The following is a 144,179-nucleotide window of genomic DNA, read 5'->3' on the forward strand; positions in this document are numbered from 1 at the left end:
AGCAAAAATGAAAGGCCTCAGATGGGCCTCCGTCCACGGGTGCATTTACAATCCAGTTAGTCAATGTCCCACATAGAAGGCAAGGAAATCCGAAGCCTCGTGGCACCCAGTTATTTTGGGTTGGTGCATGTCCTCGCGGCAAGGGCGGCTGCGTTAAACATCAAGCTCCAAAGTACCCATAGGGCAGGAACGCACTCAGATCATTGACAGGAAAAAATCCATTTATTGGTAAAAATGCTCCCCCTGGACAGATTGCTTCCGCAGCTTGATGGTTGGTTTCACCGCGTTCTGCAGCTAAAGTCGATAACGCCGACGCGTTTCGAAGCTTCTATGCTTCTTTTTCAAAGGCTCGACTCCCATGTGCTGTTTGAGACACACCTTCCTTTATAGCAATGTCACGCCCTCTCATGGGCAAGGAATTCTGGTACACGTATATATATATATCTTACCTACTGGCGGTCGCCAGTGGGTAGTTATAGTTAGGATCTATTTTCCATAGGAAATTCGCAACATTCTATTCCCAATAAGTCTGGCGCCGGTTGACGAATCTTCGCAAAATTTTCCAAACTTTTGGCCAGCTCCTATTCTGAAAGTTTTGTGGTGATTCGTCAACCGGAGGCTAAGAAAAAAGGGGGGTCCCAAAACCAAAAACCGTATGAGAGGGCGGGGTCTCCCGCCCTCCCATAGAAAACTTTGTTTGGATTTTGAAAGAGAGAGCAGGGAAACCTGCTCTGTCTTTCAAAATCCAAACGATATTGCTTTTCCACATGGGGAGCTGCAAGTCAGCAGCTCCCCATGTGGAAAAGCAATAAAGAAATACCGGCTCCCGAAGGACACGGGGAGCCAGCAGGGACCGTGGGGGCGTTGGGGCTCCACCCATGGTCCCCAACGTGTTTTAATAAATCCCCGGGGGATGGGGTCCCCGGGGATAATAAAAATTAGTGATAGGGACTGTTTATTTTTTTACGGTAAAATTAGCGCATCCTAATGCGTTGGGTGCACGATTTCTCTCGCGTAGGGTGCGCGGTTCCTAACGCGTTCTCCAAGAAAAAATGTTTAAAAAAAAAGTATTGAAAATATAGTTTTAAAAATATTTTTCAAAATATTAGTCAAATAATGTACAAAATTTACAATTTTTTTAAAAAAGCATTAAAAACAAACATCTTTTTTAATTTTTAAAAGAATTAATTGAACAAATAAGTTAAAAAAATGGTGAAAAAAAATATTTAAAAAAACATAATTAAAAGAATTGAAACACTGAAATAGAAAAATTTAGAAATCCAATGAAAATCATTAAACATTATAGCTTTAGAGATGAGTTATAGATAGGAATTAGCATTTAAAAAACCTTTGAAATTCACTGAAAAAACCACAGGTTTCATGCACGTTATATTTAGGAATTGGCATTTAAAATACCATAGGTTTCAGGGGTGTTATAGTTAGCTGCACATTTCCCTCGTACAAAAACCTAGAAATTCCGCCATTATAGTTAGTTCAGCTAACTATAACTCGCGCCCCCGCAATGCACTGCTGATGACGTCACATATTACATCACTCATGACATGGTCAGTGACATCACTGATGACATCACTGATGACATCTCAAATGACATCACTGATGACATCACTGATGATGTCATTCATGTGATCATTTGATGCTTCTTGTCACACCCTAATATAACCTTTGATACACCCACCCTAAATTACATACTGCCACTCTCACAACCATAGACACTCCAACACCAATAACTACATACCCCATCACTGACTCTTAGGTCTAAACACTCATCCACTCACTCACCCGTACATTCACTCATACTTATGGTCACTCAGTACAGGACTATCATATGCACTCATACACCTATATAGACACTCCCACACTGCTACTCATCCATAGAAGAGTTACTCACACATATACTCAGTCAGGCAAGTAATTAATCACACTGCCATTTACTCACCTATACAATTATACATGCACAATCTCAATTACTCATACAAATACTAGCAAATTATTATGGTCTTATACAACCAATGATACAAGCATACACTCATCCATACAGCCACTCACACTATCACACACTCTCAGTTATAGTTATTTCTGTACTCCAACATACATATATTTGAGATGTCATCAGTGATGTCATCAGTGATGTCACTGACCATGTCATGAGTGATGTAATATGTGACGTCATTCAGCAGTGCATTGCGGGGGCGCGAGTTCTAGTTAGCTGAACTAACTATAACAGGGGAATTTCTAGGGTGGCCCTCTTTGTGAAATAAACCCGTTTTTTGCTTTATCCTCACGGAGTCTACGCCTGTCATCATTGTTTTTGGCAGGACTGGTTATATATATAAATATACCAACAGAATTTGTTAATTTGGGTGATTGGGGTAATTGGGGTGTGCAACTGGTAATTCTGATAAGTATAATTATTAGTGGGATTACGATTAATCTGCAGATCTCCTTTGAAATCAGTAATAATATTGTAAATAGGTGTTATTGCACTGATTTCTCAGTGATTCAAGAATCCAGGCATACTACGTGGACACATTCTTGTTTCTACCTAGTCTGGACCACTTACACATCGGTAGTAAGAGGCCACACTGTGGGCAGTGAAAAGATTTCACATGCCTAGGGTTAGGATATTCATGAAATGTAATATATATCCTGCATTTATGTGTGTCCGTTTCAGGAAAAGATGTTTCCATTAAATTTCCATTCTGCCAACCAGGGGCGGCACCTCTATTAGGGCAGAGGAGTGTCGCCACACCACTGCTTTCTCGCAGGACGAGAAGCAGAAACATGAAATAGTAAAACTACCATTTTATGTTTCTGCTTCTCACACTATGAGAAAGCAAAAGGGTTTGGTTGGGGGTGGGCAGGTATGATTGAGGGCAGGGGAGGTGTGGCTTGCCCAATGCTGCAAGCCATGACTGTTTGGTTGGCCCTCTGGGGCCGACCATACCAGTCATGCGCACTCTCCCTTTTCTCCATGTAGGCTGCATGCAGCCTACATGGAGAAAATGGCTTCCCCGTAGACACCTGGCTAGTCGGCGTCCCCACCAATCACAACACTGTCATTGCAGCGTTGTGATTGGCTTAGGGGAGGGGAGGGAGGCTTTTTAAAAAAAATTAACCTCTCCCTGCGTGAACCCCTATTTGACACCCCCACCCACCCCCCCACCGTGAGTCATGCATTCAACACAACCATTGACAGAAATAGGCACCATGTGTAGACTTTCTCGATATTTATGCACACCACTCACTAATGCCATTCAGATGTACGTTTAAAAAGATGAATAAGCTTGGTATGTGCATTACACATATTTGTAATTAAACTTAAACCTACAACTGTATATGTGTTTATGTTGTTTGGATTGCCTTTCCTTGACCACTCGTTTTCACACTCCCAGGCGAGTCAATTTTACTCACCTAGATGTCACTTCTGAATCTGGAAGTATTGCCTATTCTGCAAGTTCATCACTAGTAAATCACTCTATGCATATGTAATTATTTGCTTTTTATATGTGTGAATTCCACTTTCATAAACAATGTTTTGTGGATTGAGCCAGCCCTCATTTACATGAGGGCTGCGCCACCGGAGTGTCATTTTTTTATGATGATCCGCTGCCCCAGGCCTCTCACTCACATATGTGAGGTGATGCAAAGCCACCCTGCGTGGTTTTGCATTGCCTAATAGATATGGAGTAAGGCAAGCCGGCCCAAAGCTGTGGCCTCATAGATATGATTGAAATGCCTCTGGTAAATGAGGTCCCGAGTTCTTAGCAAACGGACCTTGTAGTGTATAGGACAAACCCACATTTAGGCGCTTAAATTAAGGTCATAAAATGTTTACCTATTCCTGTTCATTCTCGAAAAAAGAATACCAATAAATTGCAATTACTTTATTTAAGTGAATGCCCGTTTGCCTTTTCGAAAAAGAGATTAGTTGACTGCACAAAGCCCAAATTTTAATCTCCCTCACATAAAATACCACAGATGGTCTTGTATTTGGTGCTGGTTGTTTTTATAATAATAGCTTCAATCACTATCAACTGTGCTCAGTGACAGATGCGGCATTTATAAAAGTGCTGGTACTCTCTGTAATAACTTAAGCACGCTTGGTATTCCCTCAGCATAATATGTAAAAGAAATATAGACCAAATGCAATCAACCACTAATCCTGATCATATGTCTTTGTTCCAGATGGCCGCATGCCTGGTGCAGGAACCAACTCTGCACCCTGCTTGTAAGAGCAAATAAAGAAATGATGCAGCTTTGGCAGAGCTCTTACTTTCAGTTACTCCCTGAAAGCGACATTACAGCATATGTGAAGATAATACTTTAATTTATATCCAGGATCTTACCTGTACTCTTCATTTACTACAGTGTGTCATTTTAATACATCTCTGAGAAATGAAAGCACACCGTCCACGAATATTTATTGTAATGTTCATGTAAACAGAGCCTGCTGTCAGACACAAAGTAGGCTAATGTTACAAAACATAGGAAAATCGGAGGAGAAACACTGAAATAACCAAATAACAGTTTTAAAAATGTGTCTTTCTGCAAAGTAATTTGGTGGGGGGCATGTTACTTAGTAGTACTAGATGCGAACCACTGCACGGATCCATCATTTTCAAAACAGTTGCATACAGTCAGCAAAGCATACACTAATATCAGTGGTCCAACTATCACAGAGACATTCTTGGTTCGTGGCAGTGCAGGCAATTGGGTCAGTTAATACCAGACATCCTTCGGTTTTATTAATTTGTGTGTGGAGTAGATTGTTGTATTCTATCTAGTGCATATTTCTATGTTTGCTTTTACCCACTCAATGCCCTTCTAGTGGAATGCTTCTGCACTATGATGTACTTCGGAATGTTGGGTGCTGGTTGAAGATAAACCACAGTTGTGATGGGGCTGAGCTGTCTGCTGGCTGCTCCTGGTGGGGCTTATTCCAGGATACTTATCATCTAACAATAAATCCTCTTCAAATACCTCAACCTGTCTGGACTACATTACTACATCTTTTTGGCACTATCCTCTCAGTTTAACTTTTCTTCTTGTTCCTTTTATGTGTTGGTTGAATGAGGGAATAATAGTGTCTAATTTTGTGTTTGTACTTTTCGGTTTCACTTCTCATGTTTTATTGTTCTATTTTCTGCATCCTGTATTGCATTGTGTTCTCAGAGAAGGAATGTGTCTGATTTTATTCTTTCATTTCTTTTCTGTGTTTTTCTGCATGCTGTGCATTGGTTTCTGTCGCATCTGTCTGGCCAGTGGGTGTGATAGAGGCTAATGATTGGTACGCTTTCTCCTTCAGGTGTTTCTATGTTTCTATGTTTAGTTTTCTGTTGTGGAAGGAAAGGAGGTATGTTGTATTCTATCTAGTGCATATTTCTATGTTTGCTTTTACCCACTCAATGCCCTTCTAGTGGAATGCTTCTGCACTATGATGTACTTCGGAATGTTGGGTGCTGGTTGAAGATAAACCACAGTTGTGATGGGGCTGAGCTGCCTGCTGGCTGCTCCTGGTGGGGCTTATTCCAGGATACTTATCATCTAACAATAAATCCTCTTCAAATACCTCAACCTGTCTGGACTACATTACTACATAGATTATTGCACCTTTTAGCCACATTTTGCTCACTTGGGGGAGTATTACCGACAGGGCTCACTTGCCCTGTTATTAACCACGACGCACCAGTACAAACAAGGAAATTGCACCCAATTATGGTGAACGCACTGCTCTCAGGGTAGCCACGAACTTTGCTGTCCTGGGGGGCAGCGCATTCAATTAAAAGAGCAGCTGCTCTTTGCAAGCCATTCTGTGTTTCACTGTGCAGGCAGTTGAACAGAGATCCCCTCGCAGGCAGGTGCAGTGGGTAACTACACCCACTTACAGGGAGTGTCTAGGGATTCATGGGACCCCACCTCTTGAGGGCTGTCTTCTGGGGATGCATTGACAGCCTACCACCTTTTTGTGATGCACTGTCAGTGTGCCTCCTGACAGCTTCTTACCTTTGTGCCCGCATCGGTATATGGTGCGGGCGCAGAGACAAAGAGATTCCCTCATATGCATGGGGCCATGCCCCCACACAAATAAAGGAACGTCCTCTCACTATAGCCCTGGTGCACATGTGGCTGCACAAATATTTGCAACCCCTTCCATAATACTAAAATGCCCTGAGGATGTTTAAAGCTGGACCCCAATGGACTCCAGAAAACACGTATTTCTATTTTTTGATGCAGAGGGACCACTGACCAAGTGCAATAGCTTTGAATCACCCCCAAAAGGGGTTCCACTCTTTTTTAATTAAGTTTATTGGTTTTATGAAACTAAACAGTGTAACATAAGAGACGCAAGTTGTGTAACATTAGAATACAAATAGGAGTACCAAGACACAATTGAGCATGTCAAGATGAAAGGGTAGGCACAACATAGTATGTTTATACAGGTAATCTCAGTTCCAGTGTTCCAGATAGATACGCTGCCAACTCTGAGCCGCACCAACACCACCGGCCCTCAAGAAGACCACATTTTGTGCACAGTCGCCAGCAAGACACTCACTTCACTAGACATTGACAGGTATTGAGTTATATACAGGACTGTCTCCAGTGGTCCCATTGCCACCCTCTATCATGGCATCATCAAGACTTTGAACAGTGACTGCTGCATGGTTTCAATGAGTGTCGTCAATTTTGTTCATGCAATTCCGGAAGACCCAGAATGCGCACATAGTTGCATCTGGAGTGTGTTTCAAAGCCTTCATATTTTTGCTCCAGTGACTGCTGGCACTTTTTCCACAAAAGGCAACTAACTGCGTGCCCTGAGTGTTAGCAGTATCCTCCAAGTCGGAGACTCTTATCTCCAGCTGATAGAGGCGCCCATCATGCCTGTCCAACCACTTTGACATGTGATCCAGTCTATTTGTAAGGGGCTCGATGTTTGCATTGATTGCATGAAGGCTTCCTTTCATCTCAGTTCCAAAGCTCCTGATGTCCTGCTCCGTTGCCAGGTCTCCAGTGTCCCAAGGGGCAGCCCATCCTACCTCTGATCCTCATGCATGGATTTGGCACACTTTCTGCTCTCAAACAGCAATTTCTACTGTTTTTGTCCTCTTTGACCATCCTGTCTGGAATATACCTCAAGGGGAGAGGGAACCTCTAGGAAGAAATGAAGTGGGATCAGCACGTCTTCCGCTCAAATCAATCTGGGACTCAGATGAGAAGCTCAGGTCTCAAAATGTTACAGCAAGGTTTAGGTCCTTCTGCACACCTCAGACACAGCTTGTTTATAACTAAGGGCATGAGCAGGCCACGACTCTGATCACCTTTACAATTAACGTTCTCAGGAATGAGGTAAGGTGGGCCGTGGCTCCCAAATCTCACATCATGGCAGTGCATGAACTGACCTCTCCAATACAAGGGTACTCTGCTCACAACAGCGGCTGCACACCTCTCCTATTGCAAAGGAGTGTCAGAGTGCCAATTGCCTGCTAAAATCAGTGGCTGGGAAAAATGGGATGCCTCAAGCAGTGCTCGACCATGGGTCTCAGCTTACAGACTCCAAGGTGAGGACAGTCAGGTCCGTCTCTGCCCTCTTTCACAGATCTGATGTTCCCGGCCTGCTTTACTGAAGTGTCTCCTCCAGCAAACTCGTGGCATATGTTCGAAAGCTGGGTGGAGGATGCCTGTTATCTACTATCCAGCTGTGGTCCTACCTGCAGCCTCAGATATGTCCCTTTACCCTAATAGGGTCCCTCTCGTTGTTCGGGTCCACATTGCCACACGACTTGCAAGGCTTCCACACTGTTGCAACCTCAACTCAAGAATAAGATGCAGGCACTATGCAACAAGCCCACCAGAGGATGGCAGTCAGGTTTGATCTCGGTTAAGCTACCACTGATTGTCCGAGCTGTCGGGTCTGCTCATTTCATCTCACCATGGCATCCTCTCTCTTTGCACTGCCAATGGCCACAGTATAAAACCCCAAACAGCTTCTGCAGCTCCTTCTTCAGTTTCCTCTCTGTCTTTTTCCTTTTGGGGCCTTGCTCATCCATGGTATGCAGTCAGGGCTGGACTGGCTGTAGCAGGCACCGGGCGTTTCCCTGGTGGGCCGGAAGGGTGGGGGCTGGTGTTGGACTGGTGGGGGCCACTTTTTGTTACTTGGGGATGGTTTTGCAGTGAACAAAATCGCCCCCTTGTAACAATAGCTCACGCAGCAGCAGTGTTACCGCCAACAATCCCTCCCGCCCCCCAGGACCGGTCAGACCCAATTGCCAGGGCTGGTTTGCGATCCCAGCCCGGCCCTGTATGCAGTCGGGCATACAGCGTCTTTTCTGGTAGGTCTCCACTACCAAACCCCCCCCCCCTGAGATCCAGTCTCCGCAGACAAGGGCTGCAACAGTCCAAAACCAGTCTCGCAAGTTGATTCCTGTAGCGCGGCGGGGCCTGGTAGGGACTAGGCCTCAATTGTGCAGAAATGAAGACACAACACAGTTACTTTTTATTATTGTGCCCGGAAGATCCCGCGCGGTCTCCGGCCGTTTATTTATCTCCTCGGGTCGAGCCCACCTGAGGGGTGTGGGGATGCGTGTATATGGCAACACTGTATTGAAGAGCCTGAGTGGCTCTCCACATCCCTCCTTTCTTTCAGTTCTTGACCATCGAGTCCTCTCAGTTCACGGAGACATATATACACAGTCTTTCAGTTTCTGACTTGGCACAGGGTTTTGCCGGAGACCAAACTACTGGCTCCGGGAACTAGGACCGGCCTGAGCACTGGACGGGATACTCTCGGATGACTCAGTTGCTGTGCTTTGGCCAGTCGACCTGGCAGCATCACTAGACCCTTGGCTAACTTGCCGTGGTGTCTCCGATGGCGGGCTCCCCATGCTGGGAGAAGCAGGCAGGGAGAAACTTGAAAGGGTGTCCTGATGGTCAGATGCTTCATGGTCCAGCTCCCTCTCGGACACCTTCTTAAAGCTGGACACATTTCTCATGACAGAGTGCTGTTCCCTTTGGGCAGTAACCATGGTCCCTTGAACGCCTACAACGACCCATGCTTCCAGTTCATAGGGCGTCCGGAACTTCCAACCGGGGTGTTGGTCTTTAATCACCACCCGATCTCCTACTCTCTGATGGTGTTCCTGTGCCCTTCGTGTTTCGCTGGCGTTTCTCTCTTTGCTTGGACTGCGTCGTTATCCCGTTCCATGGGTACCTACGTTGGATCAGATGGGATGCTGTCTCGTGGTGCCCTTTTGAACAATAGATGAGCCGGCGCGCACTTGGGTGTACTGTGTGGAGTCTGTCGATATGCTCCCAGAAATTGATCGAGAGCCGTTTCTTCATCTTCTCCCTCATCCACAGCTCGGTTGAGGGTCCCCATTAGGCGTTCTACTTCCCCGTTTGCTTGGGGCCATAGCGGGGTGATCTTCCGGTGCTGTATTGCTTTGTTTTCAAGGTACTCCTGAAAGTCTCGGCCCTGAAATGGGGGTCCATTGTTGGACTTGACCTCCTCCGGTAGCCCCATCATTGAAAAAGTTCTGCCGAGGATCCTCTTTACTTGCGGAAATGCTGTTGACGTGACTATTTCCACTATGGGAAACTTCAAGAAGGAGTCGACGATGACCAACATGTGATGTCCATCCGGGAAGCTCCCAAAGTCGAGACTGATTTGAGTCCAAGGGGCCGTGCTCGGCTCTTCCGTGATCACTGGTGCCGGTGCAGGATCGCCTCCAGTGATCGTGCAGGCATGGCACTGCCTTATCATTTCATCCACCATAGAGTCCATTGCCGGGAACCAGACCTTGGCCCACAGCCTGGCTTTCGTTTTCGCCCTTCCTTGGTGGCCAACATGTGCCAGCGTGAGGATTTTCTTCTGTAAACCCTCCGGACCACTATGAAGTGACCTCTTAGATCCAGTCCTTGCTCACCCATGCTGAGTTTGTGGCATACTTGCCACAACTGCTGTCGGGCGTGACTGACTTCCGGCCGGAGGACACGGGCCCCATCCATGAAGTGCATCGACCCATTGTTCTCAAGTGCCTCAGTGTGTGATCCTCCTGGGTGGCCCTGCCGATCTCTTCCAGTGTCATGGCTGACGGCACTTCAGACACCATGTTCACGAAGGCCTCTGTGTGACACGCATCTTCCGACAGGTCTGACGCCCTTGGGGGCTCCGGGTGACGAGACAGGTAGTCGACCGGATTATGAGCGCCGGGACGATAGATTACTTAAAAGTTGTATGCTTCCAGTTGCACCACCCACCGTTCTATCCTCGGGGGCGCCAGCCGAGACGAGCGTGCGAACAGCGGTAGCAGCGGCTTGTGGTCGGTCACAACGTGAAACTCCTGGCCACACAGATACAGATGGAAATGCTGGAACGCCCACTTGATGGCCAACACCTCCCATTCTATTTGAGCGTACCTGGTCTCTGTGTCTGTGAGAGCCTTACTTGCATAGGCAACTGGCTTCCAGATCTCCGAACTATGTTCTTGCAGGAGGACCGCTCCTAGGCCAACCGGTCTTGCGTCGACGACTAGCTCCGTGCGCCGCTGGGGGTGTAAGTAGGCCATCTTGTCAAGCAATCCCGCCTTGATGGCGTTGAATGCCTTATTGGCAGCCACCGTCCACTCCCATTTGTTATCTTGACGTGTGAGGGCCCGCAGTGGTTCTGATAAGGCAGCAAGGTTCGGGATGAACCGCCCACAGTACGTGGCCATACCGAGAAAACTCCTCACCTCCGTTGGATTCTTCGGAGTGCTGGCGGCACGGATGGCCGCGGCCTTCTTGAGGTCTACTAGCAATCCATCCCGGGTAAAGGTGTACCCAAAGAAGTCGACTGTCTCTTGATAGAATGAGCATTTGGACTTGTGCAGGGTCAGGCCACAGTCTGTGAGTCTCTGCAGAGCAGCTCGGAGGTGAAGGTGATGGTCCCCCAGAGTGCTGGAAAACACTAAGATATCATCACTCAGGTTGATTACTCCCTGCAACCCGGACAGTGCTTCCCTGATGGTGTTTTGAAAGACTTCAGCTGCCGACGACACCCCAAAACTGAGCCGTTTATATCTCCGGAGTCCAATGTGGGTCGAGAAGGTCGTGATATAACGGCTTTCCGGTTCCAGTTCCAGCTGATGGTAGCCAGCGTTGAGATCTAACTTGGAGAACCACTTGGCTCCATTTAAATCAGCCACTATGTCGACTATGTCGTCCATCATGGGTGTGATATGGCGTTCTCTCTTCACGGCAGTGTTCGGCAGCCTCATATCGACGCAGAGCGGGATGGCTCCGGGTTGCTTGGGCTTAGGTGCTACGACCAGCGGAGAAACCCAGGGGGTCGGGCCAGAAACCTTTTCGATTACATCTAGTTCCTCGAGTTTCTTTAGTTCTTCCTCGACCTGCGGACGAAGGTTGAATGGCACTCTCCAGTGTCTGAGGGCTACTGGTCTGACCGAGGGGTCAATGTGCAGTTTAAACTTTTTGCCTTTGAGCTTTCCTAGTCCTTCAAAGAGAGACGGAAACTCCTGCAGTATTGCTTCAGCGTGCGAATCATGGACTTGATTCGCAAAGAATACGAGTCCTAGATCTTCTGCCATGTGGCAGCTCTGTAGGGTCCCTTTTAGTCCCTCCGTGATGTAGAACCGGGTGTCCGCTGAGTTGTTCCCGCTCATAACTTTTGCTTGCATGACCCCACGGAGAAGAAGTGGGTCAGTCCCTCCATATGCGTATATTCGGGCTGTAGAGGGTGTTAGCGGGGGACGAGGTGACAGGCAGTCGTATTGTGTGGAGTCCATCATATTGACAGACGCTCCGGTGTCGATGAGGGCTCGAATTTCTGTGCCCTCGACGGCGACTGAACACATGGGAGGTGGCCGCCGCCGACGATACGTTCTGCCAATGTACAGCACTACAAATACCTCATAATCTTCGTCTTCGTACATGGGCCGTCGCCCCTGTGGCTGATTGTCTGCGACCATTGGCGGATCATGAAGAGAGATCTGGCAGACACGTTGTGCCATGCCCTGGGACGGTGACGATGTTTGCCTGAAACGCCCACCGTGGCATACTCTGGCATAGTGGTTTAGCCTTCTGCAACGGGAGCATGTCTTTCCTTTTGCCCCGCAGACAGCCGTTGCGGGGTGGTCCTCTCCGCAATATCCACACGGTTCCCCTGGTACCGGTTGCGGTTTGGGCGATTGGCGAGCCGCCGAGGGGCGTCGTTGGATGGCTTCAACTTTTTCCTCTTTGATTGGTAGATGTCGGGATGCCGACAATGCGGCGACCGGCGTGTGCAAAGCGGTCTCTATCTCCTGAGCTTGGACGTCCAACAGTTCATCGGAGCGAGCTAGGATCAAGATCTCGTCCAGCGAGATTCCAGGTTGCCGGAGGATCAGCTTCCTCAGGAGTTTAGAACTACATCCCAGGATGATTTGGTCTCTTATCTCCTCCCTCTGATCCGTGAATGTGCACGTGCAGGCCAGCCGGCGCAGCCGTGCATAGAACATGTCGACTGATTCTGAGTCCAACTGCCACACCCTTCTGAACTTGAACTTCTCAAAATCGGGGTTGAGTTGTGGGTCGAAGTGCCTGTTAAGTGCAGTGGCCGCCATGTCATAGTCGTCATCATTTCCCATGTTGGGGAGCATATCAAAGAGGTCATGTATCTCCGCCCCTCCATAGTAGATGAGGAGTGAGCGTTTAAATGTGCCGTCCGTTTCCCTTGTCCCCTTGAAGTAGTGGTTGAGCCGTCCCACCCACACTTTCCATCTCGGCGCGGCAGGATCTGAGGCTTCACTGAAGGGAGATAGAGGCGCAACTGCCGTGTGGCTGTGTCCTGGGAGAGGCATATTGGCACCCCCACATGGCTGATTCGCTCCATCTTGCTGAGCAGAAGCACCAGCTGCCTGCGGGGTGGTCATAGTGGCAGTGCGCTGGGGCCCTGGCGTGAGTCAGGGGCCTGGATGTCAACTTTGGTAGCTGAGTGCACGTGTTGGAATGTGGCCACGTGCCACTAGCCGACTGGTGGGAACACGAGCGTGCGTGGGAGGCGACGTGCCCTCTGGCGCAGTCCCGTGGTGGAATGGAGGCGAGGGTGTAGCAGGCGTCTGTGTGCCCTGATATCCACTATTGCTCTTCTCCTTTATTATTTATGGTAATGTTCTTAGAGGTGTGGCCTCCCCTCCACTCTTTTGTTGTTCCCCCTACTTTTTCCTGTCTTGTGTCTGTCCAGAGACTCAGGGGCCAAGAGCATGCCACCAGGTGCATTCACTTCACTATTGCTCCATTCTGCAGGCCTGCTGCACAGGGAGGTTGTGCCCCTCAGTTGTTCCCAGTTCTGCAGGCTCAGTCTTGGTGGGGCACGCAGTGCATTGGGCAGCCCAAGGAAAAGGGGGCCTTGTCCTAGAGAAGCCAGTGACAAACACAGGGCAGGCAGCAGGAGCAGACATGGCTGCAGGACACGCTCCAGGTGGGCAGGGCAAGAGGCACTTACCCCAAGATGCAGGCAGCCTCCGCGAGCGCCGCCAGCTGAATGCGCTCCCGTTTGGGCAGGGAGACGCGTGGGTGGGCACCAGCAGAGAGGCGGTCTCAGCGCAGCAGGCAGTGCGGCCGCAGAGAACACAGGGCCAGAAGGCGGCAGGCTCTGGCCAGGATGGAGCTGAGCGGGTGGGCTCCGCGAGCTCTCAGCAGGACTCAGACTCAGCAGCAGCAGAGCATGACCACGCGGGTAGGCACCGCATGCTCCGAGCAGGAGTCGACCAGGTGAGCGGCACGCGTGTGGTGCAACCGGCCTCGTCGCCAATGTAGCGCGGCTGGGCCTGGTAGGGACTAGGCCTCAACTGCTCAGGAATGAAGACACGACACAGTTACTTTTTACTATCGTGGCCGGAAGACCCCGAGCGGTCTCAGGCCATTTATTTATCCCCTCGGGTCGAGCCCACCCCGAGGGGTGTGGGGATGCGTGTATATGGCAACACTGTATTGAAGAGCCCGAGTGGCTCTCTACAATTCCCTCCTCAGCTCTCTGTATATGCGCAGTAGCATCAGATTTAGGTGCCTGTTTAGGGATTATTGATGGATTATGTTTGGCGGTCAGAGCCTCACAGAGAGAGGTGTGGCCATCTGGAACCGACCAAAGGTTTCCCCTTTTTAGTTTCACTGTCATTTATTCTCTCCCAAAAGTTATCCCTGTAGTTATAATACGGAGCCCATGCTTACATATTTGTGCAGGTTTCTGTGAACTGCAAAATTGTAATGCTTGTATCCCAGAGCCCACAGAAAGAAAAGTATGATATCGAACCTTCGACCCAGGTGCTATCTAAGTTTGCTTTGGGTTTTCTTTGCTCCCACTGGCAAATTAAAAGGGATTACATGACCAGCGAAGAATTCCCATTGAGATGCAGGTTAAGCGCAGGTGAAAGCCATAATTGCACCCACACAATTGGTTCTTTGCTTCGAAGGCAAAGATACAAATCCTGCAATAATTTGATTCTGAAATCATGAATTCGATCTTGTCTGGATGGGGAGTCAAATTCTCCTTTTTCTTACATAGACAAATATAATAGTAAAACAATTGGGTTACCTTCAACTAATGCTCCTGTAGATTGAGACATTTTAGGACAGAGTATTGGGAACCAAATTGTTAATGTATTTAGGATGGCTACTCACCAATATTTTGGGTTTTATATTATTGACTGATATGGGTTTAACTATTTAGTCTATGAAATAATAATGTATTTTAATCATTTGACACAAATTGGTCATACCAATATTTTGGGTTTTATATTATTGACTGATATGGATTTAACTATTTAGGGGTCGATTCCGATCCGGGTCGGACAGCTCTCCGAGAGCTGTTCGTAGCCTGACCTCGTGACTGACTCGTACCCAGAGCCGGTCCGTCCGGGCGAGGAAGTACGATGCGCATAACTCACACAAATCCGACTGACACGTAGGCTGTGATTCAAGCTTCATTCTCCGTCCGAGCCATACCTCCGAACGCCAAACCGAGTCGCCCGGAAGCAGTATCCACAGCAGTGTCTGGCTGGAGAAGTACGATGCGCAAATCATACGCGCCGGACGGGTCGCCACGTACAGCACGTCACAGCATCCGGAAAAGAAGCATATCAGGTACGATTCGCGCCAGAACACAATCCATGGCTACAAGACGGACCAGCTAGCAATGGGTACGAGATGGAGCAACAAACAGCATGTACGAGACGAACACATCATGAATCCCATCGCGCAGGTCTTACCAGTACTGTACATCTATGACCGGATCAGGAACAGACGCTGACGACGCAGACAGTAAGTCAGACACCCACCACACAAACACACGACACATACCTGCAAAATGTCACACACACCCAGGGGATCCATATCCTGGCCACTAGCAACAGGACACCATAGGGGTTGCATGGCCAGCACCACTACCAACCCCACTCATAGGGGACCTGTTGCCCATCACTGCTGCCACCCCCACCCATAGGGCTTATATTGGCCATCACTACTGCCACCCCCACCCATAGGGCTCATGTTGCCCATCACTACTGCCACCCCCACCCATAGGGCTTATGTTGCCCATCACTCCTGCCACCTCCACCCATAGGGGACCTGTTGCCCAGCACTACTGCCACCCCCACCCATAGGGCTTATGTTGCCCATCACTTCTGCCACCCCCACCCATAGGGCTTATGTTGCCCATCACTGCTGCCACCCCCACCCATAGGGGACCTGTTGCCCAGAACTACTGAAACCCCCACCCCTAGGGCTTATGCTGCCCATCACTTCTGCCACCCCCACCCATAGGGTTTATGTTGCCCAGCACTACTTCCACCCCCACTCATAGGGCTTATGTTGCCCAGCACTATTGCCACCCCCACCCATAGGGTTATGTTGCCCATCACTACTGTCAACCCCACTCATATGGCTTATGTTGCCCAGCACTACAGCCACCCCCACCCATAGGGCTTATGCTGCCCAGGCCTACTGCCACCCCCACCCATAGAGGACCTGTTACCCATCACCCCTGCCACCCCCACCCTTAGGGGACCTGTTGCCATCACCACTGCCACCCCCACTCATAGGGGACCTGTCACCCATCAGTACTGCCACCCCCACTCATAGGGATTATGTTGCCCATCACCACTGCCACCCCCACCCATAGGGCTTATGTTGCCCATCACTACTGCCACCCCCACTCATAGGGCTTATGTTGCCCAGCACTGCTGCCACCCCCACCCTTAGGGGACCTGTTGCCCATCACCCCTGACACCCCCACCCATTGGGGACCTGTTGCCCATCACCACTGCCACCCCCACTCATAGGGGACCTGTCGCCCATCACTCCTGCCACCCCCACCCATTGGGCTTATGTTGCCCATCACTACTGCCACCCCCACCCATAGGGCTTATGTTGCCCAGCACTACTGCCACCCATAGGGGACCTGTTGCCCATCACCACTGCCACCCCCACTCATAGGGGACCTGTCGCCCATCACTCCTGCCTCCCCCACCCATAGGGGACCAGTCGCCCATCACTACTGCCACCCCCACCCATAGGGCTTATGTTGCCCATCCCTACTGCCACCCCCACCCATAGGGCTTATGTTGCCCATCACTACTGCCACCCCCACCCATAGGGGACCTGTTGCCCATCACCACTGCCACCCCCACTCATAGGGGACCTGTCGCCCATCACTCCTGCCACCCCCACCCATAGGGCTTATGTTGCCCATCACTACTGCCACCCCCACCCATAGGGCTTATGTTTCCCAGCACTACTGCCACCCATAGGGGACCTGTTGCCCATCACCACTGCCACCCCCACTCATAGGGGACCTGTCGCCCATCACTCCTGCCACCCCCACCCATAGGGGACCAGTCGCCCATCACTACTGCCACCCCCACCCATAGGGCTTATGTTGCCCATCACTACTGCCACCCCCACCCATAGGGGACCAGTCGCCCATCACTACTGCCACCCCCACCCATAGGGCTTATGTTGCCCATCACTACTGCCACCCCCACCCATAGGGGACCTGTTCCCCAGCACTACTGCCACCCCCACCCATAGGGGACCTGTCACCCATCACTACTGCCACCCCCCACTCATAGGGCTTATGTTGCCCAGCACTACTGCCACCCCCACTCATAGGGCTTATGTTGCCCATCACTACTGCCACCCCCACCCATAGGGCTTATGTTGCCCATCACTGCTGTCACCCCCACTCATAGGACTTATGTTGCCCATCACCCCTGCCACCCCCCACCCATAGGATGGGTGATGCGCCACACATCCATCATACACCAACATTAGGTATGTCAGCAAATTACATCCCTCCTAACATTATGACAACAGTGTGTAGTCTGTGACAAATGCCCACAACAGTGATTATGACTTCGACCATACAATGTAACTACCATCACATGTGTGACCAAAAACTGAGTGTGGCCTACACAAGCCAAGCATCACTATTGCACAATGTAAAACCAACACCCCCTCACTGTGTAGAATAAAAGTTAAGTGTGTGGTTCCAAACTGCAGCAAATGTTGAGCATTGTGGTGATGGGGTCTAAAACCCCCCTCATCACAGTGACCAAAAGGTAAGTGTCATCATGGTCAAAGCTGCAAATACCAAACAGCATGTATGATTCTTGGTCCCAACACATGAAATACTTTTGTGGTAAAGTAGTGGTTGTGTCCCATACCCACAGAGATGTGGTGAGGCTAACAGTGCTGTGAAACCCTAACATATTCTCGGCCATGTGCAGACAAGCACCATCCATGGGGGCTGACATTGCATACAGTGTACAATGACACAAAAGCAGAAGTGACAATCACAATGCATACACACATCTCGAAAATAGACACACAAATCAAAACATCCTGTGTAGACTGTAGGTGTCAGGTCACAAACTCCCATTCCATGGCAGAAGTGGGACCTAACAACCAGGATGAATGTGCAGAATGATGTGATATGACTCACAGGGACAGCAGGGAAAATCACAAAAACAACATCCAGATAATGGCCCACAACAACAATGCCAATGCACTGGTGCGGATGCACAAACACAAACAGGCAACCTCACACTGCACATATGATACAAAATGTGTGTGTGTATCTCAGTATCACCAGGCAACTACACAACACATGAGGGGGGCTGAACCACAGTGACACAGATGTGGACACAGTGCCATACAAAAGTAACCCATCATTGGGCCCCCCTTAGTGGGAAATCAGGCATTGTGAGATGAGAGGTAGCACAACAGACACATGTGACACAAGCTGGAATGAACAGCAACTAACACAGCAAGAGACTGACACACAACAGCACTACCCCCAGCGACATTTCATTAGGGTGACACAACCATGCATGACACGTCCACTGTGATGACAAAGGTAGATGTCGTACAAACTCTGAAACTCAGACATGTGTCCTGTGCCACAAACCCACATCACACCTACACAAACACAAATCACTCAGCATGGCCCGTCATTCATGGACAAACTGGAGCTATGGGCCCATCCATGCAAACATTTACATCAGTCCACCCTCAACACCACACACACTGAACCGCACCAACGTGCATCTGTGAAGCCCACATGGACAGGTGACATTGCACATGTACCCATGACAAACACAGTAGTGTTGGGAGGAACTAAGGTGCACAGACTCATCACACAAGGACAGTCTACATTCTACAACCCTGGTGAATGACAGACATACTGCACAGTATGGGGTACATGGCCATGACGTCAAAGCTCCCGTAACCTTCGGAATACCAGCCACAATTCCAGGACAATGCAGAAGCCAAGATGAAACACAAGGCACACATGCTGACAACTGCCAACATTGCAACCCTGAACCGGATGAGTGAGAGCAGTCACACACACATACACATGTCTCAATCACTGAAAGGTACCACCTAGGAACAACTAGATGATATTGCGAACAAACAAGTGCCTTGGGGACCCCTGACTGTGTCCCATCTGCATCTGAACACATCATCACCACTCAGAACTGACAAATCCCAATGATGTAACACCAATTAACAGTAGTGTGTCATGCAACCACACATCTGGTAGCCCATGGCAAAGACGTGGGATGAACACAGTACAACTCAGCAAGCATCAACAACAGGAACATATCAAGGGAACACTGCTTGTGTATGAAAAGGGACGTGGACACACACACACATGCTCACACAACACACACCATGGGCCCAGGCAATGTCACGGAACAACACACTTACTTGAGGGGACTTAAGTCCTGTGGAAGCTCAGCTGTGCCAAACACAGTCCCAGCAGGTCTCAGTCATGTCAGCAGAACACTTGGTCAGTCAGCCATCAGTTACCACACAATGAAGGCTCTGGTCACAACAGTCTGGGTACGGGAGTGTCCCTTAAGTCATCTGCACATACTCAATACATATGTCCAGCAAGTTGCACAGAAGACCCACTTGCTCCTACACCAATGATGCCCACACCTACATGTCCAGTGGAGATGCGCACACAGTCAGGGAAATAGACAAATTGGACAATGGGAAGCACATCATATGTGCATATGTGCAAGCCACAGATGTGACCATGCAAATGAAATGTTTACAGAGATGTTCACAAATTGTTAATCATGACACACCCAGTTAGCTGCAAAGGATGATATGGATACCGACCAGAATAGGATACATATCTCATAGACCACATGGAGTACCTCACATCAACACCTCAGTATTCAACAATGGAAATCCAGCATTACAACTGCAAGGTCATGCTAAACATCATCAACATAATGTACAGCTAAATCAAATTCACAAGGATAAAGAAAAAAATCTTTATTCAGCAATTTTTAAATGCAAAGTCTTTTTCAAACAAAGGCCAATGGCCAGTCCATATCCAAATGTCAACAACGTGATTTGAGTGACAACTGTCACACTTTACTTGCCTGCACTGGTAAGGACAGGGGACAGCCCCTCGGAGGGGCATACATGGGGGCAAACCAGGCACCAGAGGGACAGGATCAGGGCTCAGCAGAAAGAGGCAGTGAATGGGTGGTGGATGCAGGAGAGTCACTGGCAACTGCAGTGGAGCTGACTGAAGTAGTGGTTGCAGTCACAACTGTGGGGCACAAGTCAGATGGGGTGGGTGCCGGCACAACTGCAGTGGGCAGGTCAGATGGAGTGGACTGGGTCCCCACTGCAAGGCCCAAGTCAGACGGGGTGGTCATGGACTCCACTGCAGTGCCTAACTCAATGGGAACAGAATGGGGTTCAGGTGAGGTCGGCAGGACAGAGGGGGGGACACGGTCCCCACATCAGTGGCACAAACTGTCTGACCAGGGGTGGTGGGGTGAAAGAGCAAGTGGTAGGGGGAGGGCCTGAGCATTTTGGGGATGGTGTATCTCTGGGTGCGGGAACGTGGGGCAGGGTGTGGCGGGGGAACCTGTGGAGTGGTGGCCTGGGGTATGGAGGACGGAGACTTTGTCATGGAGCTGCGGGGTGGATTCTTGATCTTCCGGCTCCGGGGGGACTTGCGGGTGGGGGCCTCAGTCTGACTGCGCCTGGGGGAGGGTGTTGTGGTGTGAGGGGCACTACCCTCTGTGTGTGGGGACTTCCTATTCCCCTTGTAAGATGGATCTGCTGGGTCGTGGGGAAGAGGCCAAGGTCACAGAGGAAGAGCTTCTGGGGAGATGGGGTTGCAGGTGAGGCAAGGGAAGGGGGCTGGGAGAGAGAGGTATCGAAGGACTGCGGAGTGGTTGTGGATGACTGTGTGTGTGTCTGCAAACCATCCCCTGTGAGTTGGCATCAGTCCCCTGAGGTTGCTTGTGTGCACGTCTAGCACTTGGTTTGGGTGTTTGTGTGCTGCCTGTGTCTGTGGGTTTGTGTGAATATGCTGGTGTGTGTGTGCTTGGGACAGGTAGGGTGCTAGGAATCGTGGGTGGTGCAGGGGTAGGAGGGATGCGAGACTGTTGGATGAGGGACACTGCTGCCATCAGGGAGGAGGCCACGGACTGATTGGTCCTCTGTAGGGCAGACATGCCCGATGAAATGTCAACAGACTGGTATGTGTATTGTGGACACTCAGCATTGATGTCTGCCCTACATGGATCTGTCGAAGCAAGTCCACAGACTCCTCACTCAGGGCAGCAGGGGACACAGGGGCAGGGGGTGCGGTGCCTGGCGCAAAGGAGACATGCTCCTGAACACGGGAGCCTCCAGGGACCTCTGGGATGGGAGCCGATGGGAGGGTGGTGATGGTGGTGGTGGGGGCGGTGGCAGGGACAGCCTCACTAGCTGGGGTTTGGTGGCTGCTGACACCCGCCTCCACAAGGGAGTCATCTGCCGAGCTGCTGTGGCCCTCAGCTGGGTTGGATGGTGCTGAGGACTCCTCGGTGTGGCTCCACTTGCCCTCCGTGCCACTGGGTCTCTCCAACTCTTCGCCTTCTGTCCCAGTCAGGCTCTGTGGCTCCTCCTGGTCCATGGAGCTGTCCCCTCCTGTGGCCGTGGATGTATCTGGATAGAATTAGGAAAACAAGAACAACATCAGTCACCTACACTGACTGCACACACCACAGTGAGTACAGCACATCTCAGGGCAAGCCATGGCATCATCAGCTGAACACTGCTCAAAGTACTTGCACTGTTTAGAATAAGCCAATTGTCAGTCTCACCATCAACCATGGCACTCATATCCCTCCTGGAATGGCACCCATATGTCTGTTGCATGTTGGATGCTAATACCCCAATATGCCGACATGAACCACCTACACATTTGTTGGACATGCAAGTGAACATGTAGGAGTATGTCACTATACACACATCACATCTCTTGCCACTGACTCAGTACAGGTGTCAGGGTCTCATTTCACATGCTTGTGATGCATACCAGCAACACACACTATGATGTTCTCATGTCCTGATAGTCAATGCCACAATGGGGTGCATGGAGCACCTTTGACCACAATGCAGGATCACTCATAGCAAATTAAATGCCATGGCACTGGCATGCCTGGAAAGTCAGTCAACACTGTCTCCTGTCACAGGGGCAGGGCATCCAGACAACAACAGTATGCACTGTGTCACAATCATAGCTCATGGGTAAAGCAAACTCTGCAGATGACAAGTGCACTTGTCCATCCCCTGCAAACAACATATCCCAGACCCACAAGACCCCATATCATACAAAACAGACATTTGAGTCTCTGTGAACACAACTCCCTGTACATGAGCACATCACAGTCTGCTGTGCATGAAACATAACTGCCTGAAGTTCACGGTTGCATACACCATTGTGCACTGTCAAGTGATCACACACCTATATGTCACACAGGACTTGTCTCTCATAGTCACATCTCAGATGCCCTGCTGACCCTCAAACTCATGAACACCCCAGTTGTCCGGAAAAGGAAGCCACACCAGAATGGCACAGAGGCAGACACCTGAAGGCACATGTCACTAAGCACAACCTGTAAATTGATACACAGGAGTGGGATTACAGAGTGTTTCTAAATGCCCTTGAGTAGGCATGACTGCCCAGGTCTATGGGAAACAGTGTATAGCCCTGGACAGTAGTCAGGTGGCTAAGCAAGTATGACACACTTGATATACATACTCCTGAGGCCCACAAATTGGAGTACCCTGATGCATGTGTTTGTTTGAAATACCCCAGCCACATGTGGCGAGTCAGACCAGCAATTGGAACACATATCAAGGGCACACACAGATCACATGTCAGATCTCAGGCATTGTGTAAACAATTGATCCACCCATGAAACTCACAGGAACAGATGCTGTCCGGAGGCTGAAGCATAGCTGACTGCAGGGACACAGTGCCCTAGTGACACAAGCAACAGACTGTAGGGGCCACACCTGTGGAACAGATGAGGAGGGTGCATCACACAATTGAGGGACATGAGTATTGGACTACAAGACCTACGTAATGTGGAAGTGTGACCAGGCCAAAAGACTGCAATTAGCATGTCAGACATAGTACACAGATTAGGCATGGACTTACCCCCTCCTTGCTGCTGTCTGGCCTTCAGCTGCCCATCCAGGTCCGGGAAAACCACTGCCAGGATCAGGAGCATGTGGGGGGTCATTAACCTGTGAGGATGACAAAGTTAAAAGTCCATTAACACACATGGCTCATATTCGTGCTGCACACAGTTGGATATACATGTTGATATCACAAATGAAAATGAGATACACAGGTACTGCACCCATGGAAATGGACAAATGCCCTGCATGTCTGACATGTTAACAATGCCTGGGAACTTTAGCTGCAGAACACCTGTTCTTTACATGTACCTAAAACACTTTGGGGGATGAAAGTGCTCAGTGAGTATGCTTGCCACTGGTGTACACACTGCTAGTAATGCTAGTCAGTCAACATGCACAATTAGGAAGGCAGTGGACTGCACACTCACCTGCTCCTCTGGTTTCCCATACAGCTTGCTGCACTGTGGAAGGAGCCCGTCAAGCAGGGCCTGGTTCTCCTCCTCAGTGAAGGCTGGGGCCCTCTCCAGAGTACGTGCCATAGCAGTAGCCAGAGGATGCAGAGACAGCAGCAGTGGTAGCAGTGATGTGGTCCAGTAGCATGTAGTACAGGCAAGTGAGCTCCATGGGGGCCATCCAGCCTTATATCTGTGCTGCAGAGGCAGAATCTGTGCCATGTGTCCCAAGTGATAGGTCCAACACGGTTGCATTCTATGAATCTGGCCAATACATGGAATTGTACGACTCATAGATGTCTTCCGCATCGTTCAAATCTTCACCCTCATAAAACCCTAGTAATTGCAATATTGTTGCAGGCATCCAACTGAATTTCCAGCGCACGACTCGTACAAGTTTTGAATCGGCATCCGTCTCCATGACAGTCCAGAGCCAATGGGTGTGCACGGCTTGGTCAACTGACTGTACAACGCGTAGTCTCCATACGATTCAATGACCAAGGCGTACGCAGGTCTCGGTCCATGACTGCACGACGCGTATGCATGATAGTCACCCGCGTCGGTTCTCATTGCAGTCAATGGCTAAGCGTACCCACGGCTCGGTCCTGAACTGTGCAATGCATACGCATAGTCACTCGCATCGGTTCTCATTGTAGTCAATGGCTAAGCGTACGCACGGCTCGGTCCTAAACTTTGCAATGCGTATGCCTAGTCACCCGCGTCGGTTCTCATTGCAGTCAATGGCTAAGCGTACGCACGGCTCGGTCCTGAACTGTGCAATGCATACACATAGTCACCCGCGTCGGTTCTCATTGCAGTCAATGGCTAAGCGTACGCACTGCTTGGTCCTGAACTGTGCAATGCATACCCATGATAGTCACCCGCGTCGGTTGACATTGGTGTTACTTTTTGATGGCTTCCTCACACAATTACATGCCAGGGACTCAGGTGCACACCTACCACATTACAGCATGTGACACACCCGTGGCATGTTAGGCTGCATTACCTGTGTGTTTTGGTGGGCAAAAATTTGGGGGCATATTATCAAGCACGGCATTAAAATTATCACCGCTTTAGCGGCAGAAAACTGCCGCTAAAGCGGCGATAATGGGCTTGATAATATGCCGCAGAGAATTCCAATAGAAGCCCATGTTCACACCAGAACATGGGCTTCTATGGGATAATTGTAACGCTGTTTCTTGATAATATGCCCCTTGATTGGTTGTGTGGCACTTTTGTGCAGCCACTCCCAGGCTGTGCACGTGTTCATGGGGACAGAATTCTTTGTGTGTTGTGCACATTACCACTGTGATGTGCAACTGTACAGTTATGGTCATGAGTCATGGACACAGTTGCTGATTGGATATGTCTAGGACATGTCACATACACCCTGAGTCCTGGGTGTGATGGTATGTATGTCACAGTGAGACCTATAGCCCCAATTCTGATGTACACCCACAGTCTGTGTGCATGTTGTGTCTCAGATGTGGATGATCAAATGTGGCCAATGGGGGACAGTCTCAACATCCATGTGGTTTGTGCATCAACATTAATGGTGTGTGTGTGTCTTAGAGACGTACATGTAGGGCCTGCAGAGACAACAGTGGCCACTACCTGTGGGACTCACGGTTGTTTTGAGGCATGTACATGATATGCCATGTCATGCCAGTATCCATGTGGCAATACAGGGAGCCTGGGTATCTGCATGTCAAAGAGCTGTGATGCCTGGGAGACATCAGGCCTCACTTGTGGTGTGTGTTTGTAACGTGACAGCAGTACATAGGTACTGTGACACAGCCCAATGATTGACCATTGCACTACATGGAACTTATGTAGACATGTGGACTTGAGATGTGAGGTGATGTGCAATGTATGTGACATATGTGTCCATACCCTACAGCACACACCTCAGTACATTGTGTATTGTCATGATGTGTCATGTGATATTTTGTTGGTCATAGCCACATGGGTGGATGAATCGACAATCTTCCTTTGTTCATCTCTGTACTGCAGGGCACCAGCTGTCCCAGACCTTGCGACCATGCAGGAACGCGACTGTATCTGACGGTACCGCTTCACCAGGCCACTGATTGAGGCGTTGTCGGAGCAGTTGGTGCCATATCTGCTACCTGGCCAGACATACCCTACAGCACTGACCCCAGAGGTGAAGGTGATGTCAGCCCTGCACTTCTTTGCTACTGGTACCTTCCAGTACACTGTGGCTACTGCTGGTGGTATATTGCAAACTATGTTCAGTTGTGTGCTACGCGATGTCTTGGAGGGGATGTTGCATTTCCTTGACCTGTACATCAAGTTTCCTAGCCCAGGTCAACTCATTGAAATAAAGGATGCTTTTTATACATTGAGGAGGATGCCGAACGTCATCGGATATATTGATGGTACACATGTGGCCCTGGTACCACCACGGGCACATGAGCAGGCATACCGGAACAGGAAACATTTCCACTCCATCAATGTTCTGGTGGTATATCTTGCAGACATGTGTATCACACATGTGTGTGCACGTTTCCCCGGTTCTGCGCACGATGCCTACATCATGAGGAGTAGTCTCATTGCAATGCTGATGTCACAGATGCCCGATCAGCTCGCCTGGCTTGTCGGTGCGTAATGACTGTTTACCATTGTGTGTGTTTAGCAATGTTGTATTCCACCCTTTTTCAAAACTCAGCTAATTGTTCAGTTGTTTGTATGTAGGTGACTCCGGATACCCCAACATGCTGTGGTTGCTGACAACCCTCAGGAACCCTGTGACACCAGCCAAGATGCGCTACAATGAGACACATGGTCAGAGTAGGAGGGTGATTGAGCGGACATTTGGTCTCCTGAAAAGCTGCTTCTGTTGCCTGGACAAGACCGGAGAGGCCCTCCCATATGACCCTGCAAAGGTGTGCAAAATTATAGTTGTATGCTGCATGCTACACAACATGGCAGTACGGAAGAAGTTGCCTCTCATCCAGGATGACGATGACCTACCTCCGCCACCTGTGGAGGATCCAGGCCTGGGCCACGATGCCAGTGATGATGATGATGATGGTGACGTCTGCACACAGCTCATCAACAACTTCTTCACCTGAATGTGAGTTTACAGGGTTGTTATGTCAATGTATTGAGTTAGCCTGAAATGTGTTGGGGCTGCTCTGTTGCTGTTTGAGTGTGTCTGTGTGCCACTTGACTGGATGCGTGCAGTAATGTGTCCTTTCAGGTGGTCTGTACTCCACAATAGTGTCAAACTGCTATCTTGTTTCTGTGTAGGTTTATTTTGACATGTTTTGTGCATGTGTATTGCATTTCTCTCGTGTTCTGCTGTGCTTTTGACTGTGTCTTGTGTCTGTCCTTCCCAGGGTACTTTGCCTTGGTCAACAATGACCCCCAACACCCAGAATCCAACACCAGTGTGGAAGTTGTCAATTCCCATCAAGTGATGTGCCACACACCCCTGGACTTCAATTCTCCGACACTTTGTGACCGTGTGTCCACTGTAACTTACAATTACCTTGCAATTATTGTGGAATAAACATGTTGCTGATATGTAATGAACCTGTGCTATGCTTTGTTAGATGTGTTGTCTGTCTTGCCACATCTGACTGACATTTGCTTACCTCACCTGTGGGATTGTTACCACTGACTGTGGATAGGTGTGGTGTCTGTGCATTCCAATTTATTTCAGGTCAACATCACTGTGTGGGATGAGTTACATGGCCATGGTGAGTATGTGTTGTGATGCCATAATGGTGTGTCTCCCTCACATGTGTCACATCACCATGACTCACATAACGGTGATCACATTGTTGGAGTATTTGGCATGCACTGTGTTGTTTAGCAGATCAACATCTCCATGACACATGACAAGTTGGAATCACAACAGAGGCAAGTATAGCGTACTGGTGAGATTATTTACAAACATGTGTGAGGATAGTGCACAGGATGGTGGGTGCTGTACATTGGGTTTTGAATCCAAAGTTTACAGTAGAGTTGGAAGTGTTGGTAGCTGAAATGTCCAGAGTAAAGTCCACAGTCATCTGCTACATTGGACCAACATGAACCCTCCTTGTCATGTAGGCGAGTTGTGTTAGATACGACAAGGTGAACGGTTTGCGCACAAAGAACATTGTCCAGAACAGGTTTAGAGGCCCTGGGGGATGTGCATTGCCATCTGCGTCTCACTTGTCCTTCTTCGGACGACCCCTCTTCTTCTTGGGGGGGGATCCTTAGGTGCAGGCATCTGCGGTGCAGAGGACTCTCTGCCAGAGTCATCCTCCCTCCCTGTGGCACTGGCAGATCGTGAGGCAACAGATGTTGCGGCCACACAGGGAGGTGTGGACATGTTGATGCTTATCTGGCGGAGGCATTGGAGTATGTCCTGATGCACCGCAGTAAGTACATCCCACTTTGCCTCTATGCGGGCATGATGGGCAGCCTGCTCCTGTTGAATGTCCTTGAGGATCCACACTACCTGGACGAATCCTCCTGTGCTATCCTGGTACGCATCTATGATGTTTGCCAGTTGGGGGACATCATGCAGTCCAGACCCCTCTGCAAGGTGCGCCCTCTGCCTACCACCCCTCCCAGCACCCCTATCCAGATGGGCAGGACCTGCAGTGGCACGCACAGGTGACACTGGGCCCCCTTGGGTGTTGTTGCTGGTGGTGTTGTCCGTAGCTTCCTGGGGGTCCTATGTCCCTGTGCTGTCGGTGTTCTGTGGCCTTGGGCTGTCCGTGTTGGCTGGGGTGCCCTGTCTGTTGCCAGATGCTGAAGGCGTGGGTACAGAGGGGGCAGATGTTGGGGCTACTGGTGCTGCATGATGGCTCACACCGGAGGTGCCAGGTTGTTCGTCGTCATCCGAAGAGGACAGAGACGGATCCACACCAGAGAGCTGAGGGTCCACCAGAGTCTGGGACAGGGACTCCTCTTCATTTGGTGCAGTGTCCCCAACACCACCTGTGTTTGGAAGAGACACACAATGTAAGTTATGTTTCTACAAGCATCAATGGTTCACATACATGACATTTTCTACTGTACGTCAGGATGCGTGCCTGTACACTGCTTTGTCCAAGGTTGTCACGCACAGAGATTGATATTGTTGTGGCACATTGCCCAGCCAAAATTAAACATTTCAATGTGCATGTCGAAGTGTGTGCATGCCCAGATCATGTATAGATTTGGCTGTACATGGCCATTACTACTCAAGGGCCATCACGTTGCTGACACAGGTGTGGCATCCATGTACACATTTGATCTTTAACAAGGACATACATGCAATTCCACTGAGGAGATGTTGTAAGATTGGGGCATGTGTGGTAGCAGATTTTGCTAGTCTTTGTGTGTCACATTGGTGTATTGTTACGACATGGTCACAGTCCGGTATGCCTGTGATATCTTGGGAGAAAGTGTTTTTTTTACAGTGTCCCTTGTTCCTATCTCATTTCATACAAGTGATGATGTCACCATCGTTAATGAGTCTGGTGCTTAGTTTTGTACGTGCATATGTGAACTGACTTGTCAATGTTCTCCATGGTGACATGGATTGAGCAAGGTAGCACTCTGGCTTTTCAATGCTCATGACAGTGAGAGCCAGTGGTGAGGGTGTTGCGGTTTGGCTGCTGTGAGTAGCATGTCTCCTCCAATGCAGTCCAGGTTAGACCTTGTGTCTACAGTGTCTATGTCAGTGAGTGGTGTGTTGTGTGAAGGATGCATATGTTTCAGCACGATGTAGGAGTGGAATGCAGCTCACAACAGCACAGAGTGTGAATGAGACCATGCTATGGTGTCGGCTATATTGGTGTGTCCATTCCATTCACTGTCAGATGTCCCCTGTCAATGATGTATATGTGAGTTCCTGTGTGTTTTGTGCAATGTACTATATATGGCTCTCCACACTTGCCATCTGCAAGACACACCTCCACAGCCCACTGCATCCCCAGACAGTGAGTTTAAACATATGGTTGCAATGGCTGTGTGTGCGTCTGTGTTTGGTTTGGCCAGTGCATATGTGTGATTTTGAGTCACATCATTTATCAGGCCCATGTGTCAGACATCTTGCCCGGGCATCATCTTTGTGAGTGACTGGTACCACGTGTGGAATGTGTTTTAGCATAGAAGGTGTGTGTATGGCCAGCATCGGTGTTATTTGTTTTCAAGTCAGGACCTCCTTCTTCCCCAGGCCAGCTATCCCATCATGAAGCGTGCCACCATTGCAGTGGGTGCAGGTTAACTTTCAGGATGTCAGTCAGTGCAGTCCTGGGGTTTGTTGTTGCCCAGTTCCCCGCATGGCCTTGTGCTCCCCACAACAGAGCCCAGTGTCAGACATCTTGTCAGTCCATTCCCACTCCCTGTGAGGCGAGTATCGCACAGTGAGAGCTTGCTGGGGCATGTGGATGGGTGGGGAATGTCTGTGACTGCCACTCCCATCATGCTTTTGGCTACACCCCCCTTCCCAGCATGCCCATATTTCCTTCCTTTTGACTCTGCTTCCCTGTGATGGAGTGTGACAGCAATGGCAAGATGGCTGACTGTGAAGTCCTGGTGTTTGTTTGGCTACAAGTCCAAAGAGAGCCCCTGTGCTTCACACATCAGCACCCAGTGCGGGGTATCTTTGGGTGATATTTCACTACAGTGTGAGTCAATGCATTCTACCCGGTGAGTTGTGTGGACTTTGTGTTGAGGGGTGTGTGTGTCTCCACATGCTGGTAAGTATGGTCAGAGCTGTCAGTCCTCCTTCCCACCCGGCCAGACAACCCACCATGAAATGTGCTTCCATTGGAGGGCATGCAAGTTGTCTTTCAGGATGTCAGGCAGTGGTGTCCTGCTTCTGATTTGCGCACAAGCCCTACCAGGGCCTTGTGCTCCCCACAGCAGGACCCAGTGTCAGCCATCTTGTCATTCATTTTCCACTCCCTGTGATGTGGGCATGGTTCAGAGAGGTCTTGATGGGCCAATTTGGAGGGGGAGCATTATCTGTGACTACAAACCCCATCATGCTTTTGGATACACTCACTTCACCTGCATACCCACTATTCATTCCTGTCAGTCAGCTTCACTGTGAGGTAGTGTGTCTGTGGTGGCAAACTGTCTGACAGTGTTTATTTGGCTTTGTGCCACTGTCTTACTCTATTTGCTGGTTACTGTGGCTTTGCTAACGGTGCATGATTTCACTGTCCACACATACTATTGTGTATGTTTGTTGTGTACTCACCAGGCTCTGGTATGTCTGCTAGACCATGGACGCTCTCTGGTGGTAGGATTTCCCGCACCTTCTCCTCCCAGGACCTGAAGTATACTGGTTTGGCAGGAGGGCCACCACCAGTGCGCTGACTCAAGGCGTGATCTTTCTCGATGAGTTTCTTGACCCTCCTGCACACATCATACCACCTGTTCTGGATATCGTCCTTTGTGCACAACGTTTGTGCTTGTGCGTTCACCTTGTCCACAAGCCTCACCCACATCTTTGTTTTCTGTGATATGGGGGTCCTTTGGACCAATGTACCAAACAAATGTGGGTCTACTCTGATGATCCCGTCTACCAGCACTTCTAACTCGCTATCTGTGAACTTTGATTCTTCTTTGGGTGCATGGTGATGGGTGGTGGTTGTGAGTGATGTGTGTGTGAGGGTGCAAGTGAGGGTGGGTGAGTGTCGGTTTTGCTAGCTGTATGTGTGGGTGCTTTTGGTGAGGTACTAATGGTGTGAAAGTTGTGTGATGGGTGAGTTGTGAGTGTGTCTGTGGTTGCTGTGTGATGGTGTTTTCTGCTGGCTGTTGTCTTCTATTTGCAAAGGATCATGGTAGTGATTGATGTCCTTTATATAGGTGCAGTTGAGGGTGTGTCTTTGTTCCAAGTTTTTTTTGTTGATATTTCTTGACTTTGTCATTGCTTGTTTGGTCCTTTTTTTGTATTTTTTCCTTTGGGTTTTCTAGGCATGAAGGAGACGTTCTTTCTGACCGAGATGGACGCTGAAGTTGGCTCGTGCGGGCTTCTCCTGGTCTTTCACGCTGACTTTCTTCTGTGTTTCATACGCGTCGGTCGCGGAGATCTCTATTGCTTCAGGTCCCTGTTTTCTGTTTGTGTCGGTCATGCGGCTTGGGCTCCGTGCGAGTCGGCCTAGGTTTACACGCATTGCATCGTACTGTGTGGATCGGACATCGCGGGTACGTGTCGGTCGGGTTCATTCTCGGTATGTGTTGGTCGGTGCAAATTGCGTCCGTTTTCAGGGCGAATCAATGTTTTCCCTACGGCTCGGTCGTATAGCTTGTATTCCGTACGTGTCGGTTGTAATTCGCACGCGTTGCATTGTACTGCACGGGTCGTACGGCGCCGGTCTGTGTCGGTCGGTCTCCGTTCCGTGTCCGTGTCGGTCGGTACGTTTTCCGGCCGGAATCGGAATCGACCCCTTAGTCTATGGAATAATAATGTATTTTAATCATTTGTCACAAATTGGTAATACATGTATATTTAAGCATTTGTATTTGAGGACATGTAACATTTTTCTTACCTAATATAATTATTTTTTAGATATTGTATAAGGTTGCATCTGGATGTAAATAATAGTGACAGGTTGCTTACCGGTAATATTCATTACTCCGAGTTGTAGACCTCCCCGTCACAGTCCTTAACGCATGAGCAGTAGCTGCTCCCACAGAACTTCCAAGCAAAAAACTCCCTTAGCCCATCCCTACCCTCCAGGCCACTACCACTTCCTGTGGGTCATAACCCCTGACCTATTGCAGCACATCCTGTACCACCAAGCACAAAAAGCTGAACAGGGAGGGAGGGATTCGAAACAGGACTGTGACGGGGAGGTCTAAGACTCGGATTAATGAATATTACAGGTAAGTAACCGGTCATTACCTCCTCGTCAGACCTCCTCGTCATAGTCCTTAACGCATGAGCAGATACCAAAGCAAGGTTCGGCTTCACCCAAAAAGCATGAAACAGACTTTAACAGCACAAGCAGAAAGTCACCCCACCTGAACAGAACGCAACACAGTGTCCCCAAACCAGCAGAACCTGTCATATCCATTATCAATGACAATGGGACACAAGGGCATGCAGAGAACCGCAAGCAGCAGCCCTGTAGGACACAGACAGAGACATCACATGAAAACAAGCCAAGGAAGGACTGACCCAGGCACCAGCACCCCACTAGCCACACACGGTGCCCCCAGAGCCCTTCTCAGCTACCAACTGAGAGTCACACCAGAAGGCACCAGACCCTGGCCACGCAAGGCCAAAGGCCACAAAAAGAGAAGCCCCCACACGAAAAGGGGTAGCACGAACCAAGGACACCCCAAGAGCCCGATCAACATCCAAACAGTGCAGTAGCACCACAACCCCCGAAAGAGGAGTAGGACAGACCACAGGCAGAACCAAATCCTCCTAACAGACAAACAAGAAGGGACCCAGGGTACAATGGAAGGAACAGATCAGAGAACGACCTGATTCAAAAAGAAACGCCAAAGAAAGGCTCTGAAGAAGCAAGGAGCCGAACACCCCAACCCACCGGGTTGCGGTAATAGCGACCAGAAAAACCACCTAGAGCTGCAGAAAAAGCAGAGGCACCGCTGTCAGGGACCCAAAGGGAGCAGACTGCAAAGGCCACAGCACCAGGGGAAGATCCCAAACAGGCATAAGGGATGGAACCCGGGGACTCAAAGAGGAAACAACACCACAACAACCGGGACCCGTAAGGAACAACAGGCTCACAGGCCAGACCCCGAAAGGCAAACACTGCCACACACAGAGCCCACAAGGAGGTCACAGAGAGACCCAAGTGGAAGCCAACCCACAGGAACCGAAGATACGCACAACATCCACCACCTTAGTTAGGGGTGGGCGGAATTTGCGTAGTCGCGTTACGCAAAGCTCCACGAAACAGTAGAAAATCTCCGCGAGCACACAGAAATTCCCCCAACACGTAGAATTGCTTGTTCGCAATGCTTTTTCCTGTTTGCGAACACTGCTTGCGTGCTCGGGGGTAAATATCTCACGAACACGCATTTTGAGAACGCGAACAAGCAAATAATTTCGCAAAGCCGTGGAACACAGAATTTTGGGCAATTCCGTGTTCCCCTCAGAACGTGAAATTACCCATATTCCGTAAGCGGAGCGGTATTTACCGCCCAGGCCTAACCTTAGTAGACCAGCCCCGAACCATACCCCAACCCTGAAAGACACCAAATGCTGAGCACAGGACACCAGAGTCGAAGGGCGCCGGGACAGCCGGAGAACTGAGCCCATCCGGAGAACACACCCTAGCCACGAGGTTCAACCCCTCACCAGCCAACCTGCCAGACGCAAGCAGACTAGACAATCCCTGGACAGAGGAGGACAAGAAAGGGGACCACAAACCACCGGCAATAGCCAGCCTGGGCCCCCCCAACCACAACAACAGAGGGGACCAAGGCCACCGGCTCCAAGAAAGCGCCACCAGGAAAACAGAAGCCCGGCCCAACGAGACCTCCAGCAGGACCCACGGAACCAAGGCAATCGGGGAAAGGCACACTGCAAGCCCCCTGCAACCTAAAGGAAAGCACATCCACTCACCAAACTGAGCTGGACCGAACCAGAGAGCAAAACCTCACCATCTGCCCTCCACCGGTGACAAGCACAAGACTGACAGGAAGGAGTAAAAAAAACAGCGTAGGCGACCCGACTTTCAAACGTCCAGCAGATGCAACGGCCACAGAGACAATAAGTCCAACTCCGCCCACTGGCAAAGCAGATGCCCCAACAAGATGAGGGAGGCCACATTCGCCCTCCCCCAGTGGCCAACCGAACACGCAACCACTGTGTCGTCCGACCACTCCAGCACATCTCGCTGTAGGACCCAAGGAAGAAAGAGTCCAGGATAACTGAACCACTGACAATCCCCTACAAGTGAAAGACTTAAAAGGCCAGAGAGCAAACGTGGGACCTGAACCATTGAATGGTTGATGAACATGAGAAATCACGTAATTTTGGGGAAGGAACAGCCGAGCCACAGCCGACCCTCCAGCCACCACAACAAGTCTGGGAATCTCCACACCCCCTGGAAACAACAGGGCATATAACAGAGACCCCGGACATCAAAGCCCCAGAACAAGAGACACCAGAGGGCACAAATGCAACAGGTTAATAAAAACCAAAGCCTACACCGTGAACTGAAGAAACAGCACCATCGATATGCAAGGAGTCGAAGAAGGAACCTGGGGAATAAGAGAGTAAGACTGTAACCAATAGGTCACAGGGATTCTCTCAGGAACCACCGCCGAGCCAAGGAAGAAGGGGAGACCAACATGCCCCCCAGCTTGCACCAGGGACAGACAGTGAGGATCCAACAGGAAGCCAACCCAGCCAGGAGATGAAGACCACCCACCCCCCAATGAACAGCATTTCCCGAGAGGGGCACAGACAGGACTTCATCAAGATCAGAGTCCACCCAAACAGCCCCATGAGGAGGCAGACCTCCCGGGTATGTGAACAAGCCACAAGGTGAAAAGAGGAAGAGACCAACCAGCTATCCAAGGAAGGAACGCCCTGATTCCCAGATCAAACAACAACCCCACCCAGGAAGCTAAATCATAATAAATGCCTAGACGAGGCAGAGAAACCAATACCAGGAACAGGCAATGAGTGATGCCCACACAAAACCTCAGAAACTCCTGGGACGCCACAAGCACCGGCACATGAAGTAGTCCCCTTGAGTGTCGGAGAAGCCAGGTAATCCCGTACAGACAGGAAGGGCAGACACAGCACTCAAATCCAGAACAGGACCGAAGCCCCCAAAAGGATATTGTGCCCGAAACAGGATTGAGCAAACCCCCCGACCCAACCAGTCCACAGCTACCCAAACCATGGGTCCATAGGAAACCCGGACCGGAACCCCTCCAAAAGAGCCCAACACTGGACTGGAGAACCGGGAACAGGGGAAGTTCGGAACCTAGCCCCGCGGTGGCACACCAAATCTACCCGAAATCCTAGGTGACAATCCATTTAAAATGTATCACCCTGGGATACTCTGACAGCACTGGCAGACTTCGAACCCATGCCCTGTAAGAGCCTGTTCCACCAGAGGCACAGGAGTTACCAGTGAGCTAAATCTCCTCGGCACGACCCCCATCAATTACCTCCCAGACAGGAAACATTCCCAAGGCGACCCCCAATCGGAGCCCCCCGAACCTCTCACACAGCCACGAAAAGGAAGGACATGAAGAACAGGAGGCACCCTGTAGACCCCGGGAGTAGTGGAAGGAAGGGACACCCCGGCAACGTCCCCCACCACGAAAAGGGCAAGGCGGCCATCTTCGATTGAAATGCCTGCCCAAAGCCCAAGGACAACCAGCAGACATCCCAGTCTGCGAGAAGCAGACCAAGCCAACAACCAAAAGTCCACCACCGCCTATTTAACCAAAGTCCCCAACGGGACCCCAAACAGGTCAGAGCCTGGAAAATAAGTCACTGGAAAGCAGCCTGTCATGCAGCTACTGTTTACCAAGAAGCAAGCCACAACTTCCTCCCAGTTACCACCGAGGCAGCAGCCACCGCTGCACCAAGTGACTCATAAGAGAAGATAGTCAGGAAATGCCACAGCCGTGCGAACATCATCAAAGACTCAGAGGGATCCCCACTCATGCAACAGCCGCTAAGAACACCCTGACAGCCTCCAGCAGAGACCGCTCAACATGCACATGACCAGGATCAGAGAGAACCGCAACCTCGGCAACCACCAGGCACCCCGAGACACCAGTCCCACTAGCAGGAAATCCACCAACACCACAGAAGGAAACCCCACTGAGAAACCCTGCACAGGACATCAATGAGCCAAATACCAGGGAAAGGAACACCTGACAACATCTGTCCATTCCCCCACCAGCACACACCACACTGACCCATGAATAGGAAGGCACTCAGACCCCCTACGCTGACAAGTGGCGAAAAATCCCATGACCCAACACCAACCGAGGGCTCAGGGAACCCAAATTTGTCCTGCGCATGCTGAAGATGAACCATACCGTGAAGGGCAGCCCCATGGCCAAAACAAACCTACACCACCCACGACATCATCAGGGACTGCTGGGGCAAACAATTTTTCCTGTTAGGCCATTGGATGCCCTGCCTGAAAAGCTGTATCAACTGTGGGTACAAACATTATCAGTACAACAGACAGGCGCAGTGGAAGGCCCAGCAACCAGCACCCCCCTTCTCCAGGGTCGTACCCAACCCTGACCTACTCCCACCCATGAGGAGCCAAGGCCAAAGGAGCACCTACCACCCATACATACATACAGAGAGCAACCGACCCACAACAGAGCCAGCAACGGCGAATCCGAGGCAGCCCATAGAAAACAGCCAACCTCAACAGGCCAGTTGTCTAACCCCCAACGAAAGCCAACCAGAGCGGGCCAAACAAAAGGAAAACAAAAAGCAGAACCAGGCCGAGGCCCGAAAGCCCGAGGCAGATCACTAGACCGCGCAAAAGTGAGACCGGAGCCACCGTGAAGCAACCTGGCCCACCGAATCCAACCAACAGGAGCAACAGCTCCACCCTCAACAAACACCAGGCCTGTGGGAAACCAAACCACACTAGCCACCCCGCAAGCCCGAGCAAGCACCACCGCTCCTGTAGACTGGACACTAGACTGCGGCCGTGCCCTACGGAAGCCCGCACACCGGTGCCCGCTGCCTACTAATCTAACCAAAATGAGATAACGGGAACCCACACCTGATGGGACCCGCACCCCTGACAGAAAAAACACCAACGCTGAGTGCATCCCTACCCCAAGGAGGGGCGACCTGCCACGCCCCAGGCGTGCTGGGAAAAGGGCAGCCTCAAACGCTGATCAAGCCCATAAGGAGGCTCAAGACCCACAAAACCCCCCCAGGCGGTCCCGCTTGAGCAGGGACCGAACCCGGAAGGGGGGAACTCCCCAGAAGGGGCCTTTATGGGCAGGCATCAATGAGGGCAGCAGGCAGCCCAACAAAGAAAGCACCGTTCCGCTATAGCAGGGACTAGAAGCCCAACAACCACACAACAGCTGCAATAGCAGACAGCTGGCCACTCACCTGACAAGAGGAACTAAAGGCAGCAATAACCTCCAGGGGAGAGTCTTGCACAGACTAGTCAGCCGAAAATAAGAACAGGATGTGCTGCAGTAGGTCAGGGGTTCTGAGCTACAGCATGTGGGAGTGGCCTGGAGGGTAGGGATGGGCTAAGGGAGTTTTTTGCTTGGAAGTTCTGTGGGAGGAGCTACTGCTCATGCAATAAGGACTGTGATGGGAGGTCTGACGGGGAGGTAATGATTCTATTCCCAAAAACTATTCACAGAACATTCTTTGTGTACTGAGCAGTTTCAACACCTGATTTTTAGGTCAAGTCTGCATGAGCTCATGCCAGGGCACTTGCTCTCGCTTGCAAGACTTATTTTTTACAGTCAAGGATTTTGAGCCCACCTATGGCTTACCATTTGTTGGCTTCTGTGCCAGCCTTCTTTGCAGTCTCCTAATTGGTCAGGGCAGGCAGAATTCTGTGGAGCAGAGATCAAGCACAGATTGATTCAATTTACTCAGCATCCTTCTGCTGCTCCCAATGTGATTGAGGTACTATTTCTTCTCTGCCATCACACTTCCTCTGCACCCAGCTCCTACTCCCTGCGCTCCCCTCATTTTGTTCCTTCTATACCCCCGTCCCACTGTCCATTATCCCTGCCTTCTATAGTGTCCTGCTAGACACGTTTTAATGTTCAGGAGTGTGATGTACTACACTTTACACCCACCAATCACCAACGAGGTGACCCTGCTAATATAAGTGGCAAGGCACACGTGCCCTGGGCCAGTTATCAGTACCATACTACTGTGTCTGTGTGCTATCATTGCCAAGTTTGTGGGCCTAGCGACCACTACTTTACCCCTCCCTCCCTCTTTCACTCATGTTGATTCCCCTTGTGTTGCTTCCTCCCTCATGTTGCTTCCCACCGCACCCACCCCTACTTTTTGTATGGCTTTGAAAAAGGGGCTATGATGCGGTCAGTCCTGGCCATGTCAAAGCGCTTTTTTTCTTGTTCTTAAAATTCGCGTTAGCTTACACTTCCTTCCGTGCAATCCATATATGCGATTGTGAAAGCCAGTGTTTAGTGATGTATTTATACAGTGAAACCAAGAAAACTGGGTCAGATTGGCCTATAGAGAAATTGCAACTTGTGTTCAATGACAGGTACGTCTGGGAAAGAGACATTCACTAGGTGCATTTTGAAGAGTCTTGGACAGACATCGGAGAGACCCGCGATGGGTCAAACACAGCTATGTAAAATATCCTGAAGGCCGCATTGGACTTACAAACTTTGGGTTCCTCAGCATCAGCTTTGCGCAGATCTTCTGGTCAGGTTTTTCTTTTAAATTTAAGTTTTGGAACCAGCTGTATTGTCCCCTAGCGTAATACAATATCAGTGAATATATATGACCCGGAACCAGCAAAAGAGAAGTGCACCACGTGGCTCCATATCACATTATGGATCCTTTACTACTTCCTAGACAGCAGTAATTTTTAAGCTGCAGGTTGTAGACCAAGAACTACAATAGAAACGGTGGAACTACAGGTCACAGATTGCAAAGCTCAATGAGAATAGATAGTTCTGAACCCCTAATTTACGTTGAGGGGGCCTGATCTGGGGCCTGCAACTCCCTGGGGGAATATGTTTTTAGTGGGTGTATGCATGAAGCAAAGCCCTTCCCAAAAACGCTCATCACATAGACTTACAAGCATGAGCAATAGGTCTAAATAATAAAATATTTATTGAGTGCAAAATAAATGATTCTTTAATAAAAAATCAAATGTGCCGGCGTTAGTATACTTCCACGTATTTCAGTGTCACCTTGGCAGAATCAGTTTGTGTAACTTCTGCACGGCAGCAATAAAATCTTTGTGCAAAGACCACCAACGGGGTCTTGTTCAGTCTCCTTGTTCTGGCATAATCAAATAGTCTCACTCATCGCCAGATTGGGGGGGTAGTTGCAGACACCCTTGTGTATTTCCTAAGAAGTGTGCCCCACTAGCGGCTGGACTTCTGACCCCAATGGCTGGCTTGGAGGGGCTTTTCTCTAAGATCAACTCGACCATCTGCTCCAGGACTCTCCGTACCAGCTTTGTGTTAGGGACCACTCTCTTCTCTTCTTCCTCCTCATATCCTGAAGACGTGAAAGGCTCACAACAGTCTCAACGAGCCCAAAGTGTGCTGATTGGCTGTTATGGAACCAATCAGCAACCCTGTTGGTCGGGGGCTGGGGAGAGGGCAGGCTTCGCCTACATAAAAGCACGCATTTTTTTATTTTTTTATTTTATTTTATGTGTTTTTATATAGCGCTGACTTTACCCAAAGATGTCAGAGCGCTTCACAATAGGAACAGTAGCGTCACATGAGGAGAAAATTACAAGTGGGCATGTTACAAAAGTGAACGTTACATTACATGAGGCAAAAGTGACAATTGTGCATGTATCAAAAGCAAACAAAATACAAGAAGAGGTAGCAAACGATACGTTACAAGAGGAAAAGTGACATGTGTGCATGTTACATAAGCGTACAAGATACAAGTAGAGGTATAAAACTGCAAGAAATGGCAGATACTCAAAACACAAGAAAACACTGGGAAGGCACTTCTATAGGCATGGAGTACAGACTTTCCGATAGTGGAAGAACTTCCTTCTGGGAATAGAGAGGGCGTGAATTAGATTTGGAAGTGTCTTTGAAGGAGGAGAACTTTTAGGTCAGTTTTAAAGGACCGGGAAGATGTGGCGGTCCGTAGCTGAGGCAGAAGTGAGTTCCAGCTTCTCACCGAGTTGCCTGAAAAGGATTGGGCCATCGATCTTTCCTTTTTGAAAGTGGGAGGTTCAAGGAATAAATTTTCCGCATTATGTGATGGTCGAGAGCCTCCAGAGAGTTTCAGTTTATTTGCCAGGTAGTGAGGAGAGGAGGAGTGCAAGGCTTTGTGGGTGATACAGGCAGTCTTGTTGATAGATCTTGCCTCGATGGGAAGCCAACGAAGGGTGGATAAAATGGGTGTGATGTGGTCGCTTCTTTTGGGCCCATATATGAAACGAGCTGCTGAATGGGGAACAGATTTAAGGGGGGACAGGTGATATTTGGGGAGGCCAGTAAGAAGAGAATTGCAGTAGTCCAATCTAGTGAGAACCAGCGATTGGACCAGGGTTTTAAGGTCTTGCTCCGGGAAGAAGCGACAAATTCCCCCAAAGAAGGCGCAGTTGGTATCGAGCAGACTTTGCAATGGAATTGATGTGGGAGAGTAGATTGAGTTTTTTGTCGAGAATGACACCAAGGGATTTTGCTCTGTCGACAAAGATGGGTTTATTGTTAAGTAGATCCATCTAATCCATCTATGATTGAACCGGAGGAGGAGAAAGTGAGGAGGAGAGGAGGAGGATTTCAGTTTTGGAGGGATTCAGAATCAGTTGATGAGTTAACATCCAGTTTTGAATGGAGTCGAGAGTAGAGTTTAGGATGGAGAGTTCATGAGTGGGGGCCACCTTGAGGTAGATTTGAGTGTCGTCCACATAGAGATGATAGAGGATCCCGGATTTACTTAGGAGATTTCCCAATGTTTCCAAATAGAGGTTGAACAGAGTGGGTGCAAGTATAGAGCCTTGAGGAACGCCTTGACCTACCGCCAAAGGAGATGAAAGACTGTTCGCTATTTTGATCTATCAGAGAGGAAGGAAGCAAACCATTTAAGCACAATGCCCTCCATGCCCATTCTCTGTTGAAGAGTGTTAAGGAGAGTGTTTTGATTGACAGTGTCAAAGGCTGCAGGAAGGTCAAGGAGAATTAGAAGACAAGACTCCCCCGAATCGAGTATCCGCAGCGCGTCATCAATCACTTGCAGTAGGGCTGTTTCAGTGCTGCAGTTTTGAAAAAAGCCAGACTGGAAATTGTCAAGAAGATCATTGTTCTTGATATGACAGGAGAGTTGTTTCGCTACACATCTTTCTGTGATTTTCGCAAGAAAAGGTAGGTTAGTGATGGGGTGGAAGTTGTTGAGGTCGTTCACATCAGCGGTGGGTTTTTTAAGCAGAGGGGTAACCTGCTCAGTTTTGAAGGAAACAGGAAGGGAGCCTTGACAGAGGGAGAGGTTAACCAGAGTGGTCCAATAGGAAAGAGAATAGGTATAGAAGTCAATGGCAATGGCACTAGGGATGGGGTCAAGAGAATGGTTGGAGGGATTTGTTTCGAGGATGCATTTGAGGAGGGCATCTTCAGAGATGGGGTCAAAGTTCTGCCAAATGGCTAAGGATTTGCGCTCCTCTGGAGGGGTAGGATGAATGACCTGATCCACAAGTGATTTCACTTGTTCGTAAAAGAATATAGCAAATTCTGCTGCTTTCTTTGGGGAATCCTCCAACTTGGAGGTTAGGGAAGAGCAGTTTGGATTCTTGATGAGATCGAATAATTTTTGGGTCTATTTTTGACTGAGTTGAGGAGGGTTCTGAAGTGTGATGCTTTTCCAAGGAAGATGTGCTTGTGGTACTTGGATCTTGCTGAACAAAGCGTGGCCAAATTATCGGTGGAGGGCGCTTGTCTCCATTGTTTCTCCAGAATTCTTAGGTACTTCCTTTCTTTATAAAGGGATTTGTTGAACCCAGGTGCTGAGGGAGTAGGCCTTTTCCTTTTGCTTTGAAGAGGAGCAACGTTATTGATTTTGACTGCAAGGACTGTGAGGCATTGGGAGGTGAGTTCGTTAACATCCAGGTTCGGGTCTAGCCTTGGAACTGATAGCAAAGCTGAATCACAGAGGGTACCGAGGTCAATATTTTTAGTGTCACGGAACCAGGAAGTAGCCCTCTTAGGTTTGCCGAGAGTAATAAAGTGTGATAGTTGAAGAGAGAATGAGATGAGGAGGTAGTCAGACCAGTCTACTTGAATAGGTATAGAGATAGTAAGCATGCCTGCTTAACAAGGTACAGGATTGAGCCCTTAGAGTGTGTTGTTTACGGAGAGGAAGGTGGCCAGCATATTCGCAGAAGAGTCTTGAAGCGAGCCCCAGTGGAGATTGAAGTCACCCACGAAGATCTGATTGTCACTTTGCGAGTATTGGTCACTGATGAGGTCAGTGAGTTCCTCCATAAACGAAGGGCCGCTACCAGACGGGCGGTAAATGGCATGGAATCTGAGGGGTGAGTGGTGGTGCAATTGAAGCTCAAGAGATAGGCATTCAAAAGTGAGGAAGGAGCTGTTAGGAAAAAACTTAAGTTGAAGGGAGTTTCTAAAGATGACTGCAAAACCTCCCCCAACTTTGTCTATTCTGTCATTTCTAAATATAGAATAGCCTGTGGGTAATAGGAGATCAAACATAGAGTGAGAGGTATCATTGAACCAGGTCTCTGTGAGGAAGAGCATGCCAATATTGTGAAGGATGATGGTATCGGAGAATTCAAGTTTGTGTTTTATTGCAGATCTGCAGTTGTGGAGCAGACAGCGCAGCTCTGTTGAGACTGTTTTGGTGACGGGGCACTTGGGCTATGAGGGGTGATAGGGATATTGTACTTATACGAGGGTGCTCGGGAGGGTTTAGGTGGACGAGTGGTTCTAACAGCGGAGATGGTCAGAATTGTGTAGATAGTGTAGATAGTTTGAAGACTTGTGTGAGTTCGCGATGTTTGCAGCCAACAGGTTTTGATTGGCTATTTTGGGGTGTGGGGGCGAGGTGTATCTTGTGGGAAGGTGAGTGTTTTCCGAAGGAATTGAGGTGTATGGAAGGGTGGAAATCTTGGAGCTTAAAAGTGAAATACGCTATAGTTAGAAATTAGCATTTAAAAAACCTTTGAAATTCACTGAAAATACCATAGGTTTCAGGGATGTTATAGTTAGTTGGACATTTCACTCATAGAAAACCTTAGAAATTCCCCTGTTATAGTTAGTTGAGCTAACTATAACTTGCGCCCCCGCAATGCACTGCTGATGATGTCACATATTACATCATTCATGACATGGTCAGTTACATCACTGATGACATCACTGATGACATCTCAAATGACTGTTTTTTCAGTGAATATATATTATATATATATCTATATCTATATATCTACATATATATATATTATCTACTGGTGGTCGCTGAAAATTTCACGGTGATACGTCAAGCGGGGGCCGAGAAAAAAGGGGGTCCCAAAACGCATTTTCCCCATGCAATTTTCCATAGGATCTGTTGTCGCAGCTACAGCCCGAACCGCTGAACGGAATTACATCAAATTTGGCAAAGAAGTAGTCCTCAGTTCAGACTTGTGCCTTTTGCATAAATGGTGTGAATCTGTTCATTAGTTCCTGAGAAAATTAGGGTAAAAAAGTTAGTGATATCTATTGCCGGGGAGGATCCGCGGACCCTACCCGCACCGTAAACGCACCCTCCCCGAATCGAGCGCGCACCCTCCCGATCGCGCGCTGAATGCTAATTGGCTGTCGAGTGTCTGTCTACATTCGAAACTAGGAACTGTTGGTGGCCATTTTCTGCCTCGGTAGAAGCGAGTCTGATGAAGCAAGGGGAATAAGTGTGTAAAACATATAATGGGGGCAGAGTGGAAATACTCTGACCCTGGGGCCCCCTTTTTTAAAAAAAACAAAAAGCGCGAAATGCGTGCAGGGTGCGCGCATCCTATCGCGTTTGTTGCACGAATACTCTCGCGTTGGGTGCGCGGATCCAAGGAAAAAAAACTTGAAAAAAGACAAGAAATCATTGGTTGTATGACAACTTTCTACACTGAAAGGTAGGGTGTATATTTCTGTTTTTTAAAGGCATGATTCTTATTGGTTAACAAAAACTGTACCGAACGCCCCTGCCATTACATTTCGGAAGGCTTGTTCAATGAGCAACATATTAGTAAAAAGCAGTCCCGAAATAGGTGGCAACACTAGTAATTGGCTACAGGCTAGCAAAAGATTCATCAAATGTTCCTCTTGCAAAGCTTGCAGTTTGGGCAAAAGTACGACAACATATGCTTCTCCGTTTTTTGAAACACCCTGCAAAATCACCAAGAAACTAACGTGCAGGACTGACTTTGCAGTTTATGTGCTGGAGTGTACTTGTGGCCTGCAATACATTGGTAGCATTAAATTGCAGGTACACAAACGTATACTCCAGCACATGAGGGCTATCACTAATCATGACGCATCATATCCAGTAGCAAGACACTTTAAAGAGAAACACAAAAGTAGTCTTGAACACCTCAGCTACTTCGTCATTGATTCAGTGCCACCACTCAGACGGGGTGGGGACCGAGAAGCCCTTCTCAGGAAACTGGAAACACGGTATAACTTGGAGCTGGACTCCAAGATGCCGAATGGATTAAATTCCAGTGAAGACTTCTTCACGTGGCTTTGAAACCCACAGCCACTGTTTACCTGGCCCCTGACACTCCATGTTAGTTTAATTAACTTTTGATCCTCCAGAAACTGTAGATGTGATGAAATTGGTAGTCACGCTTGTCAAATTTTCCTTATTTTTCTTTTTCTCCCTCCTCCCTTTTTCCCTTCCCTTTTTCTAAAAGTCACGACAATGAATGTTTCATTGTTTCAATCACTTTAGCACGAGCACTTTTTGTACACAGACAGATTCAGGAGGCCTCAGTAACAGCAGCAGCCAACATATTTTAGGCAGTATTTAGTATAGTCACATTGGATTAAATCTTTTTGGCGCAGGGATTAAAACATGTTAAAGCAAAGAGATATCACACATTGGTATTTAACGTTTTTACCTACGCATAATTAACTATGTGTTTGTATTTCACATGCATATGTGCCAGCTGCGTGAAACAATAGACAATATGTCACTTACATTTGTTTTTGTGTTTTACAATGCATATGAATTTTAATCCAGTTATTATCTGCTACTATGATTTGCCATGTTTCCGCAGTATGCCTAAATGGGCGCGGATACCTGATTTACATGTTCCTGTGGCCCATACGCGCTTGCTCTTTTCTGGTGTCAATAACGTATTTAACAGTTATCATATATTTTTTACATATTGTACACTTGTATTCCATATCAGCGATACAGTCTGTTGTCTATGTTCATTGATAGGATGGGACACATGATCTTGCACTGGCACTTTAAAAATTCAGGCTTCTGACGACAGCGCCATGTGATCAAGGCCTCTGGTAGGCCGAAACGCGTCATGGAGGTGGTGCTGTTTTGGACTGAATAAATGAAAATCAGCACTTACTACTGGGTCCGTGTTCGTCTCTTTGTACGTTTATGGAGTGCATCTCGTGAGGCGATTCCTTGTGGCATATATATATATATATCTATATATCAATATATATACATATATATATATTATCTACTGGCGGTCGCTGAAAATTTCACGGTGATACGTCAAGCGGGGGCCTAGAAAAAAGGGGGGTCCCAAAACGCGTTTTCCCCATGCAATTTTCCATAGGATCTGTTGTCGCTGCTACAGCCCGAACCGCTGAACGGAATTACATCAAATTTGGCAAAGAAGTAGTCCTCAGTTCAGACTTGTGCCTTTTGCATAAATGGTGTGAATCTGTTCATTAGTTCCTGAGAAAATTAGGGTAAAAAGGTTAGTGATATCTATTGCCGGGGAGGATCCGCGGACCCTACCCGCACCGTAAATGCACCCTCCCCGAATCGAGCGCGCACCCTCCCGATCGCGCGCTGAATGCTAATTGGCTGTCGAGTGTCTGTCTACATTCGAAACTAGGAACTGTTGGTGGCCATTTTCTGCCTCGGTAGAAGCGAGGCTGATGAAGCAGGGGAATAAGTGTGTAAAACATATAATGGGGGCAGAGTGGAAATACTCTGACCCTGGGGCCCCCTTTTTTAAAAAAAACAAAAAGCGCGAAATGCGTGCAGGGTGCGCGCATCCTATCGCGTTTGGTGCACGAATACTCTCGCGTTGGGTGTGCGGATCCAAGGAAAAAAAAATTGAAAAAAGACAAGAAATCATTGGTTGTATGACAACTTTCTACACTGAAAGGTAGGGTGTATATTTCTGTTTTTTAAAGGCATGATTCTTATTGGTTAACAAAAACTGATTGTAAGGAACATTATATATGATAAGCTGATATTTTGAAAAGTCAAGCACACTTGCTGTCTTGTTTAGCAACATTGTGTGCTGAACTTGTGACCTGTGTGCTCAGTGCAGTGTTCCATGACCTGTTTCTATGGTAACAGGCAGAAGGCAGATTGGGGGAAGGGTTGAAATATATTTCATTTGGAACGGGTTGAAATGTTTAACCAATAGAAATGTGTGTTTGCTTTTGAATTTATGTGTGAAGGATTGTGATTTGATGTTTACATGTATATGTGTGGAGAATGAAAGGGAAACTTTGCCATTCTTTGTTTTTGCTGAGAGGTGCACAGTGCAGAGATTCTGTAAAAGAAAATCTGGTCTGTGACTGATATCTGGTGTGTGACTGATATACTTCCTAATCTACAAAACAACTTGAAAGGTGAGTTATTTAATTGTGAGGGGATGTATGTAGACTATTTTGATTTTAATCAGACTAATGTATTTCTCCTGCTAAAGTGCAGGGAGTACTTTTTTACTCTACAATCTTATTGACAGTGTGTGTGCATGTAGAAACCATTCTGTGATAAGCATTTGTGTTTTTCATGTGTTTGCAGACAGATAACTGTGCTGTTTTTATATTTTTGTAGAATTAGAAACCAGTCATTGTTTATGAATTTGTGAAATGAGCTATGTTTCTATACTAAAATGTAGTACTCCTTCTAGATGAAGAAATGTGTTTTAGTATAGTGCAAGGGATAGTGTTGTTTGTCTAGAATCACACAGTGAGTATGTATGCATTTGGGAACCACTGTGAGAGAAGCATTTGGTAACATCGTGTATTTGCTGACAGATAACTGTTTTAAAACCTGTCATGTTTTCAAGTTTTAGTAGCATTAGAATCAAGTCTTTGCTTATGTATTGATAAAATAAGTCATGCTTTGACACTAATGTGCTGTACTTTAATATGTAGATTGTGTGTAGTCTCTTTACCACTTCCACTCTAGTGAATGAGTTTTGGTAAACTCCTAGGGATAGTGGTGCTTGTCTAGAATCACACTGTGAGTCTGTGTGCATTTGGGAACCACTGTGAGAGAAGCATTTCGTAACATCGTGTATTTTCTGACAGATAACTTTTTTAAAACCTGTCATGCTGTCAAGTTTTAGTAGCATTAGAAGCCAGTATTTGCTTATGCGTTGATTAAATGAGTTAGGCTTTGACACAAAAGTGCAGTCCTGAAATATGTAGATTGTGTGCAGTTCCATTACCACTTCCACAGTAGTGAATGATTTTTGGTAAACTCCAAGGTATAGTTGTTGTTGTCTAGAATCACACTGTGAGTCTGTATGCATTTGGGAACCACTGTGAGAGAAGCATTTGGTAACATTGTGTATTTGGTGACAGATAACTGTTTTAAAACCTGTCAAGTTGTCAAGTTTTAGTAGCATTAGAAGTCAGTCTTTGCTTATGCATTGATAAAATGATTCATGCTTTGACACTAATGTGCTGTACTTTAATATGTAGATTGTGCGTAGTCTCCTTACTCCTTGCACAGTAGTGAATGAGTTTTGGTAAGCTGCTAGGGATAGTGTTGCTTGTCTAGAATCACACTGTGAGTCTGTGTGCATTTGGGAACCACTGTGAGAGAAGCATTTGGTGACATTGTGTATTTGCTGACAGATAACTGTTAAAAAACCTGTTTTGTTGTCAAGTTTTAGTAGCATTAGAAGGCAGTTTTTGCTTATGCTTTGAATAAATGAGTCAGGCTTTGACACAAAAGTGCAGTCCTGAAATATGTAGATTGTGTGCAGTTCGCTTATCACTTCCACAGTAGTGAATGATTTTTGGTAAAATCCTAGGTATAGTGGTTGTTGTCTAGAATCACACTGTGAGTCTGTGTGCATTTGGGAACCATTGTGAGAGAAGCATTTGGTAACATCGTGTATTTTCTGGCAGATAACTCTTTTAAAACCTGTCATGTTGTCAAGTTTTAGTAGCATTAGAAGCCAGTCTTTGCTTATGCGTTGATTAAATGAGTCATGCTTTGGCACTAATGTGCTGTACTTAAATATGTAGATTGTGTGCAGTACCCTTACCTCTTCTAGACTAGTGAATGAGTTTTGGTAAACTCCTAGGATAGTGGTTGTTGTCTAGAATCACACTGTGAGTCTGTGTGCATTTGGGAACCACTGTGAGAGAAGCATTTGGTAACATTGTGTATTTGGTGACAGATAACTGTTTTAAAACCTGTCAAGTTGTCAAGTTTTAGTAGCATTAGAAGCCAGTCTTTGCTTATGCGTTGATTAAATGAGTCATGCTTTGACACTAATGTGCTGTACTTAAATATGTAGATTGTGTGCAGTACCCTTACCTCTTCTAGACTAGTAAATGAGTTTTGGTAAACTCCTAGGATAGTGTTGCTTGTCTAAAATCACACTGTGAGTCTGTGTGCATTTGGGTAAGGATTGTGATAGAAGCATTTGGTAACATTGTGTATTTGCTGACAGATAACAGTTTTACAACCGGTCATGTTGTCAAGTTTTAGTAGCTTTAGAAGCCAGTCTTTGCGTATGCATTAATAAAATGAGTCAGGGTTTGACACTAAAGTGCAGTACCATGTACTATTCTCTTCACTGTGCCAGAACTGAAAATTTAAAAGTTTTACCCAGGCACTGTCCTAGCAGTAGTCTGATGATTTAGTCAGTTGCAAGTACTCATGTTGTGAACCATACATTCGCACATAGATAGACTGCTTCAAATGTCTATGCAGTATGCATGCAGTCTTCTAACATACTATACACTTGTTTTTCACATCTTCAATTCCCTAGTCAGTATCCATACAGTCCAGCAAACATCCTGTCACTCCCTTTGCACTCCTCTAGTGACCCATTCAGTACCAAGTACTAATCCATTCACTGTGTCAAAAGCCAACCACTTATGAATTCACCCAGGAACTCTCTTTGCTGTACTCTAATCATTCTGTTAGTTCCCAAGTACTCATGCAGTGAGCCAGGCCTTAGCACATAGACTGCTTCAAATGCCTATTCACTATGCATGCAGGCCTCTAACCACCTACACAGTTGTCTTTCACACCTTCAATTCCCCAGTCAGTATTCATACACTTCTAGCAAACACCCTGTTACTCACCCAGTGTGTCTCCTTATAGTACTGTAATCATTCAGTCAGTTAGCATGTAGTCTTTTAGTGAGGTAGGCTTTAGGGCATGAACTGCTTCAAAGTAGTATGCACTATGCATGTAGTGTTTTAACCATCGTCACACTTGTGGTTCAGGGCTATAGTTTCTTAGTCAGTTTTTATATAAATTGTGTTTGTACAGTAATGGAATAGTATACATTTGAAAGTTATTAATATACAGAAAGAAAAGAAACTCAGAAAGGCGCAGGAGCAGGAGTGTTTCTCATCCGTTTGCACTCTTCTCATGCAAGATTGTTTGGATGAAGGGTCCTTAGGTGTTTCATCATACTTGCCGTGCTGTACGAATATTTCTTGTTAGGATCCCCTCGCAACAGAACTCTTTTGCAAATCTTGCACGTGACCAAGGTGGCATTGATCTTTGTTTGCCCCTAGGGAAAAGTAAAAAATGTCCACACCACTGAAGAAAAACGTTGTGGGTGTGGTGCCTCCTCCAAAAATTCATCCTTAGATCCGGTGAATATTTTAAAGCAACAACATTTACAGTTTTTGTAAGTTAAACATATAAAATTTTGTTAGCCGTAAGCATTTTATATATCTGTGATTTGTATCTTGTGTTATTTTGCTGAGAATAGCATTTTGGTTTTTTTTAACAATCATTCTGATTGTTTTTTTTTTTGCCCGCTGTTAAGTGATGAGTACGATTGAAATCACTATTTTTAGTGAAATTCAATATATTCTGAGAACAGCAAAAAAGGCAAACAAATTACTTTGTGGAAATTATGCTGTGTTGTAAAAAATGTATTATTACATGTTATAATTTTTTTTTCCTTTTCTTTCACAGATCCAAATTTAAAAATAAGCAATTTATATGAATTTAGATTGCAATGAAAATATGAAAAAAATGTATACCATTTTTTATTGCTATTACTGTGAAGGTAAGTTTAACTAAGTCTCAATAAGCAGAATGAGGAGGTCTGCAAGAAGCTACAAAGTTGAAACACTTTTCTAAAAACACTCTGTTTATACCTATGTAGTTTTGAAATCTGACCATAATCAGATATCATCTGACCTGCAAAAAAAGAGATTTGAGGGGTTCATAATATTTCCCATTGTAGCTATTGAAGGACCGCAATCATTTCAATCATTCTTATTTGAACATCTTTGCAGACAAAACTCTGTGCTTACCTTCTATCATTCGCAAGGAATTTTAAAACTGGAAATATATCACTTTTTGTAACATAGTTATTGCGCAAGACACTCTTTCATATATACAAAGAGAGGAAAAGGCACTCTGTGCACTTTTTATGCTCCATGTAGATACAACCTCATTATGCACAACAGTTTGCGTTGAAAGGGTGTTCTATAAGTGTTGTTGTGCATGATTGCACTGAATACTCATAGAACAAGACACATGTCTAGATTTGTCAGAAATCATGAATCTCGATATGTGTGTGAATACTGCACCATTCTAAAATTGGTGTAGGAGAGCACAACAAGGAGAATTGTTTTCATTTTTCCACATTTTTATATCTTTAATGCATGCTACAATGCTCAGCATACATTGAAGGAGAAAAATGCCTTTACTGATTGTTTTTGTGCAGGAAGGTGTGTCTTCCTGCACAAAAACAAACTGCACATGACACAGATATCCTTGCACTATGGTGCAAGGGTGCCTGTGTCACCACATGGCTGCAGTTTAAGCAGCCGTGCAGAGAGAAGCATAGATTTGCAACATATTTATGTACATATGTTGCATCCCTGTGCTTCGGAAGTACTACAGCACACTGCAGTTAAAGAGGTTACTGTGTGATGCTGCAGCACTTCCTCATAGTTCTGCACTTATACATTTACCATGCGCTACTAATGCATTCATTCAGTCAATTACGTACTACACATACATTCATCTAAACTTTCACACACTAACAAAGAAATTTTGCTCTTTTTTTAAACCAGGAAAGTTAGTTCTTACAAGAACTCTTTTTTTTCTTCTTTCTTCTTTTATATTTTTTGGGGGGTTTTCTGAACAATTAATTTTTTTTTTTGGTTTTTCTGCAAAAAAAAAACAAAAAACAAAACAGGAGGAACCAAACAATGAACTTCAGGGAACAATAATTATTATTTTTTTTAAACTAGCAAATGTGACTTTTTTGCCGGCGGCAGATCAGATCGATCGACTGCTCACCGTAACACAAAGTCACATTGCACTTAGTGCAGAGCACTTTTAAAAATTCAAATTGAGGACGGATGTCCAAATTTTGGACTGATGGATGCACTCTTGAAGTGCTCGGCTGCGATGAGGTGGAAGGCGCAGGAGCAAGAGTGTCTCTCATCCGTCGGCATTCTTCTCGTGCAAGATTGTTTGGATGAAGGGTCCTTAGGTGCTTCATCATACTAGCCGTGCCGCACGAGTATTTCTTGTCAGGATCCCCTCGCGACAGCACTCTTTTGCAAATCTTGCATGTGACCAAGGTGGCATTGGTCTTATTCTGCCCCTCGGGAAAAGTAAAACATTTCCACACCACAGAAGAAAAACGTTATTTGCGTGGTGCCTCCTCCAAAAATTCATCCTCAGATGTATGAGGAGATGCAGGTGATGCCTGCTGCCCTGAAGCCATTTTTAGTAGAAAAAAGTTAGAGCCAAGTGTAAACTTAGTCTAAAAAAATCTTCTTCTCTGCAAAGAGATGCTCCTCCAAAGAAGGTCAAAGAAGAATGATTGAATTGGGTGGGGTCTTTTAATAGTTAGAAGAGGAAGTGTAATGAACCAATCAAATCTCTTTTTTTGCAGGTCACATGGTATCTGCGCACCATGCGCATAGGCAGCACGCACCCAGCGGGCATACGTGAAATTGAATTAAAAAAAGTTATAGGATTAGATGTAAAAATATATTAGTTTTAAGACTAGTTTAGAGTTTGTCTTCAATTAATATTCACATGAAATACATATATATATGTTTTTTTCAATGTTAAATATTTTGCGGGATCCGCGCACCTACCGCGTCATAGACACAGATGACGCATCACAGAAGCGCATTAACGTCGCGTTACATACATCGAACGTGTCGCGTATAGGCTGGGAGTCGCATACCTGTCGCATTGCGATCGCACACTAAAAACGTACCCAACGCATACCATGCATGGATGCTAACGCGTAGGGATCGAGAACGGTGCGCATAGGGTGCGCGGATCCAAAAACATGGGAAAAATATATATAAAATAAAGTTTTGAACATATAGTTAAAGAAATATTTTTAAAAATATAAAAAAGTATGTTTGAGAAACCCAATAAAAACAAATAATATTTTTTAATTTTTAAAAGAATTAATTAAAAAAATAAATTTAAAAAATGGTGATGAAAAAGAATTTCAAAAAACAAAATTAATGAAATTGACACACTGAATTTGAAAAATATAGAAATCCAATGATAATCATTAAACATGATATCTTTAGAGATAAGTTATAGATAGGAATTAGCATTTAAAAAACCTTTGACATTCACTGAAAAAACCATAGGTTTCATGCACGTTATAGTTAGGAATTGGCATTTAAAAAATCTTAGAAATTCACTAAAAAAACCATAGGTTTCAGAGTGTTATAGTTAGCTGGACATTTCCCTCGTACAAAACCCTAGAAATTCCCCTGTTATAGTTAGTTCAGCTAACTATAACTCGCGCCCCCGCAATGCACTGCTGATGACGTCACATATTACATCACTCATGACAAGGTCAGTGACATCACTGATGACATCACTGATGACATCTCAAATGACGTTTCATGTACGGCCCTGAGTGGCATGGGTGTGCCCAGACATTAGTGCCATGCTCACTGTGTCACTGGATTCAAGCTAGCCTGGCTGATGAGGAGTGAAACCCCGGAACCAGTCCCAGGATGCTTATTTCCGGTTCAGGGTGAACCTGGCATTGCAGTTCAGGCTGGACTGTTGCATTGGGGAGCAGGATCAAGACTGGTTTACATATGGCTTGGTCCCAACTGAGGTGACATGGTGAGCAAAACAGAGATGGGTTGGGCTACTACTCTAAGCGATCATCAGTGGTAAGACAAATTGCAAGCATTTCTCCTGTTACATTCCATATATGTACCCCAATATAGGCCCGGGAAACATCCCAACATTTCACCGATATTAGTCCCTACATTACATACATTATGGGCTGCTAGGAATGACCCTTTACCAAGTTACGGTACTGCTTACAGAACGTGGGATTTTCCCTGAACAATAGCCTCATACATTATGCATGAGGATTCTTGGATTTTGGAAACTCAGCAGGACTACCATCTCCTGCATTATAACTATGTACAAGGTTCATTTGTGACGTCATCCTAAGTTCGACAATGGCACAGCAAGGTAGAACCTCTGGGGATATCTTTGGGTATGGACTTCCCTGCTGACACACTGAAGCGAGACACTGAGGTTCCTTCATGCAGATACTCCAGCTCGCAGTGGTCTAACATCCCTTGCTGGGTGTTCAGCTAGAGACCAAGTCCCACAGTCTGTCACTTCAGGTAAAGGGGTTGACTTTATCCTAGAGGGATTCTTGGCTTAACACCTACACACATGCTAGGTACACTTAGGTACATCTAGTTAGGGTAGCAGCGTAGGAGTACGCATTTTAGTACCATGTATTTTATATACTTGCCTGGATTCATGATTATGGCAAGATGGTAGAAATCTACCATCCTTTTACCTTTTTGTGCTTCTAATCATTGATATCTGTTTCTGTCTAGTGGTTGTTTCAGTACACCTATGTTATACTAGAATGACGAGTGTTCAATAAATGCTTATTGAAAAATGTCCATACCGTATTCTGTGTATCTCTCTGGGACAAAGTGAGCACGAGTGACTGAGCGAAAAATATTGTACTGTTTCCATGGTCCTGAGGGATCAGGGTTGTCATGTTCGATAGTTGCCAAGAACTATTCTCTCCATGGTAAGAGGAGTTTCTAGTGGCACTGTGAGCTAGCTGGTATACAGGCCAACATATCCGGTTGAGGTGTCTGGAATCAGTCTGGACACCAGTCCCGCAGTGTATGTTGTCTGAATGCGCAGATCCTATATAGGCTTTAAAGGAACTACACAACACTCCCATCACCTTTTGGGTGTTTTGGGCAGCCATCTTGTTGAACCGAATTACAGTAAAAAAAATTAAAAAAAGAGGCAGTGTTGAAACACCCTGACCCCGATAGGTCTGTTGGGAGGGTCCCACAGGGAACCCACATGGGCAAAAAAGCCTTTAACCCCTTCGCTGCGACGGAAATTCCGCCGCAGCGCTGGGGGGTGCGGGGGGCAGCGCGGTGGCGCGGTGCTCATGACGGAGCCACTCCGTCATGAGCCACGGTTGGGCTGTGCTCATGACGGAGTGGTTCCGTCATGACTCCGCCCACGGCGCTAATCGCCCGCACAGGCAGGGAATTAGCGCCGCGTGGGTGGCGCGGCCGCCAACGGCCGCAGCATGACGGAACCACTCCGTCATGAGCACACGGCAACCGTGGCTCATGACGCCGTGGTTCCGTCATGTGCACGGAACGAGTTAAATAAAATACATTTTTATGGGATTCGATTTCTTTTTTTTTTAAATGTAGCACCAGCTTAGGCGCTTCGTTAATAATTGGCTCACGGGTAGGCCAGGTCCCGGGAGCATTGAACAAATAAAGGCTGGGGCACACAAGACCCCCCTCCTTGTGCTTATTATGCCCTGGCGACCATCAACTCCCTGGGGATTATTTCATTTGAAATGAGGGGGTTGCCTGTTCAGCAACCCCGGTGCACTGGGCATAATATTAAGATAATGTGGGTGGCCTGCCTGGCCCTCCCATATTAAGGATAATATTATCTTTATTTGTGGGCAGCAAGTGAAAGTATATTTTAGTTTTTAAATTATCTTTTTAAGCTCGTAGTCTTTGTCCCTGCATGCGGCTGATTGTCGATGCTGTCTACCCCAGAAATGTCTTCAGCAACTGCCTAACAAGGGCAGGCACTGTCCAAATCTCTTTCTTTTTTTGGTAAACAGCAGCGCGCTTCCTAAAGTCTGCACGCTTGCGCATAGGTTGCAGAAATTCAACCGAGTGCAGCAGCCATACTGGACTCGGTTAGAAAGCATGGCACCATGATGAAGCAGGAATAACTACAGCCTTTCAACACTTATAAAACATGCAGCAAGACCTGTAACCATTAGTACGAAGCATGGCAGTCCTTCACTATACATAAGAAATGTCTAATGCAAAAGCCTGGCAGGCATTAACATGAAGCTGAAAGTTGAGCTTGCACCGCTGGCAGCAGAGCAGCAGCAGCTACAACCCTTCCAGGAAATATGAGGCTGGCTCACTAGCACATGAAAGGTAGGGGCTTTAATTATATGCCAGAGTGGGTACTGGCTCTGAGCACTGTCCAGTATGGTGCTCTATGTGCACCGCTATTGGCCGGTGCAGAGCTGTGCGTGCACCATCATTGGCCAGTATGGGGCTGTGCATTGGCCAGCGTACTCATTATGAGGTATGCCATCTCCCAAGGAAAATATGCAAGTCATTTAAGGGAAAACAACAAAAAAATAGCGGATGTAAACAGTACTTCATCAATGGGAAACGGATAAGTGAAGAACACAAGAGGAACAACATGAGGAAACAGGAAACAGTATGTTCCAGCCAATAGAAATGGAAGAAAAGTAATTGGCAAGCACAGGAACTAATGAAAAGCAACGAAAGCAAGGGGGTGGGATGTAAACTCTTTTAAATATATATTTAATAAAAAAGCTTTTACAAGCACAGTGCAAAATTTGTACAGGCAAAAACTAACAAGCGTGATCTTCAGAAACAAATCTACATTTCTGCCCAATTTGGTATATTTCTGTTCATCAGTTTAGGCTGCAGTTGTATTCAAAGGTCCTATGGAAAAATGCATGGGGAAAATGCGTTTTGGGACCCCCATTTTCCCAGCCTCTGCTTGATGGATCACCCCGAACCTTAACACAGCAGCTGAACTGACTAAAGTATACGTTTTTAGATTTGTTAAGTAGCACCAAAGTATATACATATGTGTATATGTAAATATAATAATTATATATGTGTATGTACTTATCTATAGATGTAGATGTATATGTATAAATATATATTTATATATACATTTATATGTATTGTTTGCTTCAATAAAAATACCCGAAGAACTTTCCGCGTTGGTGTGGCTGTTTCCTCCAGGAGTAGCGGGCAGGAGGAATTCGATTGGAAAATATATATGTATATATATATTTATTTTCCACCAGATGGCTCTCCTTAGCTGACTGTTGTAGTTCTCTTGGGTGGTGCAGAAACCCCCGGCCGAGCCCAGCCGTTATACCTTCAACACTCTTTTCCGTTTCGAAAAAGAAATTGGGTTGCATTCCTGGGTGGGTCCAATTCCTATTTTTACTCTAAATCAAAATCAATTCATTCTGTAATGAGAAACATCAATGCGTTTCGGTCTCGCAGAGACCTTGTTCACGGTAACACTCACCTCAGCATTTAAAACTCATATATACTTCCAAATACATTACAATATCACTTCCTGTTCTTGCCAAGTTGAGCATTATTGGAGATGTAGTCCCATTACATTCATAAGGTGAGATATTGTGATAAAAGTGAATAAAAACGTGTTACAAAGTACTTAATACAAACTCCAATTTGTATCCTCAATACTTGTGATTGCGCTATCTCTATTATCAGCTTCTTTGCTATTTATTTATGCATATAGATTTTTTCGCATTTATCTGATATTGGCAATTTGGGGTTGTTTACAATCTTATTGTCAATTTAAACCTTCTAGAGGGTTGGTTCATGATATATTATTATGCCCTGATCAGTCTGAATTTCATCCTCCAGTGGATAAGTCAGATCAGGTTAATCCCCGTTATTTGCTTTTGTGATTAAACCATTTAAAATGTTCATATAGTGCTTTCATTGTTCAGTTTTGTGGATAAGCTTGATTTTTTGGTGCACTGTGTTTGTGATAAAGTGATTTAAAAAAAGATTATGAAACGAAACTACAAAAGTTCATGTTTATACTCATTGGCCAGCATGCATGGGATGGAACTGATGAAGAGTTTATTGAATATTTTAATATCTTAAACTCCACACCAGCTAATTTCAAATTTACCTACAACATCACACCCTACTAGGGACTTACAGATAAATTGAGTTTCCCAATTGTGTATATATAAAATGTAAGCATGTTCAGGAAAGAAGCACCTTCACTTTTGCACTTGTCAGAAGTGGTAAAGTGCTCTGAGTACTAAGGCCAACAAAAAGAAGTAGCAAAAATTTAAAGTAAGCTGGAAAAAAGTTTGGGGGAGAACACCCCAAGGCTGACAGTCTAACACTATTGCACAGCCAGTCTGTGCAACAGTAAGGAACGTATTGGACTCGGAGGAGAATGATTTACTATTCCCACTCTGGTCTCTGCAACAGTAAGGAAAGCAATGGACTTCATCAGGTGCAAGTTTAACTGTTCTAACTCTAGTCCATGCAACAATAGGGAAAGTGTTGGATGTCGGAAGTGTCAGAATTAATATTTGCTCTCCAGTCTGTGCAAAAGTAGGGAAAGAGTTGGACTTTGGGGGAGTTATATTTACTATTCCCACTGCAGTATTTGCAACAGCAGGTAAAGAATTGGACTTCGAAAGGGTGAGATTTTACTCCCACTGCATTCTGTACAATGGTAGGGAAAGTGTTGGGCTTCGAAGGTGTAAGATTTACTATTTCCACTCCAGTCTGCAATGCTAGGGAAAGTGCTGAACTTTGGAGAGGTAAGATTTACTATTTCCACTCCAGTCTGTGCAAAAGTAGGGAAAGCATTGGACTTTGGAGGGGAACATTTGTTATTCCGACTCCATTCTAAGCAACAAGAGGCAAAGTACTTCACTTCAAAGACATTACATAATTGTATAACCCTATTAATTTAGAATTGATACACAGGGCCCTATTTATGAGAAATTAATGCAGCGCGGTGCCGCAAGTTATTTTGATGCGCTAAAATATGTTGGATCTCTGTGCTTTTCCCTGCACTGGTGCACAAACAGCTTCCATGCGCCGGCGCAGGCACCCTTGCACCATGGTTGGGCAACCTTCCTGCACAAAAACAATCAATTGAGGTGATTTCCTCTTCCAGTGCGTACTGTAGAATACAGCACACATTGAAAGAGGAAAAAAACGAGGAGAAATCAAAGCATTTCTCCTCGTTGCCCCGCGCTATGCCACCACTAGGGTGGCATTGCATTCTGACACATTTCCTGGTTAGGCTCATAAATCTGGAAATGCATCACTAGACATGGGCGTCGCATGAAGACACCTACAGCAACACCCATGTCAGGCCCCAAACACGCAAGGTGTTTCTTAAAAAGGGGCAATATTTACAAGCACACATAAAGCCACGCAGGGTGACTTTACGTGTGCTTGTAGATATCACGCTGCAGGTTGTGCCGCCGGTTTGTCACGCAACGTGACGCACCGGCGGTGCAAGTGGCTTGTAAATAAGCCCCACAATTCTTAATATGAGCATTATTAATTAACGGAAAAAATATATATATATTTGTTAATTAATTATTATTTAACATCCCACTCTATACCTCTACAAACCTAGCAATCCGCAATGACAATAGAACTAAAATAATTCAGTATTACATAATGTAAATGATTCATTATCAACAAAAATATTAACAATGAATAAATAATTGATTGTTAAGTAATTAAAACTTAGCTTCCCACTCTATATCTCTACAAACCCAGCAGCCTACACCTAAAATATCTAAACATGAAGTTATTACGCAACTTTTGCTTCGCTTCGATTTGCGCTGCCTTGCCCTCCTCCATGTCTATCAGGCCAATCAAAGCCATGCAAACTGCCTTTACATGGCCTCATAAATATGATTTTGTAGTTTGCACTACCGAAGTTTCACAAAAAGTGCTGCTGCAGCGGCGGAAGGGAGTCATAAATATGCCCCCGTGTGCAAGTAGTTGTTGATGGACTGAGATGGTCGTTTGCCCGACTGCGAAATGCGCCTTCTCTTTCTTCAGGCACTGGGGACTGAAAGAGAAACCAAAGGAGAGCCCAGAGGCAGGCACAGGCATGTTCATTGAGAACCGTGCCTGCTTCTGTGGCATCCAACACGCTAGTTAGAACCGTCTTGCAGACTTGGCACCTATCACGGCCGTGTCTGTTTAGATGTGCACACGCGCTGTATCTTACAAACGTGCAATTACACTTCATTACATGACCATGAATAAAATTCACTTCTTTTTCAATCTGCCTGTGTATTTTGCCCCACGAGATGAAAAAAACTACTGTAAATCTATAATGCGGCTCTGTTTCTACGGAAAAGAGCGGGCCGTGGGCCGTATTATCAAGGAACGGCGATAACATTGTCGCCGCTTTAGCGGCAGGAAGCTGCTGCTAAAGCGGCGATAATGGGCTTGATAATATCCCCTTGTGAATTCCCATAGCAGCCCAGGTTCTGGTGTGAACCTGGGCTTCTATGGGAATTCACAAGGGCATATTATCAAGCTCATTATCGCTGCTTTAGCGGCAGTTTCCTGCCGCTAAAGCGGCGATAATGTTATCGCCGTTCCTTGATAATATGGCCCATAGTGTCTAATGACCAAATGAGTTTGGTCTTGATACAGGAGAGCTGTGTCATCATTTTGATCAGATTATGTACTGCATAACTAAGTTTGCAAGAGCCCAACTTCAACCAACATTTTGTCAATCTGCCTGACTGTCAGAGGGAAAGCGTTTTTGCAGCGTCAAGACTTCTACAGTATTCGTAAATAGAATGTCATGTATTATTTAACATGAGCCCAAAACCTGTGCTCTCAGAAGTAAATGCATTATACATTATCAAAAACTCCCAATTGTTCTAAAATTATAAAGACGTCATTTTTTCTCCACCAATAAGGCAGTTCATTTGTGCTCAAAAGCTTTGCTTTTCTTCTTCACACACAATAGTGCAGGTGCAATACCTTTCACTGTACAATGTATTTATCCTGTGAGGCAGAAAGTTGATTTCGCACCTGTTTCTTCTATGTATTTTTTCCTGGTCAGGCTAATTTGCCCGACGTCATGATTTCTACAGCTGAAGTTGTCAAAGGGAATTACCACCTTGAAACATAATGCTCCATTTGTGAAGGCTCGGATAATAATTTTTTTTTTTTAAATTGCCCTTTGTTTTTGCTTAAGGAAATGGTCCATATGCAATACTTCACTGATCACTAAAGCGCAATTTTATTGGATAAATAAGCACCTACCCAAGAAATACCCCCACACAACCACACGCACAGACATATATATAAATACTACAGGCTAAACGTATTTAAAGGCGATTTACAACACAACCATTTACTTAGGAAAAGGTGTATGGCAAAAAAAATGTTTGTTTCTGAAATCACTGTCGGTGAATTTGTTTATAAAGAATGTCCGCCAAAGGTCTCTAACTGTTGCTATATATAATTACATTTATGTTAAACTGATCTATGGTGCTATCGTGCCCTATCATTAAAGCTGGCTTTACACAAGTGTATGTTTTGTGTATCTTCCCTATGAGCTCTTACTCAATAAACTGTTCCCATGTGCCAGCTTCACAAGGGTGGAGTAGTCAGAGCCGAGCTATGCACAATTTGCATTTCCTCAACAATTTCCCCCTCCCTCAGTCTACCCATCCCCCCCTATATATATGAAAACATTAGAAATGCCATCCTACCATCCACCCTAATGAACCTCAGACCATCATTCTTTCATCCTTTAAAAATCTTTGAAAATGTTTGTCTATCATTACAATCCAATACCTCCTTCAATTACCCCTTCCCACTTTCCAAATATTTAATTGATACCAGACATGCTTTTACAATGGCCACGGGAACCTAGTTAGACCTGCTGAACAAAAGTACCTTGGATCCTGTTGGCCAAGAGTTGCAGAGTCCCTCATCAAGGATGTGTCTGGCAGCATAAGTAATGTGATGCCCCCGTTGAAGATGCATGCTCAGCGTTGGTTCTGAGGAGCTGCGAAGCTGTCATGGGAGGTCCTTCATTATCATCGAGGAGTCTGTCAATAAGAGGGCTTGCGATGCAGGGATCTGTACCGAGGATGCGCAATGCATGGGTGGTTAAGTTGAGGCTGTGAGTTGCGAGGACAATACGAAGTCCTCGTGCCAGGAGCGTCCATGCAGCAGAGGCAATGCACCAGTTCTGCTTGGGGTTGCCCTGTGCAGCAGAGGAGATGCATTGGTTCTGCTGGGACCGCAGATGGGCTGGCAGAACACCTTCAGGCCCACATCTAAAGGTCCCAGACTGGGGTGGCACCACTTTGCAGGGTAAGACTCACAGACGCCAGAGTCCAGATGCTAGGTTCAAGGTTTTTTGGAACCCTGTTATGTCTCTGAGGCTTCTGATCAGGAAGCCAACCAACTAGGCCTTGGAGTCACAATGGGGTCTAGGTTTAGTGATGAAGGTCCAGTCCTTCTCATGCAGTCAAGAGGGCAGCAGGGCATTAGGTCAGCACAGCAGAGCAGCAGTCCCTCAGGCCAGCAGTCCAACAGAGTGGCAGTCCTTTCAGCAGCACAACAGTCCTTCTTCCTGGCAGAGTTGTTAGGTACAGATGTGTACTGAAGAGTTGGTGTCCAAGTCCAATAATCATACCTGGTGCCCACTTTGAAGTAGGAAAATCTTCCATAGGATTCCACCACCTAGAGTTTCTCTTAATTTTCTGCCTCCCTGCCCTGGCTCTAGATTGTCTGAGGTCACTATGAACTAGTGGCAAACTGTGGTGTGCAGTGTGAGAGTTGACAGCTCGTTCCCCTTGTTAACTGGCCCATCCTGCCAACATCTAGCTTCCCTTTGTCTCACTGCCCGGGAGTAATACACAAAGACCAACTGCCAAATACACCTAGTCATGTGATCCCTGAAACAGGCAGCAGGCAACAAACTGTTGGGACAAAAAGGCAATCTTGCTTAAAGTGGCATTTTCAAAATTGTGATTAAAAATCCGAATTTAGCATTAAAGAGGGTTTTTATTTGCAACTCTTTAGGCACCAAACTTAATCTGTCTACCTGCTCCCAATTGCAAGTTACAGATTCTTAAATGTAATAAGGTAACTCTAAAGTTCTCCTATGGGAGAGGTGGGCCTTGCCAGGAGAGAAAAACAAATGTAGGAGCTTTTCACTGCCAGGACATGTAGCAATTAAAAGTACATGCCCAACTTTTTTTAAATACAGTACACCCTTCCTTCTGAGATGTGTAGGGCCTATTCTAGGTTTGACTTATATGTATTAAATTGGAAAGTTTGGCCCTGGCAAAAGGTTTATTTAGCCAGATCAAAATGGCAGTTTGAAAACTGCGCACACAGGCTGCAATGCCAGGCCTGAGATATGTTTGCAAGGCTACTTAAAGGGGTGGCACAATATGTTCTGCAGGCCCATTAGTAGCATTTGGTTTATATGCCCAAGATACATGTGGTATCACTATACTAGACACCTACAACTAAATTAAATGTGCCAATTGGGTCTTAGCCAATTCCACCATGTTTTAAGGTGAGAGCACATGCACTTTAGCACTAGCAGTGGTAAAGTGTGCCAAGTCCTAAGGCCAGCAAAAATGAGGTCAGCAAAAAAAGGAGGTGTTAAGGCAAAAATGTGGGGGTAGATCACCCTAAGGTTGACAGGTCTAACAACAACATTGGATTTGTTGAGATGTGAGCATATCTGCCTATGAGCCAAGTAATGGTTATTCCAAGGTGCGGATGGTCTGAAATGCAGTTAATACCTACAAATGCACAGAGTTGTGGCCTTCCACAATCTCTTCACAGACAAATTCCTGCCCTTAATATTGTTGCAGATTCACTCCTGTCAAGAGTAGAAGTAAGTCTATATTCACGAACAAATATGGAGGGAGTACCCCCAAAATGATTGGGGTGCAGAGGAAGTAAAATATTTTCAAAAGATTAAACGTGCAATTACGCTATTTTGCAGCATTAAACCTGTGTAAATGAACATAACATCTATTATATTTATGCATCTAAAACTACTTTATGTGGGGGGGTTACTTTAACTTCAGATAAGGAGTTTAGGGCTAAAACCTGGAAGCAGTGTCACAGCACCTTCTGCAGACTCCTGAAATCCCCTTTAAATAAAAAAAATGATATTTACTCCAACCCTTTCTGACTACTTTGAGAAATGGGCCAAAGAGAAAGTGCACAACAGCTGTAATAATGGCAGGGCCTCTTTTAGAACTGTGCCAAAGGGCAGAAGGCATTGGCTATTGCATAAATGTCTGTACAGACTGATAGGGTGCACGTTAGAGAACCTATATAGCAGCACCCACATGCCACTCATTCTTTTAGCAGTGAGGGGGCCCGAGTGAGGTAGGTAAAGATCAGAGACATGTCTGCCTTCCCAGGTCACAGGAGTGGATATCACATTTCTATGCTACTGGTTTACTGCTGTGAGTAACAGGGATCCAAATATCAAATTGGCTATAGAATCACAATTTGCAGCCATAAATATTTTGTTAAATAATAGATGTGTAGGTGTGAATTGTTGGTGTTTTCTTACAGAACAAAGGCTTCTAAGTTACATAATAAACAAAAAGAATGAAACTTAAGTTGTCCATTAAACACTTGGAGCTCCAAGGTGGAGAACTCCTTGACTTTGACACATAAACCATTTATAATTCGTTGTTGTGCATTGGCAACAATAAGGACCATGTGGTTATGGGGAAATGTGCCATCATGGAAAGTGATGCACTAAATGCTGGCCACCAGCCCACCTTCAACAGGTTCACTTTCCATTTACAAATATTTAAAACAATATATACCCAAACTTCTGCCTTTCTATCCTAATCCCTTAACCTTTCTCTTCCTAGGCCAGGTGCTTCTGGAGAGCAAAATGCAAGCACCGTGTAAAAATCATCTCTGTCAGAGCTGCTTCAGAGTATGGAGAGAATTCACTGTCTTTTGAAGGTCTACCTTATCCATGTGAGGGAGAGGAGACATTAGCTGATGATGCCACAGCATTATCTACCATTATCCACACCTTTGTCTTCAGAGACCAGAGCGAAGAGGCGAAAACCTGCAAAACAGCTCTTTACTTACAGTAGTGGTGACAGATCAAAACCCAACCTCTAGTGAATCTCTTTGGGTTGAGGAGATGAGAGTAAGGTAGTAAAGACCTGGGAATCAGCAGCTTTCTTATTCTGGCTTAATAGATATTAGTGTTGAGTGTTATTTAGAATTTTGCTATAGCAATCATGTCTTTCAATGGAAGCTATGCAGAAAAATATGCTAGTTTTATATCAATCAATCAGTCAATCAGGGAATTGTGAATTTCGCTACTCACCTGTAAGGGTCTCAAGGTGCTGGGAGGGGTGCAGCTCCACTTAGTCGAAGAGCCAGGTCTTGAGGGTCTTCCTGAAGATGTGCAGAGTGGGGGCATGTCTGATGGTGATTGGGAGCTCATTCCAGGTCTTTGTCGCGATGTAGGCAAAGGCTCTTCCACCCCTTATGGCTCTGCACGTGCGTGGGGTTTCTGTGAGGGTGAGGTTGGCAGAATGGAGGTTTCTCTTGGGTACGTGGAGGGAGATTATTTTGTTGAGATATTGGGGTCCGGTGTTGTGGAGTCATTTGTAGGCATGGGTGAGTACCTTGAAGGTTATTCTCTTCTCGACGGGGAGCCAGTGGAGGTCTCGCAGGTGTTCGGTGATGTGTTTGTGTCGGGGGATGCCGGGGACAAGTCTGGCTGCAGTGTATTGTATGGTCTGGAGCTTGTGGACTAGAGATCTGTTGATACCAGCATAGAGGGCATTTCTGTAGTCCAATCTGCTGGTTATGAGTGCATGGGTGACGGTCTTTCTTGATTCAGGGCGGATCCGTTTGAAGATCTTGCGAAGGATGCGGTGGGTGTTGAAGCAGGTGGAGGCAATGGTGTTGATCTGTTGGGTCATGGTGAGGGAGGAGTTGAGTATGATGCTGAGATTCCGGGCATGGGGGTAGGGGGACTGCAGAGGGCAGTGGGTCACCAGGTGCTGTCCCATGCAGAGGAGGAGGGTCCAAGGACGAGGACCTCGGTCTTCTCCAATTTAAGCTTCAGGTAGCTGCTGCTCATCCAGGATGCGGTCCTTCATTCCTTCCTTGAAGTTAAGTCCGAGGGGGTCCTTGGTGAGGGAGAGGATGAGCTGGGTGTCATTGGCATAGTATACTATGCTGAGTCCATGCTGTCTGACGATGGCGGCGAGGGGGGCAATGTAAATGATCAAGAGAGTGAGGCTGAGCTACGATCCCTGGGGTACACCGCAGTTGATCTCTGTGAATTCAGAGAGGAAGGGTGGAAGTCTGACTATTTGGGTTCTGCCAGTGAGGAAGGAGCAAATCCAGTCGAGGGCGGTTCCATGAATGCCGGCGTTGTGGAGTCTAGTGGTCAAAGTGCGGTGGGGTGCGGTGTTGAAGCCTGTAGAGAGGTCAATTAGGATCAGTACCGCACTGTGGCCTTGGTTGAGGAAGGCGCGAATATCTCTGGCAGTGAGCAGGGTGGTCTCGGTGCTGTGGTTGCTGCGGAATTCTGATTGGGAGGGGTCGAGGATGGAGTTCCCTTCGATGAATTTCATTACTTGAACGTTGACGATCTTCTCAGTGACTAAGGCCAGGGACGGAAGCAGAGAGATGTGTCGGTAGTTCTTGAGGTCCGTCGGATCTGATGAGGGCTTCTTCAGGTGGGGCTTGACTCCAGCACGATTCCAGTAATCAGGGAACGTGCCGACTTCTAAGGTGGCATTGATGGTGCATCGTAGTTCAGGTGCAATGGAGGTGGTGGCTCTATGAAAGATGTATGGAGGGCAGGGGTGCACTGAGGCTCTTGAGTGAATGCCTTTCATGGTGGATGCGGTGTCTTCAGTAGTGACAGGGGTCCAGGAGAGGAAGGTGGGCTGGTTGTCGTTGCTGGGGAGGAGTGAGTTCAGTATCTGTCTGTTTGTTGAAGTTGATGTAGAGGGATCGTATTTTCAGGTGGAAGAAGGAGCCAAGTTTGTTGCAGAGGTTTCTGTGAGGGTGTGATGTCCATGGCTTCGCTGAGGGGCTTGGTGAATTCCTGAATGATGCTGAACAGTTCCTTGGAGTTGCTGGCATTGGCATGGATTTTTTTTCGGATGAAGGTTCTTTTGGTGGATCTGATGAGTTGGTGGTATTCTGTCATGGCGTTCTTGCAAGTGGTGCGATCTTCTGAAGTTATGCTGTTTCTCCAGTTCTTCTGAAGGTGTCTGCAGGTGCGTCAGGATTCTTGGAGGTAGGCGGTGAACCAGGAGGCCTTCCTGGGGTGCTGTCTGTCAGGGTTGCGAAGGGGGGCAAGCTCATCTGCGCAGTTGGTGATCCATCTGTGAAGTTCTTTGGCTGCAGTGTTGGCATCAATCGTGGTGGAGGGGGCTTCGATGTTGAGGATGGAGTTGAGGTCCTCCTTGATGACCTTGCTCCAGTTCCTTCCAGGTTTGGGGGCGGTGGGTTTGTCGATGTGGAAGTGTACACAGTAGTGGTCTGTCCAGGTGGGTTGCGTAAAGTGGCTGAAGTGATCTTGGTAAACAAAATAATTGCATTTTTGTAAATTTGTATTAATTTTGTTTCCATGGTCTCACACTTGATTTTGAGGTCTTACAAACCCAATATTGCCTTATATTTTCCCCAACTTGTTATCTCAACTCCATCTAATTGATCAATGTCAGCACCCTCTATGACACCGCATGTAAATATGCATAAATAATATATTTCATGATCCATGAAGCCTCACTTATTTCTGTAAAAAGTGAAAAGACTTTGTTCTCCTTACTATTTAAGCTTAACACAGACAATCTATGCTAAAACATTGGTCAAGCTGGCAAAAATGAGATAAAGTTGCAAAACCATAGGAACATCATAATATAGGGCCTTATTAACAAATATGATATGTACGATTAAGTATCACTGAGGTGCTCAATAAGCCAATTCTGGTTGTAATTTATATTTTCTAATTCACAGCAGTAGGATTTGTGAATCTTTATCTATGTATCATTTTCAGGAAATACCAAGGGGCAGATAACAACTTGCAATCCCTAATAAAAACTGTCATACGCCACACCTAGGGGAATATTTTCAAGGACTTATTGCTGAGTTATCGGCACTTTATCTCAGCCAAAGTGGTGTAAACTGATCGCCCCATTCACAAGCTGGTGCTAACAGCCAATATCACCAGTTCCCCTGCAAAAGCAGCCGCAAAAAACATCGCCACATATGACACCGGCAACTAACACTAATGAGATGCAGAGTAGGCATTCCCGTGCAAAAAGCTGCGACAACACCACCTCACAGCATTCTCAACAACCAGCCAGATCTACGATAAGATCACAAAACAGGTGATAAGGCGTGTTAGCAGCAGGGATTTATCACCTGCTCTGACCTGGTGTAAAGTCTGATGACAACCTGCACCATAAAAGGGAGCCCAGCCCAGACCTGAGGAACAAAAGTTGCCATGGAGCTACTGATCATGCAACTCGGACACCCAAAAGGGCCAAAACACCCACCACCCACAGGCCCACCCCCCGGGGCCCTACACTCCCTGGGGCCTCGACCCCCCTGGGCCCTGCCCCAGGCACCCCCCCAACAAACATATTACACATCAACATCACAAAATCATGAACAAAACCATTCACCTGATGTTGCACAATTACAACAAGTAACATTCATGTGTGGACAGAAAAAGGAGAATCATTCATTCACCATTGAATGTCCAAACAAAATATCACATTCAAATTTGACTCAAAACGACTATTTGGAAGAGCCATGGTGGGTCATCCCTGGACAATCCGTAAGTCACAGCCTGCAAGACAAAATTCAAGATAAGAAGGTGTGTCATGCACTCACCAAAGGACAGAGAGAGAGAGAAAGAGAGAGAGAGAGAGAGAGAGAGAGGGGGAGAGATGGAGAGAGAGAGGGAGAGAGAGGGAGAGAGAGAGAAAGAGAGACATTGTACCAGGAGCGTAAGGCCAATCGGGCTCTTGGCTCATACATGCCAAGTGTTGTGTGTGGATCGCTATTGGTGCACCATAAGCCGAAGCATGATTTGTAGCACGAAGGCCACATCACCATTTCAAAAATGCAAGCAGTAGCCAGACTAATATTATGGATCAAAGCTCCTTTTCTCAATACATAAGGCGCAAGGACATCTGCACCTCCGACCTTGTTCTTGAATGAGGCTGGCACCCTCTAAGAGAGATACCATACCATATTTTGTCGACTCCCACACCACGAACTGTGCTAATGAAAGACCAACTTGTCCACACCCCACACACAGTAGTTCCTGCTTGAGGTACTCTTGCATGGGATGCCATTGACACTTAAGCAAAAGAAAACCCATACGTCCAAACCTCGCACACACAATATGACTCATTGCTCCAGCTGTGGCATATCATCCACATAACTGCCACCGGTCAGAAGAGTGCTGGATCTACGAGACCAACAAACACAATGACAGGCCATCCCGGGCACATGCACAACCCCTGTCATGTGGAACTGTACCATGCACGTATGCTGCATTTGTTGAGAGCACTGCCACTGGCAGTGTTGCACATCAGTTACTGTCTGAGCTTCCGTCTTGTGTACGTCATCTTCGTCCAGCCCTGGTTCCACTGTCGAACATGCACATTCGAGTGGACCATGGATGTCGCCTTCCCAACACAACGGTAGCTGAACTGGATTATGACTTGTGTGTGCGCCCCCTGTTGGCCCACGACCAGGAGTGTAACCGTGATACCCATGCAAGGGATGCCTTGATATTTGGCGTATGTGCTGGCAGTTGGGCATGGGAGATTGCACAAGTCATCGTGTGCTGTGACCACATAGAGGCGCTTCCCTATTAGTCTGTTTTACGGATTGGTGAAATGGCGTGGACTGAGCACATCTGTCCGGACCAGTTAATGGATTGGGTATCCCTCGTGTTCGTTGAAGTCGACAACGACGTCCTCTTGGAACTGATTGCCCATGAAGCTGCGCTCACATTCATGGACGAGTGACAACGTTCCTGCAGCCACAAAGGATTGTAAGCCAGAGCACAGGTACCAACACCTTGTTGCATCTTGGAGGAATGGTCACATATCCCACCACAACAGTGGACATGTCTGCATTAGCCTGGACTCAGAATGCATGTGCGTGCACCTACCAGTGTTGACACACACCTGTGAAAGTTGAGGCAGTCCCATGGGCGGAGCTGCACAGTGTAGTTTGGCAACGTTCCTAAATCTGACATACTGCTGGAGGGAGAGTACACACATAGCAATGTAGTATGACATGTGACCTTGTTGGACACTTTCACCTGCTCACTGTCAGCAGAGCAGACAGTCGGCGCAGTCCGGTGGTACAGCACTATGCAGATCCCATGGGCTGTGAGTCGTGTCCCCTGACACAGGGGAAATGAGCAGACGCTAAACATCAGCAAGGCAAGGTGGGCTGAGACCGTTGCCATCCGTAAGGATTGGTGTTGATTTTTGCCTCCAAATTTCTTGCACCTCGACATGTTCCTATGCTGCCTGTAAGTGTCTTAAGCATTGGTCTGCATGTTGTGGCCCTTGTCTTGCCCATACTGACACGCACATGCTAATAAAGTCTACGCAACTTCACTAGTGTTCAACTGTGATGAGTGTTGATTAGAATGAGAAATCATGTGCCTTCAATGAGCATTGTCGGTATACAGGGAGGGACTGACTGTCGTATTTCATTTGGGGGTGAGTCCCTATTGACAGCTCCACCTCTGAACAGGCTGTGTCCACACAGTTGAGTGTGAGTAGGTATGCGAAGAGATGTTCTGTTGTCACATGTGATGGGGGACACTACTTCAGGCCTGCTACTGAATTTGACATTGTTACACACAGCCCTATTTAATACATGGACGTGGGGCTACGTTGGGGGTTGTGAGATTGTTGTTCATGAGCAATGAGGCCACAGCTAGTTCACACCTTCACAGTCATCTAATTGGCCATGTGGGTCAGGATCAAACAAGCGCATTGATGTCATTTTCCAGGGTGTACCTTTTTGTGTGATCAAAGACCCTACATTCATCCATACTTGCTTGAACATAGACATGACACATCTGTGTGATTTGGAATGTTTTATTCACATTCTGTGGAGTGTTGGAGCTGGAGCAGTACATGGCCATGCCAACCCGACATTACATCGTTGCCCAGTGGAGGGCCAACCAGAGTCCTTGGGGGAATGAAAAGTGAATTGGAAGAGGAAGAGTTCAGTCTGCAGCCTGATTGCTGGTAACCAGAGCAAATATGGCAGGCTATGTCGTGGACCAGGTGAATGTTGCAGAGTGTTTCGAGGGACAGTGGAAGGTTTTGTTCCAGGGCATGATGCAGAGGGCTGAACCAGGCAGGGACAGGCCATATGGCGGGGTTGGATGCTAGTACCTCTTTTTTCACACAGTCATTACCATCCACATCTTACTCCTCTGATCTGTCTTCTCTGTCCGGTGTGTCAGCTGTGTGTGGTGGTGTTATGGTTACATCACTGTGTGCCACTGACACATCAGGGGGCGAAGGTGGTAGGTCTGCATCACTGTGTGCCAATGACACATCAGGGTGCGGAGATGTGTGTGTTGAAGTTCCTGCAGCAGTCATCAGGGACAGGCTCTGTGGCAGCAATGGCAAGATGAGGATCTGCAGGGCATGGAAGATCCCAGCTACATCTTGCTGGTGTTCAGCCATGGCAGTCATACTTCCACCCTTCATCGTCTTCATGGTCTCCATTGTCCTCCGCATCTGTGCCAACTCTGTGCTGTTGTCGCTGGAGCCTGTCTGACTATACAGTTCTTGTATCCGAGTAATGGCCCCAGCGGTGTCAGCCAAGGATTGTTGGAGAGCATGGAACGGACAGTGGGTGTCCGTTAGGGACTGTAAGTGCTCCCTGATGGGGCTTAGACACCCACGTATGGCATCTAGTTTGGCTGCCATGAGGTCAAACCCCACCCGCAGCTGATCAGCCATCTTCTCCTGGCACCCTAACACACGGCGCTGGAATACCATGTGTTGGTCGTGGGGGTCCTGGGAGCCAGCCATGGTGGTGTGTGTTTCCTGCTGTGTGGTCTGTGCAGGGGGTGGGGTCACCTCGATGCAGCTGGGCTGATCTGCTCCTGGAGGTGGGGTGCAGAGGCTGTCTATGGGCCGTTGGAGGGTGTTTGAGCAGATGGCCAGGGGGTCCTCTTCATCATCACTGAAGAGATGTCTGGTCTGCTCTGCAGGAGGTGATGATTGTCTGTCTGCAAAGTAAAGGGGAGATGCAGGTTGACAGCGTGCTCCATGTATGTTGACGCATTGTACATGTTTCCAGACAGACAGCATGACAATGTACATTGTGACTGTTTTGGAGGAGCTGGCTATTTGATGGGAGACAGTGGACATTTTGACTACATGAGGGATGTGAGGTTGTACTTGTACATTATCATATCACAGTTTCCTGCAATGCCAGATGTGATTGGCCAGTTTCTACGCACAAGCGGCACCAGTTGTGTCCTCTGTTCTGTAGTAAAAGTGCTGCACTTTGTACCACATTGCCGTCAATGTTGATGTGCTGTGGTTGCTATGTGTGTGTGCGGCATTGTGGGAGAGTTGTCCCTGCAGCTCTGATTCAGTGGCCCCTTATCCCTTTGAGGCGGTGTGCCTTTGATTTGGTGCTTTTACGGTGCTGAGATGTTAGCTATTTGGGTCATTTGTGCTCTTGGACGGTTTTTGTACTCATGTGCATTGTTTGTCTGCAGATGTGTTTTTGACGTCAGGGGTTATATGTGCACGTGTCAGAGTGTGACCTGTTCCTTTGAGGATGTGATCCACACTGGGCCACCTCAGTGTCGTGTCGTGCACCATGTCATGTATTTTGACTGCAGCCATGCTGTCGGTCATGCAGTGTCACTTGCATTGTTAGTGTGGCTCACAGAGCAGCTGCTTTGCTGAATTCAGCACATGTGCATGGGGAGGTTGTGGGATTGGTAATAGGGAGGGGGCCCCTTTGTCCACATAGTGGACGGGGGCCTACTTGGTGTTTCTAAGTGTGCCAAGGGTATCTGGGGCATGTTCCACAATCATTGTGGGTGTGCAGTGTGCTACACATGATTGTGCATGTGTGCGATTGTGCCCATCTCCCTCCGTCCCTCCAGTCACTGGTCGTTACTCACCCTGTTGCTGTTGGGTCAGGTCATGTCGAGCTGTGTCTGGGCTCCCAACTCCTTGAACCGTCTCCACACTGATAACTGTGGCCACCATTTCCTCCAGCTCATCCAGCTCCTCCTATGGTGCAGGACTCCCACCTCCAGTCGTCTTAGTTGCCTTCCTGTTGGCAGCGAGTTTCTGTTTGGTTTGACTTTGCACATCATGCCACCGCCTCTTGACCTCCTCCATTGACCTCATAGACACTCCGACTGCATTCACGTTGTTCACGATGGACTGCCATATTTCCGTTTGTGTTGCCAATGATGCAGTGGAAGTGATGAACAGTTGTTGGTAGTGTTCTATCACCTCTGTGACGATGATCAGGTCTTGCTGCAGACTGAACCCCGTCTTTTTCTTCCTCTTCTCCTTGCCCTTCCCTGAACACGGGGTTCCTGGCTGGTCCTCCGTGGGCCTTGTGGGGTTCAGGTCGTCCTCTGCACTCGGTCCGGGTGCATCCATGGTGCTACGCAGTTTGATTGGTTTTGGTGTGGTTTTTTTGTTGCTTTAATAGTGAATTTTCCTGCATTCCGCGTGGGAATTGCAGGCCTGTCTCTGGTTGTCGCCGACTTTTGTATCTTGTTTTGGGTCATCGTAACTTTTTTCGTGTTTTGCATTTTTTCGGCGTCGTGTTAATTTTAACGCGTCATTTGGCGCGTTATTGTGATACTATCACACGGTGCCGCCGAGTTGAGAATACAACGTTAATACAGTGTTGTTTTGTCGCGATCGAATGCGATGTGCAAAGTTGCATTAAGCTAATTTTGCGATAATTATCACACAATCATCTTGTGATCAAGGCAAGCCCGGGTACCTTGAGGGAAGCACTTCAAATAGTCTTCACGGACAAAACTATGGGCTAGGTACCTTGTGTCAGCTAATAGTACACTATGCCTGCCAGCTGATCACACAACGGTCATTCAACTGCCAACGGCTAGCTTCAAGAACCTGTTAAAAAAACAGGGAAAGATCATTTGAAGGACCCAGGACATAGAAAGGATCAGAGCCATCCGTGGCGCAGAGGGCCTTGCCCACTCACATGAAGTCACTCTATGCCAACCATACCTGAAAGCCGGTCTGGGCAGATAAGCTCTTCAAAACATTCTGAAGACCAGGCTTCTAACTCTACCAATAAAGGTCTACAGGGCACATTGCACAACCACACCAGCTGGAAACGGAGGATGTCACTTATGTCAATATCACACAGAATCTGCAGAGCAGGTCATATGTTGCTGTCCAGCCTTGGCAAGTCGAAGTTGCCAATACTTAAGGACAATGTTCAACCTAAATAAAGTAAGAACCTGCAAGGAGGCTTTAACGTTCATATATACCACGACAGTACCAATGGAGCTTGCACGTGTCGGGAAGTTCTTTGCCGTTGCTGGAAAGACTTTATGCCGTACACAAGAACAAAAAATAACAGCATAGCAATAATAACTACATGCCTACTGTCGCTGAGCATTAACATCACTGTACGGTATGGCCATTAGGGATCTTGCATTAAGCCTAACAGTTAAGATGTACTAATACCAGGGCACCGACCTATGAAGCCTGAGGCTGCATATTACAAATTTACCACAATGACTGTCTCGTCTTGTACTATGCACTAAAAATATTGCACTGATCAACAGATGTATAAGTTCTTAGCTGTTTAAAAAAAACAAAAAAGAAACTCATTTTAGATCTCATTTTACTAACCTATTGTTTGAATTATGAAAGTAATATGCATTGTATTTGTAAATGATTTTAGGTAATCATACAATAAAGTATTCATTCATTCACATGTTCTTGGGAATATCCCCTCTAGTCTTTTGTCTGTGCTCTGCAAATACTACTCCAGAAAAGAATCAGTCTTTCTTCTTTGACAAACATCCCAACAGCTCAGTGCATAACCTTATCATCTTTAAACGTCCGTGAAGTTATGTTATGTTATATTTAATTTATACAGCGCACGACTACTCAAAGAGTGTCCCGGCGCTTACTCCGGAAAGGAAGATGCACACAGATCAAATGCCAAAGAGCAGCGTTTTTAGTTTTTTCTTAAAAAGCAATGGATCCTGGGTGCCCCGGAGCGCCAGGTGTGACATGTTCCAGGCCAAACCAGCTTTCCGAACAAAGGAGCTCCCGCCAAGCCTTTGGCGATTGAACCTAGGGGTCTGTATCAGCAGCTGAGCGGACAAGCGCAACAGTCTCCCAGGTTTATAAAACACAAATCTCTTCTGAAGATAAATAGGGCCTAAACCGTAGAGGGCCGATGACCGATGAACAGCATTTTGAATTTTAGATGAGATTCAACTGGGAGCCAATGCAAGGTGCGCAGGTGGGTGCGTACACTATGCCTAGATGACAGACCCAATAGCAGTCTGGCTGCTGAGTTTTGGACTATTTGCAATTTCTTGGCAAGAAAACCCGGACTACCAACCAGAAGGGCGTTGGCATAGTCCAAGCGGGACAAGATCAGGGTGCGGACAACAGTTTCTTTGGCACTTCTAGGCAGAAGGGTTAGAAACTTCCTCAGGATTTTCAAAGTGCCAAAGCAGGTCCCTGCCAACTTTTTCACTTGTGTCGAACTGTTCAAATTTTCATCGAACCAGACGCCGACATTTTTTACGGCACTTTTTCACGCAATGGGCCGGGGTAAACCGGGAGGCCACAGCCTTTCTCTGCAATCCTCAGAGAAAGAGCCATACAAGAGCACCTCAGATTTTCCTTCGTTACACTTCAGCTGTGCATTCGCAAGCCTGTGAAAAACCGAAGACAGACAGTGTAGCGCAGCCACGACCGAGTCATCCTCCTTACTTCAGGAAAACAAAATCTGAGTATCATCAGCATATGCCATCACTTTGGCCCCTAATGACTCCGCGAGATAGACCAGCGGAGTCACATAGATGTTAAAAAGAAGGGGGCTAAGTGATGACCCCAGCAGCACGCCGGTTGTCACCTGCATAGGCACAGAGGCACACAGGGGAAGCCAGACCTGCTGTGACCGGCCTTCCAAGAAGGACCTGATCTACTGCAGAGCCGATCCAGAAATACCTATTTCTGATAGACGATCAAGGAGCAGGCAGTGGGCCACAGTGTCGAATGCCGCCGAGTGGTCTAGCATAACCAAGGCTGCTCTCCCGCCGGCATCCAAACACTCCCGGATCACCACTGTCACCTCTAGCAATGCTGACTCCGTATTATATGAGGCACGAAAACCAGACTGCGCCGGATGAAGCAGTCCTGCAGCCTCTACATAGTTGGTAAGTTGAGACGTGACCACCTTCTCGCAGACCTTAACCAAGCTTGGCAAAATCAAGATAGGGCGGTAGTTCTCAGGTAACAGAGGGTCAATCGACGGCTTTTTGAGAAGGGGAAGAATCAGCGCCTGCTTCCACGACATTGGAACGAACGCCTCGCGAAGCGACCTGTTAACCATTAGATTCACCTCTGGATTAATAGTATCCGCCAATTCGGACAGAATCCTGGCCACACACGGGTCATTAGGTGATCCCGACTTTAGTGCCTCAAGGATTCTGAGGGAGCTGGGTAGATCGATCGGCGGCGTGTGCGTACATCTGTTTCTCAGTTAGGAGAAACAGACGTACGTACACGCCGCCAGTCACCAAGCCGTAACAATGGAAACGAGTACTATATAAATCTCTTCTAAACTTTGGAACTATGACAATCGGTTGAAATACTTATCATCCTTGAAAGTGCATTTGTGACTTGAATGAGCCCTGAAGAAGTCTCAGTGTAAGACGAAATGCATCGGCTATGGTCTTTTGAATTTTAATGAAAATGTAATAAAGAACAACTTTGAACAAAAAAAGAAAAACAACTGGAATCTGGGCTTCCTTTTGTGTGCTCACGGCTTTGAATATTGCTTTGTGATTACATTGTAAAGTGCTGAACCTTTTTGCTTCAATGTTTTTATAGGAATTCATTCCTTAGTGAGGAGTATAGAGGGAAGTGCTCCTTGATTCTTTGCACTGGTATGCTCTACTCAGATACTATATTGTCAGGTGCGGATGTCTATAGCCTCTACCCTCAGTTTTTTTATATTCATGAATGGAAGTTTGCCAGTACAAAAAGGGCATACTTCCAATTCTGTACAGCAAATAATTGCTCTAAATCTGCAAGATATGGTTTCCCACCTATCAATTTAACTCACCCCTGTTCGCTTCAAAGTACTTTGCAAAATCTGCATGCTATTCTTCTGTAATATTCAGACACTGTCACACCAAACATAGCATATCATGATCATCTTCTGATCTATGCTTTGAAAGGGAGATAACACTGCTAGAAGGCACCAAAAAAGATACTCATTATCTTGCATGTGGATGACATTAAGAAAAATCATATATTTCTTCAGTCAAGCTGAATCAACAACAAATATATGCAACACCAAGGAGATCAACATTGTGTTGATAGCACTTTTTTCCCTCGATACTTACTTTCCGCATGTGCACATCCTATATTAACATGGTATGTTCCTGATAACTTCAAATATGAAATAAACATTCTATTTTTGAAAAATGAAGAAAAACAAATGGCTATCCCGAAATATTGTCAAAGAAGAGCCAAGTCTTTCTTACATTTTGAAGTTTTTGTTATCTTTACTATTCACGCAACTTTCTGTTCAATTGGGAAAAAATATTCAGAAAAAGGACTTCCAGTCTGGTTTCCACCTACTTTATGAAATCAACAGTCACTTCTTTATCTGAAAGAGGATCTTCTTTCTGCCCAATATCCAGGTATGTGCACTCATCTGGTTGAAAACCTCAACAGTGTTTGAAACAAGTGAACAGTGTGCCACATGTGTCAAGCATTTTTGTGTTCGCAAACTGGCCGATTCACACAATTGGCCCATTTGCGAACCGAAAAAATGCCTTTCACATGTATCAAACCATATTTTCTGATTCAATAAGCTGTTACTGAATCGTAAAATGGGTTTGCGTTTCGCTATTTGGAACGGGCATATTTAGGGAGTCCCTTCCAAAATGCAAATCCTAATGGTATGTATGAATGTTTTGTGACCGTGAATGCGGTCGCAAAACATTTGTGGGCTTATTTATGAGCCCTTGTGTCACGTTTACGCCGCTGGTGCATCACTTTTTGTGACGCACCAGCAGCGTAAAAAATGCACCGTGTTGTGTCATATTTACAAAGTGAAGCATCCAGGTACATGCGTCACTTTGTAAACTCCTGCACCATATTATACCTGCGTCACATATAATGTATGTAGGGTGGGCGTTCTCACACAAGTAAGCCTCGTAGAAGTGACACAGGGAAATCTATGAGATTTCACTACGTCACTTCTAGGACGCAAATGCGTTAATATCTTACGCCTGCCTCACAGCAAGCATAAGACTGACGGAGGCACATTTGAAATGGGACATGCCCATGTGAAATGACCCATTGCTGGAGTTGCGTCAATTTTGTGACACACTCCAGCAGTGCGTCATTTTTGTGCCTACAGATACTTCAGAAATACTGACGTATCTGTAACTCCTTGCGACATGATGCATCATACTGTTGAAATGACGCATCCCGTATGTCACAAGGAGGGTGCAATGAAAAGTGAAGCATCGATGTTTTCACACAGCGATGCGTCACTTTTCATAAATGAGGCCCTTGCATTTTGCCACCTACTTCAAGTAGATGTTACTGAAGTAGGTGGTAACCCATTCGCAAATGAGAAGGGGTCCCCAAGGGACCCCTTCCCCTTTGGGAATGGCAGCAAAACCCGTTTTACAGAGCAGGCAGTGGTACCAGGGACCACTAACTGCTCCTAGAAAAAGAAAAGAAAACTTGTAATTTTTCTTTTTTAAATGCAACCCATTTTCCTTTTAGGAAAACGAGCTGCATTGGGAAAAAAAATGTTTGCTTTATTTAAAGCCTTTACAGACATGGTGGTCTGCTGACCACAGCAGGCCACCCTCCCTGTGATTTTAGCGATTCCTAAGAGGTAGCAAATTGAGACCTACATCATTAATATTCATGAGGTAGGTCATTTGTGACCCCCTAGGAATTGCAGAAAGTGTTCAAAACACTTCCATACATGCAATTTTGCAATTTCCTAATTGCGAATCGCAAGGATTCACAATAAGGGAATTTCAAAACGGTTCCTACATACATCTGGTTCATAATGTTCTGATTGATAAACATCCTCATTCATTTGAATTAAGAGTCCTGTCCTTGCTTTATTCCTTTTCTTTCTCTGAGCCCAGCCCATCATTAGGGACAGAAGGGCCCGCCCTCCACCATTTTGAAAAGAATGAAGTGTCTGTCAGGATGAGCAACGGTCATCCTGACAGACACTCATCATGTTCTGCTCAGGCAGCAAGGTGCATTATATATGCTAAAAGAGAAGGCAGCTGGCACCCATAGCCAAATTGTTGGACTGACTGACTGACACAGCCCTTATAGTGTGAACCTCTTAGCTTGGCAGGACCCCATGTGCCTCCCCCCTCAATATGAGGGGGGACATCACCGATGGAAACTGAACTAGGTGCTTCCGTTTTTAGCTCTGAAGCTCCCAGGGCCGACTGTCAATCAGTGAAGCCTCATCACAAAGCGGTGTGGGGTTAGAAAATACCTCTCGCAGGGTCTGCCATCCACGCTGGGACTGGGAAAGTACCTTTTTTTAATGTTTGCATGCATGTGTGCATGTATAAATGTATGTTTATTTGTGAATGCATACTGTGAAAGGGTAAATGTGCGTGTAAATGTGCTTGTGAATGCAGGGTGCATGTGTATGAACGTGTGAATGGATCAATGTGAGTAAGTGTGCATGAGGATGGGTGAGTGTGAATATGTGTGTGCGCGTGTTACCCACCACACTGCTCAGCTCCATTATGGGCCAATACTGTCTTTCTTAGCAATAATTCCCCACAAAAGAGTTATTTTACTTCAAATGTTACCCCAGTCAGTGACATGCTTCAGGCCAATCCCTCTACCCAGCTATATGGCACCAATTTCAGTGGTGAGCAAATGTTTAAATAGACCCAAGTAGTAATGTATAACATTCCTGAAATCCTAAAGGTTGACATGGTCAACTACAGCCTTTCCTGCTGCCAGATTTTCTTACCAACATTTGCTGGGCCTTAGGGGGTTTCCATTTCTCTGCTGTCATCTGAGTAGTAGAAGCCCCAAATGATGGTAGCTCAGCCATTGGCTCTCCTTTCCCTAGTCCTGCAAATTCCCCCCTGGAAATTCTGACAGCAGGGAAAGCATGATCCTGCCAGCACAAAATAGGCAGAACTAGAGTTCCTGCTGCTATGCACTCCTTATTTAGCCATATTTATATTTAAAATTCATCAATTTAGTGGCTTATGATTTTGACAGTTAAAGAAAAAACCTTCAAGTTGCAAGGTCTCAGTTCCTGCTACTTCAAGCATCCTTAACATTGTTCAGAGTTATGGATGCTCAATACATTGCCCATCATTTATATGTAAAAGATTTCCAGCTCTTCAGGAAACTTACCTTTCAAAGGCATTTCGTTACCACTAGACATCAAGAAATATACTACAGACTACCTTGAGAAAACATGCCATTAAGCCTTTCAACTTCAAATGAGTTGGTGGCAGATGCTTTTTCAAAGGACCCTTTTGTTAGTGCTTCACATTCTCTAGCATGTATCATACTACACTATTGTCGCTCTAAGGGGCATATTATCAAGCACGGCGTTAAAATTATCGCCGCTTTAGAGGCAGAAAACGTCCGCTAAAGGGGCGATAATGGGTTTGATAATATGCCCTGGAGAATTCCAATAGAAGCCCATGTTGACACCTGAACATGGGCTTCTATGGGAATTCTCAAGGGCATATTCTCAAGCCCATTACCGCCGCTTTAGCGGCAGTTTTCTGCCGCTAAAGCGGCAATAATTTTAATGCCGTTTCTTGATAATATGCCCCTAAGATTGTCCCACATTTCTAAAAGGACTGCAGACCCCTCTTTCAGACATATCTATGAAGAGATAGCACCTTTATCACTTACCCACCAATTTTCCGTATTATTTTACACACTTGAAATGTCTCTCCATGGTGCATTGCTTTCTTATCAGACGTCTAAGACCATTCAGTGTTTTGACCAATCTGCGTTGCCTGCTCACTACTATTCCATTGTGAGCTTTATCATTTTGCTATCTTGTACATGGTAATCTAACATTAGCCCAATTAAAGATGTCATCTGGTTTTGCCTTTTTGTTTTCTAACATACTAGTAAATCTACTGGAGAAGTCTTCAAAATATTGAAACCTTGTCTTGTGAATCCTTTTAATACATCTTATAAAGTAAATGTAAGTTAGCTGCTAAGGACTAAAATATCACATCTTAATGCAGTACAAAGTATCAATTATATTTATTTAAATTATTCAGTACACAAGTTATATTTATAACCTCCTCTGAAGGCATGATTATTTTCCAGGTTCCTGCAATGCCTACTTTAGATTGAAGATTGATGTCATCAACATGATCTGAGCAAATTAAGTAAAATGATAAAATACATTTTACATTGCCTTACAACTCTTTAAATATATCATTTTTACAATTTAACATTAGCTTGTAGCTTAGTATAGTGGACCTTTTAATCACTTCTGTTTAAAAAAATATATGTAATGTTTTTAAAAAAGCAATTTGAATAGCTAATACGCATGCCATGCAACATTTATAAATTAACAAAAGTTGGTGGGATTGGAGTTAGAATACTAAATAAAATTTTCAAAAATAAATGTATTTTTCTACTATTTGCAGGACAGTAGTTAGAATAGTAAATAGTAGATATCACCCACCTCAATATGTGCACCTTCTGCACTAATGGTGCAATAACAGATCAAATAGAAGGCTGCGTTACTCCTGAGGCGGAAGCCGGGAGTCTGTATCTAAGCTAAATATTTTTAAAACTGGTGTATTGTGTTTTTAAAACTGCTGATTTGCACATTGGTCTTTCTGGCACTCACCCTGATCGCGCCGTGCAGCTGATCACTAGCTGACACTGCCTGTCCCCCATAACGCTGCTTTCTGGGCGCCATTGGCACGCCGAGGGAGACTTCTGCCACGCCCTTCCATTGCTGGCCACGCCCCCTCCACCGAATCATTTAAAGCGCGCCAAGCACTAGCGTCGCTTTAAGGCTGCGTTACTCCTGAGGCGGAAGCCGGGAGTCTGTATCTAAGCTAAATATTTTTAAAACTGGTGTATTGTGTTTTTAAAACTGCTGATTTGCACATTGGTCTTTCTGGCACTCACCCTGATCGCGCCGTGCAGCTGATCACTAGCTGACACTGCCTGTCCCCCATAACGCTGCTTTCTGGGCGCCATTGGCACGCCGAGGGAGACTTCTGCCACGCCCTTCCATTGCTGGCCACGCCCCCTCCACCGAATCATTTAAAGCGCGCCAAGCACTAGCGTCGCTTTAAGGCTGCGTTACTCCTGAGGCGGAAGCCGGGAGTCTGTATCTAAGCTAAATATTTTTAAAACTGGTGTATTGTGTTTTTAAAACTGCTGATTTGCACATTGGTCTTTCTGGCACTCACCCTGATCGCGCCGTGCAGCTGATCACTAGCTGACACTGCCTGTCCCCCATAACGCTGCTTTCTGGGCGCCATTGGCACGCCGAGGGAGACTTCTGCCACGCCCTTCCATTGCTGGCCACGCCCCCTCCACCGAATCATTTAAAGCGCGCCAAGCACTAGCGTCGCTTTAAGGCTGCGTTACTCCTGAGGCGGAAGCCGGGAGTCTGTATCTAAGCTAAATATTTTTAAAACTGGTGTATTGTGTTTTTAAAACTGCTGATTTGCACATTGGTCTTTCTGGCACTCACCCTGATCGCGCTGTGCAGCTGATCACTAGCTGACACTGCCTGTCCCCCATAACGCTGCTTTCTGGGTGCCATTGGCACGCCGAGGGAGACTTCTGCCACGCCCTGCCATTGCTGGCCACGCCCCCTCCCATGTCATCAGTCGCCACTATAAACCATGTGTCAATATCGGAAGCGCAGCGGACAAGCGCAGCGGGCGCGCCGGTTGCGCGCCGAAGGCGCGCATAAGGCAAGCTCGTCTGCGCTCGTCCGCGCCGAGACCGGGCAAAGGGCCACCCCCTCTGATCCACCACCCCCCCATCTCGCCTCCAGCTCCGTACCAATAACCTACACCTCGGAACAACTCCTCATCATTAACCAAACAATAAGGTCTCCTCACTCCTTACCCAACTTCAACTATAACAATCCTAGGATCGGACCACTCAAGTGTCCCACTTGTATCGTTATTCCATCTACTCCTCTCCCTACACCTCCCCCACTAGTGAGAACAGCACTTATAAATGTAAGATCCCTGCCGAAACACAAATTTGAAATCGCCGATCTCATAGACTCGCAACAGATAGATATTTTATTTATCACCGAGACATGGGGAGATGAGACCTCTGGCCCGGACTTCAGAGATGCCACACCTAACAATTACTGTGTGTGTAGGTTAGACAGACCGATAAGGAAGGGTGGAGGAGTAGCGATTATTTACAAAAACCACCTCAAAATAACTACAGCAGACACAACCTACCCTGAATGCGAGGCCCTCCTATTCTCGATAGGCCTATCCAGTAAAGCAACATTCAAAGGTATGTTGATCTACCGCCCCCCAGGATCCAGAGCCAAATTCCTAGCACGCTTGGATCAAATAATCGAGACATCAATTGGATCACCACAGTTTACCATCTTAGGTGATTTCAATTTTCACCTCGAAGTTTTAGAAGACCCAGACACCATAACGCTACTGGGAGATCTAGAGACAGCCGGTCTTACACAAATTGTTAAAAAACCCACGCACAAAGCAGGACATACGTTGGATGGATTATTCACCAACAACCCTGAAATCTCCATCACCGAGATCATTCCTTTAATCTGGACAGATCATTCTGCAATATGTTTCTCTATTCCCACCAAACCCACTTCCCCTCGCTCGTCTCTTCCCCCTCCCACCAAATTCAGAGACTGGAAAAACTTAAATCTTGAACATCTCACTCAGATGATACAGGACAGTCCATTACCTAACGCGCATGATCCCATAGCAGCCTCAGATACCTACACGGAGAATCTGATCGAAGCTTGCAACAAATTAGCACCGTCCAAAACCGCCCATCGGAGTAGAAAACTCCCTTCAGCCCCTTGGTTCTCCGAGTCGCTTAGACTTCAGCGCCAGCACTGCAGAAACCTTGAACGACAGTGGCGCCGTAACTTCAATACGCCTGACAAAATCATTTACAAAAGCGCTCTCTCTAACTATAAAAAACTCATAAAAACAGAGAAAACCACGTATTACACAAACCAAATTAATCTGGCTAAAAACTCCTCAGGGAAACTATTCCAAGTAGTAACATACCTATCTAACCCACCTGCTCCTCAGTCAGAAGGATCTCAAGCACTTTCTGATGCATTAGCCAACTTCTTCGAGGACAAGGTCAGAACCATCTTCAATACGTTCACACCCGACGTTGCGCCCATTCCCTCTGACTCTAGCGTTGATACTGGCCCCACATTCGCAGCTTTCGAACCTACCACCTGTGAATTCATCCAACCCCTGATCGCTCGAACCAAATCTGGTTCACCTCTAGATCCTTGCCCCCCTAGCATCCTCAACCTCATCCCGGAAGTTATTGCTCCACCTCTAACCACCATCTGCAATGCAATGTTTGCATCTGGTGTTTACCCCCCGGTATGGAAAAAAGCAATAATTAAACCACTACTCAAAAAACCCAGCCTAGATCCTCTCCTCCCTGCTAGCTACAGGCCCATCGCCTGCCTCCCATTCCCCGCAAAGATCTTTGAAAAGATCATGAATATCCAGCTGTCAAACTATATTCACCACAACAATCTACTGGATGACACCCAATTTGGGTTTCGACAGGGCCACGGAACAGAGACGGCACTGCTAAAAGCAGCAGATGAGATTAGATACACGATGGATAACGGAGGAGCCGCAGTCCTGATACTCTTGGACCTATCTGCGGCCTTCGACACGGTCGACCATGCCACCTTGATCGACCGTGTCGAGGCCATAGGAGTTACAGACAAAGCAAAAAACCTTCTGGCCTCATTTCTGTCAAACCGTCCGCAAACTGTGAAACTAGGCAATTTCACATCCCAGACCTTCTCCCTGCCATGTGGAGTACCGCAGGGATCCTCGCTAAGTCCGACACTATTCAACATCTATGTGTCGGACCTGGCGAGGGTCATAAAATCCTGCGGAATCTCCCTCACCACCTACGCCGACGACACCCAACTGGTACTGTCGATATACAATGATGGAATCTCAGTGGCAGCCAATTTCCAAACGGGAATGAAGGCAATAAGCGCCTGGATGTCATCCAACTGTCTTAAACTCAATTCTGATAAGACAGAAGTGATGACATTCGGGAGGCTTCAACCCACCTGGTCCCCACAATGGTGGCCCCACCAGATGGGACAACCCCCAGAACCTGTAACGAAGGTACGCAACCTGGGAGTTATCTTCGATAACAAGCTGTCATTCCAGCAACATGCCAATTCAGTGGTTTCCTCTTCCTTTTACATACTAAAAAGGATAAAAAAATTAATTCCATACCTTCCTCCACATGCAGGCAAAACCCTGGTCAGTACATTAGTATTTTCCAAAACTGACTACTGCAATGCATTGCTACTCAATGCACAACAGAAGGTCCTCAATAAACCGCAAACAGTGCAGAATGCAGCAGCTAGGACTCTGTTTTCCATCCCTAAATTTGCATCTGTCTCACCCTACATCCGACAGCTACATTGGCTACCGGTGAGGAGCCGTATCAAATTCAAAGCTTTATGCATAGCATATAAGGCTATTCACGATCACGGACCGCTATTCCTAAGAAGAGCCTTTCGACCGCTTAAACACACAAGAGCCTTGCGCTCATCCTCTGCGCATCTACTCATGGTCCCCCGTACAAGAAGGGCCAATTGGGGTGACAAACGCTTCTCCGTGGCTACAGCCATACTATGGAATACACTTCCTCTACACATCAAGTGTGCTCCGACCCTTCTCAACTTTAGAAAAAAACTAAAGACATGGTTGTTCCCTGCCTAATCCTCCCTTCCTCCTGAGAGTTCCGCAACCACAGCGCCGAGACACCCTTGGGTATTTGCGCGCTCTAAAAATCGCCAAATAAATAAATAAAATAAATAGTATATCTGCAACCCCATTGCGAATTTAGCACTAAGGGTCCGATTCACAAAGGTAAACATAGACGTTTGGTCTAAACATAGACCAAACGTCTAATGTTTATGACTTTGGGAATTCACAAAGGGCATTTACAAATACTCCTCGCCCCCCGAGCGTGAACATAAAAACAGTACTCGTAAATGCCCTTTGTGAATTCCCAAAGTCGTTAACTTAGACGTTTGGTCTTCGTTTAGACCAATCGTCTAAGTTTACCTTTGTGAATTGGGCCATATGTTTTTGAGGGACTGGCATTAGAATTTTAAGTAATCCCCTCAGTCAAAGTACTTTCCATAGGTTGGTGGGATTGCAGTTCGCATAGTAAATATAATTCCCTTCCCAAAAATTTACAATTTCACCATTATTTATGAAGCTGGAACTAGAATAGTATATAAAGCCCTCAACTCAATATACTTTTTTTTTCTACAGAGTAAATCCGCTCTCACTCAATTGTATGCACTTACCACACTGGCAATGCCTGCTCAGCATTTTGGCATCCCAACATGGTGACTTAACATGCATTATTGAAAGACTTTCCTTGAGAATCTAAAGCCTCATCCCATTGGCCAAAGTTGCTTGTCCCCTTCTTTCTTAAATTTCAGCCCCTCCTGGGATTGACACTAGGGCCGGGCCATCTCTTCTTTGTTCTCATTGGGGTAAGCCTTCCCAGTCCTGGAGCAGTGTAAAAAATACTTTGCACATGCAGAGTCTGTCCCTACGCTTCACTCTGCCAGGAACAGACCTAATCACCAACAAATTGTCCTATTGTGTAAGGAAGCCTTTGACTCTCCTGCTGGGCACCAGAGTAATGTACTTGGTCCAGCAGGGTAAACAAAAGCCAGAGTATAATTAGGAGCAGAAAAAGAAAAATGTTAGAAATCTTCAAGTGCCAGAAGGAGTGCAGATGTTACTGAATTAACATTAAAACTACACTTCTTTATCTATGATGAAAACTACATTGGTGTATTTTTTGGCCATAACATTCAATACAGTTAAGCAAGTTGGGGAAGCACTACAGATGTTCACTTAACATGCCCTGTCACATTTTAAAGCCTGTCAGGTCAGCACCAATCCAGGAACAGTCTCTTCTGTGACAGGTTCCCTGTGTGCAGATACTGGGTTTAGTTGTGCAGTAGTCCCAAACACTCAACATGCACGTGTGTGTATACATGTGTTCATTTGCACCCAAATCATAGCCTCTTAACCCAGCTGTTCACAGCTTGCACTGAGTGAAAGTAAGTGAATTTCTGTATGAATATTAGTATTTGTTTTTCAATATGATACCTAATGTCTTGACACTTAATTGCAATGTAAGCACAACAATGACAGGAGAGGAAAACATGTTGATGGTGTACTGTATGTTAAACATATGTTACCGTATCTTCATACTGTTCAGATATCTCATTACTCTTTTTATGTCTCTCTTGTCAGCTACATTGAAACAACACTGACCGGTGTCCACACTATGACTAGGGGTGGGTAGAACTTGTGGAGTATCACAGAACGAAATTCTGTGATGTTACATAAAAAACTGTAAGATTCAGCAGGCAGAATTCAGCACGCCATGATGTTCGATCTGATTTTCAGCACAGTTTAATCCACGTTGCACAATCAGTTGCACAATAAGAGGGTGCCTGTACTTTCTACCACTCAAGCAGATTTTCGATTCGAGCAGTAGTTTTCTCAATGCGAAAGGTGCGACTTGCTGTGACTGCCCACATTGAGAAATCCCTCAAGGAGTCATTTTAGAGCCTGAAAATCACACCAGGAGATGAAAATTCTCGGTTATGCTTGCCAACTCAACAGTGCTGAGCCATGTGGGAGAAAAAACTCTGCCACACAGTGGTTGGCGGAGCTTTGCTGGAACTCTGCATTATAAGTGGAACATGGAGTAGGCCCAACTTCATGAACTCCACTGGCAGAGCAGAATGCCTCACCCGCACCTAACGGTAAACAACACCTCAGGTAACATCACTGGACATCCTGGGAGCAGTTATTTGGCCCCCTACCATCCTTTGATCATGCAAGAGTTGACATTACATCCACTAGTATATGTCACCTTACATTCTTTCTTAGTATAATTTCACATTTCTTACAATGTATGTAATGTGCCCCCTTTGATGAAAAAAAGCCTACTAAGGCTTGGGGAGAGAGTCTATGCAGCTCCTCTCCCATTTAATAAGAAAAGGCCTAGGGATGGGGTGACCAGGGGCCTAAAGAGACTTGGGGAGGTGGGACGCAATGACTCCACAACCTTTTTCTAAGTTTGGCACTGGATTCAGATCCCTGGGGCCTATGATGGCTTAAGAAGGGGGCCCAACTCCCTTAAAAAACAAGAAAGGCCCTGGGGGTTGGGTTCCCCAGGGCCTAATAAGGTTTGGGGAGGACAGGCCTCCTGGCCCCCTCCCCTTTAAAAAAAATCCCTTGGGTATGGGGTATCCAGGGTCTTAAAAGGCTCAGGGAGGGAGGAGAGCCACTTGGCCTCATCTCCTTTTTCAAAAATGTACATTGTGATGGGGTCCCCAGAGCCTAATAAGGCCCCAGGAGGCCTTCCTCTCTTAAAAACATAAGGATCCGGGGTCCGCAGACCTTAATGGGTTTATTGAGGTTTGGGAAGGGGGACCACATGCCCCCCCTAAAAAAAATACTTCTTTGTGGGGTGCTTGCCAAAGGCTAATCGTAGCAGGGGATTTTCTTTAGGGATGGTAATAAAATATTGCGTAACATTAAAAAGCCCTGTATATTCACTGAAAAAACAAAGGTTAAGTATCTTTATAGATAGGTGGGTTAAAAAGATCTGTTTTTGTTTAAAATCAAACCTTAGAAATTCAAGAAAAAGAAACAAAGGTTAAAGTAAAGTTGTAGTTATATGAATATGTTAGTGAAAACATTAATCTGTTGAACTTAAAAAATCACAGAAATTCACCAATTACAGTTAGCAGAGCTAAATACTATGTGCCCCCTGCCATGCATTGCTGATTACCTCACATATTACATCAATCATGAAATGTTCTATGACATTGTTTATGACGTCTCAAATGATATCATTGATGACATCACTGATGACATCATCCAAGCTTCTTTTGTACACCTTGCTCTATAAACAGATAGAGCATTAGAGCTATGAAAGTAAGTGCAGAATAGCTCAGAATAATATAAAGCAAAATTACTGATATCATACATATAAGCAAACTTGTGTTATGTGCAAAATTGACCCTTTACCATACACTTCATGGGTAGCCAAGTTTACGTTGACTATGTACCACAGATTAAAGTAACCTATCCTGCACATGGTGTACAACTGTTTGGGTAAAACCATGTTTCTCCAGATACTCAAGCCTTATTACATAACTAATGTCCTACTGATGGCAGTTTTTTACCTGTGTCAAACTCCAGACAGTTGCTCAACCTACATTTACTCTGTGCCACACTGTTTGCAGACAGTGAAACTCTCATGACTAAGAATAATGTACACTCTATGTAAAACCTTTCCAAAGAGCAATTATTCACTTAAATTAAACAAGTTCTGAAACTGCTAAAGATCATACTACCTGCAGCCTTCATACTGTGGTGAATATTTTACAGATAACCTATTTTCGAATGCAAAACAAGCACACGTACATAGATTAGCACCTGTTGCATACAGTCTTCTATGGTATGTAGAAATTGTCATGATGAGACGATTCTGTCTAAAAACTCAAGGCTGCTTGCAATACTTAATGTGCTTAATGTACAATATTTGCCATGTTAGAAACGTTATCTGCAGAACAAAAAAGTCTTGATATGTTACACTAGCCTCTCTCTCAGAAGTGGGCATTATACATCCACTTACGTTGGTAGCTCTATATATCACATCAGGTGAGAAGAATATCATGAAGACGTGGCCGGAATTATATATATGTCTATCTATATACGCTTGGAAAAAGTCCCCTTCATTATGCCGGCCGCAAGTAGCAGTCTAGTCTTTCAGCTACATGGGCACCACAGTAAAGTCAAATAGGAGGTATTTAAATGACTTTTAGTAATTAACAGTGGTAACCATGTAGCCCTAGAGCAAGATGCATTTTAAGGAAAACTGATCTAGCCGATGGAGTGTATCCTGTTCTGTATGTGCAATAAAGCAATCATTATGCATGCACTGATTTCTACAAACATACTGGGAGATCTCCCTAAAAAATAATAGTTTATAAATCTGTATAAGGGACTTGTTGTTCAATATATCCACGGCGGACATGTCCCGGGCACTTAACAACACCAACTTAATCCCTTCAAAAATAGGCAATACTAAGATCACAATGTTGCAATACTCAGATGACATTGTCCTGCTTGATAATTCAAAAACAGGACTCCTGAGAGCACTAAATTCACTCTATTCATACAATAGTGCAAACAAGATGTTAGTAAATGAATCCAAAACCAAGGTTTTAGCCTTTGGAAGGACGCTAAAATAAACAAGCAGTCACTGGTCTCTGGGTCCCCTAAAAATCTCAGGAGCTAAATCTTACAATTATTTAGGCACTTGGTTCTCTGCGAATGGCACATCAATAATACACAAGTGCCACCTAAAGGATAAGGAAGCATTATTAATTACTAGACTTTGCCAACTGCATACAGCCCTTGAAAGCCCCACCTCAGCCCAAATTAGAAAAGTGCCCAGGGCCGTACTACCCTCTGCATTTACCTATGACAGCGAGGCCTTCTTGGCTCAATTCACCAAAGCTAATGAAAGATTCCACCTAAAATGTATAAAAGAGTGTTTAAATTGTCCCAGTACATCAGGGGATCTCTGGTGAGACTTCACTTTGGCCTGGTGGGCATCGCATGGTCTAGTATGAGATATTTTTTAAAGTACTTCCATAGATGTATAACGGCGTTGCCAGGTACCTTAAAATATATTTAATGACGGCAGCAGCAACTTTACAAATTGATCTGACCATTCTTAATACCTCTCCAATCATGCATACTGCAGTAAAAAGTATAATGAAAAGACAAACCAAATTACTCTCAAAGACCACGACTTGCAAAACATCAAGTTTACACCGCCATTAAGAGTCCTGGCAGTATCATATAACAATGACAGCCAAGCTGGATTCCACGCACAACCTTACCACAATAGTGCAATTGGGAAAGGTTGCCTGACCCAAATCTTGGCAGCGAGGATGCTGGCATTACACATTAAAGACTTTAACCCCAACTAGCCACTGCTTTCCAAGATAGTTAAGTGTAGGCTTTGTGGCAACAAAATGGAAACTTTTCAACATCTACTTTGTGGCTGCCCGACATTGCTTGACTCCCGGCGATCTTTACTAAAGCCATTTTTTTTGTCTAATGGTATAAGGACAGGCAATCAGGCAATTAACTGGATTTTTAGTACCATGGAGCCCCTCGAATTTGCAAGAATAGGCACATTCTTTAAAGCTGTGCAAGACCCCTTTACAAGCTCACAACAAAGCATTGAGCTGATTGTGAACTGATAACGTCTGGGTTTTGTATCATGGACATTAGGTATTATAGCGTTTGGTCACTTTGCACTATCTGAGATGGACTTGGTAAGGTATTTTACCTTTTCTATAAAAAAAACCTCAAATTGGATCAATTATAACAGTTTGTAAATAGTTACTTTGCGACATTTAACTAAAACTGCTTGTATAATGTGAGCTTTTAATTTTTCTTTTTGTTTTGGGTATTATGCTTTAGTCATGTTTTAGGGTCTTGCAAGGAATGACCATTCTTTTGGTCATTTTGTATATTATGTATTTTTCTTACTTTTAAATGTTTTATATTGTCTTGGTTTTATGTAATCTTTTCAGTAAACTTTGCCTCTACTATACCGGACTATCGCTCAATACAACCTTAAGTCAACAAAAGGTAACTCTAGTGTGGGAAAATATATGTGGAACCAACGCTCCATCTTTACCCAGCGACACAAGATGAAGTCAGACAATAGTCCTCTATAAGTGCATGTGACTTTTTGCATTTAGCGTACAGACTTGTTTGCATACATCAATTAAAGTCTTGAAAGTACATACATCATTCTGTATAACTAATGCAACAATAGCAGTAATACATTTGAATAATACATCTGTGGAATTTGTGCTCATTTGTATAGAGAAATATTCACACATATTGGAATTAAGAAGGACATTGAATATGTTACACCTGTGTCAAGCCATTAGGTGGTATTAGCCACTATTAAACTGAGCCACCTGTCTACTGATTTCCTCGTACACATTGAAGTCATTGTTGGCAGCATCTAGTGTTGTTATCCAGTTATACTCCTTGAAGTTAAGAGTAGCATTGAGATCACTTCTTCTAGGGTTTGGTTTCACTTTCTCAAGAGCGAGCCACCTTGTGACCACATTCCCGAAATGCTTCACCAATGGGGAGCAAAACGACATTTCACCATTTAGATGACATTTGTGCTCTTACAATTTATAAAGTCATTAAGGTTGAAATTCCTACCTTAGTGCTTGAATTCTTTCATCTCAGGTCATTCAGAGGATGGTAGTAATGCCTTGACAACCGGATCCCTAACATCCTTGTCCATCTTGTAGGCAAATAATGGTTGGTCTGGGCTATCCATCTCATCTTGCACTAGGGTTCAATGTCGAGTTCTCACTTTTAGGACCTCATTTCCATGTGTATTGAATGTGTTGACACATAATTATCCATTGTTACTGTTGTTCCTTTCTCTCCCCTCCAATAGACACTCTCTGGGATAGTACCAGGCCCTTTTCCTGCCCCTCTGTAACAAGTCTTTGGGAAAGCACCTTTCCCAAAGCTTGGAAATAAGCATGTCCGACTCCTTAAAGTAGTCAGCCCTGGGGGAACAATTCCAGATCATGCATAAAAACTGTCTAAATCACGGGTTGTCTCTCAGACTTCTGGGTTCATGGCCAGAGTATCTTAGAAGCTACCAAGGGGTTGAGCTGAGATTAATTGATAATGATTGTGGTTCCTATTTGAGATGGGCCCTAACCCCTTTCAACTAATACCTCTATTCCTCCCAACTACACAACCTACATCTGTACATCTAAAAGATCACATTGACAACCCCCAGAAACGAGAGTTTATGAGCGCACAAGCATTGTTCTGTTTGGATAAAAACTTTAAAAGTGAATCAGCAGCAATGAGGTTCTTACAGAGATGACATAATATTAATAGTATAGTAGTGAAAGTCACAAACAAGTTTGCAACTTTAAATACAAATGATCTAAAATAAAAAAAGTAAGGCAAGTCGTGGAAACCAAATTATTACACAACAACAAGAGATCACACATATGCAGGATATTACAACGATATTGCCATTTATTGGTAATTAAATACAACTGTCACAAATTATCATACTATAAACACATTATATGAGGATTCACATGAAAGAACACATCAAGGTCAGGATACCTGGCATACAAGTGCTATAATTGTGTATGATGTTTATACATCAATAATAAACAAAAAGCATTTTGGGACTGTAGACATAGTAAAATCAGCTAATTCCTTAAATGTAAAAGCATGAACTTTGTACACATAATTATGTGTGACAGTTCCAAAATATATGTACATTCAAACAGCAAAAGTAAGCTGGAAGGAATTAATAGGGATCTTCAAAAATATTGATCCAATATATCCTATGTCAACACATAAAATTGGGAATGATTGTTAAAAATGTTTGGATGCAATGACATTTGTAACAATGTGTTGAATTGTTGGGGACAGAAGAGGTAGGATGGCAGTTATTAGAATAGGTGGACACACCAGAGATAGGAGTAGAAAACATATTCTGCATGAAAAGGAATATTTTTGAATATATATATATTACGGTTTCAATACAGAGGAGGAAGTTCACAAAATCCTCACAACTAACAAAAGTCTTAGAAATGTACAATTGTACTTTCTCAGCCAATTTAGGACTGAAAGGGGTTGGAATAAGTGTATTTGTGTGAATATCTGAACTAAAAGCAAGAAATACAAATATGTGTTTATAACTCAATCATTTATTCTGACTAGTATCCCTCTCTAAAAAAATATTCTCTAGGAGTTACAAATACCTACTAAACACTACAAGTGTGTTGTAGCAAGTCACCCTTTAATAGAAAAGAACCTATATGGAGGTTGGTATATAAATATTTAGGGAAAACATGACATTTAAATACCATTTGTATTTAACAGAATGTAACTCTTTCACGTAATGAAACCTGATTTGGCAAAGGGTTGTTTTAATGGTAAGTGAATATAACTTCTTTGTAAAATAGCAAAAGGATAAATACTTTCAGGCTTACAGTATGAGCACCCATGCTTGAGTACCAGGTGGGCTAAGAACTTAGAGGGATAAGTACAAAAAAGTTTTCAAAATAGTCTTTCATTGACCTGTATATAGCGTTATTACAAAAGGCATATTGATTTTAGTATAAATTTACATACATATTAATTGTAAGACCTTTTGTTACAACTACATCATGTGAGTATTTGTAATGGGCTGAAATAATCAGTTACATATTTCAGACTCTCATTGGTTCATATCATTATTGATGAGCTTCTATCCTTTTGATAATTGCTCTAAAACTACATATCACATGTTTCTTGGAACAAAAACAATTTGAGCATAGAGTGGTATTACCATTGAGTTGTCAGATTCCGATTGTGTGTGTGTAAGGGCAGATTTGTTATTAAAGATTAATGTTCATTTCCATGAGTTTAGATTAGTATAACTAGGCCGCATAACTAATTTGCTGGGTCTCGCTGACAGTTGATTAAACATGACTTTCTAAAAGTTGCATTACATGCTTGTTTTTCTCTCATTCTATAATTGTTTTCCTTTTACCGGAAAATAGAAAAAATTGTGCTCTTCCCATGCTCCTGTTTATTTGTGATAAAAACAACTAATGTGCATCAGAGAAAGTTTGCATGTAATGTTTCAAAATGTCAAGGTTGGTGAGGCCTGCTGTGCTTTCATTCATTTTAATAGTTCACAGTCCAATGTACTGTCAATTCCCTTTGTGTGGGGGTTAGGGGATCTCATTAGCTATTAATGTTGCTATGGTTTTTAGAGTGAGTCTTTTTTATGTCATATAATTTTTACAACATTGATTAGTTTCTCTCAATGTATCTATTAGTACATCACATGGGTCCCCTTCGCACCATATAAAGGGCATTATTCTCCACTGCTATGAACGGATAAAATGTACCTTATTTGGTATGTGTGCCACAGCGTTCTGCCTATTTTTAGGCTTGCAGACATCATGTCAGTCTTCTTTTTGGTCTTGTTCTTAGACTTAGATATTTTATAGACCTTCCTTGCTTTTTAAACTGAACATTCTTCATGACTTTTATATATCTAATTTTGAGGTTAACCTTGTGTAATACTCTTGCTGATTTATTTTGAATAACCAATTGCCTTTTGCTTTCTGTAATGATTCTAAATATTAAATACATTTTAATACTTTAGACTTTGAATCTTGTCTTTTGTAGGTTTTCTTTAAGTGCCCAGGGTCCTCTTCTTCTGAGTTTCACATGGCCGGATCTAAATAATCGACACTTTGGGTAGAAAGCACCAACAGATTTTGGTAGCAGAGGATGGATAAGAGGTGGATGGTGTATTGACAAATTCAGTCCAAAATCCTAAAATAATTTTTTATTCAGAGTTAGGGGGCTTGGAATCGTGTGAAATATGCTAAATTTGCTACAAATTGCATAAAGTGAGTAAACTTGGCTTTGTGAAGTAAGTTGTCTTGCAAAGTAAGTTGTTATATGTATTGTGACAGCGTATTCATTTTGTCTTGTGGCGTGATTGGAGTGAGGTAATTATTCTGAGGTGTGGGGCAAATTGCACAGTTGTTATGTCAAGTGTACAAATTGCAGTGGTTTTCTGTCAATGGTGTGCGTGAACGCATAATGCATTGAAATTTACACTGCGTTGTAATATTTTGCTCAAACTACTGAGGCTGGTAAAACTGTGCTTTGATTAAGAAATTTTGAATTTATTTGATTTATGTGTAAGATTAGTAGATTTATTATAAAATATTAAGGTTGTCACCGATGGCGGCACGCTTCTCCTTCTTGAGTCGCGCTTCCAGCTCCTTGTGACACGCAGTCCCTCAGAAGGCCCAACAACAGCAGCAGGCACTTCCAAATAACTCTGGGGAGCTGGGGAGTGAAGTCTGTTGTTCCTCAGACTTCAGCAGGAGACAAGCTCTTTTCCAAGCCCTTGGAGATGCTTCACAAGTTGAGCAAAAGTACACACAACGTTCCTTTCTCTTCTCTTTGGCAGTAAGGCAACCACTGCAGGCCAATCCCCCAGGTTCAGGGATAGTTTCCTCCTCAGCTTCTTCTGGTTCCTCCCTCAGCAGAGGGTCTTCTTGTTTTCCCAAAGTGATCTAAATTCTTGGGATCAGGGTCCCAATACTTATACCCCAAAATCCTTTGTCCTCTGAGGACAGAGGGGACTTTGCCCAGTCCAAACCAGTTCCTGAGCACTCTGTTTACCAGACTTCTCCTTTCCTTTCACAGTGTAGGGCAGAACCATTAGACACCCCACAGGAGGTGGGGCCAGCATTGTGGAAGGCAAGTACAGTCTTGGAGTACTTTGTTGACAGGATTCCTTCTCTTCATTCACTGTGCAGGGAAAATACATCAGCCGCTCCCCGGGAGGTGGAGCCAGCATTGTGGAAGGCAGGCACAGCCCTATTCAGGTCCCAGGTGCAACTCCTCCCACCCATCTAGATGCAGATCTCTCTATTCACCACTGGGCTGACTCATCCGGTCCCTTGGAATCCCCCAGCCCTGTCACTCACAGAAACCAGACAAAGGAATACACAGCCTAGCAAAGGCAGGTTTGAATGGTTAGACAAGAAAATACCTACTTTCTAAAAGTGGTATTTTCAAAAAGAGAATGTTAAAACCAACTTCACTAAAAGATGTATTTTATCATCCTAAATTCAGGCCAGGGGCGGTGCGTCCATTGGGGCGTTAAGGCGTAGCCCCCCGCCCGCAGCTCCCTCGGCGTCTGAATTTAAGTAAACTCTCAGTTTACTTAAATCAGAGATGGCGAGGGAGAACAACTGACAATTATGTCAGTCAGCATGACGTCAGACCACCCACCCCCTTCAGAGTCTGAAGGGGGTGGGCGGTCCGGCGTCATGTTGACTGACATGCAGTCAGACCGTTACCAGGGGCATGGAGCAGCACAATGCACAAGTGCACATGAGTGGGGACGGAGGGCGAATTTTCGCACCGTGCCCAGTCATGCGCACTTGTGTTTGCAGTTCTGGCGCATGCCCATTAGGAGAGCGAGGGTTGAGCAAAGGCTCAAACCTCGGTCTCCTAATGGGCAGGCGGGCGGAGTGTAAAACGTGCCCCCAGCCAATCCTGCCAGCAGCGCCAGGATTGGCTGAGAGGGCTTTGCACGCCCACTTGCAAGCAGTCAGTGATGTGTGTGTGGCTGTTCCAGAGTGTAGGCGCCATTGCACCAACGGACCCGAGGCAGCGGACCTGCTCAGGTAGGATTTTTTTTATTTTATCTCAAAACTCCCCCCCCCCCCCCACCTCCGCGATACACCCCCCCCGCGACACCCCACACCCCGCGAGTCGCAACTGGGCAGCAGTTTCCTTCAGGAGTGCTGTGCTGTCTAACTAGAGCCCTTCTGACTGTGTATACTGCACTGGCAGACATCACTGATCTATTCGGATCTCATCAAGCTATAAATTACAGAGGCACAGCACTGGGAGATGTGGCAAGCTTTTTTTTCTTCATTTGAGTTATTAGCTCTTGCTTTGCAGCCGTGCTGGGAGGTATTGTTGACACACTCCTTAACTCCGCAGGGAGCTCTTGTTGGCACTCTCACACGTGCTTTATATTGCAAAGGCAGATGTTTCTGGCACTTTCATGAACAGCACTGGGAGTTATTGTTGCCACACTCAAACACCACCCGGAGCTATTTTCCGACATTCATAAGGTGGACTGAGAGCTACTTTTTGACATATTTGTCAATTAAATGGTGTGAAATTAAAATATTTTTCATAGTGTAACTGTCACAGCTGCAGCTGTTTTACCGATCACTACTACCACCCACCTGTGCTCATCTCTGATGTGTAAGGCCTTTTCTTATGCCTGGCATCATAGGCAAGAAAGTTTTCAATAGCTTGCTCAGTGCTGACAGTTTGAAGGTTGTTTGTACACCAGCTCAATGACCACCACACACCGGGAGCAACCGTCCATGGTATTATTATTATTATTATTAAAAGGCTCTTATATAGCGCATGGCTACTCGGGAGCATCCCAGCGCTTAAGACTAACCAAGCAGAGATGGGTTAAAAATGAAGAGTTATTTTAACTAGTTTTTTGGAAACAGAAGAGTCTTTAACTTTTTTCGAAAGACAAGGAGGTTAGGCTCTTGGCGGAGAGGTGGGGGAAGAGCATTCCACAGCCCAGCCGCGTTGTGCGAGAACAGGCGACCTCCTGTGCGGGATCTGCTGATCCTAGGAACTGTCAGCAGATTTTGTTGGTTCGAGCGAAGATTCCTGGTAGGATTGTAAGGTCTGATCATATCATCTAGAATGGGGGGGCCACTCCCATAGAGTGTTTTATGGACCGTGCAGAGGGTCTTAAAATAGATTCGCTCCTTTATGGGGAGCCAATGCAAGGTGCCAAGTGCGGGCCTGGCTGATGTACGATGGCTAGTGCCCGTGAGTAGCCGTGCTGCGGAATTCTGGACAACCTGAAGTTGCCGGATAACCGACACGGGGGCTCCAAGATAGAGCGCATTTCCATAATCCAACCTGGATAGAACAAGGGACTGGACAATGGTTTTCTTTGCTGCCTCGGGTAACTGAGGAAGGATTTTCCGGATTGTTTTCAGCAGTCCGAAACAAGTGGCTACTGTTTTCCTTGCCTGGATCTTAAATGACAACTCTGCATCCAACCAGAAGCCGAGACTCTTTATCTCGGTCTTTGGAGTGGGTCCTGGACCCATACAGGCGGGCCAATGTATCGAGTTGTCAAATGTGGCTCGTTTTCCTAGAAGCATCAGCTCCGTTTTACCTCCATTCAATTTCAGGTGGGACAGGTCCATCCAGTTTGCTACTGCCTCCAGGCAGTGACAGAGCCTGGAGGGGGAGGATTCCAACTGATTAAGAGAAACAACTAGCTGGGCGTCGTCAGCATAGCTTACCAGTTGGATCCCAAAGGAGGCAACTACTTCTGCCAGGGGCGCCATATAAACATTAAACAGTGTGGGGCTGAGGGAGGAGCCCTGTGGCACCCCACACTGTAATGGCATTGATGGAGAGCAGCTATTTTCTGTAAAGACCTTAAAGGATCTGTCACCAAGAAAGGACTCCAACCACATGAGTGCCCTGTCTTTGACGCCCAGTTTTTTAAGACGAGACAGGAGGACACGGTGGTTCACCGTGTCGAAGGCGGCACTGAGGTCCAGGAGGATAATGGCCGCGCTGCCACCTGCGTCCAGAATCCTCATGGAATCCTCAACCACCCTCAGCAGTGCCGTCTCCGTGCCCTGTCCTTTCCGAAACCCAGTTTGGGTTGGGTGGAGCAGGTTATGGGTCTCCAGAAAGGATGCTAGTTGTTTATTTACCCATTTCTCTGCGAGTTTACTGATGCCGGGGAGCAGGGAAATGGGACGATAATTGGAAAAGTCCTGGGGGTCGAGATGAGGCTTTTTTAACAGGGCCTTAACCATTGCCAGTTTCCAGTCTTGGGGTACCCTTCCTAATTCAAGTGAGGTGTTAACTAGATGGATAATGTATGTACTGATGTTGGATAAGGCTAACTTTAGAATATTCATAGGGACAGGATCTAGCGGGGAGCCGCTTTTTACAGAGTTGAAAAGCGTGGGCAACAATTCAGTACTGAGGGGGGAAAAGGAAGGGAGGCAAGGCAGAATAATATCTGTATCATCTGGCAAAGAGAGGATGGATTCTTCAAGAGGTAGAGGGGGGAGGGACAGGAGGATCTTTTGAATTTTTTCAGCAAAGAAATTCGCCAGATTAATGCAGTGAGCATCAGCCTCCTCCGTGCAGAGTGGTAAAGATGGCGGGTCAGGGGCTTTTAACAGGGATTTAGCTATCTTGAACATCTCTCTTGGGGCATTAGCTGAGATCTCTATTTTTTCTGCATAAAAGATGGATTTGGCCACGTTAAGAGCAGATTTATATTTTTTTAGAGAGAGTTTGTATTTAGTTTTTTTCTCTTCCACAAAGTGTTTTCTCCACTGTCTCTCCAACCGTTTACATTCTTGTTTTAGGGGCCTTAGCTCAGAAGTGAACCAAGGTTGTTTAGTAGAGGCTTTCTTTTTGGAGATGTTTGTTTTAGGAAGCACCCTATCCAATGATGATTCAATCCATTGGTTAAAGTCCATATTAGCCCTGTCAATGTCCTGATCGACCTGAGGTTCACTTGTATTCAGTGCCTCTGCCCATTCGTTCATTTTTAATTTCGTCCACCGCCTACTCAGAATTTTACTGGGCGGTTCTGTTAGACCGGGTGTGGGCGTATTCCATATGAAGGGGATGACCATATGATCTGTCCAGGGGGTGGGGTATGGCTCTGCTGATGTTAAGTCCACAATATTGGAAAATATGGGGTCTAAAAGGTTCCCTTTAGAGTGGGTAGGGTGTGAGACTATCAAATTCAGTTCACATGCCGCAAGATCTTTAGTTAATTCTGTGGCGGTGGTGTCTGAGGGATTATTGAAATGAAGATTCAGGTCTCCTAGTACTATAAAATTTGAGACCCTGCTAGCTAACTCTATGGTTGATTCAATGATTCCTTTCGGAAATTGTCCAATAGCGCCAGGGGGACGGTAGATCAGAAGTCCAGAAAATGACACTTCTGGGGATAAAGTGATGGCAAATTGTGCGCTTTCACAGTCAGGGATGGAGCTGTCGATCATACGACAAATTAAGTGCTCCCTGTATACTATGGCTATCCCTCCTCCAACTTTGAGTTGTCTGTCCCTACATTGGATCAGATATCCAGGAGGAAGGGCCTGAACAATATCTGGACCGGACGTGGATCCCAACCACGTTTCAGTTAAAAAAAGAATGTCAAGTCCGAGATCTTGAATTAACAAGAAGATTTCAGTGGCATGTTTGGGTAATGAGCGGCAATTGACCAAAGCCATTTTCAGGATGCCTTCTGGATTAGTAGTATTAATATCCGCTTCCGTGGTTCTAAACGGGCAGTGTTGACAGAAGGGACGATCCGTCGCAGGATTTATAGAATGAGTGCAAGGGGGCAGCGAGACACTCCTCAATGCAAGGAGAGCCAGGCGGGAGTATGTCTGTGAGCAGCTGGGAGATTGGTCAGAGGTTCTGGTCCCTGAGCCCGACCGAGCGCGAACGGGCGCAAACGGGCTTACCTCTGGCGAACCTCCGGCGCAGGTCCGGCGCGTCCGCTGCCCGCGTCCGCTGCGCGGAGGCATAGCTGACCGTTTATGTAGAGCGACTAGAGCGCTCGTCCAATAGCGCCCAACCTAAGATGGCCGCCAACTACAGCAACCCGGGACCCGGTGAACTAAGCCTCGAGGACGGCCAAGCCCCACCTGGGAAGCGGGGAAGAGTGATGAGGTGCTAGCGTGTCCTGGGCATTAATATCAGCCCCTAAAATGTGCAAAATGTAGCTCAAAGGGGGGGGAGCGGACACAAAGGGAAATTCAATAAAACAATTGCAATGAGCAGTTTAAAAGTTTTTTAAGAAGCGTTTTTTAGCAAGCGACCGCTCAGGAGCAGCCTTAGGGGTCTGTGCAAGGTAAATAGTCTTACTTTTTTTTAAAACGAACTCCCGCTTTGGGAGTTTGATTCTGAAAAAAAGTTCATCTCTGTAAAAGGTTGACGGACGGCTGTCCTGTTCGATGAGCTTCCCATAAACGTTTACAACACTGACAGGAACCACTGTGATGGTGGTTGCTGTCATCAATGTAATGAGATATCTGTGGGGCCAGAGGATGTCTTTATACTTTGGGGACGGGATGTCCTTTAGGACGACAGAGTGACTTACTCCGACAATCTGACGGACATTACTCCATCCACCAAACACTAAATCAGCCCATGAGCTCCATTGAAGAATCATGCACTGGCGTGGATTGTGAAGATGATGAAATATTCCATAATGAAGGGCTAAGTTCACCCATGTTGGGATGTGTCAAGGATAATATTTCTGGTTTATATACCACCCTTTCAGTTCAGAGGCCTTTGACATTAGTCTATGTTTACATGCTGCAGACCGCTTCTCGGAACATGAGCGCGCAGACATGGTATTGCTGAGGTATGCCAAGCCTCCAGCATTTGTGGTGTAGAAGTATTGAGGGCTGGCTTCAAACGGGATCCTTTCCTGGGCGAAAGTTAATGTGATGTGTGTCATTGTGAGTGATTGTTGTGGTAAAGTGTGTTTTTTTTCTCAACAGAAGAATATTGACTTTCCCCGGCCTTAATTCTTCATTAAATGTCAGAGGCCGGTTCACTCTATTGCTTCAAAAATCCCCTCTGTTTAGTGATCTAGCGGCGCCTTCGGGAGAGCTTTGAAGTGAACAGTTGTAACGTTATGTGCCTTATTATCTTAAGCAGAATTACATTGTTATTCACTTGTGAAAAGAGGCTCGTCCGATTGCGCACTTTGTATTAGGATATGATGTGGCATTATGCGCATATTGTTCAAAGAATTGATTTTTTTTTGTTGTTTTTACAATGTGCTTAATGCATGTGTGGATGGTCTATGAATGTTCCTAATTTTGTCTGAAAATGTAATGAAGAAACAGGATGGGGAACCCATTTTCTGGGGGTGACTCTCTTTGTTAAGTGGGGAAACAGATTATAATGTTAATGCATTTTAATTTTAGCAAGACTTCACCTAAGAACATACCCTCTGCAGCGGGCTCTATGTGTGTTTGCAGCTCTAGTCCCTGTGCTTCTCAAATTTGCTTGAAAATGCACCCTTTACCCACTTTTTTTTCAAAATTTTCTCGGGGGGAACCCCCTCTAAGGTGGTCGAGCTTGCTCGCTGCGCTCACTCGCCACAATGCACTCCGACAGAAAGTTTACACACACCACTTTAAAATGTCACCAGCCGCCACTGGTTCAGACATACTAAATTCAAATTCCTACCATGTTCTCTGAGTCAGTTAGGATTAGAAGATGTAATAACCAAACTTCCCATTCTGGCCTATGGAGAACAGGTAGCCTTGCAATAGTGAAAAACGAAAATGGCTGTTATTCACTATTAAAACATGCCACACACACTAGGGCATGTCCTACCTTATCCTTACAATGCACCCTGCCCTTGGGCCTACCATAGGGGTGTCTGATATGAAGAAAAGGGAAGGTTTAGGGACTGGCAAGTGGGTGCACTTGCCCAGTCAGCATGACAGTACCAGACTGCACGCAGGGCCTGCAATGGCAGGCCTTAGACACACTTTTACAGGCTGCTTCTGTGGGTGGCACAACCAGTGCTGCAAGTCCACGAGCAGCATTTGGATTTACAAGCCCTGGGCACTCCTGGTGTACTGTACTAGGGTCTGACATGTAAACCAAACCAACCAATCATGGAATCAAAAATTATACATTAATTTACAATAGGGAGCTCTTGCACTGTGGCACTGGACAGCAGTAGCACAGTGCCCTGAGCAACTAACACCAGCAAAAACATATGAGGCAACAGCGAAAAATGGAAGGGAGACCCACACCAATGTGCCAGGTCTAACACCACGCATGAGAGAACCCTCAAGGTATGACCAGATATTATAAAGTAGATTTGACACAAAAAGGAATTTGGGAATAACATAAAACATAAAATAGGGAGATTGATGAATTAATTATTGAATTTGCATCCCAGAACATTACAGAGTTCTCTCATAGAATTATTAGATGCAAAAACCTCGCCAGTTTTCAGGAAGAATGATGAAGCCAGAATCGCCTTCTAAACCTGAGGTGTTAAAAAAGAGTAAAAAGAAAAACAATGAGAGCCTCTTTCTCAAAAGTAAACTTATACTTTCATGTACGTTTATGATTGCTATTCACAAAGGGATTTACAAGTAGTATCTTTACGAATGCGGAGGCATATTTAAAAGCCTCTATCGCCACCACAACATCACTTTTAGGATCTTTGCCTTATTTACAAGGAAGCATTAAGCCACTTAATGTGGCTTAATGCTGCCTTGTAAATAAGGCCCCCTTTCACGCTACACTTAGCGTGAAAGGGGTTGCCACTGGGTGTTGTGGTGGGGTGCCACCGCAACACCCATTGATTTTTACACTGCCCCCTGTTTACCATAGCAGCATAAATAGGAGGCAGTACCAAAACTGAGACCAGGGAAAACCTGGTCTTAAATAGGCGAAACAAAAAGAAATGCTTTATTTCTCCACGTTTTTGCTGTGCCTTGGGCAGCACACATAGAAGCAGCAAAACGCCAATAATTGTTTATGTGCAGGAAAGTCCCCCTTCCTGCACATGAACAACCTTTTAAAAAAAAGCAGTTTTGCAACTTTTATGTGTGCTGCATTAAGCATTTATAGATTGCTTATGTGCATAAACAATCTTCCCCGCAATGCAGGCACCCTTGCACTATGGTGCAAGGGTGCCTGCGTTGGCGCTAGGAGGCTAAGTTTAGAGCCAGCGCAGGGGGAAACGCAGGACTGCACCATATTCCAGTAAATATGGTGCAGCACTGCATTTCTAAATTGAGGAAGTGTGTCGTTAGCCTTCTTGACCTGCGGTGTCTCTGCACATAAAATGGTAGGTCTTTTTATGTGTGGGAACACCACACTTGTAAAGATACTACTTGTAAATTCCTTTGTGACTACCAAACAATTGTAAACTTACACAAAAGTGTATGTTTACCTTTGTGAATCAGGCCCTGAGAGTATGGGTGATTCTGAATGTGATGTAACTATTGATGTAAGGAAATGCCTCTTTACTCATGAACACCTCCAATATTTCAAACTAATGCTGCCAGTTTTTTGACTCTGAGAGTGCACTGAGACCTTTTAAATAGACCTCAGTGCCACTGCTTTTAACCCTTAAAAGTGAAAGGATAAATTGGCTAATCCCAATTGGCATACCTTCACTCACTTGAAAGTCCCTGGTATATGGTACTAAAGGCATCAAGAGCCAGTAAGTTCATGTTCCTTTGGGCCTGCAGTACATTTTACCACCCTAGGTATGACAAAGGAAAACACGTTTCCCAGCCTGCCACTGAACACTGATAGAGCAATTTAAAATGGCTAACTCGAGTCCGCCGTTTAAAGCAAAGGAAAAGCCCCAATGTAAGACCTGTCATCCTTAGAGTGGTCTCCCCCAAACATTTTGCCTATTTCCTTCCTGTTTTGCTGAATTTGTTTTTGTTGGCCTTAGAATTCTGTGCACTTTACCAATGCAAAAGTACTTGTGTTCATTTCCTAAACATGGTAAAATTGGCTTACAACTGATTGGCATAATTCATTTTCTTAGTTCCTATTACAATGGCACATCGTATACCCAGGACCAGTAAATTGTACGCTTATAGAGGGCCTGAAGCACTTATTGTGCAACCCACTTAAGTAGCCCTGGCAAACATGTCTCATGCCTGCCATTGCAGCCTGTCGGCAGTTTGACACTGCCAGTTAAAATTGGCAAAATAACTATAACCCATTTTCCAAGCTTAAAGCTACCTTTTTTAGGTTGAGCCTGCAGGCAGTGTGCATGCGCTGTCGCAATGGCGATGTTCTATTGTGTTAAAAAAAAGTCATAAGGGGCTTTTAGCCTACCCACACTTACCATTGGTTAAGAGCATGGTGACTTTTGTTTGCTGCATTTTAATTCGGCAGAAGTCACGATACCTCACTTCCTGTGGCTTGAGTGGGGCACCGCTCAACTACAGATCAATTAAACTTAATTAGTGTCCCTCCGCTGCAAACGCTGTGATTAAGGTACTATTTCTACTGTCATTATAAAGTATGTGTTACTATGGCACCATTTCTTTTTTTGCCTCTAATTCGAGAATGTAATGATGTGTTCGTGTTTTGTTTACTTAGGGCTGGCTTGTTTTAACTAGGCTTGGGCGGTAAAATCCATTCAGCTCGCGGAATTTGGGTAATTTCGTGTTCTGCGGAGAGCACGGAATTGCCCAAAAATTCCACGACCTATGGCTTCGCGGAATTATTGCTTGTTCGCGATTTCAAAATGCGTGTTCGTGAGATATTCCCCCCGAGCATGCAAACAGCATTTGTGAACAGGAAAAAAGCATTGCGAACGGGCGTAACAAGCAATTTCGCGTGTTCGCGGAACTCTGCGTGCTTGTGGGGAGTTTTTACTGTTTTGCGGAGCTTGGCGTAGCACAACTACACAAATTCCGCCCACCCCTAGTTTTAACACCAGTCCATGCGGCCCGAGGAGGGCTCTTTACACGCTGCAAAGTCGGCCTCATTATCGCCCCACTCCTTACCCCGTACTTGTTTGTTTTTGCGACCACTTATACTGTTCCTTGTTCTTTGCATGCTGCCATTTTGGTTTATTATGGAAAGGTTGCCAAAGTAATGCAAAAACAGGCCTAGATGAATTTCCTACACTTTTATTGTTGTCTACTTATCTGTATCGTGATTACCGTTATAAGGCCTTCACTTCACTTGGACTGTGGAGCAGCACGGGTTTCTAATCAGTATCTCTGCTACAATCTCTCTTGCTGTTTAATTTGGAGAGGAGCCGATGTGGTAGGAACAGTAGACTTTAAGATCGGAGGCCCCGCCCCCAACCATTTGTACTAGTAGGGGAGGGAGAGGAGAAAAGTGCTCCGTTTGAAGTGCAGGCTGTGCTGTGATGTCACAGGCGGACAAGCGCACATGTGGAGCTGCCCATTGTGCAAGCGGGTGGATCCATGCGGGTTTTTGTTTTCTTCCGGTTCGTCACTGAACCCTGTTTGGAACACACTCTGAATCTATCCATTGGGATTGGTATGGTGCAGAGGTTTCAGTATTCTTTGTTTCAAGCCCCTGCACATTTATCTCTATCCCACTTTTGCTGCCAATCTAAAATAACTGAGTTTCCAACGGAAATCTCTCACTGGGAAATAGAAAGTTGCCTTTTTGTATATTTATTGCTGTCGATATCTTAGATACAAATTCCCACATCCAGAACTCTGCTTTCACATATCTGTGGTAAATAATGTTTGCACCAAACACTGCTTTACTACCAAGGACAGAAAACCACCTGTCAAAAATGTTATATGTTCCTGCTTTGTGTCTACGGCTGTATGAGCTCTCCGTGAAGCATCTGAATGCTCGGATGTTATAGCTGCAGCACAAGTTTCATTCATTCCGAACTGTGAACTTGGACTAGTAATGTTGCCCCTCCACACTGTAGGGATGATAGCACAATTCATCATCAGCAGTTTGAGTATTCCTTCTTGTGAGCGATGAACGCCCAGATTATCAATCTGACCCGAGGCCTTCTTACCGAACCTCTTGCCCTTCTATGTTGCGGAATAAAGCTGGATTTTAATGTTTGCTAATACAAGCATGTTTAGCAATGTAGGTGCAGAGGCCTGCACCTCCATTTGCCCAGTCACCCAAAGTGTAGAATGTCATTCCTCGAGCTTTCATGCACTTTGGAGGTTGGGCCTTCAGAAAAAGAGAGTTGGCAGGGCATTTTTTCATGAGTCTCGGGCTTCTAAGGACCCTGTAGGTGCGGAAACAAGAATAATAAAGTGTTTGCCATATTATGAGGCCTTGGTGTACTGCTGAACCACAGAAGCATGGGTTTATCATGAATCTCTACCAGGACATTGTCAATGACCACTACCGCCTCCTGTTGCCCCTCCTAGAATTGCTGACAACCATTCAGAGAAGTAGCCTGCTCACTTGGAAAGCCTGAGTAATATGTTTCTCTGCTGCCTGTCTGTGTAGAGCACTGTCTCCAAATGATCAAGTGCGTGAGTAACATGAACTCAGAGCTGATAAACTATATACTATAAATATTTATATGTTATATAATAATAACGTGCACCATATTTCTTTGTTCTGAAAACAGACTACTGAGCAAGCCCACTCTTTAGTTTACATTTCATCCTACACTAACTTCATAAATTCCTTGGAACTATGGATAATTCTTCAAACTTGATGGTTCAACCTGCGTCTCAATCATATCTTCCGTAGTGAAAGACACTTAGGTGGCTCTTCTGCAGCTGTGAACTCTGGAGGGTCTGCACATAAATATATTTAAGAGTGGAAATTATCGCCCTATCAGCACATTTTATTTACTACAACGATGTGACCTAGCAGAGCCATAGCATATACTTAAATTATTGCATCTCACTGAGATGCCAATCCAGTCTCAGGGTCTAAGGGACAGTGCTTAGGGTAGCACACTTGTATTAGTTGAACAGCTGATTACTGCCAAAAGACTGTCTTAACAGTTTTGTTTACCATCTATGATAACGGATAGGCTGATCACTTACAAACCTATGGCTTGACTACACCAGGGCTACAAGATCCAGAATGCATTAAGTTGCCACTCTAAAGCCCAGGGCTGGAAACACCATGTGTATGATCATAGCGAGTGTGCAACAAGTGTCCAAGTTTCCCAACTGGTCCACTCAACATAATTTCACTCAACACCACACTGTTCCGTGCTACAGTATTCAGTTCCACACAACTCCATTCCACACTACATAACTAAACACAAAATCACACATTATTCTGTTCCAGAACACAACACATATAATCAATTTACAAAACACAATTCAACATCACTCTGCAAAATCCAACAGCACACCACGTAATTAAACTCCACTACATAACACTCCATAACACAAAACACCATTCTACATATTTACACTCCATTACTCTCAATCCCTCTCCACATAATTTCCAAATACACTGAAAAACACATAATTACTATCCACACAATACAACTGCACACCATCCACATAATTCAACTGCACAAATCCACTCCACTTCACACAATGCCACAACTAACAATTCCAATCCAACTCACACAATTCCACTACACACCACATACATCCACACTTATAAAACATATGTAAAAAACATTTACATTAACATAAAGGGGCAGATGTACAGCGCTTGCATTTTACGATACGCAAATTGTGTTGCAATGTGATTCACAATTTGCGACTCGCAAAATGCAATGTGCAACAGTGTCTCAGACACTGTTTGCGATTCCCAATGGGGTCGCAAATTGCATGCCTCATCAAAATTCATGAGGCAAACGCAATTTACGACCCCATTGGGAATGGCTAGCACTAACAGGGATGGTGGCCTTCTGGGGTCAGCTGACCACCATGTCTGTGGCTGCTTTTTCAATAAAGCATATTTTTTTTTAAATGCAATCCATTTTCCTTAAAATAAAACGGGATGCATTTCAAAAATAAAAATTAAACTTTTCTGTTTCATTTTTTAAGGTCAGGCAGTCGTCCTTGGGACCACTTCCTGCTTTTCAAAGATATTTTCGCACCCATTCACAAAGGGGGAAGGGGTCCCATTTACGAATGGTTTACCTCTTACTTGAAGTAGGTGGCGAATTGCGAGTGTTTTGTGACTGCAACTGCAGAAGCAAAACAATGGTACATAGCATTTTACCTCGCTATTAAAAAGGGACGTCCTTCGCACGTCCCTTCCTAACAGCGAGACGCAAGCACTATTTTGCGAGTCTCTGACTCGCTAAATAGAGTTGGTACATACCACCACTGTTTTTTGCGGTCGCAAAAGGGTTGAATACCTTTTTGCGACTGCAAAAAACAGTTGTACATCTGACCCCAAGAGCTTTAACTCTTTTTTTAACAACTCCCAAACACAGATCTGGAGCTTAGCTCCTACCTATTTGTTCTTTTTTGTAGCCGACAACGCAAAGCTATCCACCCAGCTTCAAACCCTCAAAGTTATCCACACAATTCCATGCCAGACAATTCAACTTCACACATTTCCAATCCACACCTCACAATTCAACACCAAACCACGTAATACAACTCAACAGGAAAATTTCACAACACACCACACATGTCCAATCCACACCACAATTCCACATCAGCCCACAAAATTCAACAACACACCACATAATTAAATTCCACTACATAGCACTGCACAACACAAAATACAATTCCACAAATTGCACTCCATAACACTCTTTACCACTCCACATAATTCCAATACACTCAATACCACATGATTACTGTCCACAGAGTTCCACAGCGCTTAATGCCTCATAATTCCACTACACAAATCCACTCAACACAGTTCCACGTCACACAAATAAACAACTAAATAATTCAATACAACCTACATAATTCCACTACACACCACATATGTAGACTCCATAATACAGACGTAAAAAAAACATTGCCATTTACAATACAAATAGCTCTAACTCAAATAATGTGAGACCGACTGCATTTCCAATGCTCGTTAATATATATATATGTCACCCCTAGGGTAAGTCCTAAATGGCCCACAGGGCAATGTGCATTGTATTTAAAAAGTAGGACATATATTTTTAAGCTTTACATATCTGGGTACTGAAAACCTCAAACATTTGTTTTTGGCTATTGTGAGGCCTACCTCACTCATAGGATAACGCAGGATTACCTCATTATATTTTTTAGGTGATCATTTATGTTTGATACCAATTGGAAATGTCATGTTTGGTGTCTAAGGTATTGTAATTTAAAGTCCTCTTTAGTGGTAAAGTCAGCTTTTAAGTCTCAATTCTGAAAATGACTTTTAAAAAGTTGGCATTTGGTGCCTGTAGTCTGTACCCTGGTTCACATGACTAGGTGTGAGTGGCATTTGCCTGTTGTGTATTTCTCCCAGACAGCCACACATTAGAGGGACTGGGTGTTGGCAGAATGGGGCCATCTTGGGAGGAAAGTGGGGCGAATCTGTGCACAGCTCTATTTATGAATTAATGAATATTGAACTTGTAAAGCGCGAACTTAGCCCAAGGACGTCAAGGCGCTAGTTGCAGAACTGAAAAGTGCAGACAAGTGACATGCTCATACTGAAGTCTGTGAGAAGAGCCAGGTCTTTACGGCTTCACGGAAGAGAGAATGGGACACCTGACTCGAGAGGTATAAAACTAGGATCATCAGATGTACTCTTCAATTTGCTTTTGGACCTGTGGATGACCTCTGCAGGACTGCCCGGCTGTCTATGGCATACTGTGTACTTCCTACTGTGAACTGCATTGCTGCATCAAGAGTTCAGCTCTACTGACAGAAGCCTGCTCTGTACCCTCAGAAGACTGCCCTGGTGCTTGTGACCTGTTTTCTACTGGAGCCCATGACTATTAGAGTGACACCAAGAACTAGTGACTGGCCTCCTGATCACAGCCTCAGGGACATAAAAGGCTCCCACCAACTTGTACCCGAACCTGGACCCACCTTGAGCAAGTTCAAGCCATCCAAGTGGTACCCATCCAGGCCTGGACCATTGAAAGTGGTGCTAAATTAACCAGATAGCCTAAATCTAAAACTTGGGACTTAAAAAAGATTCTGCAAAAAAGTGGTCTGAAAACCAGGAGGACACAGGGATCTACCTGCTCACCTATCTGCCCAACGTGCCACTCTGGTCAGCTTGACTTTATGGCGGCTCCCACTACATTCCTCTTTGCAGCAGCAAATTCTGTTGAGCGGTTCCTCTTTGGCCGCCCTCCTAGAGCTCTCAACTGGTACAGCCTGCAGCTTTGTCCCAATGGAGTCTTCTGACTTCCATAAAAAAAACTTTTGTCCAAATGGAGAAATCTTTACTGCAACTCCTTCCAGTGCCTCCCGAACAACAACGTATCCTCCTCAGACAATGCCGGTTGCCTTGCCCAGCTGAACAGTAACTTGTCAGATGTTTTTCTTTGAAATTTCTGTCCAAACCATTTTTCCACAAGCATGTGTTCCCCACAAAGCCACACCTCTAGGACAGGCTACCAAAATCCACACACCAAGAGAAGGGTCTTGACAGTTTGGGAGTGGGTGGAACAGAGCACTCTGGGATAGTTAGAAGCTGCACTTCACTTCCAAGTAACTTATTGGTTGATAACCACAATCTCCCTTAAAGACACTTTTCGGGCATAAAGTAGGCATCTCTGTCCCCCAAACTGAGATCTTGCTTGGTTTGTAGAAGAGGACCAAAGAAGTACTGCCTTACTGACCTTCGACCTGGCAAAGAAAGGCTGCATCAAATCTGGGCTGCAGCTGCTGCTCCTTGGGCTAGCAAAGGAAAGGACTGTGCCTGATGTGTCCTGCTGGAGGAGAAGATGTCCAAAGGCAAAAGGAGAGATGCCAAGAATCTGTTAGCTGACTCCCTGTTTCAGCACAAGGGTACAAAATCACAAGTAGAGCTGTTGCCTAAAGAAGGGAACCTCTAACTTAATTTTGCCCGGTGACCAGTAGTCCAGTGGCGAATGGACTTTTGCTGAACCTGAGAGGACTTCCAGGGACGTTGACCAAGACATCTCACTAAGACTTGGGCTGAGGACTAGACACAGGAAAAAAAACCTCAACCACTCAGAATTTTCAGGATTCTTGAGCATCTTCATTATCCTGCATTCTTTGCATTAGGACCACTCCATAGATGTTAATGGCAATTGGCCACTGATGCAGGAACTGGACTAGAGACTACTTTTCTTGGGAAGGTAACTGTTTCTTTGGATCTTGCTCGTCTTTGACTGGCTCCCCACTGGAGTTGGTCACCCAAAGTACTTCTAAGAGACCACATTCATCCGTGATATAAAGTTTTGCTGAAAAAGTTTATCTGTGTCAAATTCATTTAATTTGACAGTGCTTGTTCACAGTTAAGGTAAAAGTCTTGATTTATTGTTTCTTTAAAACTCTGTTTTTCCGGAATCCTCTTTTGAAACTTTTTCATTTTGATATCCATAAATTCATAAAAATACACTCCATTTTTGTAAAATGGTGTTGGCTTTCTTGAGTTGTGTTTCTGTCTAATTCCAGCATTTTGGTGCTGTTTAAATACTTTACAGTTGTTCTTTTGTTGATGCCTGACTGATAAAAACCACAGATACCAAGGTTTAAGCTAAAGTTGACATTGGTCCTAAGGAGGTTAGAATTGTATTACATGGTGAGATCACACACCCACACACCCCTTTTTTTCATAATTGAGAAATGTTTTTTAATTTAAGAGCATATGCCATGGACCAGAAATTATCTTTAAACACTTATGGCAAATTTTCTCAAGCATAGAGAAGAATCAGAGAAGTGGTATACAAAGGCAAATAGAAGTGTAACTATTTCAAAATACTTCTGTTCACATTTGAATATGTTACTTATAATTATTGTCCCAAAGGATTTGTGAAACAACTGTAAATCATTTGTAAATGGTTCCACTGAAGACACCTAGAGAGAAGCACCTCTAAATAAACCATCTTTGGTTGTTATGCAGAAGCATGAAGAGGCGATTGACCAATTAAAGGCAAACTTGAGATCATGAGAGTGATGCAAGATCCAAGTGAATTAGTGCATGCATAACACAAAAATTGATTCAGATTTACAGGCATCATAGCGAAGTTCAAAACCACATGAAAGACACTTTGTATGGATTTGTTTCAGCTTTTGCATTGAGATTGTGTTCAGAATTCAGTTCACATATTCAGCAAAGCATAATGTGTTGGCAGGCCAAATCTTTGAATAACATCCTGGCCTATGCAGAATAGTGTAGTGATTGCTGGTTTCTAAAAAGAAATTGATGAGAGAGACATTGATGATGGCTCAGGCAAGGGGTTTGCAGAGCAATAGTCATGGTCGAGGTGATTATCAGCTGTCTGATCTGGCTTTGGTACTGATTTTGATCCTGGTGATCATGACAGCACGCAAGGCGTTAATGTACAAAGCGATAGTGCACAATTTGTGCAAGGTGGAAATGGTAGTTATGGCAGAGGCTTTGTGAACATTATATCTAATATATATGTAAGTGATAAATTGATCCATGCCACATTTGTGGAATGAAATGCCACTGGAAACACCATTGTAGGCTTCAATCAAATAGACTTCAAAATGAGTTGCAAAAGGTTCCTCAAATGCAGCAGAATGTGAATCAGATGTCAGAAAAGTTTATAATGCTGTTAGTTGCCCAAGTCCTACTTGCATGCATTACAAGCAGAATGCAAGTCAGTTCAATGGAAATATGCCTTCAGACCCTTTTTATTCATCGACAGCATAATAATGTTAATATCTCTGAATACAATGTCATTACAAAACCATGATTTATGCAGGCCCAACCACGGCAATACCAGTTGATTCATGTCATAAAATGTGCTTGCATAACAATGTCGATGCCAGTAGAAACAATGTTAATGTATGCCATAGTCTATGCGTGCATAACAATGTCAACGCCAGTAGAAACAATGTAAATGTATGCCATAATCTATGCATGCATAACAATGGTAATATCAGTAAAGACCATATTGCTGTACGCTATGACAACTGTATGCACCATACTGAGGATGTAAGTATAAATGATATCAATGACTGCCATGTTAATTGTACACAAGTTAGTGACCTCATATCATTTCTGTTGATTCACCCAAGGTGACTTTCCCATCAACTGCTAATCAGAGATATGTGGCCAGACAGGCCCTGCGACCCACACCTGAGCCTACCGATTGACAGGTCGCAGGTAGGGTTACAGTTAGCCCAAAGACAGACGTGTACCCAGGCAAACCACTGATCGATCCCACAGATAGGTAGCTGTACCACATACAGGCCTGAGTAAATTGGCCCCAATAAACACGTTTTGCCAAAGACGCTAGTTCCCAAAATATCAAAAAGATAAATGCCACATGAACTTAGGAACACGTAGCCAATCAGGACAAAGCATACACACCTCATGTAGTGATCATGCGCTCCCCACATCAGACATCTGTACACATACACACTGGTCCACACTAGCTCTCTCCGAGCTCAAGAGCCACCTGTGTCCTGCTTATCAGGTGGTTGTACTTGTTGTTTATGACTATGCTAAGAATGCCGGATTTCCTCATGAAAAGTATAAAGGGTTGACCAAATCTTCTTCAGACGCTACTCTGTCGGTACTCTCCTGGCCGCTGAGTTTAATTAAACCAACATGTTCCTGTTTTGCCAAACACCTGCCCAACACCTCTTGTCTTTTCATTTTTTTAAGGTAGATTTTTATCTGACCAACATTTTGGCAAGCCAGCCAGGAGAGATTGCTTTATCGATCCCAGCTGTTGTTGTGGGACTAGGAAACCTGCCCGAACTGATTCACGTCTGTGCAATGAGATCAAATTGATTAGAACTTCTGCTTAATCTGCAGGGTGGAGATTTATCTGGAGGCCACTATCATAAGGGTAAGAGGCTGCATCTGATCCTAAGTTACAGCATGTCGCGTGTGCAAACTAGGACAAACGCGCAGATCACTTCTTTCCTAGTCGGAATGCTAGAGATAGTGAAGGTTGTATGTTTTTTTCCGTTAACCATTCAACATGATACCACCGGTACACCATGGACCCTTAGTGTGTTATATGGGGTCACCTATTTAATTAGCTTGAACCATTGAGCGTGACACAACCAGTGCACCATAGTCCCTTGATACATATTATAGGGACACCACACTGATCTAAAAGAGTTTTCTTAGGAGTTCTCTGTTTTCTAACACTGACGGTGCCCAAAAGAAGTGAAGATGTGGATTTTTTTTCTTTTGGACCACTGGGTGTCAGGCAAATGGTACGCACGACCCCTGGGTTTGATATAGGGTGTAATTTGGATGTTAGGGAAATATTCAAACCTTGGTGAATGAGGTGTAGCTGGGATCTGGCCACAGAGGGCTGATAATTGTTTGGGCATTCCTTTTTCTCAGCACAAATTATCGCTGTTTTTGTCCAACAAGCCGATATTGACCGACTACCGGGCTCACATAGCTCTTTGTGAGCCCTCTTCTCGGGCTGCAGGCAGTATGAGGGGGCTAAGGTTTTTTCACAAAATAATCATTTTTTCTATCTACCTTTTCTCTTCTAGTTTCTTTTATATTTTCCATTCATGCATTATTAATGTTGTGCTGCTATTGCAATCATGATTCATGTCTAAATGTTATGTCATTTTAATGAGTTTATGTGTTTATGAAATAATAACTGTTATTCCACAAATCATAATTCTATTTTTGCTATTTCACTGCTAAAAATCAACTAGCACTGTTATAAACTAACAACTGCACTTTATTATAGGTTGTTCATTGAATTTGTCCTTGTCAAATTGTCACATGTTTTGATGCATCAATTTCTTAAAGCTCATAACCAGTAGTTTTCGGTACAATCCTGTGCACGTAGTTTCCCCTCCCCACAATCAGAGTAGGATTTGTAATTATTTAATAATCCCAAGACAATCAAAAGTTTTTAAAACCCTTAAACAAGTTCCTTAATCCATCACCAAGACTCAACTAGACCTCATGCTAGCTGGGTTCCTCATACAGGCTCGAAACTAGAGAAGCACTGCTGCGAGTGGCATACTTGCACCAAAGCGTATGCATTCCCCTGGCTTGAGGGGGGAACATTTGATACCAATATCATAGAACACACAAGAACTTACATTCAGGCCAGATATGGGCTAAGAGAGGGCCGTGAGAATGGTTCTGTTAAGACTATGAGCCGACTGCAGGGTGGCCTTAAACGTAAAATACATGATTACAGAGCTAGCAACATGGGGGCTAAAACTCGGGCACCTCAGAAACTGACAGCGAAAGCATATGGCTGGGCCCACCAACCCAGGGGAAAGACAGGGACCACCAAGGTACTTAAAAACTTACTCACCCCACTGATAGCCCCAGGCAGCCCTGAAAAGGGCCCTTGGTCAAGATGTAAATAGGCAAGACAACATGTCACTCTTTGGTGAATACAGAAGTGGCAAGGTCACGCTTACAGGAAGGAGCAGCCCCCATATCAAAGACTACTGCTAAAATACGGGGAATCGCGGGTTCCGTGGCCGAGGTCTCTCACACAGAACCCTTGAGTTGAAAATACGGACAAATAGGATAAAGGAACAATTGTTTTATTACCCTTCCTCCCCAATATATATACCAAGACAGCCTATTGTCCAAGTTAAAAATGTCCATTCAATTAACTGAGAACAGGATTATAGCCCACGCCTCTCCTGGACACTCCCCATAGCACACAAGTCAGCAAACCACTCCCATGCTACACAGACAACAGCCAGGGTGATCCCCGCCCTTCAGGCTCCCTTCATGGAGGCAGCCCTGGATTGCACCGGAAGTCTCTTAGAGCTATACTGGTTAGCTCGACAGTGGGGAGGTTGTGCACAGCACCTCTTGGTAGAAGCAGCCAAAATGCTAGCATATAAGGTGCAAAAGGAGCAGGAGACTCAGGACCACAAAATGCACATGCACACTGAATTACCTGAGGTTAGGTAGTGTTGGTTAGACCTTAACTGAAGTAGAAAAACAAGCAATTGTAAGTGATAAATTATGAAGGTTTTATTTTACAGTGGCTGGGAGAGTGATGAACCCAAGTAGGATTGCCACCCAACTCTCAAATTGGCTACAGCAGGTTGTCCTTTATATAGTATATTTTTGCTTAATCATACATACTAAGCATGTGACTGACAATGGCCATATTTGAGGAGCATTACACAACTAAAGCCAAGCCTCTCACCCGCCTTCATTCATTTGTGCAATCATTCCCACCCTCCTGACTATGTATACTTCTAGTACTATCTGCCTACGTGTCTTTTGGTTTGTGTAATTTATGTGTCATAAAACTCAACTCAAGCAGAACATTTGATCTGACTGCATGTTACTTGATCTGTGCAATATGACTATGTGTCTATCTGACTACGTGTCTAGTTCTACAACCTCAGCATAAATAGGGCACATGATCTTGCTCTGGTTGCAAGGTATTTTGATCATCCCTGTGTCTTATCTTTCCCTACTAAATTGACCTAAAAACTGATTGGTTGACTTGCATCACTCCACTGGTACCACCTACTTGCTTGTTCATTCTCTGGAGGAACTGTCCATATTGGTTTGTTTGATGTACAAGGGACTTCTTTATCAGTTTATTTTTGATTTCTAGCTACCATCAGTATGTATCAAAGTTAGCAGCTGGTCTTTCCCTGAGCTACTCCACTGTAATTTATTAAATTAAAGCATTGGGCACATAGCTGTCTAATTATGTATAATCCTGTACTGCTAAAGGTGAGGCTGTTAGTGACATTTCTCTGGGTCCTCAATGTCTGTACTAAAACTTTCTATACTAGCATTCTCCCCTTTAGTTGATTCTGTAACTCTCTCAGAATTTGTCTTGTCTTCGTTCATCTTGGACTTAAGGCTTGCAAACTGTCTGTTAACATAGATTCCCTTTCAATGTTTTGTGACTGCGATTTTACAGCAATGTAATATTTATTGCAAGATACAACACATAACAAGAAGTGACCCTATTATTGGAAATGAAGATTTAAAAAGTCAGGATTCCTAATTTGGAAGCTAAATAAATCAGTTTGAGAAACAATCATCTGCGGCACCTCCTTCTCCCTGCATAGTCTGTTATACGTTATGGAAAGTCCGATGGCTTTAGTTAGAGAGCCATTTTTGGAATCAGTTCCTGGTATAAATGTATAGCATGCAGCTCCTATTTTTGCACAAACTCCACCGTTGATAACTGTAAGTAAATCCAACACATATCTCTTTTTTGTTACAATCATTCTCATGGCTCTAAGGGGCAAATGTACGACCTTTTTTTGCGTTCGCAAATCGGAATTGGTCAGCCCCATGTACAAACCATATTTTGGGAGTCGCTAACCTATTATCGACTTGCAAAATATGGTTTTCGACTCGCTATTAGGAAGGGTCATGCCAAGGGCGTCCCTTCCTAATAGCTAGTCTGATTAAAATGTATGATTGTTTTGCGACAGCATTTGTGGTCGCAAATCACTTGCAGTTTACCACCCTTTTCAAAAGGGTGGTAAGCCACTCCCAAACAAAAAGGGGTCCCCAGGTGCGAAAATATTTGTTAAAAGCAGACAGTGGTCCTTTAAGGAAAATGTGCTGCATTTAAAAAAAAAACTGCTTTATTAAAAAAGCAGTCACAGATGTGGTCTGCTGACCCCAGCAGGCCACCATCCCTGTTAGCGCTAGCCATTCCCAATGGGGTCACAAATTGCGACTGCCACATGAATATTTATGAGGCATGCAATTTGCGACCCCATTGGGAATCGCAAACAGTGTTTGAGACACAGTTCTACATTCACTTTTGCGAATCGCAAATTGCAAGTTGCAATTCGACTCAATTTGCGACTCACAAAACTGAATGTTCGTACATCTGGCCATAACATCTTCTTTAATTGAATTAAAACCGTCTTCTTTATTGGTCGTCCTTTTTAAAAGTTTCCACCTTGTGATCTGCAACCACCTTGTATTTGCTACAATTTTCAAGGTGAAGAAGGGCATGGACCCCCCTGCATTCAGTTGGTTTTCACTGAATGCTTGGAAGTCTTATATGATATTTTTGTACATGGTCCATCCGAAATAGTCCATTTCTCTTCTTGTTCTTTTCTGGTGAAGAAGGGTAATCTTTTTCCTCATTGGGTGTTTGTGCAATGCAGAAATATCCTCCCCTGGGATTATTAGCTCCAGGGTATCCAAAGTAACCCTGGGCGTAGTTTGCGTAGTCACGCTACGTGAAGCTACGCGAAGATGTCATTGCACTACGCGAGCTACACGTAGCTACGCGAGCGTGCGTAGTTGGTTAGGGCGCCAGTTCGTGATGTGTTTTTCTTGTTCTGTGTGTGTTAGTTTTTTACACTGTTTTTCTGACTTTTTTTATTTATCATCTATCTCTCTCTGTCCCTAAGTTTATATTTTGCATTTTATTTCTACTTTTACTGTGTTTTTTTTACTTTTGTACTGTTTTATATTATTTCTTTCTTTAAGCTCCTACTACTTCCCCCTAACTTTATTTTTTCCTTCAATCTTTTTGTTTCCACCTCCCACACACCCCAGAACCATGGCCAAGGATAGCAGCAATACTGGCTCCAAGGGCAAGGCTCCTGCGCCCAAGAGCCGCCTGCCTTGCGGCAGAATGTGCCCTGCAGGGTTGCAGGCCCGGCAGCTTTTTGGCGAGGCGGAGGTGACCGCCCTTGATTTTTTTATCCAGCGCCACCTCCCCTTGACCTTGGCAGCAGGCCAGGCTCCGGGTACCCTACTCAAGAGCGTCACCGTTGGTGGGTGAAGGTGTGCTGGGCAGTGTTTCGCTGCTCAGGGCTCCGGCACACCCATAACCAGCTGGCCCACCGGTGATCAGACATCCTGGACCGGGAGCAGGACCTGTTGGACCTGCTAGATGTCGAGGTCATGAGGCTTGGTGAGTAGCTAATATATAGTAGTATAAGTATTGTGTATAATTTTGTTGACGAATGACAAGATTACTGCTGCTTACATTGTAGGTAAATTACACTTCAAAATCTTCTTTGATTGTAGGACACAGGTGCTCGGCGCTACTCTTACTTGTTTGCAACTTTGCGCTAGCTTGGGATGATTAATGTAAGAGTTTACTTTAGAGAACTGAAGTTAGGTAATGCTATTGCTACAGAGACTCTAGTCCTTCCATTGTCCTCCTGTGAAATAGTGGTGGATGGATACTAGGTTTAGTTAGTATTAGCATAATTGTTTTACGGTCTGCATGACGCCTCCTCTGTCACTGAATGCTGCCGACCCCAGTCCTCCGTAGAACCTTTTGTAGTTTGTTTAGTGAGTGGTAGGCTTAGCAGTGTCAGTCAGTAGCAGAACAACATCAGACGCAACCAACCAACAATTTGGTGTATGCACAAATTTATGCATGTGTCCTCCATCTCATCTATGCATTTTTTTTTTTTTTTTTTTTTTTTTTTTTTTTACTAGTTAATAGTATTTATTTCAATGTATCTTCATAAAGGTTTTGATCTATCTTGTATGGAAATTATTTAAATATAAGAATGAAAAGCCGTCTACAAATTTATATACATGAACATATAAAAACTTTTTAGAGAGAAGGGGACTAAACTAAACTAGTCTGCCATTGAGACAGACGTAATACTTTAGACAAACATTCAAACACCACTCCTCATACATCCAAAACAAACAATCAAACAAAAATTACTTCGGTAACCTATTTGTCGCTTTTATGGGAGTTACCAAAGGGCCAACAAAACCTGGTGATATTTGAACAAGACTGTTTATAGGTGCATGTCAATATTTGTTCTTCATGCTTATCTATGCATTTTTGAAGGCTAAAAAAAATGGAAATTCAGACTTAGTGAACAGTTGGCCCATCTGGAATAGGTGGTCTAGGTCAGGTGGTACTTAGGCTTCTTTAGTATTCTGGAATAAGAATGATTATGGAACACTGGATTAGTGGTCATAAATAAGTAGACAGTCCATGAATCCCGCAAGCAGCCCTGTAGTCGATCTGATTAGATAGGTCAATTTTATTGCAATTGTTGTTTCCTAAAATGCTTTTTGAGCGTTTTTTAAAATGATTTATTTGTTTCACAGCACTCCTTAATGTTTGTCTCTTTCTTCATTATATCTTACATGATGAGCACCACCCAGGGGCAAGAAGACGGGATCCGAGTCGGCGGGACAAGCAGAGGACCGCTCCTCTACCGAGGGCCTTGCTGCTGGCCCCAGTAAGTCCTCCAGTGGTTAATATTAACAATTATATTTCCCTAACTTTTACTGCACCTCTTTTTTCCGAACTATTAATTATGATTCCACTTCCTAATTCTATTTTTTACAAAAGCTTCTTTGACCTTGACTATCTGTTTCCAAATTCTGGCTATCCCTGCCTCTAAGTTCCTTCTAACTGCCTCTGCTATGACTCTCTGTACTACTACTATTAGCTAAGCTTGCCCAGATGGCCACTCTTTATTTAAGGTTTTCTTTTGAATAAAACTCAGATTGACCAATAGCTCTAGCTACTGGTTCCTGTCCTTTGGGTTGTCATCTGCTAGTCTTCTTAATCTTGAGGCTTTGACAATTCCCACCAACAAAATGCCCAACCAGATATTTGACTAGTATTTTTGATAGGATAGTACTTACTACTGCTGTTGTGGGGATTCTGCACAGCCATATACAGAACTATGCACAAGAAAATAGGATGTTGGTGATGGGAGGTTGGACCTTTCACACACCTCAGTCAGAACCCACAATCCCCTGACCTACTAGCTATAGTGTCTCATTAGGTCCCGAACCCCCACACGAAGATACCCAATGATTACACAACAAAGAACATAACACCCTTTCACTCACTCACTTGTGTAAGTCCACCACACGAAATACCACAGAGTCTATGTGCAAGTTCAAAAGGTTTATTTTCAAATAACAAGCTCTGTACGTTGTTCTATGAAATTACTACAGCCATCTCCAACAGCAAAATGCATAAGATTAAAACAGTAAACATTTACAAGTGCATGATAGAAGACAAAAGATCTGTGTGAATTCTGGGAGACCCCTCACCGTAGAACGTAGAAATACTGGTTATATGCATCATAAGCTCTGCAAATCTCTGGTTTGTAGAAGGGAATCTTCCGCCTATTATGAGAAAAATGGTGCGCGTTAGATAGTATAATGCACTCATGCAACCATTTTGCAGTCATGCCAAAAAGTGTAACATGTTATGTCTAAGCAATACGGACTAACCAAACTCCATAACAAAGTGGCTTGTTTTTCGACCTCTTCACTTGTACGCAACACTCATGTGGCCTCAAAGGCGTCTACTGCACAGCAAGCTGCGAGGTAACATGCGCAAAAGAGTAGACATGATGAATCTAAAATGGTTACATGGCTCAGGCTAACTTTCCAAAGAGTAGAGTAGGACTAGATGACCCTAGGGACCATAACACTAATAGTGTCTGTCGACTGACTCTACTCTAGTACCCAATTTGGAAGTGAAGATGTATGTTGTATTAACTTTTTTTTCAATCTTCCTAGTGAAAACAAATAAAATAGGGGGAGGCGTACTACCAACCACCAGTGCCGGTGGGGCCAGCGGTGATGGCGATGCGGCCATTCCGGAGGGGGCAGGAGAAGATGCGGCACCTTCAGGAGCTACTGGGGGGAGCCAGCAGCAGTGGCAGGCGGTGGTAAGTTATATTCATTACTTATTGACATTACTACTTGCTGGAAGGGTGTTCACTTCACTCACTGTACTGTGAGACTTATTAAGTATTAAGTTGTAGTGAACATTATACAACGGTTGAAGAAGACACCCTTTACTTAGCATTAGCAATGCATTAGCAATAGCATTAGCAGCGTGAGTTGAGTAACCAATGGCCTCTTTTATCTGACTCCAACTCAGCTGTGAAAGTTTTATGGAGAAGACTAAAAGTCAGATCAGATGACCTTGATGGATGTGTTGAACAAAGAGGGAAAGAAGGTTGGAAGTAGGAAGGACGGGCGAGATGTAATATGACTGGCAGATAAGGATATGTTGTAGGCATGCATAGGTGGCTGATAGGAATCAGATCAGATGCATGGGTTGTTGAAGGATGGCTGGAAGGTGAAAGAAGATGCCTGCCTGGGTGTGTGACACAGTATGGGTAGATACTAGATAGCAAGAATGATACTAAAGTACTGTATTATCGTGGTCCAATTGTGGAGTTGCATCTCATCATTCATCTTGGTCCTCCCTTCCATGGACACTCCGCACATCAATCTTGGGTGCCACCGCCTGCCTGATGCGGATTGGTAAGGTAAGTATGAGTTGTTTCTCTCAGTATAGCACAGGGTAAATGCCGGCCTGTAAGTGTAGATGGAAAAACAAAAGGGGTATTGAAAAATAACTGAATTTTAAAAAAGCATCAATTACGGTGGAGTGCAAGAAGAGAAGACAAGACGCTTGAGAGAACACTTTCAGACTGAGGCAGCTTGGATACATCGTGTCTACTCTATTTACAGCATTAAGCTACAACAACAACAGGACAGCAGCCAGCACAGAACAGGCCCATGGCACCGGGCCGTGACCCAAACTCCATTTACCTTAAATTTTGACAGAGCCAGACAAAACCTAGCATTTTCCAAATCAAGTGACTAAATCAATGGGCCACTGTCAGTCATACCACTACACTCTACTCCACCACTAGACGGACATGTAGCCTAGGTCTGCTGTGGTTCTTGTTGAATTGTTGTGTTTACCTTTTATGTCAGTTCATGAAACGCAGTTATTCCATCAATCATCTCCGATCCAACTACCTGACTGCGTGCAAAGATAGTATGGTCATCATCATGACCATGTGGTACGTGTTGTCCAACACCAACTCAGTCTGTAGTGACTCCAATTAAGTTTATATTCCATATTAAAAAATTGCATTGGATATTGGCCTGCACCTGCAGTAGTAGGAGTACAATGTGGTTATTTAACAACAAGGAAACATTGACTGATTGAGTCACTTTTACTTTGTAGATTAACTAGTATAGTTCGACTTCATGCACATTCACTCTGAGTCAGCAAGCATCTAATGCAATGCATGCCATCATTCATTAATCATTACCTGTCTTGCTCTTCTCTTTGGCTGTCAGATCAGATGCCTAGCCTTCTGACAGTGATGAGTTTTGGCTCGGAAATAAAATGGAAGATAGCTATAGTCACGTTTCACTTCTTATGGAGGGACTGTTAGAGGCAACATTTATTGTACTATTCTCCATCTCCATCCAATGTCTGGCTTGCTGGAAATGTATTTACGAAGATGGAGCAGGACTCTGAGGAGTGGAGTGGACAGTTAAATGCACAGACGTGCAGCTCCAATTGGGAAATAAAAAGAGGAGATGGTGGTGATGGATTTGTTGTGATTAGATTTGAACAAAAAAGACAAATACACACACAAATAAAGGAAGGAAGAAAGTAACAATTTGAAAGCCTAGTTGTCAGGGAAGAGGAGCTCGTCCTCAAACTCTGGTGGTTCAGACAGAATTAGATCATGTAACCCACTACTTATGTCATCGAAGTTGCTCTCCTCTTCCTGCTGTGATTCACGTATTTTGTACTCTGGTGGCATGAAGTGCTGATTCATTTTGATCATGGTTAACCTCTCCACGCTTTTGGGCGAGAGACTGGTCCTTTTCACAGTTACAATGGCACCAGCAGCACTGAAAACACGCTCAGAAGAGACACTTGCGACAGGGCAAGCCAGATACTTTATCGCCAGCCTGCTGAGCACTGGCCATTGGCTTCTTTTCCCATACCAATACACCAATGGGCTTTGCTCCATGAAGACCTCTGTTGTGTCATCCAGATAGGCCTGGACCATCCGCTCAATGTTCAGGGGTGCTCCGATTTGCTTGGCCTCGTTTGCCTTTGCATCAGCAATGAACTTACAAAACCCTTTCCGTAGAAACTAATCAGTTGCCGTTTTTTTGATGTGGCTGATGATCCTGTTGGTGCTGTTGTTGATGATATTGCTGGTAGTGTTGATGACTGCTGGGAGGCAAACGCACTGCTCTCAGGCTCTGAAGTAGAACTTGACTCTGGATGTCCTGTAGTACTTGTTCTGGCCTAGGGTTGCGGGCCTCTAATTAAGAGCCATTCGTTTTCAGTCAGTGGCTTCCTCAGCTATCAAAGTTTTGTACTTGGCAACATCTACTTCTGAAAAAGGAATTACTGCATTACTGTTCAGAAATAATTTGTACCGTGGATCCAAAATTGAGGCAGTACTGTAATGTCGATGTGACCCAATGTTATTTTGAATCCTTGTATTTTCAGATAAGCGAAGGGCTAAGGTGTCCGCCATATAAAATGCGTCTACTTTGTCATCCACACCTGCGTACGTTTCAGACACCTCCTTCAGCTCTTGCTCTAGCATGTACAACAATGGGATAGCTTGGCCCGTAGAATAGTCCTCCCTGCTGACTTCACGTGTGAAGACCTCAAAAGGAAGTAGCATCTCTGTCAGGCATTTAACGAGGTCCCATTGGGCCATCTCAACAGTCATGCCATTCACAGTAGGATCCCCTGATCTTTTCATGACATAAGCATTGAGCGGTATGTACTGCTCAAACAGACGATCAAGCATGCAATAAGTTGAGTTCCAACGTGTTGGCACCTCCTGGATGAGTGCGTTGGCATTTTATGCTCACGTTGAATGACCCTCAGCTGCTTCCGGGCTTTAAAAGAATGGTTGAAATGTGTGCATATTCTTCTGCAGGTGGTCAGTAAGTTGCTGACTTTGCTTTCATGTTTCAGAAAGTCTTGAACAACAATGTTAATGCAGTGTGCCAAACTCGGGACTCTGAAATAGCCACCATCTTTCATGGTCCTAACTACATTACTGCCATTGTCCGTGGCAACAAAACCAATGTTAAGCCCTCTTGGTCGCAGCCACTCAAAGACCTTGCTGTTAAACTCATCCAAAAGTTTGCAGCAGTATGAGATCTCTCCATAGCAAACATGGCTACAGTTGCATGTTTGCAAGTGTCATTAAAAATCTCAGCAGTGTCAACACCTACAGATATCTTATCTCTAACACCCGAAAAAGAGATCCAGTGTGCAGTGATGCACATGTAATCAGTGGCTTGGCAACTGGTCCACATGTCTGTTGTCAGGTGGATACTCTGAACAGCACTGTTTTAAGGCTTTTCCAAGCTTTTCCAAGCAATTCCAGCACGTTGTGATGTAGTGCTGGAACAGCAACTCTGGCGAAATAGTAGCGGCTTGGAACCTTCCATTTTTGCCAGATGGTTGTCACAAATTCCAGAAAACCCACCCCTTCAACAAAAGAAAAAGGGAGAACATTTTAGCCAGCTTTGCATTGCACAAATGTGCTATTGGGTGGTTGCATTCGTACTGCCCCTCCGGCCTAGTAAACATGCTAAGAACGGTAGGCAGCGTGGTATTCCTTTCTGTTAGGCTCAACGTCGCACTTTTTTTCAATACAGTACTCCTTGGAGTCTCAGTCTAACTCTTACTCTTGTGCCACTGAGAAGTTGCTGAGGATGTGGGCGGTACCACTGCAGTGCTGGGGACAGGGCTACTTTGTGTACCACTACCACAGAGAATGTCTCCTTCTTCTTCTTCCTGTTCCACCGTGAGCGGACCTTCTACTCGTTTATCCCCACCAACAGCAATGGTTCCAATTTTTATGCGACAAAGGTGTTCCTCCCAGTTGATTCGTGGTGTTTTTTCAGATGGGTCAATTGGCCTCCGGGACCATAGTTTGTACCAAGCTTACCCCGACTAACAGAGGTATTACAAATGGAGCATATAGCAATGTTCTCCTCCTTTTCTCTAACTGTAAAGAAGTCCCACACTGCGGAGCTTAACTTTAGTCTCCTGCTGGAGGTGCCACTTCCAATGCCAGATGAACTGGATGGTGTGCGTTAAATTTGACTCTGTGCAGTACCACTATCTACTTCTGCTGAGGTGGTGCTTGTGCTGGATGTAGGACGCTGCCAGCCCTTTGGTAATGTAAATATGGAAGCTGGAGGTCGTGTTGATGTTACCTGTGTTGGAGGAATACCTGCTACATCCCTCGCAGCCATTTTGGATAGGGTAATAATGTTGGTCTCCATCTCCTCGGGGCCAGGAGTGATGTTTGTCATGGCTCATCATGATCATCATCCTGCTGTTCTAAGTGTAAGGCTTTCTGGAACCATCCTTTTCCCTTGCCTGGTCTTGGGACGTGTCTCCCTCTCAGACTCAGCTTGTGGCTTCCAAGTGGCATCTAGATCATCAGAAGGGGGGCTTGGAGAAGAACTTGATGGACTAACCCTCCTTTTCCTTGCTGGGGATTTGGAAGACAATGGAACTTCTGAATGAGTGGCTTCCTCTTCTTCCTCTGCATGAGGCCCACTTTACTGAACTGCCCCTACTTTGGGAGGAACAACTAATATTGCGGGCGGTGGTTGGGGCTGTTGCTGTTGACCACTTATCTGCTGAGTTCCCTCCTGCGTTGATTGTGTACTACTTTGAGATAGTGATAAGTTTAGGTCAGGCTCAGCATCACTGCTTTCCACCATTTGGCTGGCTACCTCTTCAACACTCATCTGCTTGGGCCTGGATTGGTGGGTTGGTCCCACTGATGCGGAGGAGCTGCCCCCAGCTTGACCCCCGAACACCGCTGCTGGAGGCATCATTTTTGGTGTCCCAAAAAAGGTTTTGGGCGGCACACCATACTTAAGTGACACTTCCTTCTTCTTCTGTTCCTTCTTCTCAATAGCAACATTCTTGGTACTGGAGGACCTGCTACCTGCTTTCTTTGGGGGCATCTTCTTCAGATGTCAGCAGCACTCAGTTGCACAAGTTGCAGAGATGGCTGGTCAGGTCACTCACACATCACGTTGTGTACAGCAGCAGGACGTCTGTCTGGCACCACCACGGGCGATGTTGACACACCTCCTCCTCAGTCTTTTGTGCACCTAAAAGCAAAAAAGCCAGAAGAACATCAGTCAAAAGATAGTACAATCAAACTAATATAATATATAACTTCTTAGTGTGTGGTCACAATTATTACATTTTAGTAAGTCAGTGAACAACAACAGTGTAGCCATTTTTGAGACTTTGACAACAAGGCCAGGGCTTTCCTGGTGTACTGTACTGTGTACACTCAGGAAGAATAGGAATAGCAAAGAACAAAAACATAAAAGTAGTGGAGCATGTTTGCCCTACATTTGTGCATCACATGGGATGTATGCAGCATCAGGGAGCTACAACAACAAACACATACACAAAAAAATGCATTTATTTAACACACCCAAAAAGTTAAATATACCCCAGGAAAAATCCCACATTTTACAATTCAATCCAAATCCATCCATGCCGTACATGATGTTAAAATTCAACCGACAACACAAAAACAGTTGTTTAACTTTCATGCACCCATGATGATTGATGAGTAGTACCTCTTGGCCTACTGGCAGACTAGGCCACAAGCTTGGAGGCCTATGGCAAAAGCACATTGGCTGGTCCAACAAAATGGCCGCCACTACATGGCCAGGCCACTCACAAAAACAAGAAATGGAATACAAGAAAGACAATGCAGGCCTATGGCAAAAGCACAATGCCTGGCTTCACAAAATGGCCACCACCCACATGGTCAGACCACCCACCACAATAACAAGAAAGTGAATACAAAGGACAGGAACAGGAAGTTGGAGTCTCTGGGGAACTTCCTTCCTCTTTTAAAAAATTGTAAAAAAAAAAAAATGACTCCATTCTCCAAAAACTACAGCCAAATGACAACCTGAGGTGTTTTCTAGCAAAATGAACAAAATCATCATTTTCGAGAAGGTTTCATGTTGCTCGCGAGATATTGTTTGCCAGATTGCAAATTCTGCGTGTTCGGCATCGCGAACTGTACAAAAAGTCGTTATCGCGTGCGCGACATGCATATTGAGCATGCGAAGAAGACAAAAACTGTAAATCCATGTTGTCGCGCTGTGCAGAGTTGCCAAAACTAGGCGAGCTGAACTCCTAGGGTTACCTACTGGCTGAAAAGCTCTATTTAATTAACACACACTCAAAAACTGAAATTCCACTACAAAAACCACATTTTGCAATTCAATCCAATGCCATCCATGATGTTAAAATTCAACAGACAACACAGAAACAGTTTTTATGCACCCATGATTTGATGATGACTACCTCTGGGCCTACTGGCAGACTAGGCCACAAGCTTGGAACAGAATGGCAAAAGCAAGCACACTCCCTGGATGGCTCCACAAAATGGCCGCTAGCCACCCACAACAAAAATAAATGGAAGACAGACAATGCAAGCCTATGACAAAAGCACACTGCCTGTCTGCACAAAATGGCAACCACCCACATGCCCAGGCCACAACAACAACAAGCATAAGCCAAGAGGAACAAAGAAAAGACATGCAGGCCTATATGGAAAAAGAAGCACACTATTAAACTACCACCACAAAATGGCCCCAAGCCACATGGTCACTCACAGTCACAACAGGCCATGGAAAACAATGAACTGAAGCAGGCCTATATATGACCAGACAAAGGAGGCCTGCTAAACAACACAGCTTTAATAAAAAAATGCAAAAACGAAAATCAACAGGGCTACAACAGGATTGGAAAGTTACTTATCAAGCACACACACACATCCAACAAAGGTATTTAACACACACACCCAAACAGTGAAATACACCACAACCACGTTTAGCGAGTCACAAGAAAAAGAGTGAAAAAAGGTTGAAAAACAAGAAAAGGGGGCAGGGTAGAAATACCCTGACAACCTAGGCCTGCTCAGTGGGTCCCACCGGCACCACCAGGCTCAAAAAAAGCATTTACTTTTTTTCAAAACGGCCGAATTGGCGAAGTCATTTGAGATGTCATCAGTGATGTCACTGAACATGTCATGAATGATGTAATATGTGACGTCCTCAGCAGTGCATTGCGGGCCGTGACTTATAGTTAGCTGAACTAACTATAACGGCCGAATATCTCTGGTTTTGTACAAATGAAATGTCCAACTAACTATAACGTCCCTGAAACCTATGGATTTTTCAGTGAATTTCAAAGGTTTTTTAAACGCTAATTTCGAACTATAACATCTCTGAAACCTATGTTTTTTTCAGTGAATATATATATATGTGTGTATATATATATATATATATATTCACTGAAAGAACCATAGGTTTCAGGCACGTTATAGTTAGGAATTAGTATTTAAAAAACCTTAGAAATTCACTGAAAAAACCAAAGGATTCAGGGGCGTTATAGTTAGCTGGACTTTTCACTTGTACAAAACCATTGAATTTTCCCCGTTATAGTTAGTTCAGCTAACTTTAACTCGCACGCCCGCAATGCACTTCTGATGACATCACATATTACATCACTCATGACATGGTCAGTGACATCACTAATGACATCACTGATGACATCTCAAATGACATTACTGATGACTTCACTGATGACATCATCCAGTGAATGTGTGTTTTTCTGAAAATTAAATATGTTTTATATATGTATATTTAAAGGTCGATGGAAGAATAAATGGGTATATAAGTGTCTAAATGGATGATTTGTGCAGGACTGTACGGGTGGATGAGTGTGTGCATGGGTGTGTTAGTGAGTGAATGACTGTCTCAATAGTGTCTTTATGAGTCACTACATATGTTTTAAACTAGTATATGTGACTATTGGTGTATATGAGTGAGTATATGTGAGAGTGACAGATTGGAAGACTTCCTGTATGAATAAGTATGTGTTTCTATAAGTGATTGTTTAAAAGACTAAGTATGTTTAAGTTTCTGTAGAAGTAGAAATAAGTGTGGTGGTGTGTGTATAACTGTATATGCAAGTAAATGGATGTTTGATTCTTTATTAGCATGAGTGACTGTGTGTGAGTAACTCTATGGATGAGTGGTGTTGTGTAACAGGAGGTATAGGTGTATGAGTACATATGGTGAGTGATTACATGTATGAGTGACTGTATAGGACTGTTGGTGAATGAGTGGATGTGTATGTGGATCTTAGAATTACTGAATAGGTTGTTGTAACTGGTGTTGGTATGTCCATTGTTTTGAAAATTTTAGTTTCTATTTGTGAATGTGTGTATCACAGGTTATATTAGGGTGAGAGGAGGTCTGCCACTCTATCGCAAGGATGATGTCATCAGTAATGTCATCAGTGATGTCATCTGAGATGTCATCAGTGATGTCATGAGTGATGTCACTGACCATGTCATGAGTAAGCCTGGGCAAAGCACTACTCTACGCTCGCGTAGTTTGCGAAGTTCGTGCTGCTTCGCACTACGCGAACTGCACGTAGCACAGTGTGAACACGCGTAGCATAATGTTGCGTAGTGCTGTGGTCATTTTTTGCTTGCTCGCGGTCCTCAACGTCAAGTTGGCGACCGCGAGCAAGCAAAATGACATCCCGGCGAGACTTTTTCCTTGTTCGCGATCAGCAACATCAAGTTGGCGATCGCGAGCATGGAAAATAAACTTGCCGGCGAGATTCCCAACGCGAGGAGGTCAGGTTTCTCATTGCGAGTGGTCGCGTATGCTCTCAACAGCTCGCGATGAGAAACTACCAGTTCGCGTTGAGAAAGCTGCCGCTCGAGTAAAAATCTACTCGAGCAGCAGAAAACTACAGCTCGCACTGTGCAAGATGCCATTTGCAATGATTGCACAGTGCCGGTTGCTTGTCCGCACTGTGCAATCATTGAAAACGACATCTGGCACAGTGCGAACAAGGTACTACGCAGTTCGCGAAGTGCTACGCGTAGCTCGCGTAGTGCGAACTGCACTTTGCGTAGCTTCGCGAAGTGCTACTTCGCGAACTACGCCCAGGGTTAGTCATGAGTGATGTAATATGTGATGTCATCAGCAGTGCATTGCGGGTGCGCGAGTTATAGTTAGCTGAACTAACTATAACGGGGGAATTTCAATGGTTTTGTTCGAGTGAAAAGTCCAGCTAACTATAATGCCCCTGAAACCTATGGTTTTTTCAGTGAATTTCTAAGGTTTTTTAAATGCTAACTCCCAACTATAACATGCCCGAAACCTGTGGTTTTTTCAGTGAATATATATATATATATTCACTGAAAAAACCATAGGTTTCACACATGTTATAGTTAGGTGGACATTTTACTGATAAAAAACCAATGAAATTCCCCCGTTATAGTTACTGTAGGCAACTATAACTCACGCGACTGTAATCCTCTGCTGATGCTAATACTGTATTTAGACACTTATTTGCCCATGTCTTCTTCCATTAAATTTTAGCTATACATATATTACAAATATTTTTTTTTCATAAAGACACATATGTCATCAGCAGAGGATTACGGTCGCGTGAGTTATAGTTGCCTACAGTAACTATAACGGGGGAATTTCATTGGTTTTTTATCAGTAAAATGTCCAGCTAACTATAACATGTGTGAAACCTATGGTTTTTTCAGTGAATTTGCAAGGTTTTTTAAATGCTAATTCCTAACTATAACGTGTGTGAAACCTATGGTTTTGTCAGTGAATTTGTACGGTTTTTTAAATGCTAAGTTACTTTACGCCATTTGTGGCGTGCGCGCCCACTTAACGCAGTTCGTTCCATGCGCAATGAGCACGCGGAGCGCTTCGCGCACCGCGTGCCCACGTTACGCTAAATGGGCCATGAACGCACGATGCGCTTCGCGCACCGTGCGCACATGGAGGTCATATGATGAGCATCGTTTTGACAGGTAAAATATATGTTTTGTTTATCTCTGATGAGCCATGCACAAAAGGTGCCCATCGGGCACCTTTTGCACACGGGGTGGGGAGAATGTGGATATTTTTTTTTTTATTATTATTTCTTACCGTACGCGTACGGTAAGCGTAATCGGCGAAATTTTTGAAAAAATTAAAAGTGCCTTTTTTCACTTGGGGGATCGTTGGGGACTCCCTCGACATGGCTAGGTGCTTGGGAGCTGTGTAAACAGCCCCTTTACATGATTTGCACTTTGTTTTTCAACCCCCTGTCAGAGTGCAAGAGAGAAAATGGCGGCCGCCGCTTCCTGGTTTCGACCGATTCGAATGTTTACTAAGATCTAAGGGCCAATCAGAATCGCGCTCGCGCACGCCACCGTAAGCACACCGTAAGCTGGCTCAGATATATATATTGATTTAAAGGCTATTTTCTCAGAATCTACTGAACAGATTTACACCAAACCTACAAAAGGCACTTCCTTGACCTGAGGACTACCTCTCTGCCAAATTTCAAGTAATTCTGTTCAGCCGTTCGGGCTGTAGCTGTGTCTAAAGGTCCTATGGAAAAATGCATGGGAAAAACGCGTTTTGGGACCCCCCTTTTATCTCAGCCCCCGCTTGACGAATCCCCACGAGACTTTCAGGGTAGGAGCGGAGCGTAGCGCCGCACCTATTTTGAAAAATTCGCGAGGATTCGTCAACCGGTGCCAAAATTATTCAAAATAGAATGTTGCGGATTTCCTATGGAAACGTGGTCCTAACTATAACTACCGCCAGTAGGTAATATATATATATATATATATATATATATATATATATATTACCTACTGGCGGTCGCCAGTAGGTAGTTATAGTTAGGACCACGTTTCCATAGGAAAACCTCAACATTCTATTTTGAATAACTTTGGCGCCGGTCGACGAATCCTCGCGAATTTCTCAAAATAGGTGGGGCGCTACGGTCCGCTCCTACCCTGAAAGTCTCGGGGGGATCCGTCAAGCGGGGGCTGAGATAAAAGGGGGGTCCCAAAACGCGTTTTTCCCATGCATTTTTCCATAGGACCTTTAGAACGACCTACAGCCCGAACGGCTGAACAGAATTACTAGAAATTTGGCAGAGAGGTAGTCCGTAGGTCAAGGAAGTGCCTTTTGTAGGTTTGGTGTAAATCAGTTCAGTAGATTTTGAGAAAATAGCCTTTAAATCAATATATATATCTGAGCCAGCTTACGGTACGCTTACCGTACGCTTACGGTAAGCGTACGGTGGCGTGCGCGAGCGCGATTCTGATTGGCTCTTAGATCTTAGTAAACATTCGAATCGGCCGAAACCAGGAAGCGGCGGCCGCCATTTTGTGTATTTCACTCTGAAAAAAAAGAGTGAAAACAAGGAAAGGGGGCAATGAGGAGAGTTACAGACCCCCTAACAATTGTAAGGGGGTCAAAGAAGGACAGAAAAGTACAAAAAAAACATTTATTGATTTTAAAAAAAATCACGGGGTACGCGTACGGTAAGCTCACGGTAAGCGTACGGTAAAAAAAATAAAAATAAATAAATGAAAATCAGATTTAAGAGTTTAGAAATTAGGGAGCTCTAAAAAGAGCTGTTGTGTTTATGGAGTCATTTTTTTAGTGGTACCTACAAGTAAGTACCGATGCAGAGTCTAAGGTTCAAGAGGAAGACTCTGTTCCCTTCATCATTGAAGTGCACACCATCTCCTCTATAAATGTCTTGCATGTCGTAACGCAAGTTGTTGTGGTAAATGGCACCCATACCATAGTCACGGAGGAAAGCAGAAACAGATTTGTTGACGTGCTTTCTTGCTTTGTCAATCTGTGGACAGAAATGATTGGACCAGTTCCATTTTTGCCTTTGGCATATGTTGGAAAACACAAAGGCAGTTTTAGGGAAAAGTGTAAACAGTTGTGCAAAGGTGTCCTTCATAAGCATTTCCAGACCTACCCCAGTCAAAGTGCCTAGGTCATTGCCACCACAGTGCACTATTATGAGGTCAGGGTGTTGGATTTGCATGAAGGATTTCACCAATGGCATCAATTGGTGCCACTTTAACCCTCTCTGACCAATCCATTTAATGTCTACATTTGGCAAAGCAAGGTCTCTCACCATATCTGTTTTCTCTGCAAACTTTTCACTCCAGAAGACATAGCTGTGCCCTACAATCCACACTGTGAACATCTTCAAAGGAGAACTGGATGCACTCAGGAGGTGTCTTTCAGTAGAATGGCAATATGAAAAGAAAGACAGTTTGGAAATGGAGGCATACATATTTTTTACAAAACAAAAAGAACTGATTGGCTGTTTCATACCATTCTAGAAAAAAAACTAGGCTGTATGTGAAAATTAATAGAAGCATGTTTTGTATTGGTACAAAAAAATGTGTAACCAAAGAACAGTACTATGGATTTGCAGTTAGGATTGAAAAGTCAAGCACTCTTGCTCTGTGGAATTGAAACATTGTGTGTCGAACTTCTGACCTAACTGCACACAGCAGTGTTCCATGAGCTGTTGCTATGGTAGCAGGCAGAAGTCAAGTTGGGGGAAGGGTACTAGGCAGAAGTCAAGTTGGGGGCAGGGTACTTTTGGAAAAGGGTTGGTTTTCAACCAATAGAAATGTGTCATTACATTTGAAAAAAAGGGGGAAGCACTGAGATTTGAAACTTACATGTATATGTGTGGAAAAATAGAGGGAAAGTTTGCCATTATCTGGTTCTGCTGAGAGGAGAGAGGTGTAGAGAACAGAGATCCTGGCTCTGATAATCTGCTGTTTGAGTGACACATTTCTTTCACAACTAACTAATTTTAAAGGTGAGTTTACAGTTTGAGAGGGGATGTATGTGGTAACTTAAGAAATGAATAATAGAAATGGGAATTGTTTTTGTTGTAGTTACACATGGTGGATTCATAATGTGTCAGTCTGTAAAAGAGATTTTCACTTGGCCCGAAAAAAAAAGAGCAGTAAGTGTGCTTTCAAATTGGCAAAGAAATTTCGTTTTGGCACTAATGTGAAAACATGACTCTGTGTGCATAGAAGAATTATAGACAGAAATTTATTGCGTCTTGCTCTGGTGATTTCACAGTTGCAGTAGATGGAAAAGAGGAGCGAATTTTTGGGGGAAGAAGCAGAGGGTTAGCACACACCCATGTGCTTGCCATGTATAGTCATGCACAGTAATTAGAAGCGAGTGGGGTTTTCAGGTTTAAGTCTGTAATGCAAATACATTCAGCATCACTAAGGCTGGTTGCCCCTGCTGGAGTGTAGGCAGTCACAGAGAATACACACGGTGGTGGTCTGAAAAAAAAACAGCTTGGACATGTGCATTTAAATAAATTTAAAAAAAAGGTTTCAGAATGTGTCAGTCTGTAAAAGTGATTTCAAAGTGTAAAAAGAGATTTTCACTTGGCCCAAAAAAAAAAGAGCAGTAAGTGTGCTTTCAAATTGGCAATGAAATTTCGTTTTGGCACTAATGTGAAAACATGACTCTGTGTGCATAGAAGAATTATAGGCAGAAATTTATTGCGTCTTGCTCTGGTGATTTCACAGTTGCAGTAGATGGAAAAGAGGAGCGAATTTTTGGGGGAAGAAGCAGAGGCTTAGCACACACCCATGTGCTTGCCATGTATAGTCATGCACAGTAATTAGAAGCGAGTGGGGTTTTCAGGTTTAAGTCTGTAATGCAAATACATTCAGCATCACTAAGGCTGGTTGCCCCTGCTGGAGTGTAGGCAGTCACAGAGAATACACACGGTGGTGGTCTGAAAAAAAAACAGCTTGGACATGTGCATTTAAATAAATTTAAAAAAAAGGTTTCAGAATGTGTCAGTCTGTAAAAGTGATTTCAAAGTGTAAAAAGAGATTTTCACTTGGCCCAAAAAAAAAAGAGCAGTAAGTGTGCTTTCAAATTGGCAAAGAAATTTCGTTTTGGCACTAATGTGAAAACATGACTCTGTGTGCATAGAAGAATTATAGGCAGAAATTTATTGCGTCTTGCTCTGGTGATTTCACAGTTGCAGTAGATGGAAAAGAGGAGCGAATTTTTGGGGGAAGAAGCAGAGGGTTAGCACACACCCATGTGCTTGCCATGTATAGTCATGCACAGTAATTAGAAGCGAGTGGGGTTTTCAGGTTTAAGTCTGTAATGCAAATACATTCAGCATCACTAAGGCTGGTTGCCCCTGCTGGAGTGTAGGCAGTCACAGAGAATACACACGGTGGTGGTCTGAAAAAAAAACAGCTTGGACATGTGCATTTAAATAAATTTAAAAAAAAGGTTTCAGAATGTGTCAGTCTGTAAAAGTGATTTCAAAGTGTAAAAAGAGATTTTCACTTGGCCCAAAAAAAAAAGAGCAGTAAGTGTGCTTTCAAATTGGCAATGAAATTTCGTTTTGGCACTAATGTGAAAACATGACTCTGTGTGCATAGAAGAATTATAGGCAGAAATTTATTGCGTCTTGCTCTGGTGATTTCACAGTTGCAGTAGATGGAAAAGAGGAGCGAATTTTTGGGGGAAGAAGCAGAGGCTTAGCACACACCCATGTGCTTGCCATGTATAGTCATGCACAGTAATTAGAAGCGAGTGGGGTTTTCAGGTTTAAGTCTGTAATGCAAATACATTCAGCATCACTAAGGCTGGTTGCTCCTGCTGGAGTGTAGGCAGTCACAGAGAATACACACGGTGGTGGTCTGAAAAAAAAACAGCTTGGACATGTGCATTTAAATAAATTTAAAAAAAAGGTTTCAGAATGTGTCAGTCTGTAAAAGTGATTTCAAAGTGTAAAAAGAGATTTTCACTTGGCCCAAAAAAAAAAGAGCAGTAAGTGTGCTTTCAAATTGGCAAAGAAATTTCGTTTTGGCACTAATGTGAAAACATGACTCTGTGTCCATAGAAGAATTATAGGCAGAAATGTATTGCGTCTTGCTCTGGTGATTTCACAGTTGCAGTAGATGGAAAAGAGGAGCGAATTTTTGGGGGAAGAAGCAGAGGCTTAGCACACACCCATGTGCTTGCCATGTATAGTCATGCACAGTAATTAGAAGCGAGTGGGGTTTTCAGGTTTAAGTCTGTAATGCAAATACATTCAGCATCACTAAGGCTGGTTGCCCCTGCTGGAGTGTAGGCAGTCACAGAGAATACACACGGTGGTGGTCTGAAAAAAAAACAGCTTTGACATGTGCATTTAAATAAATTTAAAAAAAAGGTTTCAGAATGTGTCAGTCTGTAAAAGTGATTTCAAAGTGTAAAAAGAGATTATCACTTGGCCCGAAAAAAAAAGAGCAGTAAGTGTGCTTTCAAATTGGCAAAGAAATTTCGTTTTGGCACTAATGTGAAAACATGACTCTGTGTGCATAGAAGAATTATAGGCAGAAATTTATTGCGTCTTGCTCTGGTGATTTCACAGTTGCAGTAGATGGAAAAGAGGAGCGAATTTTTTGGGGAAGAAGCAGAGGCTTAGCACACACCCATGTGCTTGCCATGTATAGTCATGCACAGTAATTAGAAGCGAGTGGGGTTTTCAGGTTTAAGTCTGTAATGCAAATACATTCAGCATCACTAAGGCTGGTTGCCCCTGCTGGAGTGTAGGCAGTCACAGAGAATACACACGGTGGTGGTCTGAAAAAAAAACAGCTTGGACATGTGCATTTAAATAAATTTAAAAAAAAGGTTTCAGAATGTGTCAGTCTGTAAAAGTGATTTCAAAGTGTACAAAGAGATTTTCACTTGGCCCAAAAAAAAAAGAGCAGTAAGTGTGCTTTCAAATTGGCAATGAAATTTCGTTTTGGCACTAATGTGAAAACATGACTCTGTGTGCATAGAAGAATTATAGGCAGAAATTTATTGCGTCTTGCTCTGGTGATTTCACAGTTGCAGTAGATGGAAAAGAGGAGCGAATTTTTGGGGGAAGAAGCAGAGGCTTAGCACACACCCATGTGCTTGCCATGTATAGTCATGCACAGTAATTAGAAGCGAGTGGGGTTTTCAGGTTTAAGTCTGTAATGCAAATACATTCAGCATCACTAAGGCTGGTTGCCCCTGCTGGAGTGTAGGCAGTCACAGAGAATACACACGGTGGTGGTCTGAAAAAAAAACAGCTTGGACATGTGCATTTAAATAAATTTAAAAAAAAGGTTTCAGAATGTGTCAGTCTGTAAAAGTGATTTCAAAGTGTAAAAAGAGATTATCACTTGGCCCGAAAAAAAAAGAGCAGTAAGTGTGCTTTCAAATTGGCAAAGAAATTTCGTTTTGGCACTAATGTGAAAACATGACTCTGTGTGCATAGAAGAATTATAGGCAGAAATTTATTGCGTCTTGCTCTGGTGATTTCACAGTTGCAGTAGATGGAAAAGAGGAGCGAATTTTTGGGGGAAGAAGCAGAGGCTTAGCACACACCCATGTGCTTGCCATGTATAGTCATGCACAGTAATTAGAAGCGAGTGGGGTTTTCAGGTTTAAGTCTGTAATGCAAATACATTCAGCATCACTAAGGCTGGTTGCCCCTGCTGGAGTGTAGGCAGTCACAGAGAATACACACGGTGGTGGAATGAAAAAAAAAAACAGGTTGGACATGTGCATTTAAATAAATTTAAAAAAAAGGTTTCAGAATGTGTCAGTCTGTAAAAGTGATTTCAAAGTGTAAAAAGAGATTTTCACTTGGCCCGAAAAAAAAAGTGCAGTAAGTGTGCTTTCAAATTGGCAAAGAAATTTCGTTTTGGCACTAATGTGATAACATGACTCTGTGTGCATAGAAGAATTATAGGCAGAAATTTATTGCGTCTTCCTCTGGTGATTTCACAGTTGCAGTAGATGGAAAAGAGGAGCGAATTTTTGGGGGAAAAAGCAGAGGCTTAGCACACACCCATGTGCTTGCCATGTATAGTCATGCACAGTAATTAGAAGCGAGTGGGGTTTTCAGGTTTAAGTCTGTAATGCAAATATATTCAGCATCACTAAGGCTGGTTGCCCCTGCTGGAGTGTAGGCAGTCACAGAGAATACACACGGTGGTGATCTGAAAAAAAAAAAAAGCTTGGACATGTGCATTTAAATAAATTTTAAAAAAAGAGCAGTTTGTGTGCATTCAAAATGGCAAAGAAATTTCGTTTTGTGACTGTTGTGAAAAGAAATGTAGTAATATATTTAAATACAATAAAGGATTTTTTTTTTTAGTTTTTTTCAGGTATTGCTGAAGAACAGTGAACAAAATTTAAGATGCCTACAAAATCTCGAGTTCAAAAAACGCTAAAAAAAAAACTATATTTGAGGACAACTGGAGGACCAAAGTTAGTAGAAGATGCTGATGTTGGGAAAAAGAAAAAATCTTCTGGTAAGCAAAAAAAACAATTCCTAAACAAAATATTGAAAACAAACAAAAATGTACAAAATGTCTGTTCTCGGAAAAATGTAACAAAACCTACAGAACAGCAAAAAATTGAGGATTTAGTTAATGCAAATATACCTTCTGCAATTGAAAAGTTTAACATAAACAGAAAAACAGCATTTAAAGAGATACGTAGAAAAATGTTTCAGAGAAGAGTTATGTCCAATTTGATAAAGGATATAAAGAAATATAAGCAAAAGGCTAAATATTATAAGAGAAAAAAAGAAATTGAAGCCATTGCAGCAAAAGCATTAGAATTAAAAAGGAAACTATTCATATTAATTTTGAATAGGATGCGTACATTAGATAAAATGGTTAATGTACTGAAATCACAAAGCAAAAGCAAAAGAGTAGTGAACAGAACAAACTTTTGTAAAGTGTTTTTAGGAAAGTGGATGCATAGTTCAAGTAGTGAACCTTTTTTTAATGAAGAAAGCTATTTTCAAAGTAATAGTTTGCTGCATGCAGTTGACACCAGAGGTCGTTCATACGAAGTAAAAAATGGTTGCATAATGGAGAAGGAGATAATGGTTCCAAGAGATGAGGTACAAGTGATGGCAGATGAGGCAATGGGGAGACGTCCTAAAGCCCCAGTGTACACTTGGAATTGTAGTAGTATTTGCACTGTGCGTCAGGAATCTATTGACAGATTTCGAGAGTTTCTAAGAGAATATAGTAAAAAAAGTGTAAAACAAAAGATTAAGGTGCTTCAAAGTCTGGATCCATGCAGAGTGAGAGAGAATACTGGTTTGCAGGGTCATTCTCTTGCTTGTCTATCTAGAAAAGTGTGCAATAGTGTTTTCCATCATTTTAGGATGCTGGCTGTTCATCATACTGAAATGAGAAAGTTTGTGAGACGGTTGTATTTTGCCAAAAGTCCAGCAATAAAGTTAAATGAATTGAATAGGGCTCTGTTCCGAGGAACGGTATCAGATGTAGAGAAGGTTGTTGATGAAATTCAGTTTTGTTACTTTGGTCCTGAAGAAAACAGTGCAGAGAAGGACACAGTAAATGAGGCAGAAGTGGAAGAGAATGTAGAACCCTCTGTAAGTAACACATTTAATGATCACATAACAAAATTTGCAATAGTCTCTAATGAAAGACCAAATGTTACTTGTATTTGTTGCCGCAGAACTCATTATAGAAAACAAACTAGGAATGTTGATCTCTACAGAAAGAGTGAAAATGAAGATAATTATAAGTGGATGGATTTTGCCACATATATATTTCTTGAAAATTGTTTTGAATTGGGTGAAGATCAGCGTATTTGTAAATACTGCTACAACAAGTTAGAGGAAAATAGAATGCCGACCAGAGCTGTACATAATAATTTAGAATTGGATGCTATTCCTGCTGAACTTTCTGAATTAAATACATATGAGTCTATACTCATTCAATGTGTTCATCCATTCCAGACCATAGTACGTATGGAGCCCAAAACTGGTAAATTACCTCCTTCAGATTTACTGAGAGGTTTAAAAGGTAGAGTGGTGTATATGCCCTTGGATTTGAAAAAAAATATGGAAACTATTGATGCAGATACTTTGGAAACTGAACCATTAATTATTCTGGTTAATGGTGTCCCTACAAAGAATAAGAAGATTTGGCAGGAGCTGGTAGATGTGCGGAAAGTACAAAGAGCAAATTTGTATTTGAAAAAAAATAACAAATGGTATGAATCAATTTATATACAAGAAGAAGAAGAAGAAGAAGAAGATTTACAAGGAGACACAGAAACACCAACTGGACAAATTGAAAAAGTGGACAAGTCAAAGGAAGAAGAAATTTATGAACATTTTAGCATACATCCTCTCCATTCGAAAGAAGTTATGGGAGACAATATTGATCTCTTTCAGATGAAGAAAGCAAAAGGAAATCCCGTGAGTGTATGGGAGGAGAGCTTGGAAGCTCGATGTTTTCCCCAGCTGTTTCCTACAGGAAAAGGAGGACGATACGATGAACGTCCAGAACAGATTCCAGCTTCTGAGTATCGGACTACAAGACTATATGCTGAAGATCCCAGATTTCGACAAAGTATCCCTTATTTGTTCCACCTTTTATTTGAAAGCGACTTGTCTGCACTGTCTTATGCAGTAAATCACATTTTAAAAAGTGGAGTACATTTACAAAATGTGTCTGCTAAGGATTTTATGGAGAAAGTGCAGCACCGAGATGATCATTTGGAAACACAACTGATCAATCTGATGGCTTGTCAGCGTGGGACAAATGAATATTGGTTCCGACGCCATGGTGAACTAAAATGCATGTTACGCAACTTAGGAACACCAACATGGTTCCTTACCCTAAGCTGCGCCGAGTACGCTTGGGATGATTTACTGGATTTTCTACGAGAGGCCAATTCAAACATTGAAAACATCGAATACAAGACAGCAGGAGAACTGTGCTCATTGGATCCGGTTAATGTTTGCAGATATTTCAATCATAGATTTGAGGCTATGATGTCCTTCATCTGCAATAAAAAAAATCCACCCCTTGGAGAAGTAGTGGATTTCTTTTGGAGAAAAGAGTACCAGGCAAGAGGTGCTCCTCATATTCATATGCTGCTGTGGATCAAGGATGCCCCAAAGTTTGGAACAGATACTGATGAAGCAGTGTTATCTTACATTGAAGAATATGCAACATGTGCTATACCTAAAAGCACAGAAGAGAACAAGTTAAAGGAGCAAGTTCTACGTTTCCAAAGTCATCGGTGTGGAAAATACTGTCGACGGAAATACAAGAGCAAAGAAAAATACTACACTAAATGTCGATTTGGATTTCCTAGACCTGTTCTTACAAATGGAAGAGTCAACAGTTTTATGTCAGCTGTGAGACATACTATCACAAGAAAATCACCTAAGAATACCTACAACCTTAAAAGAAAAGAAGAATCAAAAAATATAAATGACTACAACCCAGTCATTTTATCCATGTGGAACGCTAACATGGATATACAGTATGTTGCTGACAATTCCATTGCTGTTGCTCGATATGTAACGTCTTACATTACGAAATCAGAAAAAACAGAATTGAAGGAAATGTGGGAAGAGATTTCTCACGAGAAGACTGTCAGTAAGAAGCTGTACAGTTTCAGTTTGAAGATGTTATCGCATCGAGAAATTGGATCCTACGAATGTTCAGATAGGTTATCTTCTGCAAGTCTCTACTCGAAGTCAAGAAGAATAATTTGGGCAAGTTTAGGCCTTGCAGCAATGAGAAATCGGGTACTGAAATCTGTTGGAGAAATTGAATATTTGGCTGAGAATGACCCAGAAAGTACAGACATATTGAAAACAAACATGTTGGACACATATTATCCCAAGAGAAGTCATCATCTGGAGAACATGTGTCTCTATGAAGTGCTGCAGAACTACATTTATTCACGGAAAGCTGCAGAAGACATCAACAGTGGAAAATATAAAGTTGTTGGTGAAGAAGGATGTTTGGTGAAGCAAACCAAAGGAAGTTTGATAAATCACCGGAAGCTGAGTTGCGACACTACCGACAAGAAAGAATTTTACTACTTGGCTCTTTTACAGTTGTTTAAACCATGGCGTACAGAGGATGAACTACTGGGAG

The sequence above is a fragment of the Triturus cristatus genome, chromosome 6, assembly GCF_964204655.1.
Source record: "Triturus cristatus chromosome 6, aTriCri1.1, whole genome shotgun sequence".
Lineage (NCBI taxonomy): Eukaryota > Metazoa > Chordata > Amphibia > Caudata > Salamandridae > Triturus > Triturus cristatus.